This window comes from Apostichopus japonicus, chromosome 20, assembly GCF_037975245.1.
Source record: "Apostichopus japonicus isolate 1M-3 chromosome 20, ASM3797524v1, whole genome shotgun sequence".
NCBI classification, from domain to species: Eukaryota; Metazoa; Echinodermata; class Holothuroidea; order Aspidochirotida; family Stichopodidae; genus Apostichopus; species Apostichopus japonicus.
In genome coordinates this window covers 29263445-29398121 of record NC_092580.1, presented here as the reverse complement: position 1 = coordinate 29398121, position 134677 = coordinate 29263445, and the positions used below count along the sequence as shown (strand labels likewise).

The 134677-nt window shown below is 37.5% G+C and overlaps 9 protein-coding genes, 1 long non-coding RNA gene and 1 other non-coding gene across 20 annotated transcripts; 4 read left to right on the top strand and 7 right to left on the bottom strand.

Moving 5' to 3' along the window:
• Positions 1 to 4220: 4220 nt before the first annotated feature.
• On the bottom strand, positions 4221 to 14448 carry LOC139961736 (zinc finger C3HC-type protein 1-like). The gene is made up of 9 exons (XM_071961178.1): positions 14280 to 14448; positions 12999 to 13122; positions 11455 to 11605; positions 10856 to 10939; positions 10235 to 10362; positions 9815 to 9945; positions 9292 to 9454; positions 8268 to 8471; positions 4221 to 6748 (listed from the first exon to the last, which is right to left on the bottom strand). The coding sequence occupies exons 1-9, from the start codon at positions 14366 to 14368 to the stop codon at positions 6656 to 6658; spliced, it is 1167 nt and encodes a 388-aa protein (XP_071817279.1). The 5' UTR covers positions 14369 to 14448; the 3' UTR covers positions 4221 to 6655.
• Positions 14449 to 19042: 4594 nt separating this feature from the next.
• Positions 19043 to 25883, top strand: LOC139961380 (uncharacterized). The gene is made up of 4 exons (XM_071960525.1): positions 19043 to 19142; positions 23560 to 23617; positions 23996 to 24154; positions 24478 to 25883. Exons 2-4 carry the CDS (start codon positions 23560 to 23562, stop codon positions 25077 to 25079), a joined length of 819 nt encoding a protein of 272 aa, XP_071816626.1. The 5' UTR covers positions 19043 to 19142; the 3' UTR covers positions 25080 to 25883.
• A 1659-nt stretch (positions 25884 to 27542) lies between these two features.
• LOC139961733 (uncharacterized) lies at positions 27543 to 37030 on the top strand. 3 transcript variants are annotated; one of them, XM_071961170.1, is made up of 6 exons: positions 27543 to 28090; positions 30689 to 30781; positions 31481 to 31535; positions 34152 to 34295; positions 35243 to 35527; positions 36284 to 37030. In XM_071961170.1, exons 2-6 carry the CDS (start codon positions 30758 to 30760, stop codon positions 36490 to 36492), a joined length of 717 nt encoding a protein of 238 aa, XP_071817271.1. In that variant the 5' UTR covers positions 27543 to 28090; positions 30689 to 30757; the 3' UTR covers positions 36493 to 37030. The 3 variants fall into 3 exon arrangements, with proteins under 3 accessions (XP_071817271.1, XP_071817270.1, XP_071817272.1); XM_071961169.1 differs by having other exon boundaries at positions 27550 to 28090; positions 35240 to 35527; XM_071961171.1 differs by lacking the exon at positions 30689 to 30781 and having other exon boundaries at positions 27557 to 28090; positions 35240 to 35527.
• Positions 37031 to 38334: 1304 nt separating this feature from the next.
• LOC139961732 (solute carrier family 35 member G1-like) lies at positions 38335 to 54400 on the bottom strand. 3 transcript variants are annotated; one of them, XR_011790973.1, is made up of 2 exons: positions 41440 to 41688; positions 38335 to 40029 (listed from the first exon to the last, which is right to left on the bottom strand). XR_011790973.1 is itself a non-coding variant. In XM_071961167.1 (2 exons), the coding sequence occupies exons 1-2, from the start codon at positions 53669 to 53671 to the stop codon at positions 39057 to 39059; spliced, it is 978 nt and encodes a 325-aa protein (XP_071817268.1). In that variant the 5' UTR covers positions 53672 to 54393; the 3' UTR covers positions 38335 to 39056. The 3 variants fall into 3 exon arrangements, 2 of the variants coding, with proteins under 2 accessions (XP_071817268.1, XP_071817269.1); XM_071961167.1 differs by lacking the exon at positions 41440 to 41688 and adding an exon at positions 53667 to 54393; XM_071961168.1 differs by lacking the exons at positions 38335 to 40029; positions 41440 to 41688 and adding exons at positions 40111 to 40985; positions 53667 to 54400.
• Positions 45123 to 50618, bottom strand: LOC139961990 (uncharacterized). 2 transcript variants are annotated; one of them, XR_011791116.1, is made up of 3 exons: positions 49525 to 50618; positions 48503 to 48717; positions 45123 to 45825 (listed from the first exon to the last, which is right to left on the bottom strand). It is a non-coding gene; the product is annotated as an uncharacterized lncRNA (long non-coding RNA). The 2 variants fall into 2 exon arrangements; XR_011791117.1 differs by having other exon boundaries at positions 48503 to 48714.
• Positions 54401 to 55678: 1278 nt separating the features above from the next.
• LOC139962036 (uncharacterized) lies at positions 55679 to 63971 on the bottom strand. The gene is made up of 5 exons (XM_071961864.1): positions 63918 to 63971; positions 60597 to 61701; positions 59797 to 59928; positions 56400 to 56744; positions 55679 to 56117 (listed from the first exon to the last, which is right to left on the bottom strand). Exons 2-5 carry the CDS (start codon positions 60741 to 60743, stop codon positions 55833 to 55835), a joined length of 909 nt encoding a protein of 302 aa, XP_071817965.1. The 5' UTR covers positions 60744 to 61701; positions 63918 to 63971; the 3' UTR covers positions 55679 to 55832.
• Positions 63972 to 67970: 3999 nt separating this feature from the next.
• On the top strand, positions 67971 to 76659 carry LOC139961807 (neural cell adhesion molecule 1-like). The gene is made up of 5 exons (XM_071961350.1): positions 67971 to 68308; positions 73591 to 73884; positions 74322 to 74624; positions 75069 to 75380; positions 76510 to 76659. The coding sequence occupies exons 1-5, from the start codon at positions 68167 to 68169 to the stop codon at positions 76656 to 76658; spliced, it is 1200 nt and encodes a 399-aa protein (XP_071817451.1). The 5' UTR covers positions 67971 to 68166; the 3' UTR covers position 76659.
• A 3084-nt stretch (positions 76660 to 79743) lies between these two features.
• On the top strand, positions 79744 to 87567 carry LOC139961392 (NADH dehydrogenase [ubiquinone] 1 alpha subcomplex assembly factor 3-like). The gene is made up of 5 exons (XM_071960539.1): positions 79744 to 79901; positions 80789 to 80993; positions 81817 to 81883; positions 82647 to 82747; positions 83604 to 87567. Exons 1-5 carry the CDS (start codon positions 79822 to 79824, stop codon positions 83682 to 83684), a joined length of 534 nt encoding a protein of 177 aa, XP_071816640.1. The 5' UTR covers positions 79744 to 79821; the 3' UTR covers positions 83685 to 87567.
• LOC139961389 (store-operated calcium entry regulator STIMATE-like) lies at positions 84185 to 101256 on the bottom strand. 2 transcript variants are annotated; one of them, XM_071960538.1, is made up of 7 exons: positions 101110 to 101256; positions 99311 to 99819; positions 98249 to 98405; positions 97059 to 97293; positions 93256 to 93339; positions 91702 to 91885; positions 84185 to 90228 (listed from the first exon to the last, which is right to left on the bottom strand). In XM_071960538.1, exons 2-7 carry the CDS (start codon positions 99480 to 99482, stop codon positions 90224 to 90226), a joined length of 837 nt encoding a protein of 278 aa, XP_071816639.1. In that variant the 5' UTR covers positions 99483 to 99819; positions 101110 to 101256; the 3' UTR covers positions 84185 to 90223. The 2 variants fall into 2 exon arrangements, with proteins under 2 accessions (XP_071816639.1, XP_071816638.1); XM_071960537.1 differs by having other exon boundaries at positions 84185 to 91885.
• A 1527-nt stretch (positions 101257 to 102783) lies between these two features.
• LOC139961382 (scm-like with four MBT domains protein 2) lies at positions 102784 to 129125 on the bottom strand. Of its 4 annotated transcripts, none has more exons than XM_071960526.1 (24): positions 129014 to 129125; positions 126055 to 126094; positions 123754 to 125477; positions 122569 to 122769; positions 121825 to 121940; positions 120700 to 120833; positions 119889 to 119983; positions 119290 to 119542; positions 118613 to 118701; positions 117497 to 117734; positions 116401 to 116519; positions 115571 to 115696; positions 114237 to 114363; positions 113746 to 113828; positions 112330 to 112561; positions 111888 to 111930; positions 111373 to 111449; positions 110365 to 110602; positions 109941 to 110116; positions 108227 to 108364; positions 107406 to 107527; positions 106333 to 106500; positions 105695 to 105850; positions 102784 to 105287 (listed from the first exon to the last, which is right to left on the bottom strand). In XM_071960526.1, the coding sequence occupies exons 3-24, from the start codon at positions 125440 to 125442 to the stop codon at positions 105147 to 105149; spliced, it is 4761 nt and encodes a 1586-aa protein (XP_071816627.1). In that variant the 5' UTR covers positions 125443 to 125477; positions 126055 to 126094; positions 129014 to 129125; the 3' UTR covers positions 102784 to 105146. The 4 variants fall into 4 exon arrangements, with proteins under 4 accessions (XP_071816627.1, XP_071816628.1, XP_071816629.1 ...); XM_071960527.1 differs by lacking the exon at positions 129014 to 129125 and adding an exon at positions 128712 to 128829; XM_071960528.1 differs by lacking the exon at positions 129014 to 129125 and adding an exon at positions 128580 to 128601.
• Positions 129126 to 134167: 5042 nt separating this feature from the next.
• Positions 134168 to 134239, bottom strand: Trnay-aua (transfer RNA tyrosine (anticodon AUA)). Its single transcript has one exon. It is a non-coding gene; the product is annotated as a tRNA-Tyr (tRNA).
• Positions 134240 to 134677: the final 438 nt, after the last annotated feature.

Sequence of the window (134677 nt, the reverse complement as noted above, 5' to 3'; positions counted from 1 at the left end):
GATTTTTTTTTCTCATTTGGAAATGAAAAAGGGGTTTTCTGACTTGCGAAGCGGGGGGGCGGAATGATACTTCCGCCCCTCCATATTTTTCACTGGGGGGGGGCTGGCGCCCCCAGCCCCCGGTTCCTACGCCCTTGTCACTGCATACAGTAAATTCGGTCGGCTTTAGTTAAATGAAATTTCGGGTGAGAATTATTCGAAGGAATGCCTCCGTATTGTACTCTGCAGTGGGTGACTATTGGAGTGCTGGGCTGGGTTGTTGGGTAGGTTGCTGGCTGACGCTGAGATGCTGACGATGGGATGGGTAGAGGGGTTCACCATGTAGTCCTGAAATATGATCATCCAAAATACATATGCTAATCATGCATATAAACAAAATATGACTCAAAAGCAGACCATTCGGTATCAATATAGTTAATTCTTTGTACACGTGAAGTCGCCTTCTAAGTGAATATAATCCTAAACGCACATAGATAAACAACAGACGGAAAAAAACACGACAGGACAGTGATACAGACATAATATTTCATGAATAAGTTGTAGCAGGAAGTTTCACAACAAAGGATCGAAGCAGACAATTCTTTGTCCTTCCCCGCAATTTTGCGAATCTCAGCTGCTTGGCGGAGATAGTCAGTATTATGATCCAGTAGTCAGTCATGTGTGGCACTTCGATATGGATATGGCAGGCGGGGGACCGGGAATGGGGTTGGTAAGGGGAAACGAATCAAGAGGTGTTTCAACGCCACAAAGCCCATATACAGCTGCATATAATTATGTTGCTTCACCCTCCAATATAATTGTCGGTAAAAACAAATAAACAACTTTTCCCTAATGAAGAACAACTTTCCTGTTACACCCAGCAGCACGTTCATAAAGTCGCGCAATATACTAATCCGTTCCATTCTAGAACGCCTGCATGTTCTTCTTTTTTTTTGGGGGGGGGGGGGGTATTTGGTTTGGGTTGGGAATGGGGGGGGGGGATTTGCAGAAAGCGTATGTAAGCAGTAGGGAAGTTGTGGCCGTAAATGAGCTACAACTTTGAGGCGGCCTAGTCCTCATCCCCAAGAGACGAAGAAGCTTCATTTATCGGACTCTTTGCAAGCAAAATAAAATTAGTCATTGATAAGATAACAGGAAATACTGTTACTCATTAAGATGCCGAAGGTCGTGGAGTGTTATAATAGTAGTAAATTATAAGCCTGGGTAATCTGGTGGTCGATGTTATTGCGTTAATCTAATCGAATCTCACCGAAGCTGGAAGAGATTGATAAAGAATAGATTTGGGAATTCTCAGTTAAATTTACGTGAGCTTTTAAAATCCTCTATACAGTCCGCGGCGGTGCAACGGTGTAGATCGGCTCCCCTGTATTTCACGCCGTGTGCATGACAAATATCTCCATTTTCTAAGTAATAGGGATTCAATATGTAGCTATGCATTTTAATAATGCATTTTATCCCGGGCAGGGAACACTTTACACTGTAAGTGGTAGGGGGAAGTTTCAGATTATGATTCGCCAAAGCAAATGTTCCAAACTGAGGTACGGTACGGATATGTATGTTTTTTTTTTTTGGGGGGGGGGGTTGCTTTGGGTTGGGAATATGGGTTCAGGGATTGGAGAGTGCGTATGTAAGCAGTAGGGATCGATGTTGTAGCCTATATAAGCTAATGTTCCAGTCTGGGGTAGATATAGAGGGTCACACCCACTCTAACACCTGCTCTACGTTTTTTCTTCTTTTTTCTTTTGTGATTAAATTCCACTTCGGTGGACCATGAAAATATTGCTTGTCATAGTGTTTAACAGGCCTTAGTTAATATGAGAGTTTTCCAATGGAACACGTCAGTGTAAGTGGAGGGTTGGTTTCTGTGTCATCATAAGAGACGTTGGCTGACATATCATAATTTGATCAAGAGGAAAAACACGAGTGTTAGTCAGGTTTCTTGAGTTATTCCCGTTTTACTCCTTCGGGATGATGTTTTGCTCTTGAGTTTGTGTTGCATATCTGCGGCAACCGTGCATGCGTTATTACAGACGTAATGATCTCTGTGTTAGACTAAGCAGTCCAGCCACTTTAATTGGTGACCCTTTAAAAGGGTCGATTCTCACGGCAACCATAAGAATGGTAAACAAAACCTGGACTATGTATACTTAGTGTTTGTATAGCCTGTGTACAACATCTTAAAATAATTTTGCTTTAAATTGATCACCTCACGAAGTTTAATGTCACAGATTTTCACAATACTATCCCCGTGTATAACAAATGTTATAGCCTCCTGTGGCACAATTGTTTTCCTTATTATATCCAGTATCGCTGTATATGATGACTACATGAGCGAACATTATCGGATACAAGACATTGTACTACACATCACTGCGTAAAAAGCAAATCACTTACTTTCATATGATAAGTATGGTGTGTGCTTTTGCCAAGCACGTAGCCTACTCAGTACAACCATTTTCCAAATATGCTCTTTGCTCAACTAATATGCGCATGGGTCACAGCTTGCGTTTGATATATAGGATGCAATGGAGAGGAAGGGATGTGATATACCGCCCTCCCACCCCCGCATGTAAAGCGGGAGGCCCGGGTTCGAATCCCATTAAAGTGTTGCGTTTCTTTATATATATTTTTTTAATTTTCACTTATTTCCTAGTCTTTGTCATTGAAGCACAATCTCTGTGTGAGTTTTCCGCTATGTCTAAGTCAAACGAGAAAGTCAAACGAGAACGTTTTCCCCAATCGTATCATATTCTATCGCGACATGCAATTACAAAAATATTCATGATAACAAATACCGACGCAAAACTATACTTCTTTCAACCTTGGCATATTCGGTTTCGTAAACGACTCGTTCGTAAAGGTTCGAATGCAATATGAAAATGACTTGACGTTGACAAACGTGTTGTCAGTAACATTTTTCATAGCATTAAGTTTGTATAGGCCTAGTCAATACATACTTTTTATGCACTGTAAATATATGCGGTCGTCGGGAGAAAATGTCTTTGCGTATATTTTACCGTGGGCGATTAGAAGCCAATGCGTTCAAGTTGTGGGCAAAATATATGAAGTTATTTAGCATGTGCTTAAAGTATTATACAACCATATCCTCTCCCAATCCCCGCCCCCCCCCCCACCACCACCACTAACTAAAATAGACAAAGTAAACCATTTAAAGTGACAGTATCATGCTTTCATATGATTGCTTTGGAAGCTTATAGGCCTATATAGTTTACGTCCCTGTCGTTTTTCATTCAACATAATCATTATCAGGGATTTTTATCACTTTAAGTTTGTACGTTATGTCATCCTTTGGTGAGAATAATCAAATTACAGATGATGACTGAAATCGATTTAGAATCGTTTTAAAGTTCGTTGGTTAAATGTGGATATTATTCCTAACGAGCAGTCGAATGGGTTGAGGTTCTGTACGATAAAATTGCTCCTCTCTCCCAGCTTCAAACTTAAACGATCGTGGTATCATGACATTTATAGGTGTTATGATCATCAACGATGATCACATGCTTGATGGAATTGGCAAATTGTATTCTCTAGCGGACTTGAAAAGTGACGTAAAAAGTGTGTAAATCAATGGAACAATTCATTGTAGGTGTCCCTGAGATGTATTCATGACATAAATCAGTACGAGGATTACAGTAAGGATGTATTTCGCAATAGCGCCATCACAATATTTTTTTAGTTTACACCATGCCAGGAATGTTACTTAGTCCCTGCACATGATGAAAGACCTTCCGTTTCTTTGTTCATGTGAAGCATTAGAGCTATTTTATTACAGAACAGTAAAACCATTTTTGGCACACTGCGTTCTTTATATAATTATCAGTACTGTATTACTGCTATTACCGACAAACTTCTCCCGACAAAATATTATTTCATAAACTCACTTCACTCATCACTCTTTTAGTGTATCATCTGTCGAAGACTCGAACTAAAGCAAATTTGAACATGATTAAGTAATAAGTTATGGTCAGATCATGGTCCAAATAAATCCTTCCCCAAATAACAGATTATGTGCACTAGCTGCCACATTAAAGTAGTTGAGTACTTCAAACAATAACAAAAAGAGAGTGAAGTCCAGGTGCTGTTGAAATGGAAGGACAAGGTACAACAAAAACAACCCATACTTAAAGGAGGGAGGGGTCTAATATGCCAGTACCCCCATAACAAATGAAACAATACAAATCAAGAGGACAAATAAGTGCTTTGTATTGAAAAAACATATTTTATTGTCACTGATTATCAAAGCTTATGTATAAATTGTAAAACAAACATGTTACGAGAAAGAAGTGAATGGATGTGCAAGAAGATCTTGGCATGCTGTAATTATATCCTTGGCATGCTAGAGAAGCCCAGAGAGGCTTTGCATAGCTTTCAAATCGAGGACTTACTATCTCTCTATTGATAATGATACTTAAACTATCATGGGCTGAAATCACAGGTTTGAAATACTCTACCACACTTAACACTAGAAATGGTACAATAGCCAACGGTCGCACTAGTCAAGCTTTCACATTATTAGGTCATCGTAATAAATTTATCAAACATATACTGATATAGATACTAGGTAAAACCATGAGAGACTTAGTTATTGTGTGAGAAGCAAGTTCAGGTACATTTAAATCTGAATTAATTTCATAACTGCAAAGTGATAAGTCAGTCAGTAACCATGGTAACATGTCAAATACTTACCCAAGTCTGTCTCCTTGCTGGTGATATTGTTTAATTGTCATAATTACAAACATGTACAAACTACAGATGTAACTTGTTTCATGGAAATTCATTATATATTTAAAATGCACGATATACGCAAACTCCACTGGGATTATGAATTTGTGAAATCTTCCGTGCATTATGATATCTTCCATGAATTAGTCTTAATAGCAGTTACTGGAAAATCCTTCTTGAAATTAGACTTCTAAACAACCTGTATTGACCTTTGTATAGATCATACAAAAGAAAATATAAATAATAATGATTCAAGTAAAGTGATATATCAAGTAGTTAGTATTTTCAATAATGCCTGCTAGATTCTTGACAGCATATAGCTACCTGATTTTTCAGAGTTTTGGTCATCTTATAGACTTTTATAGTCTCTCACTACCAAGACTGTCTTTTATGTTTCATATAATAAGGGGTTAATCAACGGCGTTACTCACAGGATTAATGCACGATCGGGGGATAATGCAAGCGATGCACGAGGGCGGAGCCCGAGTGCATCCAGCAATAGCATTAACACCCGGAGTGCATTAATCATGTGAGTAACGCATGCTAGACCGTTGATTAACCCCGTTCATTCATACACTACCATTTGTGTGGGGGAAAAATAAAACAAAACATTTTTGGTTACATATAACCAAAGTTTTATTAAAGTGATGCCCCGTAATTTTACCGTGCGTTACTCACAGGATTAACCACGGTCAGCTGACCTGAATGGACCAATAGGATTTAGGAATCTTTACTAAGTATGAATGAACAGTGCTTTATAAGAGCAGAAAATTTCAAAAACAGTTGAGCTACAGTATAGTAGTTTGCTATATTTGTGTAGAGTGCATAATACATGCATATATTAACATTGGAAGGAAGTATAACTACAAGAGCGATTGATCCCACGGGTAGGTTTATCAAGCATAATAAACAGTCAAAGTCCAGCTTAGATTTGTAAACTATGGACAGTAGTATTAAGCAAACTTAAATGGGACATCAACCCAACTATCATCGTTGGGTCATATGTGAGGGTTCCTTTTCAAGAAAATTTTCCCCAAACAGCTAAAATACAGTATGCTTGTTCTGATTGGGATAAATCTTAGTTTAAATGTCCTGTCTGGGAGCTGTGATTGTGTGAATCTGTGATGTCATAGTGCCACTAGGATCTCAAACCTTTTATTTTCTCTTTGTTATGCTTTTCATGTTTTCAAGATAAAATGTTAACAGTTTTGACACTGAAACAATTGTCATCATTAGTTCAAGCATTCTGTATTTAAGCATTTGCAAAACCCGTCTCCATTACAGAAACTAAACATTGTATATATCAACAAAAAACTTTTTTAAATACATCACACGTGGCCCAATGGTGTCACATTTAGACTTGATCAAGTCTCCAGCCTGGTAAGTGACAAAACACTAAATCTGTGATATCTCCCAAATGGAAGATGGTTTTTCTAAGCTGCTTTGGGGGAGTTGTTGTTCACGACGTTATTTCCATCAGATAGACTAAAACTGATGGTAAGGTGTGAGTCTCCTGTTACTTATATCCATCAATACTGACTGACAGATACCTTAGTATGAGTTTAAAACAAAAAATGGTGTCAGCTAAAACTCTTCCTTTCTTCAAATCTCTGATGTAATTAGTTATCACATATAATTATCACATATGTAATTAGTTATTACATATTAGATGTAATTGAGTTATCACTCTTTGTCCATGGCAAACTGGTAAATGTCCTTAAGACAGGCATTAAGTCTAACCACACTTCCAAGCCTGCTGTCCTCAGTTTGGTCACCTGATCGTTACTTGGTCACCTGATTGTCACCTGATGGTCACCTGACATTCACCCGGTATCTAAGCTTCTTGACATATCTCCTATACAAGACTAAGTGACTGTCCTTTCTTCAGATGCAGAGATGATCCACCAACACCTCACGTCTTTGGCACAGCCTTTTGAGGAGTCTCGTTACTTTGCCAGAATGAAACTATTCTCCTCACAGCCTTCCATGCGCTACTTGGAGGAGTCTGAGGATAAACGAGATGAAGGACGAAAACAAAAGAAAGTCATATTACTTATATATTAACGACAATGTCAAGAACAAAATTAAAGTCATTATCAGACGGGATGAAATTTCTCGTAGATGAACAATTGCAGACTATAATACAAAAATGCTTGAGAAATAGATAAAAAGATTGATGAAAATAAAATGCTTCAAACAAAACAAATCAGGCTGTTTATCATTATAATAATTCAGTGTCAAGGTGGCACTTGGTGTGACATTTATGTGGTGTGCAGAAAATATCCACCCTGTTCAAACAGCCCTCTGAGAAGTTCATTGCTACCTCTAGATCAAGATTTTAAAGTTTTGTGATTTCTTCATCTGTGCCAATTATAGCAATTAAGTCAAACGAAGAAGAAAGGGAAAGAGATTTCTGATTCTCGTAGAAAAACCAAAAATTTTCACTATCAAACATTTACCCTTCCTCAAAGGTCTTATTATTTAGTATTTAGCACTACACTCCAAACATCAATTATTTTCTAATATTACCTCGCATGTGAACAGATTCTCATAGGAAGACATGTTTCATATGATACTACCAAAGCCAAAAGTGTAAAATAAATGAGGACCAGGGACCATAGTGTACCCATAACTTTGCCAAACAGCTTTCTCACAGCCTTGAGAAAACATGCCAGTAGGAGCCAATTTTTAAATTGCCTACTAACACTTAACCAATCAACTGCTCTAGGACACAATTCTTATCTTTTTAGAGCAGAAATGAAGAGCAAATGTAAAATCTCTCAGTCGTGCAACCTTGTTGCTGCATTATAGATCTGTAAATCCATAAGAATTGAAATATTATAGATTTCAAGTTTGCCAAATGAACCCTGGGTTAAGTTCCAGGGACCATTGGTTCCACCCAAACAACCTGTGAACAAAGGGCCACCTCTAAAGGAAAGTGGACCCTGTTCCTGAAAAACCCTAAGTTTACCCTGGATCATACCATGTACTGCAGAGAGTGTAAGTAACTAGTAACAAGTAGTGAAAACAAATTTGTTACATTTCGTAATTACATAATCATGTAAAGTTACATAATTGTGTTCAAAAATGAACGTGACCAATGTGTGACACTAAACTCTGGCAACTAAGGCAATGTAATAAAAATGTGATATATTTCTTGTGTCCTTAGAAGGTGCAATTAGCTGGTAATTAGCATACCTTTTAAATGACATAAAAAATTTCTACCCCTATTCCTATGTGGAAAGTACAGTAGGCTAGGTTAGCCTAGGTTGGTCCTCCGTGAAAGTGTTGTACACCTACACTTTTAGATATTACATTGCACATGTATACAGCTGGCTCTGTTACAGCCAATTGCATTACAAGTGTGTTACAGTCAATTGTGTTACTGTGTTACAAGTCAATTGCCTATTTCATACTAGCAGTGTAAAGAAAGTAAGCAGGTAACACATATCCAAATACTTTTAACATTATTCAGAATTTTGTAACTTTACAAAATACATGGAAAAATGTAAATCGATGCCAACCTGTGTTTTATTTGTGAGAGGTGATGTTGTTCCAAATTTCGAAGGATTTGCTTTGGAGAGTAAAACATCTAGAAGTAACTGCCATGCTGGTTTGAAATTATCATCTTCTTGTGTAGCGAGATTTTGATCTGTTGAACTAGGGAGTAACCAAGGGCACCACGGTCTATGCTCCACTGCCGGGTTAAAAGTTGACTGGTTTACTTTCTGAAATTATAAAAGAAACGAGAGACATGTTGAGTTGACTATTTCATTCAAAATATTGTGACAGATGTCCATGAAAACCATGGCAACATTGCAAGCTTAAAGGGCACTTGCAGATACTGATAAAGTACACAGGGAAATCCTAACAGATAAACATAAAAGTGAAATGGTTAAAATATTATATAACTCCAAACATCTCAAATAAGGGAGCATTTAACTTATTAGATTCAAACAACTTTTAAGCAAGGTCAATCCTTGTGGACCATGTATAATAATGAAACATGCAAATTTAATGTGAATAGCATGTTATGGCGCTAGACCAATACACCACGGAAACAGAGAGACATAAAGGTATATATATATATATTAGGCGTGTTAGCTCAGTGGTTAACGCCGGTGCCTTTCAATTATAAGGTCCGGAGTTTGAGTCACTCCAAGATTAATGTATGTCGTCCAGTTACAGAGTTGTTGACAATTGACAATTCATAATCATGGACGTTAAAAATGAATCTAAGAGACCGACTTCGGTTAGCTTGCGGCTTTCATAAGCCAATGAGGCTTCTTCGTGAGTTCCTGGTTGCAGGAGGATCTGAAAAACATACATACATTCATATGCCACATGTGTGTAGCACACATTCAAGCTCCAATATACATGCATATATGGAGATGCTGCACTGTTTCATTAGTACATGCGCAAATGTCAAACTCACCTCCTGACTCTCATGACAGTCAAGATATCAAAGGGAAGACCGGCCTTAATATAACTGTTTCGAAAAATATTTAATGAAGATATTTTGAGATATATCAAAAGGATGTATCATACTTTAATTCTTTTCTGAGGTGGTTCAACATCTTCCTCCTTCTGTTTCTCGTCAACGTTTTCTTCTCCTTTCACATCCGTGTCAGCCTTTCTCTGTGTATAGTTCCAGAGACCTGCCTGTTTTCTACAACATTCACACGATACTACTGGTAAGGATGGATCACCACTGCAACAAACAAAGAAAGGTGAACAGATATGAAATTCATGTATCTTTACAGTCTCAAAAGGAACTCTATATCCAAAGAAAGTTAGCATGTTGTTTTAATTAGTAAGCAACTCCCCCATCTCCCTACGAAACTCCCCACTAAACATGGCTACCAATTAGGCTCGGCTTAAAGAAATTAAAAATGTGTTTAATTCCCTTAGAATTAGTACAATGCTTGCAATTTCTGGTGGTGTTATCCCAGATGCACTTTCTTTTACACTTAAACAATTCAGTTGGCTCATTTGATGCAATAGGGCAGCTATCCACCCCTTGCCCCTGTGTTTCTTGCATGCACTCAGGGAGAAGAAATACAGCTTTTACCTCTTCTGCCAGCCAAATAGAGCAAGGAGGATGATCATGTTCCATTCATCTTCATCAACATTCTCTCCACTCTCCACTTTCTCCATTGTATACTCTCTCAAGCTTTTCAGAATGAAAGCATCTTCTTCATTCTGAGAGATGAAACAAAATGATAACAAATAAATATATAGATAATAAATCAAGAAATATATTAATAAAGAAATAAATAAGTAAGTAAATAACATGTCTACAAGTTATCAAGCAGAAGAAATTAAATAAGAACAAGTTATGTCCTGCTGACTTCTCTGATGGTAAAATTATATATATATATTTTTTCAAATGGCCCTTCAACAGTAATTTGAACTTTAGAGCATTTGTTTGATTTTGTCACTGGTGAATGTAATTGATTGATTGATTGAATGACTTATTGCTTGATCTTACCTGATCTGCTAGGACTGAAAAATCGAATCTTGGCAGATGTTTGGTTATATTTGTGAGGTCAGACACCCTCTGGTGATACAAGGCGACTTGTTGCTTGTGGTGAACCATTGATATCTTGACAAATGATTCTGAAAACAAAAGAAAATTTAACAAGAATTTCAAGTGAGTAATTATTCTACCTGGACAGACCTGAAGTAGACAGCAGCAAAACAAAATTTGAAGTCAAATAAAAATGCAATAGCACCTCTAGATATAAACTAAAATAAATATTGTGCACATGTTTTGTAATAAGTTTTCTATCCAAAATATCTGTTTGACAAAAAAGCTGACTGTTTCTTTAAAATCTCTATTCCTTACTACTTTTCTGGGTTGCATCAAATGAAACTGGAGTGAGATCCCTTGGTTACATGGTAATCAAGGTATTGTAACATCTGATAGGCACCCCCAACAAAGAAAGGACTACATAGGGATTGCCATCCACTAAGGGCTGGATGGTTCACTTAGTCGAGAAAGGGGTTGATATCCTCTGTTCAACGGTTCTGTTATTTTCCATTTGACAATTCTACTTTCGAGTTCGGAGTATTGAATAATAAATATCAAAAGTAAAAAAAATGTTGGTACCTGGTGATGGACTTTCTGGCCATGGACAAATATTTCCATGAGTTGAGATGAGTTTCTCTTTCACTTTGTCACAGGATAAGGAATCTGAAATTAAACAGATAGATTGAGTGTGAAAAGAGGACTCCAAAATCTAGAGGCAAATGATCTATGGCAAGCATGGATACGATGGAGCAACGTTGAACACTCTTAAACAAGTACTTGCACATCCAGCTCCAGAGTCCTTTTTGAGTACTTCTACAAATTGAACCCTTGTTTCATAGTGATGCATATTGTGACTCATAACATACTCAAAGTGAGCAACATTCTCCTGTTGACAATATCCAATCCTAGCTACTGTAAATAACAGCCCTAAGTAGTTATCACAATACATTTTTAATCTGCCTGGCTAAAATTGCAAACTTCAAAGGGCAAATCAAAATGGCAACTATCCTACCAAAAGGGCAAAAAAAATCTCTACTTTCAATTCAGTGAGAGATTTAGAGGCACAGCAAACTGAACAGGCATTCTCACAATTTGTTATAAATCCATCACTTATTTTAAGCCTTGATTTCATCAACAAACTGGGAACAGGGGAAGATTAATTTGCTTAAACTTCTTACACTCCTCTTTCTGCCAAGGATGAGGTAGAGAGACATACAGAACTTGTTTGCAACTGACGCAGGACAGAGAATCAACATCAACATTCTTCCAGCCGTATCGTGCACAGTGTAGAGGAGACAGGGAATGAGGCTTGGCAAACCAGGTTGATGTCTAAAAGAGTTTGTCAAGGAAAGCCATAAAATAAAGCTACAGAAATCAACAAACAAAACTAGCGTAAACTGTGAAACAAGTAACAAGCCGAGTACTTTAGGGTCTACTTATGATATCAATGCAAGGTAATACTTTGTATTGCAATGACATCAAAAGATTTTGAAAACTCTCTGGGTTTTTAAAAGATGAGCCACATTGGAGCTAGCATGGTCAATCGTTCTTTGAGTAAGAATGGTACATGGATGGCTTTGTCAGACACTTTGTTAACTGTAAATAATAGTATTTTGACAGTTGACACAGGTCTGTTTCATCTGCTATTAGCCTAGGTTATCTAAGAAGTTAATATTTACTACATGTGCCATACATACAGAGGTCCTTACAATAATTACAACCTTTGTGACTCATGTTTACAACAAATCATCATATAAACTAAGCTACTATTCCATTATATGGTCTAAAGTATAATACCTTGTCATCAACATTACCTCTACCAATTAGTAAATTACACAGGTACTTTAGTAATGTGATACAGAAGGAACTACATTTAACATATCACTACGTAACATCACTCGTAATGTTTTTATACCATTGTCGATAGCCTACCGGTATTTATTACTCATGCAATATCACTTTTAATTGGGTTTCATCGTTATGCGTTTTCAATTTCATGTCTGTTTTAGAGCTCTTGTGTTTGAACAATTTCCATTGTATTTTTATGCATGTGGCTGAATAAATCATCTATCTATCTAAGTTGCAACTTAAAGGGTGTGAATACTCGCGCAAAAAGGAACGTCTAATGCCGGTAATTTTGACCTAGTTTCGAATGAGGTGTAACAGAAGTGCTAAACACCACCATCGATCCCAGAATATACACACACAGCTTGCTACCGCGGGTAATTAGACACTAGTGTACAGTCAGTACATACAGCTGCGGTCAATACCCACAGCACAGTATACAAACGATACAGCGATGGACATCTCAGGTCCAGCTAAAGGTAACAAGGTATCACGTTTCATTACTGTCTGCATTTTGTAGGGACACAAACAAAATGTCACTTGCAAGCAACAGAAAATTAACTTTTTCAGAAGGCCGCACGCGGTTTGCGGCGAGTCTTCAATGCCTTTAAATGAATTGACCGTACATCAAAAGTGATGATATATTTTCCAAGTTCTGTTCATCAAGACACAGCACACCACAGTGGACAGAATTATACCTATCATTGGCATTTAATATACGTGTACAACAAGATTTAGTAATCTGAATGAACACCATAGATAAATAAATCCTCCACTTGCAGTAAACTGAAAAGTAAACTTTTAAACCATTCATGCAAGTTTCTTACAACAAAATTAATAGAAAATGGAATTATGCAAACTTTGTTTGAAAGGATACACTGAAGGAGTCCACACGTTGTAGGAAACTCTCTCTGTTTAACGGTGTTATGGTTACTGATACTTTACTTTCCTGTGGTGTAGATGGAGCATCACTTTCACTATGACTTGCTGGATCAGAAGTGCTGCAAAAACAGGAGAAAGGAAAATAGGTCATTGTCAACACGCTTCATTTATAGTTTTTTAAGGAAAGGAATCTGTTGTGCAATGTTTTTTATATTTTGAAGCCTGGCTTTCTATTTGTACTCTCAGTTGTTGAAAGTGCATTTCCTAAAAACTACTTAAATGCAGCCAAGAAAGAATGCTTCAGCAAACAGCAACCAAAAACTTATATGACTTCTAAAACACAATATGAATTCTCATTACCTTTACAATTTTAGGAAAATTTATCATAGGAAGCTGAATGTGAAGTTTAAGACATCAATTCAATTGAGCAATTAGTCAGTTTCTTGGTTTAAATGTAAATTTTGTGAATTTCATTTAATAGGTTCCTACAATTTGCTGCCTGTTAAATCTGGCCAAAGTTGAGCAAGGAGCCACTACTTACCTGATTTTAGCACTACATTTAAACAAAGTGTATTAAAATCTGTTATTTTTATTCATTTTTATTATTCATTGTACCATGTTGTGTCAACAAAAATAAATGAAATAAAACCTAGGTAGGCTATACATCTTCATTCCTTCTGTTTTTGTAAATCCCATCAATATCAGCATTATAGAATAACGTAGCAATAAGGTGTTTAATTCTTCTTGAGATTTTGATCGAAAAGGAAATCGACTTTTCGCATAACAAGAACTGTGGCACTACTGCAACTGTTGTAGAGACAACTCAAGAAAAATACAACTGCACACCGTGGTAGCGTATGCTCTACTGATCTATTACTCTCATCTCATATGTCACAGAGACAGATAACATCCCTTAGTGTACAGATTACATAGAATACAATATATACTTAGTATTACTTAGGATTACATAGGACTTACAGTAGCTATTCTTAGGATTACTTACATAGTGACTTTCTATCAACCCAGTATCATATGTATAGTAACTTTTAACAATAGGCTAACCTGGATAAGGAATTGGCATCTACCAAGAATGCATACAGTAGGTAATTACTATCTGATTCACATCCATTCCAGGTACCCTACACTGTAAGTCATAATCCTAACCGGTATCGCGCAACTAGGCCTACGTAGGCTGCATGCCAAAGCACAGAGGTTATATATTTGACGAAAGTATTCGCACGATTTTACTGGTAATGAAACTGCAACGGCATTTCACCTATTTATTTCCGGTTCTTGGTCCCTTCTAAGAAATGAAGATAACAAAGCTTTTATTCGTCTGGGTTTACTTCGCTCAACAACGTCCATCTCTAGAGTCGTTTATAACTGGATTTCTTTTAAATTTATTAACAAGAAGAGCGGTCGCGGTAGTATACAAAAGATAGAAATCCCTTTCTTAACAAACTACTCCATAGTTACGTTGCCTCTTGTAATGGCTCTTTGCGAATGTCTATGGGCCGAAGGACCTCCAATTAAGAAAACGTGTAAAGTTGTAAACAGCAAAAGTCATCTTTATCCTCCGTATTTGGCTCCAAATTTAGAAAACAATTTTTTTTTTTTTAGATTTCATATTATTTTCATAAAGGTGCTGGCCCTCCATATTATTCTAACACCGCACAATATAATGACTCGTGGAGCGTTCAATTAATTTATAATACGGTGTAATAAAATACAATATTAAAACAGTATGCACAAAATGTTAAAACAGGGCACAATATATTGCTAACCCAGAGAGAGCATAATAGACTTTACTCATAACATTTGATACGAAGCAGTATCTCAGCATATTTGATGAGCGAAATAAATTCGTTTGACTTGATTTCATCTCTGTATATAGTAAAGAGTAAAGCAGATAGTGGACCTCCCTGTGACACACCAACTTTTATTTTTGAAATTTCCGAAAACCCTTTATCCAGCTTTACTTGGTTTTTTCCATCCATGTGGAAATTGCTGAAACCAGCGAAATAAGCCAAGGCTCATTAGTGACTGTCGACAGATCTTTTTAATAATTGATTTGGTAATACTGTGTTGAAAGCAATATAATAATCAGTCATGAAAAATACTTCTGATATAGTTGTTTCCTTACTATTCAAATGTTATCGTGGATAAGTATACGAGCACATAGCATCAATACAGGATACTCCTTCTCTATAAGCAAATTGTACTTTATCTCCAATTTAATTTTACATAATCCATAAACTTTTGCAAGTGTTAGATCACATATAGTAAGGAATCTTTACCGCTGGGACAGATGATAGTAGAGCATTTTTCAATGAACAGGGTATTTCACTTCTTTCTTCAAATTGTACGTATATACGGGTTCTAATTTACTAGGAAACTATTTACTAAATATCCACCAGCGAATACTATCAGAACCATGCACACGCAACGCTCCTTTTTTAACTTTATGAAATTTCCTACTTTGACACAGGCGCGGCGGAACGGAAAAATTATTGGGGGGGCTAATGTGTGGAGACTATCTAAGCGGAGCGCCACCATCGGTTGGCGCGGAGCGTACAAGAAAATTTTGGGTTTTTTCAAACCCCCAGATGACCGGAAACGGCACTTCCCGAGTGTTTTATGCTGCGAATACCTGGCCCTAAAATATGTGTCTCAAGCCTGCAATTTCTCAGATTGCACGTTAAGTCTGTAAAAACATTGTAATTTGTATATTCGATGGTGTTTTAAGAGAGTTGCTATTACTTTTAGTGTACTCGCAAAGACGTTTTTGAGTGTAGTAAGGGCAGTGGCGGGGCTAGGGGTATTGGTCGGGGGGGGGGCAAGAATGGTCTGTAGGGGCGCTTTCGACACTATCTAAGCGGAGCGCCACCACAGGTTGGCGCGGAGCGTACAGAAAATTTTTGAGTAAAGATACTCCCGAGATTGCAGGAAATGACCCTTTCCGGGGCCTTGCTAATTTGCAGATAAACGGAGAATAAATAGGTGTCGTCGCCATTTTGTCGGAAAATACACCGACAGAATATGACAAATGTCAATAGGTATATGAGAGCGCAATAAAATAGTCAAAAATCGCGAATAAGTAAAAAGTAGTGAAAAGCTGAAAAGGGCGCCAGCAGTCCATTTGAGTCCGTCAGGGGGGGGGGGGATCCGCCCTGACTGTATATATGGACGCTCGATCCACCACTAAGTAAGGGGATGTTGGAGAACTGGCTGAAATGAGGCAAGTCATTGGCCTAAGACGAAGTTGTGTTACGCTCACCGGTACTCACACTCACTGCTTCCACTTTTCACGGGGCGTGAAGACGCGGTTGGGGTGACAATGTGGTCTATAGCCAAGGGACGGGCCGAGGGTCCCCCAGCAATTACTTAAATTATTACACCTATAGAGTATACGTGTGCATCGGACAGATCGACAAGTATGCATTGAAAAATGGGCAGATGTAAGTTTCGGAGCCTTGGTAAATATTGGGGGGGCTTATCATGCATTTGCCCCCTCAACTTTTTTATTGGGGGGGCTGAGCCCCCCCCCCCAAGCCCCCCCGGTTCCGCCGCCACTGCTTTGACAACTAACATTGACAATTAAAACAGGAAAAGTCAAGTGCAGTTTGAGCTAAGCGGAAGGTAATGTCATTACTATACATGAATCATTAAACCTTCCAAAATGTTCACTTAGATCCTTTCCAAACTTTGAATCTAGACATTGCAATCATTCCTCATGGACTCTCTGATTAATCAATAACATTCCAAAAGGCATGGGAATTTTGCTTTAATCCGTCGAAAACTTCACTTCGTATATCACAGGGATATATGTTTATTGTTAATTTTCCAGGCTTTTATTTCCATCTTCAATCCCTGCCTGTTTTTCCTTTATAGCAGGCTGTTTGATTCTGCTATCAGCAGGTATTCACCTGATGTAAATGGGCCACTTTTAGTAGCTGTCACTCATGCGTTGTGTACACCCTACACTTACTTTTTGTGGTTTGAAGCCTGATTGTAGGGGGGCACTAAAAACCTTTGTCCCTGTTCTGGTGGCTTTAAATGTGGTACCGTATTAATAACCGGTGTTTTATTTTACAAAGTCAATAATTAAAGCCGCTCACACTCAAATTAAGGCACACGTACATTAACAAGGCTTTGCAAACCTGCTGGTGGGGCTCAGTGCGTGCGCGGGCAGCATTTTGCCAATGATCTGCTGACTTAGGCACACCGCCGAGAATGTTACTCAGTTGAGACTCCATTCCAGCTACAATGCCCCCCCCACCCACCCCCCATCCCCATCTTGAGGAAGATCACAATGGTGAGACTAATAATGTCCAAAAGAATTGTTAATCATGTATCAGTATAGCAGTCACCAACTATTTCACAAATTTAAGAGGCAAAATCGTATTATGTGCGTATCTTGCACGTACAGTCTCTTTGCCTCAAATTTTTAACTTCCTAAATCCCCTTGTTCATTTTACAGGTGATAGTCCACGTCCCTAGTAATGGTCAATTTTTGATTCCCGAAGGGAGATACATCTCGTTATATCTTGTCATTAATAATTATAATTCAAATTGACTGTTTGTGTACTTTCAACGTTCCTCACCCATTACAGACATTGTGACATACTTGTGATTTTTTTGCATACAATAAATGGTTTCATTGGTTTGTTAATTGGACAGGAAGAGTTGATTACAGCGTTTCAGGATGAATGATTAAAAAGAAAGTTGTTGGTGGCGAGTTACCCTGTCTGGGACTCAGGGAAGATGGAATATGCATTAAACTTTATTTCCAAGGGTAGGGTACATCTCATCTCATCGGATTTAGTGAAAGTGAAAGAACAATGTTGAATACATTAATCTCATAAACCATTTGATTGACATACTTAAATAATATGATGCTGATATGATGCTGATATTATTTGTTTCTATTCTGAAGTTTCCTGTTACTTTGATGTCTTCATGCAGCATCGTACATTTTGCAGACCTTTTTGCATTAGCTGTAAAAGAACCAGAGTATGTGAGGGGTGATGGGGATATATAGGAAGGGATATATTTGTGTGTGTGTTGGGGGGGGGGGTAGCTTTAGAGTAATGCCATACCTATATACGCCGTTCTCATATAGCAAGCGAACGAGCTGATAACGACTGTCTCCCATGGGTGCTTGAAGCAAACAATAACTACAGCGTATTCACTCACACATTTCCCGACAACACGTCATAGAAATTCAAAAACGCTTACCATAAACCATAAGAAAGTGTGTTAGTCACTTGTAGATTTTTGCTGTATTCGTGCATAAATGTGGAGTAAACGTAAGCTGTCGACAAGCTCTGGTCCGAGGCGGTGGGGATGGGATGTGGCGGAGGGGGCGAAGGTTGTAAAATTCCGTTTTTAATCCCACAAAAAATATTAATATCAGTTTTTAGCACAACTTTGTCTGAAGACCTGTCAATTCTAGACCTAATTTGTAGCCAAAATATGCCTCATAAGGTACCATTTGAAGTCCAAATGTTTGTGTTTTTTTTCTTGAGGAGCACTCCCAGAACCTCTCCTCACATGGGAGTCTGTTTCAACGACTCCATGGTTACACCTCCCTCTTTTTAGGTATAGTGGATCCTCCCTTGGTATGCATTGTGTGAAGTTTATGATTTATCGTTTTCATCATCCTACTAGTTAGATTCATCATTTCTATTATTCATTCTTAAAGTCTAATAACAAGAATTTTTTTTACTCCTATCAGATTTTCTTCCTGAATATAGACCTGAAATCAAACCTCTGATGCAACTTGCATAGGACGTTAGGCTACATGGCCAGAACATATAGTTCGGGCAAGGCAAACTTGTCAATCATATAACCGCAACATAATGGGCAAACATCTAGCTATAAATACATTACTGAAAATGATTATTATTCATTACGAGTGACGCATATGTAAATATGATGGAAAGATGTCATACCGGATATGTACTAATTTACACTTTGAAATGGCCCCTAAGGCTACCGTAGATTTTCTTGCCTGTAGAGTTGTTATAAAACCAGACTAGTGTAAACAATATTAATTGCCTAACCATCGTCTTTGTGTGAAACGGTTGAACATCAATTGTACAAATCTATCGAATAGGTTCCAACTTAACAGTTCAAGGTAGGTTCTATACATTTTACTGTTTGCTTTTAGTTTCATATGTATAAAAGTCTTTGTATCAATTACTGTTTTGGAATTTGTCGTGAAATTGTATAGCTAGTTTGAAGATTTATTATTATTGAATCTTTGTGTACATAAACTTCGTAACATAAACAGGCAACTTTCGAAAATGTTATTTTTCAAATAAAACAAAAAGGTTTTATACGAACGATTCATTATCTAGCCGATCTCGACCTTTGTGGGTTAACAACAAATATCTATGTTTTCTATTTGTCGATGTTGCTCTCCCTGTATAGGCGCTTCTTGTACATTAATGACAACCATTATATATACTGTATTGTGCATTTGCTATTCATATTTTAGAAACTGGATCAGTATATTATAAGTCACATTATATGTCACACAATAAGATTAAACCCTTTTACAAGGGATATAATGTCAAGTTGTGTTTTCTAAAATCTAAAAATTCTATGAGCAGTTCGGATACAACATTTCTTCACGACCGATTCATGTACATGTAACCCAAGAATATCTTTGTCTACATGTCACAAATGTGTTTAGTATTACCAGCGATGTCGAGAAATATCAACAATTGTAAGAACAAACATATTGTTTACAACTGAAGCTAAGTTAGCCGACGATTTTCTATTTCATCCGCGACTGTCCGAGAGCCATAGTCTGAAATAGCTAAATAGGGAATTTGGTCGACAATGTTACCAAACCTATACCCAGAAGTACTCAAAATAGGATTGACAATGACCCAACGAGAGCCTTTCCTGAGTTGATAAATTGTCACTGTTCCTATATAGTATCCAGTGCCACATGATCAGTCTGCTGGCATATACCCACAACACAGAGGCATCATTCAGTCGACATCATAATCGTTATTCAGACGTCACGGAAAGGAGACATAAACCAACCTTTAATTATTATATACTACAAGAATATTTGTTTTTTATTCACATACAAGACTGAAGACTTGATGAAGTCTACATATGACATCATCTCACCACCTGTACTTCCTTTCTTTCATGCTTTCAGTATTAATTTACAATGTTTATTTTCCGTAATGTAGATTTTGTGTATGTGCAAATGCTGAATCTAAATTATTGAGCTAGCTCTTTAACACTCTTAATGATGGCATTGGTTACAGTGTCAACACTGTTATCATATTCTACCACGAGAATATGAAAAGAAAATGAAAGAGAAAATTTAAGTAAAATGGCTAAGATCAGTCCTATTGGCACAATGACGTCACATATTTACAAAATGGCATCTCCCCAGACACGACTTTTTAAACTAAGATATCTCCTAATTAGAATGATTTTGTTCTGAGCTGTTTGGGGGAGTTGGTCTTCACAAAGATCTTGGTTATATAGACTAAAGATGATGGTAGTTTTTGTGTCCTTTTATAAACAGTAGTTTTACGAAGCTAAGCAACCACATGTGCATTATTACTTACACTGATGGCTAGACAATTTACAGGGTTAGCCCATTTGTGGATTTTATACAAGTTGGTAGACTATTTCAAATGGGAAAAACGGTGGAACTCTCCTGGATGAACACTGCACCTCACTTTGGCCGAACATGGGTCGAACCCGCGACCTCCCAAGTGCTTGGTTTCATTGCCAGCTTCTAATGATAACGCCTTTATCCACTCGACCATACCACTCGACCGTACTAGGCCTACTAGTTGGTGTATCTTAGCCTTCTTACGGTATCTGACTTTTTTGAAGAAGCAAAATTTGGATCAAAATTTCAGTTTGTAAAAGTCTAGGTCTTTCGGATTTATCCCAGCGTTTTCGTCCTTTGAACGTCTTTCTTGGAAATTGTAGTGGTATATTAAAGCATTTACGTCCGGTAACTAATTTCTATTGTCGCCCTCTATTTCGTTTTCAAACTCGCACGCTACTTGGTTGAATTCATTCGTGCACGTCAAGCAACTTTGTCTTAACTCGCTAGTTTTTATTGTAGATAGATAGAAAAACCCAACACAGACACCCCGACAAAAAAGATTGGGTGGGGTGGGAAGGGCGGGAAGTAGGAGTCAGACCAGTGGTCTTAACTGTTCAGTGGTCTTAAAAATTGCCGCTGGGAAGGCACCACGCCCGTATGACCCACATGGCCTCGTTATCTGGGGCCCTGTCGCACGTCATACATTGGTCAATAGAAGCTGTTCTTAAGAGGGGAGGAATAAGAGCTGGAAATAGCCGGAAACGCTTTACAAGGAACCGTCTCTTTTAATTTTTGGACATTATTTACACTTTGGACGTTATTTCATTATATTCCTTCCATTGTTTCTATCTCCTTCAGTCCTTATAAACAACAATAACGACAGGTAATTTGTGATCAACATCCACCCGATAGTCTTCAACGGGTCAAAATTACCCTCAACATGAAATAAACGTCATAGTTGCAAAATAAAACTTACGGTTCACGGTTTATTCTTGCAACAACCAGCTCTCATATCATACTTTCCCAATCTGTATACTAAGTTTACACAAACATCTAAGCTCAGTAAAAAAACATGGCATTTTTAAACAGTTTCTCTCGTATTTTCGAAGGAGGGTCTTTGCGACATGTTTTTAAGTTTTCCTTCAAATTTTCTCAAAACGATGTAAGATTGAAAAGAGAAAAAATACTAAAAACTGGATATATGAATTTTACAGACCGATGATAACATGAATTGATTAGTTCAACGTTAAAGTTGCTCATGGTACCAACAAATATAAAGGAATATGTATAATATTAGTTAATAATCATACAGAGTCTATACTTCTTATGTAAACGTTAAAGTAACGATTTTAAGCATTTCCCAAAAAAATGTTTCCACTTATACTAGCAATGGTGTATGAAAGGATACTAGTGGCATGTCTTAAGGAAATCGTTTGTTCACGGTGACCACTTGCTAGTTATTATTTTTTTTTTATATGGTTAATTTTCGTTCTTTCATTACAAATACTAGATTCTTGCTTTGACTTGTTATGAGAATTTTGTTGCTAAGACGACTCATAATGAAAATTCTTTAATTGGTAGAAATTTGGACTTGATCAATCAATTAAAACTTCCTGTTAAACAGGACGTATAGCTCTGCTCCAGTACTGGTTCCCATGACAACCATCCAGGTATATCAACAACAAGAAACTGTTAATAGCTTTGGGATTTCATTGTCAGTTATAGCTTTATAATGGACAATTTCCTTGCAGGACGTGACTTAAAGACATAGGCCTATCCCAATCATTATCACTGGTGTGTCCTGCTCTCCGGTCAAAGGTCACCCATTGAGCTATTGAGTGCTATAGCGAGGAAGGATCAATGAAGTCGTTTGGAATCGATGCGCTATTTTTAGACCATACAAATGGATCATTTTACATTTTATAAATAGGGAAACATTAGTCTGCAATCTTTACAGCTTTATGACTACTCTGTGTAAATGTCTAGTTGACTCACACACTAAACTCGTCAAAGTAATGTAGTCTCTAAATCCCTGTAGAATTTCTCTCTAGGTAAAAGCTACAAATCACTGGATAGCTGACACAGTGACAAACATTTATCGCACATTCAAATTTCCGTACAATAACCATACAGAAGCAATTCTCTTTAGTCACCAGTATCCAAATTCCTATACCATATATTCTCTTTAAAGGTTTCAACTTGCCACAATATATTTCTCATGTTCCTTTTGCGGCGCTTTTCGCTAAGGTGACCACTTAGGCGGATTGATAAGGGCTCTACATGAAGTATGCCATCCTTCCCAATTTGTGGCGGTATAATTTTTGACGTTATTACAACCATAAGTTGCAGATGAAGCTACGTCACGAAAAAGATTACATGGTGTATTTACGAGCTGTACAGTTGTACTTAGAACTAACGTACGACTTGAGTTCACCCGGGGGTGGGGGTTGGGGTCCTTTCCACGTATAGTTGTGCTTGATGAAACAAGGAGAGACAATCTGTTCTCAAGTGCGAAAAATTAATGATGGGATAATTTACAAATCAGCGACGGCCGGTGGTTTGCTTCGGTGATCATAACCGTTTATTTTCTCTTTGCGTTCGTGGATGTAAGGCACTTTCTCTTTCAAGAATCTTATAGAAATAAACAAATTATTTCAGTATAGCGGTTATATAGGTGGTACAATATGAGGCGACCAATTTTGGTGTTTCAAGTTGAGCATGTTTGGATTTTTAAACTCTGATTAACCCGAAAAAGTTATTAATTAATAACGTTACGTCAAGTCCTCCCCAATGACAAAACTCCTCTCGTGTATATGCTTCCGTTATATAATCTTTTGCAGTCTCGAGAGGATATACACGTGCAATGCATCAGTGGGCGGTATTACATCTATTTATAGATAATTAGGTCATGATCGGATTTCGAGAATGCATCTCATTATTCAGTTTCTTCATTTGTCAACAGATGAGGATTTTATTTATTGCTGTTGCAATTCTGGTTCTAGCATCGCTCTGCGTCGATGGTAAGATGAAATTATGATTCTCTCGATTGTGTAAATGTCTCGAGCAGGAACGTTTATGGAAGGGACAGGGGCAGAATTAGGATTTGACAAAGGAGGCGGGTGTGGCCCTGTGATCATTGAAGCCGAATCCCATACATGTTGGGGTAAGGGGTGGGGGTCCCGGGGATCCTCCCCTAGGACAAAATGGAAAGGTTAAACGCTAAATGATGCATTCTGAGGCATATTCATGCTATTTCTTATGTCAAAAAATTGAGGTGATATAATTCTTCCATCATTGAATGTAAAACCTCCCCCAACGGGTGGTATACACTTATAAGGATGTAATCAAAACACATGAAATAACATTTAATTCTGACATTTTTGTCTCCTTTCCTTCAGCTGCTAAGAAACCCAAACCTGCAGTAAACTGCAAAAAGTTTCAGAAGCAATGTGACAAGGGGAAGGCTAACGCCTGCAGGAAGGTTCAGAGGTTGTGTCAGGGTGTCGTGAATACACCACGTGGTAACCCGAACAGACCCGTCAACGAACCACCAGCAGGTAAATATACACGGCTAAGATGCAGTACTGAGCAGCGAGTATAACCAGTTTCAAGATGTAAATAGTGTCAGTGGTGCCCTTCAAACATGATCGAATAATCCGACAGGGCATCCCTCCCTCCCTCCCTTTTCATTGCCTCTCTCCACACTTCAAGTCGTATCAATTCTCTTTTTTGTCCTTATATATATACATACAGTTATATATGTATTTCCAAACTTAATCACTTATAAAACGAAACCTATACTGTTGAAAAGCATGAGTGTCGGTTTTGACTAAAGATGATCCATATTACATTTGTTTTCATCTTTCTATATTTCTTTCAGGGATTTCAGATTGCCCAACAAGCTGCGCCGGCGCAGAAAGGGTGACTGTTTGTGGAACGAACGGTAGAACTTATCCGTCTGAATGTCTTCTACGTAAAGAGAGATGTAAGAGAAACAATAACCTAGATATGGCTTATTCTGGTAGATGTACAAATAACCCACGTCCTGCGGCTCAAACCGCTACCGGTGGTGGTGGTGGGTCATCCAGCAGCAGTGAGGAAACAAATGAAGAAACTGGACCAGGGTTGCAAATGGATCCTTCGAATGGTGGGGAAGTTGAAGAACCAGAAGAACCGGAAGAACCAGAGGAACCAGAGGAACCAGAGGAACCAGAAGAACAAGAAGAACCAGAAGAACCAGAAGAACCAGAAGAACAAGAAGAACCAGAAGAACAAGAGGAACCAGAGGAACCAGAGGAACCAGAGGAACCAGAGGAACCAGAGGAACCAGAGGAACCAGAGGAACCAGAAGAACCAGAAGAGGAACCAGAAGAGCCTGAACAACCTGAAACAGAAGCAGGGGATGCAGATACGCAGCCCGAACAACCGCCGATGGACAGTGAAACTACTTTTCAGGGATTCTCAATTCCCGGGTTTCCCTAAAAAACTGAATCCATTAGTATTTTTAACAAATTTAAATTTTTACGTCTCATATTGTCTTTTGTTTTTTTGCTTTTGATGTCAAAAGGGCCATACAATAATGTTTCTTTTTACAGAAGTGGTAAAGATGTAACAGACAAGACTGCTTGATATTGATGATATCAAGTGCTGGTCCTTTTTAATTTCAAGTGGGGATGAGGAGGAAGGGACATTTTGGACAGCAGCCGGTTTAAATATACATAAATCAGCTCGGACGATTATGAAGTGAAGCAACGAAACTTCAAAAACGAACAAGTGTTTACTTTTGGCGCCGGTTATGAACAATATAACCATCTTTGTTATTTCATCTCAGATTAAACTACAATTATGAGTGTGTGTGTGTAAAGGTGTATGTGTGTTGAAGGATACGCGGTTGAGTTCGATGTACTAGAAAGCCTGGATCAAAAATCAAGTCTTTCTATGCTTTGCAACTAAAATATTAAATGGTTAATTCTTCGTTTCTTAAAAATGGGAGTGCTTTGTTTATAACATTTGAAAGTCTAACTTCAAAAAAACGTTACCTCATTAATATTTGTTAATTTACGTCATTGGTGACATGTATCTATGACGTAGCAACTTGCCAAACACCGCATCATTAATTAAATCATAAGATAATTACTTTTTCTTCTGTTTTTTTTTTAAATTGACATTATGTAGTAGATGAAGTAGATTTACAAATTTAAGTCAAAAATTTAAAAGTAACCAAATATTTTGGTTATTTACAAGGGATCACAAAATGGTTAAAATAAAGTTAAATGAAAATAAAGATTATGAACGAATATTTGTGTTTCACTCTTGTGTCATACTTCAGCATTTGCTCATCGCCAAACTGGTATCTCATTGCTAGATCCCTGTATAGCTCACATACAGTTACTCTCAATCCGTTCACTTTCTTCTACCTTACCGGGCTCAGAGCCGTACATCTACGGCTCTAACAAGGCTTTTGGAATTGCGCCCTCTTATCTATTTTATTAACGATGTCGTTTTGCTATTGGTCAATTGTGTTTGTAATTTCGTCAATAACACTATCTTACAAAAAATGTTTTCAGGATAAATAGATCTCGTTCTTATTCTCTACTAAACAAATAGCAAAGACAATCCGTTTGACATTTCACTTGCGATATCATGAAATCTTTACTTATCTTTATCTTAGCAAATCTATACCTCGAGAAACACAATAATTTATCAACAACCGTATGTAATAATGATAAGTATTGTACAAAGTGCCTATCAAGTTGGCAGTCGAGACATATATAGATATCTCAAATCGTGGCTGTGGATACCCAGGACAACAAAATACGCCACTGGAGGGTCGCCAAGACGATGAAGGTGAAAACTGTAGGGGAATGGGGGGGGGGGATCACCAAGCAAACTATTTTGAATACCAGGGGTTTTGGTGGGCTGTTCGTTGTTGTCCAATAATAAAGTCTCATCAAAATCTTCATCATTTTCTTCACCAGTAAATTTCATTTCAAGTAATGAAGCAGAAATCAAACATGAATAGGTGCTTAAAACCTACCGTATACTGTTTAAGACCTACTGTTGAAGGTGCTTATAGGTCGTAACGACCCATCCAGCGAAGCCCGGGGTGGGAATGGGGGTGGGGATGGGGTTATGAGAGTTGTAGTCCAATTCTCTGTTAAATACATCGGGCAGGATTTTAGTGCCATTTTGAGCAGGGCTACGATTTTTTACAAATTCGTCTTTACAAAGGAAAAGGATCTTAAATTACGACATTTCTATGTTGCAAAAAATGTATCGTACTCCTTCAGGATTATTGTTCCCTTCCCCTAAATGTGGCTGAAGGCAACTTGGCAGAGGAGAGAGAAAATGCCAGTGATGAGGAATGACTAACGCAGCGGATTCATGTTTGAAGTGAGAGAGAGAGAGAGGGGGGGGTTGGGAGGGGGGTCACAGGACTCACGCCCCGTGGCTCGGCAGAAGGAAAAAATAAAATATAGGACACATTAAAGTGTATTCTCATATTCACAATATACGAAAAATGAAGACTTTGAAAAGGGTGCACTGTGATAAATCGTCTCAACGGCGGCCCGGTCTGGCTCTCGACACATCCTAACGCATTTGTTTCGAATTAACTGTATATGAAGTTAACTTAACTCACCCACCGAGTATTTATAAAGTCTACATCATACGCACACAAAAAAAACACACACATTCTACTCATACTTCCTATACATTGGCCCTATATACTATATTTTATTAAACATGATTACAGTCACATTACATTTCCTTATCCATCGTCAACAGAGTATGATTTTGACCTTACTCTTGCTCCTGATTAAAGTTACACATTATCATTAATTTGACGGACTTTTTTTACTTTCTCAGCAGAAAAAAAGGTTGTAAGTTTGATCATATTTCAAAAAATCCTTCTGAGCTTTGACCCGACCCAAAACCGTCAAATGTAACTTTTTTCTGTTGTCAAACAGATGGTTTGCGCCGTTTCCAGTGGATTTATTGGGAGCATGCTGCTGTGTCAAGCCAGGGAAACCTCAATAAAAGCCAGCATGCTCCCTACAAACGTAACAGCATAATAACGGCAGTTCTCATAATATAGTCCCAAACATTTCCCGGCATGACTTTAAAAAAAAAAAATCTTAATTCTGCCAAATAAGTTGCACAAGTCAAAGTAATCAAAATTCATTCGATGAATTATGGCGAACTTTTTACAAAGTTCGTCCTAAGTAGCGGTCACGTTTCAAGAGCTCGTGTGAATATTTTTGCGTATAGGCCAAGTGTAGTAGTATGTGTTCAGTTGAATATTTTTACTCATTGCTCTTCGCTCAGTGTTATAACAATTCCAGAAGGCGATCGTCTGCCTATTTGGTTTGGTATTTTGTGTTTCTTGTTTCATTTTCAACGAGATGATCTGTGGTTCATAATAAACGGTGACCCATCGAAGCAAAACTTTACAAGTTTAATTAGAAAGGCTATATATCTTTGGATAATTAAAGGTAAGTTATTCTTTATGTTTTTTAAACAGGTACCGGTTTCTGTTCCGCAAGGGAAGATTCTGAGTTTCCTTGCCATGTAGGTATAAAGTGTACACATGCAGACATACATGATGTTTCAAATTTATTAATGGTAGCAGGGTTTGTCAGAACAACATATAATTATATGATTATATGTGTGTATGCACTTGACCTGATAAATACGTTCGAGCGTGCATTGATAACAGTTTAGTGTGTAATTTTCTGTATATATCATTGTAAAGTGTTATAACGTTAGGCGTCGCGGAAGGAAGCTATTAATTAGTAAGCATCACAGACGTCTCTGGTTTACGCCAAGGGACAAGAAATGCCATTTTTTTTAGTTGATGAACAGAAATCTGCAAAACGTTTTACTGCTTCCCCCTGAATTCTCTTCAAATTCCTTATCTCTTTCAACCGCATACCCCTCCCACCCCCACTCAGTTACATACAAAATTGACTCTTGCCAAAGCTATAACCTGTTGATGTGTAACATTTAATTCTCAGCGCCAGTTCCAACATTGTACAGTATAGTTACTAGGTATAGTTACTAGGTATAGTTGTGTCCGCCTCAGTTTGAAATATGGAAGTTATTTCAGTTTCCATAAATGTCATGTAATTAAGATGGTTCAAATTATTTTCACGATAACAACAAAGACGACGACAATTTCGGCGACGATGACTACGAAGACGAGGAAGGAGAACACGAAAGCGTCAACTTACGGCGACGACGCTGCCGATGCCTACGACGATATAATGAACGACATCAAAAGTGACGGCGATGACGACTATGAAGAAAATTAGGAACGACGACTACAAATGACGACATCGGCATTTACAACGACGACGACGACATTTAAAGATGAAAATAATTAAAAGGAAACCCGAGGACAAGGATTACGACAGTAGCAACGACAATTACAAATAAAACAAAATTAACAACGACGACAAAAAACAAACCGCACAACGACGGCTTAGCGCAAAGCAATGACGTAAATGACGATGGGTACGATGACGACAGCGAAGCTAAAACTGAAATGAGAAAAAGTATCATGGCATAAAAAATGTGAGATGGGAAAAGAAAACTGAGGAGGATGACGACAAAAATGAAATAAAGAGCACGACGACTTAGATGAAGATGACGAAACCAAGGCAACAAAGACGATAACAGCGAAAATGAAAATGAAATGACGAATACGACAGCAGCGACGTTAAGACGATAACAGCGAAAAGGATAATGAAATGAAATGACGAATACGACAGCAGCGACGTTAAGACGATAACAGCGAAAAGGATAGTAAAATGAAATGACGAATACGACAGCAGCGACGTTAAGACGATACAACGAAATGAAAATGAAATGAAATGACGAATACGACAGCAGCGACGTTAAGACGATAACAACGAAATGAAAATGAAATGACGAATACGACAGCAGCGACATTGACGGTAACATTACAAGAAAGGTACCACGACAACAATGAAGGAACAACGACTAGGAAAACAATTAGAACGAAAGAGACGACAAAGAAAAATGAAAAATAAACACAAAATAAACGACAATGGCAACAACAGCTACAACGACGATGACAAGTAAGAGGCAAGAAGAGGATAAATACAGCAACACGACAACAATAACTATGATAACGACATTAAAGTCGTGTAAGAAGGCCTTGGCCCTGAACAAGACTGTAAACCTAAAAATAATAATAATAATAATAATTAACAGGATGACTTACTTTACTCTCAATATATTGGAAAACATTCTTAATAGAATAATTCCGAGCAAAATTTATCTTTGACTTATACAATGTGGATTTACCTGTTGTAATTTCAATCAGATATCTTATTATACACCGTTTTCGAGATGTGTTCATTTGAAGTTGAAGAGCTTGAATCAAACATGTATCATGTCATAGAAAGTACAGATTTTTTTTTTTTCAAGTTTCAAATCGATTGTTAACTTAAGAAGGCCCCCATGTTTATCTGTATTTTAAAAGGTTTAAAAAAAAAACCCACAGTGGAACCAAGATAATAGTAAAAAAAAAAACACCAAAAAATCATTCATATTTTTTCAATGTGCTCTTTTGACGTCGTTCCTGCTTGAGCTAGGCTCCTTTTGGGCCCAAAACATATGAATGTAAAATGAACATATATCACAAAATGTTGTACATAGGAAAGGAACAAATATGACATCAGGTTTCTGAAATTATATTCTTCATTTAATAGTTAAAGAATGAATTACACCGTATGTTTCTTTTTCATCCCAAAACTGGAAAAATGATCATCCAGCTTGGGGAGGTATAAATCACGAGATGGGGTATAGATATTTATCCAGTTGAGTAACATGCGCTCAGCAATGTTCGCGGAGTATCCAAAGCTTACATCATGGGGTGCACTATTGATAACCGCAATTCAAAAATCCAATTTACCGGTTGCTGAGAGTTGGTAATGTTATGCCGTTGAAAAGGTCAAAAGGCAAAGCTTTGATATTTCCTGAAATTCCTGATGCGATCAAGTTTTTACTACTAGAGATGAAATCTGTGTAATATATCTACGTTTTTCTCCTCTCTCTCGCTCAAGCGGACGTGCCAAAGAATAAGGTCATTGAGTTTCCGAACAGGATAATCAATTTCCTCCACTAGTAAAAGGATGACTGGTTTTTATTGCATCTCGGTAAAGCTATTATTATAACCAAATATAGAGAGAAACATTTTGATGGGTAACATATTTATTATTATGTGAACTTTTTGACAAGCATGTATCATATTTGTGTATAGTGAACGGTGACTGTATATGATTACCGTTACGATGTACCTGACTGAAAAATGCAATAGTTGTCGGAAAATAAATGAAAGATTTCTTAGAAACTCCTTCAAAAGTAAGGGAAAGAGAGGGAATGCGCGGAAGGGGGGGGGGGTGGGATGGGGTGTGGGTGCGGTGGGGGTGGTGGCAAATGTTATCGCGAGTCGACGCCTAATGACCTACTGGATTTGTACTTAAAATTTAGTACCGCGTATACCTCCATGGCTTTCCTACGTTCAGCCAATAAATATCAACCTATCAATTTGTCGACGCTTCAAGTCACTATTACGAGTTATTATTACATGCTGACGTTAGGCAGAAGTATATGTTTCGATATGTTATAGTCCAAGCAAAGGGGGAAATAATATGAACAGGACTGTACTGGACAGAACTGGTTTGGACTGAACTAGACTGGAATGATCCGGTCTCAAATGATCTGGACTATAAACTGTGCTGATATGTCCTGGACTGGTTTGTGTGGTTTTAAGTGGACTGCGGGACTAATGATTTAATTTCTTTATATCTCTTCTATAATATTTCTTTGTTGCATCTTTTTATCTACTCTTTTAGATGAGGTTGTTATTTACCGGTCTGTGCCTCAGTTTGATAGTTTTCGCAGTAGACGGTAAGTGATAGTCTGGGCAGTACGACAACATATACAATGAGAACAAATGTATAACATATTGTAGTGCCGCGGCATAGCCTGTAGGAAGATAGGCTCCTCTCCCTCAGCATTTAATGTGATCAATAACATTGAGAGGAAATACCTGGAAGCTAAATAGAGATGTATTTATACTATATTGGATCGCACAATACGGGAATATATAACAGTAGGTCAGTGCATGTTGCAGTCAAGTACTTTCATCCGAGTATTAAGAGCACTTCCGAGTACTACTTGAGTTTCCGAGTACTACTTGAGTTTCCGAGTACTACTGGAGGTTCCGAGTGCTACTTGAGGTTCCGAGTACTACTTGAGGTTCCAAGTACTACTTTGAGGTTCCGAGTACCATACTTGAGGTTCTGAGTACTAATTGAGGTTCCGAGTACTACTTGAGGTTCCAAGTACTACTTTGAGGTTCCGAGTACTATACTTGAGGTTCTGAGTACTATACTTGAGGTTCTGAGTACTACTTGAGGTTCCGAGTACTATTTGAGTTTCCGAGTACTACTTGAGGTTCCGAGTACTACTTGAGGTTCCGAGTACCACTTGAGGTTCCGAGTACTACTTGAGGCCCCGAGTACTACTTTATGTTCCGAGTGCAACTTGAGGTTCCGAGTACTACTAGAGTTTCCGAGTACTACTCGAGGTACCAAGTGCTACTGGAGGTTCCGAGTACTATACTTGAGGTTCCAAGTACTACTTTGAGGTTCCGAGTACTATACTTGAGGTTCTGAGTACTATACTTGAGGTTCTGAGTACTACTCGAGGTACCAAGTGCTACTGGAGGTTCCGAGTACTACTTGAGGTTCCGAGTACTACTTGAGGTTCCGAGTACTACTTGAGGTTCCGAGTACCAAGTACTCTGGTACTCGTATATTGCCTCTTAAGATTCGAATACAGAGTACCAGTGTCAGAGTACAGCATTTTATAATCCGGAGACTGAGTACGAGTCACCTTTAAATCCAATTAATTAAAATGAAGTGGTTTATTTAATACACAAGAACGTCATTTGGTTATAATTGCTCCCTGGTGAGCAGATAACAGTTGAATGTTATGACATATTGCTCGGAATTCACTATATGTTTGCCAAGTTCGATCAGAATGACTCAATATCAGAACATTTTGCTATATATATATATATATATATATATATATATATATATATTGGACTGACAAAGTGGTAGAAGCAAGCAACGTCATGATTATGTATGCACAATACTTGTTAGACTAATACTGTCAGCAAGTGACTAATTGTTCCATAGCTTAGTAATTTAATTATTGCCGTTGACCAATTATGTATTCTTCATCTTCGTCCAGTATAATCGTACGTGGTAATACACAAGGCTACATGTATGATACTGTACGTGGTAATGCTATATCGTACATGTATGATACTCTACGTGATGATACATATGCATGAATGAAGCTGTACGTATTACACTAGCCCATATGACAATGTACATGGTAATACACTACTAATACACTAGGTTACATTATGATATACTGTACGTGGTAATACACTAGGCTACATATATGATACTGTATTTGGTAATACACAAGTCTACATGTATGATACTGTATATGGTAATAAACTAAGCTACATGTATGGTAATACACTAGGCTGTATGTATGATACTGTACGTGGTAATACACTAGGCTACATGAATGATACTGTGTATGGTTATACACTAGGCTACATGTATGATACTGTACATTGTAAAATATTAGCCTACATGTATGATACTGTACGTGGTAATACACTAGGCTACATGTATGATACTGTATGTGATAATACACTAGCCTACATGTATAATACTGTACATGATAATAAACAAGGCTACATGTATGATACTGTATGTGATAATACACTAGCCTGCATGTTTACTACTGTAAGTGGTAATACACTATGCTACATTTATGATACTGTATGTTGGTAATACTCTAGGCTACATGTATGATACTTTGCGTGGTAATACACTAAGGTACATGTATGATACTGTATGTGGTAACACACTAGGCTACAAGTTGTGATATTGCTAAGTGCGGTATGACTTCCATGTTATTATAGAGTGATAAAGTAGTATGCCAAAATTATCGGTAAAAATCGAAAGTTTCGTGTGCTCTAATAACGTAAGTTTTACATACTTAGTTTGATATGTAAGAAGTCGTTCAATTCGAGTTCCAATTACTTTAAATCAAGTACAGGTACGAGCACTTACAAAAAAGTACTCGAGTAATGAGTTCTCTTCGAGTCACTGCAACTTCGATAGGCTAGTATATAGGCCTAAATTAAACCATACAGCAACAGTTTAGTTCGAGGAGAAGAATACTATTTTCTCTCTCTTCCTTTTAATTATATGTCGCTCTATGAGTATAAAATAAAATGGACAGAATGCAAACTAACATAAATGGACACACATCATTACACTTTCTCTCCAGTTACCGTCAATTTCATATATTGTTTGGCTGTGGTTGTTTTTTTACTATCAGAAAAATGTTATATGCAATAAAAATCATTTCTATCTAAATTTTCAATATTTTATAATGTTATGTTTGTGTGCGTGTGTGTTATTTCAACAGCTAAAAGAAAGAATGTGAATTGTGAAAAACTACAGAGAAAATGTAACAGAGGGAGTTCAAAGGCGTGCAAGAAGCTCGCGAAACTGTGTAGTGATTTTCTCAGAAGGCAAGAGGATTCCTCTGCATCCTCACACGTCCCAGCAGGTAAGAAGCTATTCAGTGTGTTCTTTTGTGGTTGCGGTGGGGATGGCGTGGGGATGGGGGTGGGGGGGGGGGGTGTATATAGGTATCACTATGTCCGAATAAAGATTCTATTTAATCAGTCTATTTTTTAGAAATTCCTAAATCACAGTTTGTGTCTCATTAAAGATAGAAATGAATAGAAAAGGAAATAAGGAAATAGAACCCCTGACGATCTCAATCACCTGAAAATGTAAACAACGCATTTTGCATTTTAATTCCATTTAAATCTTAAAGCATGTGATAATAGTTTAAACCTTTACTCCGCATATACTTATGAATCAATGTTTCCCTGATCTATTCAGATTAACGTCTGTTCAACCTGCATGGATCAACTTAAATTCTCAAACCTTATAGAGGAATATAGGAAGGGTAGGGGTGGGGGTGGGGGAGCGGGAGTGAGATTACGAGAGAGGAAGAAAGTACAGAATGATATGGACAACTGGATTCTGAAGTTTGACATCGTCGTCAACAGCGGCATCAAAATCGGGTCGGGTCCTGTTGCCAATTATGTCACCGGGCTACTTTATGATGTCTTCATGTTGCCCTTGGTGCATTGTGAAAATGAGAATATTATTCCTTATCCCACATATTCTTTCCAGGTTCCGTTTATTGAGCATAAAACCCCGATTTACCCCGGGACTGTAGTCTTCACGGCCCCCCCTCCCCTCCTCGTGACAGGCCTTCAAGTCAAATTAGGCACACTAGGTAAATCGACTGTGAATTTTTTTGAAGCTATAAGTTAATCTTTAATATTAGTTGTGGTTTAAAGAAAGAAAACACGTAATTTTGGGAGATAATTCAGCATTGACCAAAACAACAGGCATTCTGTTTCATGCCCATAAGTTGCATGATTGGACTAAGAAAAGAGGTGGCGGTAATCTGATTTTATATATTTTCATTATTAGCAGGATTTGCTGGTTCTCTTGGGGCACCAGCTGGCATCCTGGTAGAGGAACATGGTACATCCATCGAGGTAGAGTGGCTGCCACCTGTACATTACGCTACATTAAGTGGATATGAGCTTAGTTACGGTGAATACATACCAGACGTGGTAAGGGTACGACTCGGTGCTGACGTCACCAACTACGTCATAGAGAATGTGTCACCAAATGTAATATACATCATCAAGGTGAGACCATTCGACCAGCTTGGAAACGGACCATCAATATTCCAGACTATTATGACAACAGTCGGTGAGCAATTACCTTCATCACTAAAGAAATATATAACAAACTTTATATTTAAAAATGACCAATAGACGAACAGAATGTTCACTTATGTTTGCCTTGGGTGTAGCGGGGGTAGTTTGTGATTGTCAATTTTAAATGTATACGGTAACTGTCCCTTCATAAATCAATACTGTAAAGGTACTTTAAATTTACATTTTTATAGCGAAAGCCATTTGTTGGGCGAAGTAACCTTGTTCTGTAAAGTGGCAAAGGAATTTTAAATGACGTTTCCGTGACAATGGAAGGGATATGATAGCAGGAGTCTTTTTAATTCTCTGTTTAATGGGTTTAAACATTTCTTATCGGATATCCTAACAAAACGTCGTTTAAAGATCACTGAAACCTACTCTTCCTGCCCTAAAGTGGCCTCCAGTCCTTCCATCAAATATTTTACTTTTTACTATTTTACTACAATAATTTTCACCCGTGTAATACATGTCAATAGACCAGTTTTAATTCTTGAGAGATTTGCCTTTAAAAAAATTCCATCAATAGGGAGGGGTTGGGGTGGAGGGGTGGTATTGGGACTCATTTAGTCAGTAGAACAACTATGCGTTTAGACCTTGGTGAGGATTCACCCAGACCCCATCTACAGGAGTCCGCTTCAGCGACCGCAGGATGACATCCCCTCCATATATAAAATCGGGGATCCACCCCTGCTTTTACCTAAATCTTCCTCTAAGGTAATTGTCTTTCTGTGATTACTATGTTAATTTACAGCGAGTGAACAACCAGAAATACCTAATGTGGATATTCCTGTACAAACAGTCGAAACGACTGAAGATGAAGCTACGAACCACGGAAATGAAAATCTCGGACAAGGAAGCAGAGAAGATAAAATCCCAAAGAAAGAGACCAATATTTTTCCAAATTTTGGAACAACTGCGATCCCTGATGGAGGAAGAAATAGTTCTGAAGAGACTTCCTGAACAGATCTAGTTAATCGCAGGACCCACACATTACCCACACAAACGTCGTGCATCTTTATTGAATCAAAGACTAGAAATCTAATTAATCGAATATCAATCGAATCGTTCAAATCACAAAACTTCATTTTGTCCGGTGTAGAAGAACTGATCAGAGAGAAAACTCATTGAATAAGTTCTATATTAATACATATTTGAAGCAGAAAGCAGTATTAATGATGACGTCATGATTACGTCGAAGGAATGGACGTACAAACGATCTATCCAATGCGAGATTATCATTCTAAAAATGAGGAAAAACAGAGAAAAGCCCGTCACCCATTTTGTACTTTCTCCAAATTTTCATACGGAATTCCGATTTTCCTGATGGTCTTTAATAAGCTACGAATTGTTTTACACACATTCCTGTTTGGTTACAATTTCGTAAAGTGTAAAATAGTTTCGAGCAGAGCAGTTTAGAAGTAATGTAATCAATCTATATGTATTAACTATAGTGAAAATCACATCTAGAATTTGAAATGAAAAAGGTGAAAAGTTGCTAAATGTGGCTGTTTAGTTTTATTCATTGTCTAAGAGATATCTTTGCCACCCCCCCTCCCCACCCTCCCTATTTGACAAGCAAATCGACACACACCCACCCCTCTTCCCTCCTCATCACAACATTTCATTCAAGAGGAGCCAAAGATGCAAAAAGTTCTATACTTTCGCGTGCAATCATAATTCTGACCTTAGGAATCACCAGTGGTATTTAACATCGAATCGGACTTCTGTAAGCCAGGCACCATGCATGAGGGGTAGTCCTCAGCCTTTGCTGCTTAAAGCAGCATTTTGCGTTTGGTCGCCGTTTTCTACTTTTTTGACAAGTCCATCGAGTTTGTTTACATATGTCAATCACAAAACAGCAAACTAAGATATTAGCCAAGTTTCTCACTGCCAACAACGTTAATTGGCGAGTAATTGAGGATATTTGCAGGTAATGAGAAAATTGGCCACGACAAAAATTCTACATTTAAAGTTAATCGCATACAGTTCCCCCAAACCCATTAGTTTGAATTCAACCAATCATGCTAAAAATAGATTCAAGACTTTGCGATGGTACAACCAGGGAGTTGTTATGGAACTCCCTGGTATCACTGCCATATAGACTGTACACAAATCAAGCATAGTGTTATATTACGTATTGGTCAAGGACGTTCGTAGTGTTTAAATATTCATATTATTGGCGAGGTTTATTGGGATCCCAACGGAAAAAATCTTGGAGAAAAACAAAGTTGAAAGTTGCACATTTTTCGACTTTTATGCCACCATTTGAAGTAAGATTTAAATAGATAAGCTAGTTATTTATGTCGTTATGGCATAGTGGAGTCAGTGAGGTTGAGAAAAATCATAGAAAAGGACGCAAAACGCTGATATAAAACAACGAAACGTAACACGACTGCGATACATTGTAACGCATTTATTTAACGCTTTACTGAAATCGACATAACTTGAGCAATTATATTATACTGCCCAATCCCTTTTATTTTAATCGTGACGTATTCTTAAGCCAATTATTAATAGTGGAAACATTTCTCTTGTTATATTAACATGCATTTACCACTGCACATTGTTATTGTTCCTCATCATTTGCAATATGATGTAGTAACAAGTCATAATTGCTGAACGCGACATGACTCGAACAGGGATGTTCGAATTTTTTAAAATATTACAGTGACTCGAGTAAATGACTAGACTCAAAACAGGAAAAAGAATTGGCAATGAGTCGACTAAAATATCAAAATGAAGTGCTTGCATTCCCCATTTCTGTTTTCATTATTATTATTATTATTATTTTTTTTTGGGGGGGGGGGGAGGGGGTGGTTAGAGTGGTATACGAGATTATACATACAACCAACAAGAAACTATATACTAATCATAACGCATCGTAAATGTCACAAATGTAATAATGGATGCCCAGAAAAGTTGAGTATGGGAATAGTTATATCGTTATGTCAGGTATTGTGTTAAATGAATACTATATATAGTTGTTTACTTCCGAACTGCATAGAAAACACACGTGGGCGCAACTCTCGTTACGTCTTGTTAGTTTAGTATGACAATGCAAGCTATTCACGAACAGCGCCACCACTTTTCCTCGTCGCTGTTACGCCGTCTGTCTACTCGTCATGATCAGATGATAGTAATGCATCAAATTATATTAGTTGCTCCATTGACTTAACGCGTCCAAATCGTCACTTTTCAAGGTCGCTAGAGCCTATCGATCAAAGTTTTCGAATGACATATCTAACCCCATTTATGATCAAGCCCTCATTACGGAATGTTTTCACCAACGCATGTTTGGAATGCCTTAAATCACCTTCGATGCTCCTGATATTTAAACCATCAGTAGTGTATGTTATCCTCGCCAACATGCAAGCATCAAACGTAACGATGATAACTGTAAACTAGAAGAAAAAATCAGTTCAGTTGGTCCACTTTGAGACGTTACCCGACAATGGTTAAACTGCCCAGATGGTATGGTATAACTGTTAGATCTTCTCCTGGACTTTTAACCTTCGACCCAGAAATTATATCTCCGGCGAGTTCATGTTCGTCGAGGTGCAACGTTCGATCATCACGCTTTTGATTATATATGCCACTGGCGACACTGTAATAAGTATAGCGCCAACTATCGTTAGTAAATCGACTTTTGACTGAACGATGAAGCTTTGCAACAAATAGGCCACGATCACTTGCACAGTAGCCAATAGGGATACCGTTTTCGCGTCACGTGATTCCAAAGCCATATACGTAAATAACGAAGCAGCTATACCAGAGAAGCAGGCGAGTGCTAAATAACTCCATTGGTCAACCGTTCGCATCGTTTCATATCCAGTGTGATGAACGCAGACCATTACTACGAAAAATGGAAAACCGATGGTACATTTCACTAAAAATAGTAGATATCTGTCGAAAGACTTTCTCACAGTTAAAGAACGTATTGTGACAAATTGACCTCCCCCGCAAAAGGCTCCTAACAGTGCACATACAGACCCTAGAAAATTTGTAGGGGTGCTTTCATTGACCTCTGACCCGAAGATAAATGGCGGTCTCGAAACGAGTACAACGCCCAAAAGATCGAGTGCAATTAAAATGGCGTCCAATATTGAGAACGATTCCCCTAAGAAAACGGCTGCACATAGAGCACACCATAGAGGTTTGCTTAATAGAATCGCACTGGCATTCCCTAAGGTTGTATAGGAATATGCCATCAAGGCAAAACCGAAATTTCCAATATCAAATAAACCAGCTGCGAATAAAAGAACTGTTTCCTTTCCAGTAAATTGTTCAGCTTCTCTCCAATTGATCCAAGGAATCGCAAAGGCGTTCAAAACGTTGTACATAAAGCACATAAACCACGGAGATATATTTTCCGCCGAAAGTAAATTGGCTCCGAGGCCTTGTGAGGCAAATAGGAATCCGGAGAGCAATGCAAAGTATAATCCTCTTTGCTCATAAAACAAACTCTCTATAACATCATCACACGCCATTGTGGAACATCTGTTGATCAAATATACAGACACATAGGTATAATAGAGAAAGGTAAGGCTATACCAATATACAGGCAGCATAGTAATAATATTAATAATAACAATTATCATCATCATCATCATCATCATCATCATCATCATCATCATCATCATCATCATCATCATCATCATCATCATCATCATCATCATCATCATCATCATCATCATCATCATCATCATCATCATCATCATCATCATCATCATCATCATCATCATCATCATCATCATCATCATCATCATCATCATCATCATCATCATCATCATCATCATCATCATCCTCATCCTCATCCTCATCCTCATCCTCATCCTCATCCTCATCCTCATCCGTATCCTCATCCTCATCATCATCATCATCATCATCATCATCATCATCATCATCATCATCATCATCATCATCATCATCATCATCATCATCATCATCATCATCATCATCATCATCATCATCATCATCATCATCATCATCATCATCATCATCATCATCATCATCATTATTATTATTGATTAATAAACATTGCACATGAAGTTTACATATAGGTAAAGTAAGAATACAGCGAGGAGGAGGCTCAATAATATACATATTTGCGGCCGGTGCTCACAGCCCATTCAGTCACTCTTAAGGTGCCAAATATTTTAAATTTGCTTTTCCAATATGTGTCTGTCGCGTGTGAGAAATTTTAATTATATGATAGAATGATGATAGTTTGTTATTGAAAGAAGCGCTTTATATAGCGTCCATTCGGTATAAACCACAACACTCTTTCAACCCTCGTGTCCTTAAAAGTATATGTAATGCATACGGAAAACCATCAAAAATACACCACCAGAGAAGACGTGTTTAAAAAACAAGAATAGTCATCAATAGTATACGAGCCAAGAATTTACCAGGCGTTATTTCACCGCGGAATTTGATACGCTTTAACGTCTAGTCTACAAAAATCAGTACAAAAATCATGAATATGATTTGTCCATTGTATCTGCATCATGAGAATCAAGATTTTGAAAGACTGATTCTACACAAAATCTTATACAAATTGAACAGGCATAGTTTTCTCCATGGTCGCAATTCGTACGCATGTCCCATAGCCTACCGCAAGTTAAGTTTACAATGGGAATGAATCTTTTCCCGCATATATATTATATATATATGTGTAACTCTTCCGATTCCATACAGAGTTTAAAGCGTCCACCATGTAATTATATATAGACTTATGCCATTTATGTTATCGATTGAAATGAGGCTAATAGTATTTAACCCGTCGCTAAGTTTAACATTTCACTAACATAAATCATATAGGCCTATGCCTATAACGTGGAGCCTACGGCATTTCATATACGGACATATTCTTTCACAATAAAGAATATATAGACTATATATACTAACCAGTTCCGAGAGAGTTTTTGTTATTGTCGTGATTTGATGCCTCCGTCGAATAGAAATGACTATACATAAAGTACAGATAAATCTTCGTTGCATATAATCATATCAATAAAACATCCAAGTCAGGCCATGTCACATGATCACTGATTCCGTATCAGAAGTAGGCCTATTCAATGAACCGTGTGCAGTCCTATATATAAACATATATATGGGCATAAGCCTACACTTTAAACCGGGAATCAAAAGCCTTGCAATAGCAGCTAACGAATGCTAATTGCGTGATATAAATGATATATATATATATCTATATTGTTTGACATGTTAAAAGTTTCAATCAATAAACGGATCGAATATTTAGCGAGCAAACACAAAGATGGCAAACCTGTTTGCAATGAATACAGTACAGATATCATTCATTATAATTATAATTAATTATCGATAATGCAGGTAGGGTGACAACCACCCAGTTACAAGAGTAACATGAACCCACGTAGTCTATACCAGTATTTGTATTTTAATAAGTCTGCAAATTCATTAACGAAATGGTTGTATAGACAACGGCTGAATGGATGACTCTGAATTAAGTCACAAAATTAATTTTGTTATCACTGAAGACCGTACAATATACTTGTATCAGTCTGCATTTTGTCCTTCATTGCTGCCCTTTAATATATGGGCAATGGCCCCATCAAACCATATTTGGCTCATCGGTTAAAGTGTTTGTCATTTGGCCAGCAAACCGTAAAGTTAGTTCGTCGGATACAGAACACAACAGGAGGAACACTATAGTACTGTAAGGATCTCAGGTTACACGTACAATCATTACATATTTGTCCCCAAAAAATTGTGATGATTGTCACTCAAGAGGGCTCTGTTGTTGTACACATGAATTCAAAAGAAAATGTTTTAGAATTATAAGAGTTATTAGATTTGAAAAACAAAAACAAAGGATTAACATTATAACGTTAAGTGTAAACCAAGGAGCTGAGGTCACCATCGATTCAACCTTAAAAGACCATTCCATAGAATGCTTACTTTTTTTTAAAGCTGAGTACCTTGGTCACCAGAAGGGCTATGGACTGCTGACTAATTTATACTATGATGTAACAAATCTAATTTTCTGTCGTCTTTGAACATCTATACTGACAAGTTATGATGGTTATGAAGATGATGATGATGATGACGACGACGACGATGACGATGATGATGATGCTGCTGCTGCTGACGACGACGAGGACAATAACTACGATGATGATGATGATGATGATGACGACGACGACGACGAGGACAATAACGACAACGATGATGATGATTATGATGACGACGACGACGACGACGACGATGATGCTGCTGCTGCTGACGACGACGAGGACAATAACTACGATGATGATGATGATGATGATGACGACGACGACGACGAGGACAATAACGACAACGATGATGATGATTATGATGACGACGACGACGACGACGATGATGCTGCTGCTGCTGACGACGACGAGGACAATAACTACGATGATGATGATGATGATGATGATGCTGCTGCTGCTGACGACGACGAGGACAATAACTACGATGATGATGATGATGATGATGACGACGACGACGACGATGATGATGCTGCTGCTGCTGACGACGACGAGGACAATAACTACGATGATGATGATGATGATGATGATGATGATGATGATGACGACGTTGATGACAATGACGATGACGATGACAATGATGATGATAATAACAAAATTATAAAGTAATTGATACATTCAATCATTGAACATGTCGTTTAAGAGTGTACTACGACATTCAAGTATGTAATATTCTACCTGTAACTAATATTTGAGTTTGTAGTAAAATGCAATATAATTTAATTTGCAACTGAAGACAGAATACTTTGCATGTAAATGATAAAAGTAAATTGGATGTTTAGCTTCGTCGATATGAACAAACATAACGTGATCATATATAGTTAATATCAAAGTTACACTTCAGGCAGCAGAGGTTATAAGACTCTAACCAGAAGGTTTTAACAATATCACATTCTCAAAGCAAATGCTCTAGTGTTTAATTTATTCCTTTCTGACAAAATGTAAATATAGCGAGCTATCCTTTACATTGATCTCAAATAAAAACATGTTGGAACTAAGTATTCTATGCAAGACACTGAACTGAAGGCATGTGTTTTGGTATCTCGTACAGCCAGATAAGGTAACTCAAAAATTCTTTCCCAGTCATACGTCTTGCTATCAATTTCTTGCCATTTCTGGATTGCTGCTAGTTGTTGTGATTTTTTCTCAATACGATACTTGTAGATATATTTTGTTACTTTGGGTGACGTAATATCCTTTTACAAGGCGTTGCTCATTACCATTTGGGTTGTGAGCTTGAATTACATATTCTTTCCAAGGGCTTGGAATCACCGACAAAATTCCGAAGTAAAAAGTACAAAAGGAAATGATCCAGATCGAACTTAGTACAAAAACTATCAAAACCAATAGCATTTCCAATATTGCCGAAAAAGTCGAGAACTCGAAAAGCACCTTTTTGTTTGAGAATATTTGAAAAAAAAAGGAGCTTATTATCAAATTTTGAGGAAGGAATTATTTAAAGTAAATTGGTCACCGTATTTATCTGGGGGTCTGTAGTTAAAATCCGACCACGCGTAACACACATCACGAATACAATTATTTGAGATATTGATGTCATTTTGATAAAAGTTGCATTTAAATAAATATCCTTTTCCATACGTCTTAACTCCTTCGTAAAATAAAACTTTCCATAAAACTTTATTTTCATCAAGATACAGTTGAACCCACTTACACTTTAAACTTGTTGTAAAAGACCTTACGTCAATCATATTCAGGCCTCTTTGGATTTATCATTAACCAAAACGATTCTCTTTACTTTGTTTGGGTTGAAACCAAATAAACAACAAAAGAAGACTTTCAACTTAAAAAAAAAAATGTGTACTCGGATTTGGTAAAACGGTAAATAAATAGACAAGTTGTGAAATAATAAACGTTTAATGAGAACAATTTTCCCCATGGGCGGAAGATCTCTGGAAGACCAGAGTTTAAAAATACTTTTAATACGAGACAGCTTGGGAACATGGTTCAACATATAGAAGTCTTCTTGGTGATGAGTAAAAGAAATACCTAAATAATTGACAGATTCGTCGCTAATAACTAACTTTAAATTGCGAAAATAACGTGGTGGGGTCGAAAACAAAGGTCCAAGGGTGAATAATGCAAGATTTGTCCTAGTTTACTTTTCAACCAGAAATTTGCAAACTCTTCAAGTATTTTCAATGTTTCCGAAATATCCTTCATTTAGCCATTAGTCATCACCACCGTGACATCAGCATAGGTCGAATTTGTTAAAACAGCATTAGCAATAACGATACCAAGAATGTTAAGACTTGACTTAATGAAGGGCAAAAAAAAATCTCAGAGCAAGTGATAGATAAATATGGCTAAGAGGGCACCCTTGACGGAAACCACTGGAGACTCTGAAATACTCGGATGATGATGATGATGATGACGACGACGTCGACGACGATGATGATGATTTTAATAATAATAATTTTTCTTAATAAATTTCTTAAGCGATAACTAAATTTTACTATATATAGTAAAACTTAAATTGGTTCACCGACTAACATAGCGTTAGTCCATCTGGTGCCTCTCCCGACTAGCATAGCCTTAGTCAGTTGTTATACCGACTAATTTATTCCTTAGTCAGTTGGATTTCTTAGTCGGTCATCTTAGTCCGTCAGCTTAGTCGATCAACAATTTCTTAGTCGGTAAATGTATATTAGTCAGTTACATTAGTTGGTGACATTAGTCGGTCTTTACCGACTAATTTATATGAGCCACCGACTAGTTTATAGCAGGTTTTACATTAGTCAGGATGGTGCCTCTCCCGACTAACCTTTCTTAGTCGGTATCGACTGACTAGTTGCACTGACTAGAATCACTGAAAGAATTAAACCCGACTAGTTTCACTGACTAGCATCACTGAAAGAAAAGAGAGCAGAAGAAACACAAATAATGTGTACGTTGGCAGTATTTATTTCTGATAAAACTTCTGATGTCTACAAAGGCTGACTTTCGACAGATAGAGAAGAAATCACTGTAAACAAAAATCTGAAAATATGATTTTATTCCAACAAAGTTAAGACAAGTTAATGGATCAAACATGAATCGCAAAAGTATAGCACTGCACAATAATGCAAAGTTGAATCTTGGGCAAGGGTTCCTCATGACTTTCGTTTTAAAGTGGTACCCCAAATCGACACCAGTTAAGTCTTCACGAACAAAGAGTGTTTCTCTTAACTACAAATGGCCTCCCACTTGTCTTCAGAAAGCCAAAATCTGCACCATTATTGACCTGTGAACAGAAAATATGATATACATGTAAGCACAGATACAGATATAGCATATGATAGCTCACATTATCATAAACATACATTTACATTAAAATTTTATAACATATTGGGAGGTATACATTTAAATCTAGGTCCCTCAAATTAGGGTTGTGCGGGATCCCGGTAGTCAAGTAAATCCCGGTATCCCGATCCCGGTATTGACTAATCCCGATCACAGTGCAATGTGTAACTACTACCGGTATTGGGAAAACAACCGGTTATTACATTCGTTTCGGTATCATTCCCGGGAATCCCGGACATAATTAAAATATCTACGTGTTACTATTTGAAATAAAGAAAACAAACACGATTTTTTTCTGGTTTCTGTGTTCTTAGTTTGAATAATATCTGATCAACGTACTGGCCTAGACCTATATATTAACAAATCAACTTTTCACGTAGTAATTTGGACCTAGGCTACACAAAATATCGAACGTTACTTGCGCTCAACATGTTACGGGACCTCAAAGTTATTCTGAATTTTCGTTAGTTATTCTTCCTTCAAACGATGATTGTCAAGGTTCCCATGTACAAAATCTTACCCTTATGCATTTCACCTCATTTTGTTATAATAATTTTAACGATTTTATAAATTTTGAGCCAAAACCGCAGGGAGTATATCCAGTTTAAATCCATCTTCGCACAGGACTGTATACAGTATTATTATAGCCTAGGGTACGGTACTGGTACACAGCAGTGCAGTACTTGAGATTTGATGCTGTAATGAAATGGATTCGTTTATTAATGCGGGGGGTTCCACGATGTCATTTATATTTATCTTTCGCTACTTTTTTTTAATTTTTAGAACTTTTGTACGAAAGATTGATATTGCACGTATTCAAAGTATATTTCCTGGAGTAAACAACAGCCGATTAACGATATAAATAAATCTATACTATTCTTATGTATGTAGTTTATAATCCCGTATTTACGTAGCCCCTATGTTATATTCTTATTGTCTGAAGTTCCAAACACGTGGTTACTTGTTGATCGTTAAAAACTTTTCATTGTGAACTTTTGAACTTGAAGGGGTTGCCCTATTCCAATATCATGGAATAGTGGGGAACTCCCAATTTATGTTTGTGTACGGATTACAAGTTTAATCCACGTGCGAACGTGTTAATCTAATAGCGTACGTCGAGTATGAATGAAGGATGGTGTGGGTTGCTTTTTTCCAAGGTTTGTGCTTTTCTTTTTGGAAGTGTATGTTAAAAAACAAAGGCCCTAATATAGCGTGTTATTTTTTTTATTTTATTTTTTTATAATCGTGCGTGTAAGAGTATGTACATAGCCTAGGCTATGCATATTGAATGAATGACATTGACAGTCTCGTAACTAAGTGCGTTGAACCGTAGATGAAAGTTGAGGAAAATACCGGTTGTAGTTACGATACCGGTATTCATGTTGCAACACTACCGGTTGTGTGAAATCCGACTACCGCACAACGCTACCTCAAATTATAAGCCAGGAATAGCAGCTTTACCAAATAATTATTAGCTTTGCACAGCATAACACCAAGTTATTTTTCAAAGCGTAATAATTATGTTAATCATGTTAATAATGATCCCAATAGACCGGGAGCCCAGAGGGTTTGGTTAGCTGGGAAGGTAACCAATTGCCTTGTACATCACAATGTTCACAGTGCATTCCTGTATATGAAACCAGACGACTTGCAAACCGACTGTGGTGGGTGTGGCTGGGAGAGCAATTTTAAAGTCACCTCATAGCTAACCAAGATCAGTTTTCATGGTAACACATCAAAGTAAGTACAATGTGTCAGGTATGGCCCCAAGAGCAACAAATGGCCATTGCCAGTAATTATTGGTGGTGGGGTACCCCTGCCAGTGATCAACAATTGACCCCTCAAGGCTGACCTAGGTCAGCTCATGAGGTAACCACTTGAAACCTACTGGAAAATGTTGGTTAGGACTTCAGATACAACTGATGGGCATTGCCAGTAATTTTTATTGGTGGGGTACCCCTGCCAGTAGACCCCCAAAATGCCCCCCCCCCTTTTTTGTAGGTTTCAACTGGTCAAATCATGAGCTCACCTAGGTCAATGAGGGGATGGGCATATTGGGGGTCTTCTGGCAGGGGTACCCCACCAATAAAAATTACTGGCAATGCCCATCCCTTGTATCTGAAGTCCTAACCAACATTTTCCAGTAGGTTTCAAGTGGTTACCTCATGAGCTGACCTAGGTCAGCCGTGAGGGGTCAATTGTTGATCACTGGCAGGGGTACCCCACCACCAATAATTACTGGCAATGGCCATTTGTTGCTCTTGGGGCCATACCTGACACATTGTTCTTACTTTGATGTGGTTACCATGAAAGCTGATCTAGGTTAGCTATGAGGTGACTTTAAAATTGCTCTCCCAGCCACATCCACCACAGTCGGTTTGCCAGTCGTCAGGTTTCATATACAGGAATGCATTGCGAACATTGTGATGTACCAGGCAATTGGTTACCTTCCCAGCTAACCAAACCCTCTGGACTCCCGCTCTACAGATCAGTGAAAATTTGACCAAACTTATGAAGCTTGCACGTAAATGATATACTAGACTGTTTTTTTTTTTTAAACAGGTTATGAAAAGTATCTTTAATATCATTAAACAGTTGGGTACAATAGTTAAACTCACTCTTCCATCTTTTTTCTCTATGGTACTTGTTCCTTTGCTTTTTGGACTCTTGGATAAACTCCTTTGTTCTGCGAAGGGTATCAATATATCATCTTAAAACATGTCTTTAAGCCATATATAACACAGTTCTCCTCTTCTGTTGTTGTCTCCACACTGGTGTCGTACATCACAGGAAACCTCACCCTTGACTTAGATATTTGGCTTTTCAATTCCTGCTGGAAAAAAGAAACAGCAAAGTATTCATCATTTGAACAAAAAATTAAATAAAGTTGTTACCACAAAGTTATGTGAGATTTGCTTCCACTATAGTCTCAAAAAACAATCCCAAAGTTTAAAGCAGACTGTATAAAGCTGAAAATTTGAACGAGAGTGTCATCACCATTGCAACCAGAATCAAATGCCCAGAATACAGAGATAATAAAACATGGGCTAAACCTTTGTTTGTTTTTATGATCTTTAAAAATATAAAATTTTAGAAACAGAGGTGCCCTGAGCCAACTTATTTATAGGCCTAATCGTTTTTAGTTGTTATTTTGCTTACTCACATAACAAGCCTGTTTAGACCTAGGCTACAGAAGAAGCAGTACTTTGTTACACTAAGTTTGTCTTTCGGTCGTTTTGATTTAGTCTTACTAGTAGAACTAAAGTATATAATGGACCGGCGAAGACTAGAGAATACCCAGAGTTTTAGCAAATGCGTTATACTGTATCATCTTCATGATCTGATCTATTATTTACGTCAATGAGTTTCATTCAATCTAGGATCAAAAAGAGAAAACTAATTAATCTTAACCTTTAAACTTGGCTACTAAACAGATATGCTTGAATTACAAATAAATGTCAAAAAACATAATCTACGAATCGATGCATATACATATACATAAACAGAATAATTTGAATTCGCGCAAGTGAACCCTGCACTACATTGGACAGAAAAAAAAAACGTGCAATTAGACCAAACTAAACATACTAAATTTTCCGTTACTTCTACATAAAATATCAATACAAATACAACAACTTACTCTTTTGGCAGTGTACTAAAAGCACATGTTATAATAACTTCAGACTATCAAGCCTTCCTGAGAAAAAACGGTTAATACTTCTTACAGTAAACAAGTCGACCGTGAAGGAATGTCGCAATTGTTTCCTACGCGTGACCGGAAATTAAATACTAAAAAATGATAAATGAAAAGGTTAAATAGAACTGAAGCGTGCATCCTGACTGCTCGCAACATATATTACCGTTGACTAGCCAACATAATTTGTTCAGCCTACTGTGACTGTACGTTTGAAGGTCTAGCCTTGCTTATTCAATATCACAAAGCCTACCCATTTAGATTCACATGGGAAATTACAGGAAATCTTTACCAAATGAGTGTAGACTTCAAATAAACTATTGAGACTTATAGTTCCAGCATTTGTTTGGGAATAAATTAGCAGATTATGTGCCACTGTTCAATCTAGCCCAATACACACATAACACATTGTTAATTTGTGTTTAGAATGCACACTTTAGTGTTGAGAATGCACTGCAGTACCCAGTAGAAGCCTATAGGCTACTCACTGTCATTGCACTTGTGTATTGCGAAAGGCCAGCGTGACAACGGTAGCGTTACACTAACCATAATACAGTACTAGTGCCAGTGGCCTAACAATTAACTTTAATTTTACCTTCAAGTTAAAGGAATAACAGGTAGGCCGATGATGGCAGTTAATACCTCCATTCTTCTAAAGACCTTCTTGGGTGATTTACGGTTGAAAGTTGCTTAGAGTGATCGTATGAAACTATGCCAAGTCCAGCAAGCTGCCGTTGCCTCTCGGTTTCCAAATTGAGGTGAATCGAATTGGGTTAAAATACATTAGTCCGTCGACACCGACTAAGCTACGCTTATGGCGTAAATCGGGTGTCCGTATCGTTCTTAGTCCATGGGTTAATATACCTTAGTCCGTCGCCACCGACTAAGCTGCGATTATATTTTCCTTAGTCAGTGTAAACTGACTAAGAAGCACCGATGAAACGAAGATTTTTGCAAGTCCGTGTGCATTGACTAACGTTACAGACTATTTTAACGTTAGTCCGTGGCAATATTGACTAGTTTATTTTTTCAGTGTATATGCACTTACCGAATTATTATGAGCCTATTGCGTTCTTGGTCGAGAACTCACGTGTGGGCGAAAACCGTATCAAAGTCTATGCAGTTTATTTATATACAGTGCGTGTATTGTCGTCGGAGTAGCTTGGTTTGTTGTTCTATTCAACTGACGAATCCGTAACTCTCTGCAGTTGTTCAAAGTTAAAAGCCTGTTTTTATCTTAACATCTTGCCAAATAGTAACATCATGCTCCCTTAGGAACGTGTAGTAACAGGTTTCAGAATAGACAAATTGTCATATTTGTTATCTTTGAAAATTGACAGTCTTGAAAATGAAAAGCGTTTTTATTATGTGCCAGCATAATTACACATTAGACGTACAGAAAAGACGGGCTGCTGGATTTGCATTCTTCAGCTACCATATATATATATATATATATATATATATATATATATATATATATATATATATATATATATATATATATATATATATATATATATATATATATATATATATATATATATATCAAACATATTGTGCATAGTTAAAGCACATAAACACAGTGTCACGATGTATATATGTTAAATGATACAAATAATAATAAAGCGTAATAGGATAATTTTAGGAAGTATTGTGGGACGTTAATAGGAAGCATTGTAGAACGTATAAAAGCAAGCATTTTAGGAAGCACTGTTGGAAGTACAATAGGATGCATTTAAGGAAGCATTGTATAACGTATAATAGGAAGCAATGTAGGTCGTATAATAGGCAGCATTGTATAATAGGAAGCATATTAGGAAGCATTTTGGGGAGAATTAAAGGAAGCATTGTAGGACGGTATAATAGGAAGCATTGTAGGAAGAACGATAGGACGTATAATTGGAAGCATTTTAGGAAGCATTGAAGTTCGTATAATAGGAAGCATTTTAGGAAGCATTGTAGACGTATCATAGGAAGCATTGAAGGACGTATAATAGGAAGCATTGTATGACCTATATTAGTGAGTATTTGGTGGGGTAGAAGATGATGAAGTAAGTCATTCATAAATAGGCCAACTGGTATCACGGATATATTGATCTGTTTTATGACGAATATTTATCTAATTTAGCATTGGCAGAGGTGTTTGGAATTGGCCTAGCCCTTTGGACGCGTACGTCATGCTGTGTATATACATCATACATAAATAACTCTATTCCATTTTAGGACGTTTAGTAGGAAGCATTTTAGGACGTATTGCAGGAACTATTTACCCTGTTTTTGCAAGGTCGCTAGTGCTAAAAGTGGTGGGGTAAAATAGGCACATAGCCGTTTTTACGTGATACTGTCAATATAATAGCGCTCATAAATGACTGTTTTCCGACACATGCGCTTTGGTCACGATTTCCTGACTTTGACACCAAATACTGTATTAAATTGCTATAAACATGCTATTCATAATTTGAATGTGATATGGCCCTTCACATATGAGAAATAAAGCCTATTTGTGGACCCTGTCGCCCCAAGTGACATTTCTCGTGGTGAATGTAATTTTAGAACTATCGCATTATGACCGGTTAGCAGGAAGCAAGTTACAAGTGCCCAGTTACCCCGTTTGGTATCATGTTCTCGCTTTATTCTATATGCTGCAAATTGTAACAAATGAGTTCCTTTCGACTTAACGTAAGTTACGATGTATGAGCTATTAACGTAACCATGCGCTTAAAAAAAATAACTACCACAAATGTAACGTCTTTATTTCTGAATGAAAAAAAAACATTTTTGGTATCATCATTCTAATTCGTTGATATCATTTTTGATATCTGTACGAGATTTATACAATTCCTTAGGTATAAACCTTACGTCACGTAATTAATTACATAGGAAACCGACTCATCCACTTCAACAAATCGACAGCGAGTAACGGAAAACATGTTATATGTATTTCTTTGTCTGTCCATCAGTTATTTGGAATCGTTCGGTTTTGTAAGACCACGGCAGCACCCGAGCTATAGTACAGTAACTACTTGAGATACATGTAACACATGTTACCGTGTTACGAACACAAAGTAGTAATTACTGATTTACGGTTGTGGGGGACATGAACAGTAGTTGCTGTACCAACCAATTAGTGCGAGTTCTTTAATATGCGATTCTAAAATGAGTCGTATCTGGTCGTATTATCCTATAAGCATATAGGCCTTTATAGATATACCAGAACATGGCTTTTCTTCGTTCTCGGTATGACGAATTGGGGTAATTTAAAGAGAGGTGTGAACTGGATCAAGCGGTACCGTTCCTCCTTTACTTCATCTCGTCTTTCTCATCTTCATAGACTCCTTTCCATGCTTGCAGTTCTTTGTCTTACATGGGGGGGGGGGGGCAAGTTAACAGCTTGGCAGTTGTTACAGTGCTACCTGTATGTTACCGTGTTACGAACACAAAGTAGTAATTACTGATGCACGGTAACCAGCTACCATGCAACAACTGTCATCTCGCACAAAGGTTTTACCATTTGTTCTTCGAACTAATACGGTGAAACTGATAAGAATCTTGTACCAGTACCAGTAAAAATATGGCTTTATTCCATCTCGCAATCCGCTCTATATATTAATGGGGAAGTAGTCTGAAAATTTTCAAAAGATAAAACAGAGACAAAACAATTTGGTGACTGCTTACTCTATTTCTCCTCGGCATATACACGCTACTGTTGCAATATGACTCTGTTGTTATGTATATAACATTGCTAGAGTAAACTCTCACCTATAGCGTTGTAGTAAAATATTGACTAATATAGTTATAATGTCTCTTTTATTCGCCACAGTACGATTTATCCTGCCATACGATAGTCATGGTTAACTTTTAGACATTCAAAGTTCATTGGCTCATCACGTTGAGCGTCAGACTGCATGTACTACGACTGATTAGGAATGTGACTTCCGCGCTTAACATTGAAACTTCCCCATAACTAGATGACTGCGACTAGAATTATTCTTTAAAAAAAATGTGTGACCATTTCAGTCAAACGTATATTTTAAAGACTACCTCACAAATAAAACATTCGAACGCATCGTAATGGAAGTCATTCTTACCTCATTCTCTAGACCAGAGCCCTGTTTCTCAAACTTGAAGATGTTTCGTGAGCCTTCCAGTTGATTCCATCCCACGCGTCGATGTTAGGGTTGTATTTAACTGAGACGTGTAGGGTATGTGTGGGCCCCAACCACGCCCAACACCGCATACGAGACAGCCAACCACATTCTCTTGCCGCTTTGTTCTTTATTGCTTTCGTTTGAATTAGATCATTACAGTATTGTTACATGTGCAGGATACATAAATGGTAAATACGGCACAGATATATCATGATGACTTACAAGCCTATAAATCTGTGGTACCAGCATATATGTTGGGTTATATAGGAGTGACTAGTCGATTCTTGTTGTGTTGATATATATGGAAAAACATATCGTGACACAATTGTTAACATGCCTAGACACATGCCTGCACAAATAGTGGTGTTGTTAGAGCGTTCCATCGATAATTCTTTGCGGGTCTATTGGGAGTATACACGTATATATATATATAAACGTATATGTCTGCTATGACCGGTGTGTCACCAAACTCTTTATTAAGTGATATACCGATGCCTTCAAATTGTGTTGCTCATTTATCTATAAGAGTGTATAGATTGATACGACTCGACAAATGTAATACATTATAGATCTCCTTGATAATAAACTGGACAACCAAAACTATCATTTCAATTGTTAGTTGAACAATGAACGTTGAACACGCCGCATGTCCCGGATCTAAACAGGGAGCTGCAACTCTCCCTGATCTTAACACATTATCTCAGCGAACTGCCCAGTCCTCTATCCTTGTGTCAGTATGTTGTTCAATATATATATATATATATATATATATATATATATATATATATATATATATATATATATATATATATAGTACCATCGATATGTGTATATATATACACATATCGATATATATATACATATATATATATATATATATATATATATATATATATATATACACACATATCGATGACTAGTCGTAAATAACTGGGTGAAGCCATAACGGTCATTTATGTGAAGACTCTGCATACGGTCCATTCGAACATTTACACAGTCTGCAGGGTCAAAGACTCAACTTCCATAGGATGGAGCTATGCAAGAATTTACTGTGTTGCTCATGTACAAACTCTATACAGGTGTCATTTACGCAGGAAGTTGTTATAGGGAATTGCTAACAGCAACCCCCATGGGCAGGTCAAGTTTGGCAGATTCAGGACCAAATCAACCCTACCCATCCCTGTTTGTCCCAGAGGGGAACTAGAGAGTACTATTATCTGAGTCATGTGATACAGACATCTTGCCTCATTTGTCCCCGGTATGCCTGGCTACCAAGGGCACTCCCAAGACCCAATCACGATGGGAACTACGTCCCTAGGCTGTCAATCTAGTTTAGTTTAGTAGAAAAAAAGATCAGGAGGGACACTTAAGTCCCCATCAAGGACCCTATAGAGAGAGCAAAAAAAAAAACTGAAGACACAAACACTCAGACCCGATTATAATGCTTAAAGTGCTTGTCCAAAGCATTCTTAAACCCATTGACACTACTTGCAAGTACAACTTTCTCAGGCAAACCATTCCACTCATTCACAACCCTATTAGAAAAAAGTTATGCCGAATGCTAATCCTACTATGCGACTTTTGGAGTTTTGCATTACTCGATGTATCTTATAAGACTGAGGAATATTGGATAACCATTTGATCTAGGCAGGAAATTCAAAGGACATTTATGTCGTGAAAAGTTCCACCAAAATGAAAGAACTATTTAATAAAACCAACAACAGCAAAGTGTTAAAACGTGGCTATCATTAACAGCTGATCTGCACTGGTCACAAACACAATGACCAGTGAAAGTGACCACAAAAAGACTTCAAGGTCATTCACACTACGATGCTAGAAAGAACTAGCCAAATATATATATATATATATATATATATATATATATATATATATATATATATATATAAGTATAAGTATATATATAAGTCATCTTTTTATTACTTTATATTTGAAATACAGCATATTTAAATTAAGAGTACAACACTGCGTTACACAGATCAGCAGTAAGAAAACGCCAAGTCACCTTTAACTGGATGTACGTTAACCATTTATATTAACCCGCTAATTACGTCTAATGTAAAGACACTCTCAAAAAAGAGTACTTGTTTACTCTACGTCACCAGTCTCAGAATCAGCATCGCTTGCAAAGTAACATTTATCGCCATTGAGCAGTGCATTGCGAATATTGAACGGCTTGCCCGTAAAGCAACCGAGTATGTATGGAAAGTTAGTGGTGGCGTGGTACTGGTAAACACCGTCGGAATTGAAACGACCGTGACAAGCGTCCAGATCCGATGACGTCAGCGTGTTTCCATTTTCGTCGATTGGTCCGTAGATACCAAACCCGTCGAATGCAATGCCTATCAGAGGAGATGGAACACCATCCTCGACCTGTTGAGGCAACAAAACAACATTAACAACAACAAATTAACAAACAAGCAAACACTGTGAATATAAATACAGAGTATGATATTAGAATAGGCCTACTAGGTGGGCATCCACGGTCGAAACAAGCAAACAATGTTCATTAACATAAAAAAGAGCCAATTTACTTAGAGAACTGTGTTATTAAATGGAATACAAAATGACCCACGAAGGAAATATGTGGAAAACAAGAAAGAAAGCAAAAATAGAAAATTAAGAAAGGAAAAGATAGCCGAATACAAAACTCACAGTAAATAAACAGCTTGATGGCATCTTGTGGTAATGGTAGACACCTTTCCCGTTCGGATGTCCATCGCAGAGGTCAAAGGTCTCCTGTTCTATTGCGTTCTTCCCCTTTGAAGTCCACGGATTAAAGAAGACTACACCATTTGTAGCTACGCCAATAGGGCCGGGTGGTAAGCAGGTAGGTGAATCCGCTACGGTTGGTTCTTGCGGTACAGTATACGTATATTCTGACTCTAAGATTTCGTTTGGGCTTCGGTTGCTCGGGAAAGTTCCAGTTTCGTGGTCTGGGATGCCGTTACCGGAGATGACCCAGTTTCCTTGACCATCATCGGTAACAGACACATAGCCCTGTATATGGAATATGGAACGCGAAAAGGAAAAACTTATGACGTTGTCTAAATTAAGTTTGTTTTTGTCTAAACTAAAGTTGTTGTTGCTGTTTTACCATGCTGTTGCTCAAACTCACGTTTATGTCTAAACTTCCGTTGTCTAAACTTACGTCGTAACCATCCACGCTGTTCAACAATTGCTCAACCACATAATGTTACAAATAGGCGTTTCGTACGAAATTCAACAAACATCACCAGCGCAGGAAAATGCATTATTCGTAGGCTGCTACCTATTGAACGCGAAAAGGGCAACATTATGTTGTTGTCTAAACTATAGGCCTAAGTTTGTTGCTGTCTAAACTAAGTTGTTGCTGCTATTTTACCATATTGCTGTTGTTTGTTGATGTCTAAACTTTCGTTGATGTCTAAAGTCACGTTAATGACTAACGCGGGTTAATGTATAAATTCACGTTGATTTCTAAACTTACGGTTGATGTTTAAACTCTCGTTAATGTCTAAACTCACGTTGATTTCTAAACTTACGGTTAATGTCTAAACTCACGTTGATGTCTAAACTCACCTTGATATCTACACTTTCGTTGCTATCTAAAGTTCCGTTGTTGTAACACATTGTGAACGGACATCATTCTTTCTTTTCAAAAAATTATAACAATCAACCGCAAGTTGCTTCTGTGCAGAGCTAACACCATTTCTATTACAGAGATTTTCATGCTTAATACAGCCAATGATATTTTCTCAAATTTCCCGCGATTTGTTTGGCTTATAGTCCCTTACCCATTGTCTGAAAACTGCATGCTTGCATCTTCAGTGCTCAATGAACGCAAATTATGATGGTTTAACTATATATGTAACGCGAAAGGGGAACAAATTCGTTAACGTCCTGATTTGTAGCAACAGCCATGTTAATATCATTAAAAACATTATTTGTCGAACAAAATCATGTTGTTGACGATATTTACATGATAGTTGCTACAACTCCGAGGACGTTGTTTAACGATATTGTTCACGTAATATTTGAATAATTGTTTTATCACAGAAAGTTATGAGTTGAGACAATCTATGAATTTTGCGGGAGGCTATACCACAACATCTCTGATACTGAAAAGGACTTTTCATCTCACAGTATGTTTGTGTCTCTCCCTATTGAGAGTTGATAATGTAAAATGTGCATTCATACCACAGTAATTTCTTCGTTGCAAACTTGCGTAAATGATTCTGGTGCAACATTCGTGTGTATAAACTACTGCATTCATAAACCGTCAAAAGCAGTCATTGAAGTTTGAGATTCTTAATCGACATTGCGTAAAAATGTTATTTAAATACCATAATTTTCGTGGAGCTGGTTGTTTCCAAATACTGCGAAGAATCCAGGGTAAATGTTGGATCAGTTGCTCTATGGTTGGATATAGTCTGCGCTTCGTGAGCAACACTAAGGGCACAAAGTACGTAGGCAATACACTCACTGAACTAGTTAACTAAACCAGCCAAGCAATTGCAAGTTCATTCGTAACACCAATCCAGTTAGGAGTTTTAATTTGCGAAAGGGATTGTGCAGTAAATGGAATAAAGCCTACACAAACCTCGCTCAGCATTGTTACGAATTTTTAGACCAAAAAGACCGCTAACATGTTATACAAGAAACGAATCATCCAAGATATACTCGAGTTTTGACTATAGGGCTATGTGTTGTAGGTACGGTGATATGATCTTTTCTTCACAAATTTTCAGGATTTGCACGTGTGCAGTTGAAACTCCGAAGTTCGAACAGGCCTAATACAATTGCGTGATATGCACACTGCATGTACGGGGATATTTGAAGAGTTGGAGTTGCTGGTGAAATCGCTGCAAGGTCAAAGCATGGATGTACTATATAGGCTATACGGAGTTGGCGAGGAGGAAAGAGTGGCAGGGCAGGCGAAATGAAGGTCAGGCGGCCACCCCTGTAAAAAAGGCTAGGGCACTGGATGGCATCTGCCATATTTATTGTGTAGAGCATTCACAAAGTACAGGCAGTGATACGATCGCATCTTAGTAAAAGTATAGGAATAAACGCAATTGGTGTTCGATCGGGACGAAAACTATTGGTCTCTAGGAATATTACTGTCACTTACTTGATTGCCGACATTCACAACATATCCAGATATCATTTAATGGTTCAAATAAATAAGTTTTAAGTGCAGTTTTTATATGCTGACATTTTGTCTAGACACTCGTTTAACATGATTTCCGACATTCACAGCGTATATCTCTACACATTGTTGAAGGGTTCAATGAAATCAGGTTAAAAGTGCAGTATTTTTATGCTGGTACTTTGTCTATAGACACTCGTTTTGCTTGAGTTCCGACATTCGCAGCGTAAATGCAAAGCCCACAACATTTTAAAAGTTGTTTACCGTGCAGCCTCCTATTCGTTTGAGGCGTAACGCACATGTTATCTGATAGGTTGGCGGCGGACGGGGAGGTACGGTAGCTTATAAAACAAAGTTTCCACAATTTGGCGTCTATTGACTCCAAATGACCTTTGACCTCAATAAAATCATTTACTGAAAGTATCAAAACTACATACTAAATATGGGATTCGTCCAACCTTCCCTTTTGAGTTATCGCGTTTACAAGGTTTTCACAATTTGACCTCTAGTGACCCCAAATGGACTTGGACCTCCAAGACCTCTATCGTTTTGGTGGAGGTGTGTGTAGCCACGTACAGTAGACTGGCCTGTGTTTATCATGCCATAGTGTTATTGTTTCAAAATGGTGGTTGGGCCATTTCTATTGTAACAGCTAGTTCTGCTTATACTAACAAGCAGAAATCTAGTGCACTGAAGTCATCGAAACCTCAATGCATTTTGCATTCTGGTTAACATTACGCAATTTTGAACAGCGCCGATGGCAACAACGTAAGTTTAGACAACGACGTATGTTTAGACAACGGAATACATCAACGTGAGTTTGAGTAACAACGTGGTAAAACAGCAACAACAACTTTAGTTTACACAGCAACAAACTTAGTTTAGACAACAAAATAAGTTTTCCCTTTTCGCGTTACATACCTGTAGACCAGTGTTAGCTTCGGTGAACGTTTTCGATCCAAATGTGTCCATGTCGGTTTGAGTCAAAGAGGAAACCAGACCAGATAGGACTACGAGCTGGGACAATGTCTGGAAAAGCTTCATAGTAATATTCTTCCGAACAAAGATGTAAGAAAAACTAAGTTGAGATAGATATTGCTGATGCAGTATCTGTGCCATTTGTCTACATGGTATGGCAAACTTGTATGCGCCAAAAGGGATACAATTTGGTATAAGACTACAACTTAAATGTTGACAGTGCATGCAGGCTGCAAGGAAACGGACGAAAAATGGAGGGAGGGATGAGAGAGGAAGGACGAGAGGAGGAGGGAGGGAGGGAGGGAGAAGGAGATGGAGATGGGGAAGGGAGGCGGAGAGGGGATGGATATACTGTGCATATAGGCCTAAATACGGAGGTCAGGATTTATCCGAGTCACGTTTGAATAAGAGGGAATTAAATGGTTAATTTCTCTGTTCAACCATTTTCTCTGTCGAAAATAAAATTCCCAAACTTCGATTCCAATAGACTTTGTTTACAATTGAATACGGTGATCAGTGATTCGAGTGTAAATGTATGTAAGGACACATATCCAAATGTCGTAAACAATCCTTTTACCAAATATACCTTTTGCCTAATATACCACTTTATTACTAATTTGTACTTTGTATATTAAACATGCATAATCTTAAGATCAAACGTTAACACCTATGCAAAGTATATCGTTGTCCCCCGGAGCCAATTACAAAAGGTGAAAAGCAGAAAAATATGTAACCAATCTTACCTTTCCTGAGTCAACTTTCAATATTTTATTGGACAAAAAAGGTACGATTGTTTCCATCGGCGGTCTTGTCAGAATGTATAACTTAGCTGCGTGATCAGGACCGTTATTAATAGGCTTAATAGATTTCTCAACTTGCAAAAAGTTCATTGGTAATTTAGGTGTCAAATATCAGAATATTGACCAGTATATGGATATCAAGAGGTTATAGTTGCTATAGGCTGGTCGTATCAAGTTTAGAGCATATATAGTTGAAGGTCCACACTCACAGGAAATGGAAGATACAGATACTGTCGAGAGTATGACAATAATAGGGCTCTGCAGCCACGTGCCAATATCAGTCGGTGGAGCAACTAATCGGATCTTTCCAAAGACATGATATAGCGATGAATTAAAGGGTGTGAAGACTCGCGCACAAAGAAACGTATCATGCCGGTAATCTGACCTGGTTTCGACTGAGGGGTAACAGAAGTGTTAGACACCACCATCGATTCCAGAAAATACAAACACAGCTTGCTAACGTCGGTAATTAGACACTAGTGTACAATCACCTACATGCAGCTACGGTCAATACCCACAACACAGTGTACATAGTGTGGACATCTCAGGTCTAGATAAAAGATAACAGGGTATCACGTTTCATTACTGTCTGCATTTTGTAGCGACAAGAAGAAAACGTCATTTTCAAGCAACGGAAAGTTAACTTTTTCAGAGGGCGGCACGCGGTTTAAGGCGAGTCTTCAATGCCTTTAAGGCGCTAGATACTTCACGTCTCCCTGAAAGTGAAGCTTTTGTGTATACTTTTGCTGTTGCAATATTAGGAATAATGATTTTTATTAATTGTAACTGCAAATAAATGGGTATATTCCGGTTTGATTCTCCAATCATTCCTTCATCCTACTTCTCATATGGAAACGTTGTCGTATTTTGCTATACCGTGGTATTCGGGAGGGCGCCCTTGAAAACGTGGTTCAATGTCACTGTGTGATTTCTGTTCTAATCGACTCTCTCCTGCAATTATATTTCCTTTAGGGAGCCCCATGTCTGTTCACTGAAACGGTGATCCATATCCAGCACACACTTCCGTTAAGTTTTCTTGTCGGACTGCCTGAGGGTTTGCAAAGAAAACAATAATCTCGTTGGTCAATGGAGAATATCCTCAAACCCACAAAATTGCTTGTTGTTCTTTTACTCACAACGCACTTACTCGTCGGAAGGAATGCGATTGATTTGGGACAAACGATTTTCGATTGGATGAAGCTTTACATCATGCAAACACTGTACCGATTGGTTCGTTGGTTTTATCGGACTGGCCTGCTTTTTGTTACGAAAGTCTGATGTCGAATCGCCATCTAATTCCTAATTGACATGCAAGAGTTGTCAACAAAGATCATGTGACCACATGTATTATCTTTTTGGTTTTGTGTTTGTTTAATAAAGATAAGTATTGAACATGTTTTAATATGTGTTAGAAAGACTTTCAATCGAACTAGTCTATCACATAGTTAATCTCTTGTAAACTAGAAAGCAATATTCTGCGAATAAAAAAAAATCACCTTGCTGAAGGGACTCAAATTGTCAAGAAACGTACGTATGCAGAGGTGCGCGTGTATTCATTGACTTACTTGTCTGTTTGTTTCGTGGAACTGCTTTATCGTATTGCTAAGATAGCGACTAAAAATCACTTTAAATATGGCGTAAGTAACGGTCATGAATATCCTAAGCCATTAAATTAAACCAAAATAATTAGCCCGCCAGAACGTTATCTACTTGACCGGCCTGATTGGTGTCTTGAGTCGTAGTTTTCTTTATCCTGTTTCTTGAGGTCTTCAGTGTCAAGATTTGTTTTCAGTCAAAGAATTAAATGATTTGGCTATTAGCCTTTTCAAGGTTATTGTCATGTGAATAGATACTTTGACCAGAACGTTTATGTTTGCCTAATAGGCCGTTCCCGTTAAAGTTGCTGGTATCGATGATTCGATGGATATATGAAGACACAATAAACAGAAATAGTATCCATAAATTCCATGTAAACAGTTTCCTAATATATGTTGGAAATTATTTGCCTTTACTTTTACGAAATTTTAACGCTTTCAAAATTAAGACAAACGTTATCGAAGATAAACAACAGAATATTTGACAGGATATAAGACAGGACTTATTTCTTATATTTCATAGTCCATTGATATCAGTTATTAAAAAAAGAAACTGTCACAAGATTTACCTAAAAAAGGGGGGCGTTATTCCAAAAATAAAAAGTAAAAAATAAAGAAGCGCAATGTGGGTTTGCAGAGGGCGGTGGTAATGTCCTGACAGCGGCAATTTCTCAGCAGCGTATAGTATATAGGAATATCATAGAAGCATCAATGGAACTTGAGCTTGTAGCTAGAAACAAGGGCGGCGGAAGCACTTTTAATCTGGGGGGCACCGACATCAAAGGGCACTTTGCAGAAATTCGATTGGACTGATGTAGCCTGATATTTAGTACCCTTTATAACTCTTATTGTATTATCTTATTTGCGTATACACATCACACCATCAACGCCCCCCCCCCCCCCCTCAAGGAAAATATGCATACTAGCACTGCAATATCCAATGTGCAAATTGGGAAACAAGGAACAAGTTTTCTATTGAGACAAATGAGGTGAAATCATGCTAGTTGCTAATGTAGGAATCTTCCGAATTAGAGTTTATTTCTTGTTAATATCTTAACAATTTTTTTCCATTCGAAATAGCTTTGAGTTTGACCCACATAAATTCATTAAAAGTCAGGGGCGTAGCCAGGATTTGCAAAGTTGTATGCACGACTATCTGAGCGGAGCGCCACCATCGGTTGGCGCGGAGCGTACAAGAAAAATTTTGGTTTAACAAACCCCTCAGATGGCCGGAAACGGCCCTTCCCGAGTGTTCATTCTGGTTCCCTGGCCTCTTGCTAACTTGAGACACCTCAATTTTTATGTAGAAAAAGGGCACATTTTTAACCCTGAGGAAAAGTGGGGGGCACGTGCCCCCTGTGCCCCCCCCGGTTCCGCCGCCCTTGGCTAAAAACGTATCGAAGACTCGGAATTCGCACAATAGGTTCGACGTAATGTACCTATGCTACAATCACATTTACCGTATACTGTGTAGAGTGTGTTTGTTTGAATGTTAAAAGGTGACGTCACTGCTTATACCAACCTCCGTCCCATATACGAACCCATACGTTTCTGTTTTTTTTTTCATCCTACGTATCTTAATCGTATAGGTTATCTATATTATTCAGAAAAAAAGGTGCATATACTGATTATGAACTCCCTAAAATACTATTTAAGGGTTCGAACTTACACGTCGAGTATCAAATCAGACACCAGTTTCCATGCAACCATGTCAAACTTGGAAACTTATAAGGTTCCCTGAAATGTTAAACATATTCACGTCACTGTGTTGTAGCAATTTCTAACAAAATTATAAAATAATAAGTTAATAACCATAATGTTGATTATGGAGAACTTCTCACTAAGCAAAACAAAATATTCAGAATTATATTATGTTAACGTCCATCAACGTGGGATATAAAGTTTGTTTAATTATTAAAATGTTAAAATGAGCACACATGGATCTTATTGACAAAAGTACGACACGAATGTGAAGTCACGTGATACCATTTACCTCTGTCACAGAGACGAAAAGTACGTGCCCAGGTTATTTGGTTTATATTTATAGAAATTAATAAAATCTGTATTAAAGCCCTCACTATAATACTATAATAAACACTATAATAAACAATGAATTCGCCAAATCAGACATCATTAGGTCAATTATTATCCGCCAAACGATGGATCACATTATAGGCCGTCTGTGATGTCGACTGGGAAATTGTCTTCAACATCTCCAATTTACTATTATAATCTTCTTGTTGATTTATCCTTGAAACCTGATACATTTGGAATGTTGCTACCCTGTCAAAGTTCTCTGGAACTTCATGAAAATTTATCTTTCTTTCCTTCTCTTTTGTAAATATGTTTTTTTCCTCTGTGAGAAATAATTGACAAATTGTAAAATCAAAGACAATTTCAGCTGACGCTTCTTGATGACATCATCAATGAATTCAGGTTCTTGCCAGATGCATTTTACAAGATATCACAAAATGGTGAAAACTTCACCATCTTCGCGATACAAAATTTTACGAGGATGTGGTTTTCGCCTAAAAGATTCAGACGATTTTTTCAGCAATGTTGCTAAAAAATAAACTTCAGCCAAAAGAAAATCCTTTCAAAGCTTGAATGGAGTTATCTCAAATCATTAAATCGCTCATCTATAAGTATGATTTCGTTTAGTTGATTTCATATTTTCCCCGTTGATTTTTTATTACAGGACGTCGAAGGCGAACCTTCACCTTTGATCGAAATATCTCCGGCTCTTCTCCCTATATACCCCATTGCTATGCTAACCACTCTCATTCCCTATCCTCTCACCTCTCTTTTACCAATCCGCATTTTCAACTTCCGCCGCCCCACCCTCCCCTCCCTCTCCTCCCCTCTTCTCACCCACAACACTTGGATTAGGTGGGAAATTATAAGAATATAAGGAGGATAAACAACAAAAGTATAAACGTATACAAATGTAAACGTCAAGCACATCTGAAACTAAAAAGTACATGTCGCGTGCAGAGAACATCAGACATATCACAAACAGCCGATAGTGATTAAGTTAAAAGTTAGTCCAGAGGACATACAATTAGCATAATTGTTGAAGCTTGTATGCAATTGCTTTTCGACATATTGGTGGTTGAAATTGCCAGTCTGTACCATAAGTGACCCTTGAAGCAAACACATAAGATGTCAGAAAGTTACATACTGAGAGTAAAATATGTTCTTATTCTTTCTCCCCCCCCCTTTTTATATTGTTTATACCTTGGATTGGACAGGGTTCCATCATCCCAGCCTTTGGGGGATTGTGAAGTGACCAATGACTCAAATGACCATAGTGGTATTCATATGTTAATGCATCCCAGGTTGAAGAAGAATATCCGATGGACAATTTAATTAAAAGCGCATGAACAAGTGCATGAGATCACACCTGTTTGCTTCAAGTTCACTGTTATCATTTCAACAGGATGTTGCGAATAATATGTTCCCCTTTCAACAGCCAAAACAACAATTCCTTAGGCCGGACTATCGTTTCAAACCCCATTAGCAGTATTGCCTACTGTTTTATAAACCCTCCTTACATTAAGTGTCCAATTGCCATATAAAGATCGAGCTAATGATTTAAACCTTGGGAGACGTGATCTATAACTTGGCAACAGCAACAACTTATTGCTACCAAAGGAGGGTAGGAGGAAGGGAGGGAGGGAGGGAGAGAAACACCCCGATGAGACCATCTCCCCTTTAATGTTATACCCTTCCCTGCAATTTAACCCTCACATGCACTTCTAACCCTATTCTTGGTAGTCCTTTTAGTGAGAGATGGGGTTGGGAGTGGAGAAGAGTTGACTTTGCATTTCATATAATAGGGTATGCATAAACCGCATCTCGATGAATATAATATCATATACGGTTTACATCCTCAGCCAGATCCGATACCGATTGAAATGCCTATACATACGTCACTGTCAGGGGCATCGGAGACCAATATTCACGGCGCAAAAAAACAGAAGAAAAAAAAGTAGGACTAAGAAAAAAAATGGCAAAAAATAATCTGGTAGGTAGCCTATATTTTTCTATATTTTTCAATAATTTTCAATAATGATGACGGCAAGTAGGCTTAATGTGACTACTCTGGCATGGCAGGGGTCTTGTTTTCAAGCTCGGGAAGTGCCATTTCCTGCAATCTGGGAGGCCTTTTTTAAAAAAATTCTCCATTACGCTACGCGCCAATCATGGTGGTGCGTAGCGTAGTTTGACCTACCAAACGTCCCCCGATAATTATGATAGATGGCCACACTCTGTTCGGCCGTACCAATCCCAAATAGCTTCCGACGCCCCTGACTGTATGAAAATAATATCGCGTCTACGATTTTAAAAGTCAAGCGCGCTTAACGGCAGCCTAGATGTGCCATTCCTGGTGTAGCTTTTCTTATATATTGGCGTGTATTCAAGACTATTTTCATGTGAGTTCTACGGTCGCCTTAAGTTATGGTAGACCCCCATCCTCTTATCTGCCCCTCCCGTCTTTCAACCTCACTTTTCACATCACGAAAATGGACAATGCGGGTTCTATCCAGTATGGAATTCATTTATACCCTGAAAAGAATAACCTAATGTGTATCGAATTTCCCTTGAGGTGGGAGAGCATTGGGCCATTAGTATTTGTTCTTTACCCCCCTGAAATTGTTGAAACAAGTGCCCCAAATTTGACCCTTCTATATATATAAAGGAGGGGGAGGAGTCCTGTTTCTTTCTTTTAATATCCCATGATGGGAATATAAACTTTCCGTTTCTAAATATAAATAAACTATATGCACGCGTCTGTTCGTTAAGCGGAAATGTTCTCTTTGGGTGCATTAAAGTATTAATAAAACATTACCTCCTGAGGTCAAGCACCGTTCAATTGCATAGTGTGTAAGCGGTCTGTTAAAAGAATGCGTATAGTAATACTAACTACAATCAGCGGGATACACAGTATCATAATTAAAAACAATTAATCAATCATTTCAGAAGAGTTACATATACATGGATATGATGCATACTATATATCTGCTCTATCACCACACAACTATATCAGCACACGCGTGTCATCGGTGAGAGGGGTTCGTGTAATTAAAGCATCTGGGTTGCTGTGAATATAAGCTCGATCTCTTCGTCAAATACGATTTTAACAGAAACAATAGTATACATTGTTTCAATAACGTCATAATAGAAGTTTGAAAATCTTCCGAGTGTATTTGGTATTTTAAAGACAAATATCGAAACAATAGACTACGCCAAAATGCAGGCAGCACGGGGTAGGGCTTAGCTGACGTTGTCGTTAACCATGTTTAGAGAATGCTAACATAAGCAAGAGTAACCATAATTGGAATTACTAGCATATTTGAGGAGTGACACACTGAAATGCTTCTAAGACAGGTTATTGAGATATGTTAAAGTTAATCGGTCTATGTTAACATAGTCGTTCTTGCGTGATAAAATCCTTATCGCAAACATTAAAAAAGAGCACGTTTTTATAGAAGGTTGCTATTTCAATTAAATGATGATTTGTTTTGCCTTGTTAGTGATATCAAATACTGTTCAGTTAGAAAAAGCATTTCTGGTCGTGTTAGAGCCGTGTGCGAAAATATTAATAAAAATAAATCATAATAATGAAGAAAGAATTAAAACAAAATAACCAAAGTCTTCATTGTGTTGCTTTAAACTTCCTACTATCGCAGGAACTGACTGATTTAGTTCGCCATCTATAATTTCGACGCGGGTTTCTGCAGAGGTGTAACCATCACACCACATATATGTATATATAGGGAACCACAATATACGTTTAGTGTTGAAGAACCGTTTCTTAAATATTATCGTCATAAATGTATTAAATAAACGGAATACTAGCAACTCGCAGAGTTGCTAGAAATGCCACGGACGGGAAAACTATAAATATTTTCAAAATGAATATCAAAAGGGACTTTCACATATATTTTCTTAAACTTTTACAAAGCTTTTTTCTGAGGTATTCACTGCAAATACTTGTGTTTTCAACGTTGCTCTCTGTTACAGTCAGCCAGGGGTTTCCCCGCTATCGCGAGTCTTGTGAGTATACGTTTGCCTATATTTGTACTGTTAATATGATATAACATAATGTTATGTTGGATGTTAGCATGTTGGATAGAACGCATAGCGTACATAGGCTTAGAAGCCCGATTTGATTGGGGGTGGGATGGGGGGGGGGGGGTGGGGGCTGTAACGACTTGCCCGAAAAAATATTAAATTTGTTTGTATCATATAGGCATTTACATTAGTAATGGCGAATTAGTCGGGCAAGCTTAGAAATTTATTTTAATAACCACGGAGAATTGTTTTTTAAATATTAATTACAATTAGCTACATCATTACAATTTATTTACTTTCAGTAGGTGCCCGATAAATTCTCAGCATATTGCCCGAATTTTCATAAAAATATTTGGTTGGGGCTGCATCCCCCCCCCCCAGCCCCGTCTCCTACGCCTATGAAAGCGTACACACTGCATACTGCATGTTAATAACAAATGCGTAACCCACATAATCGACTCAGGATCCTTGACTGGTAAGAGGGTGGGGGGGGGGGGGAGGGTAGGTGCAATATGGTAGAACAAGGAGAGGAGACACATATGAGGAAAACGTTCGGCCAACTTTTCCTCAAAACGGATCGATAAAATTTCGCTAGTGTATGCTGACAGAACCGGGGCGGTAAGCAAGTTCCTTCAAATTCTAAATAGTTGGAAAACGGATCAAATCTTTCACCACCTCGTTAAGTTTTCATTCATACTGATATTTTACTGATATTTTACGAAGTGTGAAGATAAAGATGACATTTAAAAGTCCAATCCAAGTTTAGATTTGACATTTCAATCTAACTAAATCAAAATATCTAAATTATCGGGTAGTGATATACCCATCTAAGCAATGCATCAGCTCTATAGTTAGTTAAAACAATATATACATATATAATTTTTGCTATGTGTGCCACGATAGTGCATGTCTCGTTTTGACGAGATTGAGTGGGCACTGACCAATTAAAGAAGCCTCATGGGTGGCATTGACAAAACCACTTTCTCTGACCTCATTTAAGATAATCTTGTCCCAGATTGCCTCCTATAGTACTCTTTACCCAAGCTTGATATTTCTAGTTCTACGAAATATTAATTTTGAGGACAAACTTACATTGTCATATCTAAGATTTGCATAAATGTCAAGCCAACCTTAACAGTTTTGCTATAAGTGAAGTTAATTAGCTGTAGCTATGGTATATTATCCTTCATTAAATGAAAATAATTAGTTTGCATATACGCACTTAATAATTTTGTTTCAATAAAAACAGCTTTAGCAGTGTATTGTTGAACGATGTTGACATCACTTTTATATATTTGTATGGAAAAACAGAAATTCCAACGTTGTCCAACCAGTAAATTAGATAATAGCCAATAGGTGAGAATGATAAACTAATAATAATAACTAATAATAAAGCTGCTCATCCAGGAAATTGTTCTTATCAACTTAACTTTATCTGTCCAAACTTAAGTCTTTAAAGCAGCATTCCTAAATGACATGAACACTCAACTCCTCAGCAGATTCACTAACAATAGTGAAATGTTCTTTGAACGTTTAAGTTGAAGTGCTATAACTTCTCGTCCAAAAACAAGGGGAGAAGAAAACACTGTCATACAAACCACGCACACACAATGGTGCAATTAGCTGGTAATCGCTTTACCATGCACTGCAGTAATTGGAATTGGCGAGATTCGTATGTATAAGATATTTATTTGAATAAGAAACGGGGACTTGACCTATCTGCAGTTGTAACCATGTCTGTGGTCTGCCTTACGCGGCGGGGGAGGATGCGAGGGAGGAGGGCACTGAGATTTGAGCCACGGGCCAGCGGGGTCAATCAGGGATCTCCGGTAACTGTTGCATAGAGAATAATGTATTCTCTTTGTCATAATACACTAAAAGTACATTGGAGACTTCAAGGAAGGGGCCCAGTGACATATAATTATACCCGTGCCTCACCTGGTTTTCAACCCCCTGGTAATGACATTGCTGAAGGAAACGAGCGATACATTTATGTTCGAATGTATAAGCGTGTTGCCGAGACACGTTATTCCTTGCATTATATAGTGCTATAGGTTCTCTAATCAGTGAATCAGGTCTGGTATATTTCTTTTTCAACTTTCATATCGTGATACATAGGACACTGGTATTAATTATATCTCGTATACACCAACCTAATAAATCATTACACCGACTAGTGTGCCCAAGGATCTTCCTACAAGACTTATGCATATATGTATGTATGTGTGTATGTATATGTATATATGCATACCTAACATGGCCTTAGACGTGAAATGGTACATTCTGAGGAATATTTAGGCTATAAATTAAGTTTGTAATTATGTTTACTTTGTTTTGTGCTAAACAATACTGTTAATTTGTGTGTGTGTGTGGGGGGGGGGGGGGAGGGGTTGAGAAGGGATTGAGGGGAACGGGTGAGGCGGCTCGTACACTCGCACTTTCTGGTACTGTGCCTGTACATTGCTATATCATAGATGCATGGGGACTGGGGTCGGAAATGGATCAAGCAGATCTCTACAAACTACAAACTTTTACATTTACGAAAGACTAATAAAGAAAAAAAGAAAAGTATTAGCAAACCCCCGCTATACGGTTTTTGCATGTTTTTTACATCATATAATGTTGCAATAATCTTACTCAATTTGATTTTCGGCTAATGTTACCTTTTTGGCTAATATTACCTTTATGGATCCCCACTTGGCTAAGCAAAGAAAAAACATGAACATTGTCGGTCACAGGATATCTAATCTAATTTGGGTATTCTACAGTTACAAACAGAGACGCGCAGGTACCAATTAGCGTGCTATATTTAAAGCATAAGAAAATGTTAAGTTTGGCACACTGGATTAATTATCGACGATAACATTCACTGCGATTTTTAGAACAAAGGAAGTTTTCCATTCACTATTTGTTTTCTTCTCACGTTGTTATCTGTACTAGAAAGTTCCATTTTGACAGGATATATATATATCGTCTCCTGCGTGGTGGCAATTAAGCTATCCTCCATTCTTGCATTTGATATAAATTAGTATCGATTGCTGAATGTTGAATGACCTACATTTATATCGATCATGCTATTGAAACGATACATGCCAACATATGTTAATTATTTTGATCAATTACGTGAGGATGTTTCGTTAGGTCTATTTTTAGCTTTCTTTTTTCTTCTTTGGAGAACATAACTTTGTTACACCATGGAGCTATACATCCATGATTACACACACAGACATTTATGCAGAGATAACTTACATAACTATTTTAGGGGCGGGTGTTGATTGCTAGTATGTATTGCATGTATTTGAGATCCTCCTGCAAGCAGGAACTCGCGAAGAAGCCTCATTGGCTTATCAAAGCCGCAAGCTGACCGAAGTCAGTCTCTTACATTCATATTTAACGTCCATGATTATGAATTGTCAATTGTCAACAACTCTGTAACTGGACGACATAAATTAATCTTGGAGTGACTCGAACCGGGGGACCTTATGCTTGGAAGGCACTGGCGTTAAACACTGAGCTAACACTCATTGCATGTATAGCTTGCATGTATATAGCCGCGAGCAAGTAGGACCCAACATTATCTTTTCTAAGCTAAGTGAGTATTTTTTTCATAGGGGGCTGTGGCCGAGAAGGGGAGTGGTGGGGTGGGTGGGGTGGGGTGAGGTGGGAAATTCCGTCATAGAGAATAAAGAGGAAATGATACACCGTTATCTTTTGTACATGGAAATCCATTCAAACATTTTACTTTTCACTCATTATTATGACTGCATGGGCTCGTATACATGTAAGCTGACATATAATCCATTCGAGGCTGCAAAAGGGGTCCAGGCGCGTAGCCAGGGGGGGGGGCGAAGGGGGCGAGCGACCCCCCCTTGAGCATATTTTTTTTATGATATTGCTAGTAACTTCAAAATAGAGAATGTGTAGATGCAACTTACAAGGCCTGGGAAGTGTCATTTCCAGCGATCTGGAGGCATTTTCGGCCAAAACGTTCTTGTATCCTTCGCACCACAATATGGTGGCGCTACGCTTATAGTTTGCCTACAGCTTTCGCCCCTCCCTTGGCAAATTCCTCGCTACGCGCCTGAAGGGGGCACATCTCCTCTGAAATTCTGTTCCCGACAATGTACTAAATTTAACCGGATACTACATTATTCAGTTGGGCTTCCAATTAAAGCTCATTGTTTCCAATTAATACCTCTATGGTTCAAGTGTGTATAATGTAACGGATATAGCGTCCGTCGAGACAGTGTCCTTGATATTGCTTGGATCGCTTATTAGTTTTTGAAACTTGATTTGATCCCTTGTAATGGATGAAAAGTGTTATTGAAGTTGAAGGAAACTTTCCCTCATTACTCCTGGAAATGAATCACAGTAGGTAGTATGTGATGTCATCATGACACATACCTCGTGAAAAAAAGCTTTAGTTTCCTTTTAAATATTGTTGTTGTTGATTTGTTCTTGAAGTTTGACACAACTGGAATATTCGAGCCTTTCAAACCTTCCAAACCTCTATCCAAATGGAAATTTATTTAGAATATTATTTTTTTTGAAGGATTCTACTGTTGTCAGATACATTGGCAAAATTTCAACAAACTTAATCAAATCAAACCTGAGTTAATAAACATTTTACCAGGATGTGGTTTTTCACACATTAGTGCAGACATTTTCCTCAGATAATTAATCTAACACGATAGGAAACATAAACTTTCTTCAGATAATTAATATCACAGGATAGGAAAAACAAACTCATGTTAAATCACCCTGTGCAAAACTTGCCCGAAGTGAGTTAACTCAAATTGCCACGTGGCCCAAATCTATCAAAACAAAATTGACAAAAATGTAAGAACCAATCAGATCGTTCGCATGAAAGACATCCGGGTGTTTGAACGTTAGAGGTTGACGTAGGACAGAATGTGTTGTCATGATGTGTAGAGAAAACAGAAGTATAACTCTAAGATACTTATTGCAAACATCTTATATCAGGCTATTAATGGCGTATGTCTTCATATCTAGTTCTGTGCTGTATCTGAGGTACTGACCTGAGGGTCAGGGCGCTAGAGTAAGTAATCCAGCCACTTTAATTGACGAGCCTCACATATTTAAAGAGTCATTTCTTTACAAACAAAAAGCGGAGTGGGGGTGTTTAGAAATACAATCTGAACTCATGGCTCTTATTCAACGGTCTCGTCCATATTAAAATCAATGTTTTTCCCGAAGTCATCGGCAAAGAGTGAATAGGTGATATTGTTCATTTTCCTTTGCAGATTTGTTCATCAGAAATAGTAAACCAGTGACAGCTTTTATCGGTGAGTCGGTAACCTTAACATGTGAGGCGAGTTTTGAGTGGGAGTCGGTCGAAGTCTATTGGCTATATAATGGATTTCCCGTCGAGGACGTCAGACCAAGGTATGAAGTCATCGAAAGTGTCAATTTGGCTGACACAGTGACGACGAATGCGCTCATAATTTACAACGCAAGAGAAATTGATGCCGGGTTATTTACGTGCGCTTCTTACGATATGCCAGGCATGGATTCTGTTCACGTCACTATACACGCAGGTATATTGAATGTTTAAGTTAAAATGATATCTCAGCTATATAAACTAATAAATTTTAAAATTACTTCAATTTGAAACACCCATCAATTACATTTACAAATCTGGTTATTTTACAGACGGTACTGCGGTTACTGTTCGCTCCTCAGACATTGTGGAAGCATATTGATTCGATAACAAAGTGTCTCAGAAAAAAAATAAAAATAATGTTTTAACAGTGGCTGTAAACTGATTATTGAATGTTGAGACGGAGTAACAATTACTTGACTTTCTAACATATTTTGAACGGAGGAGGGGTGCATTGGGGTGGGGTGGGTGGGTTAGGCATGGGCGTGGGGAACTTCTTTAAATCAATAGCATTAACATCAACATTTCTTTAGTTTCTTTCCGTTGACTGAGGCGTCTTTTAACATATACATTACGAAACATTCTTCACTGCAGAACCAAATCTTGAGCCGATGGCAGATTTTATCCTCACTGACGGTGAGGGGTTTGTGTTGACCTGTTTAGTGGTCCCTCCGATCCCATCGGGCAATATGTACTGGAACAAGAACGGGATTTTGATTGGCACAACGGGTCTACATGATATCGACGGTGACAGGAGCCCCGATGGAGAAATACTAACCAATGGATCATTAGTTATATATGAGGCCGATAAAAATGACGCAGGGATCTACACTTGCTTGTTAAGATATGTAGTCAACCGGCGATCTGAAACCATCTTGAGAAATATTAATGTCAATGGTAAATAAATCTGTCTGTATCTTTGGGATGCTAGTGAGTGTGTGTGTGTGTGTATGTGGGATATTTTGGAGACGGAGTGAGCAAGGATGAGTTGTGCGTGTGGCCATGGGGGGGGGGGGGGGGTGTACCCGCAGTTGTGTTAATCGCATAAAACGGAACTTTAAAGTCTCAATACATGTTTGCTGATGAATTTCGACAAAAAAAAAATCCGATTATTTTGCTATCATATAAGAATTATAGAATTAGGGTTTCCACATCCGCATGATTGACATAAGTTTCTTTTATTTCTATTTTCGAAAAAAAGAAGACATATTTGAATTCGCTTAACGATGATTTATTAACCACCGTTTGGACATTTGACATGTGACCGAGTTAACGTCTCTGCATGACGTCATTCGAGATCCTTTATCACGTGGCTTCAATATCCTCTCGTTTTTATTTCAGTCGCTGTTGAAGTTACCGTGAAAGAATATATCAAGTTAGGGAGCCCTCTATTTCAGCCAATCCAAATTGCATGTACCGCATACGGATTCCCTGTTCCAGAAGTGGCTTGGATGTCCAAAAACTTTACACTCGGTGGTGATGGTTACTGGGGAAGGGACATTTCCGTGACAACGCAGACACATTCACCAATCTCCGTGACGTCAACCATTACAATAGGGGACCTACCGGGGACATTTGCAATGGCATCGGTCACGTGTGATGCGAACAATTTCTTCAGCAACGCTTCGCAACTGTCTTTAATTATAAAATTTGGTACGATTACTGATTGAATTATGATATTAACTGAGATATTGATCTTACCGCCTATGTTTAAATATAATTAAAATTAAGACACTGAATATCCATAGATGTAACTAGACACAGGTCAGACCCCGGGAAAATGATGTCACCGGGGGTACTCTTCATTTTTCCTTAAGTATATCATTAAATGAGAAAAATGTCTTTGGGCCATATTTCACCGCCCCCCCCCACAGTAATTAAGCCAGGACCCGTAGCTACCTGACCCCAACCCCCTCTCGTCGGTGCTGTGTATAAAGTGGTGTTGATTTTCCTACTATGCCATATAATCCTTAGAATGAATTTGAAAGAGTTAATTGCAGAATGTATTAAAAATACCATTAAAACTTCTGATAATAGCTAATAGGATCGTACCAGTAAAATTCAATATCGATCATAATTATAAAATCAGCATAAAACACAATTATAAAAAATAAATAAATAGGTAAATTATAATTCACATGAAAATTAATCCAGTTTATTTTTAAAAGTGTAGGGAGATGGGTAAGCAGTTTGACTGAATATGGAAATTATTCTCAGCATCCTCTGATGTGAATGGACAAATATTACGTGATTTTGTGACCGATTTTCCTGAAAAAAATTCAAAAGTTGCGAGAAGTCACGCACGGGTTTCGCTTTCCCCGTAACTCCCGTCTCTTAGAAACGTTCAGATAAAAGTAAGATGATCAGTATTGCTTACATATTTTAATATTTTGCTCAAAATACTCAAATCTTTGAAAAAATCGGCATTAATTGTAGAAAAAGAACCCTTTACTGGCGAAATTTGCCGTGATCGATCAGAGAATATTGGCCGTTTCTGCTAGAGATAATGAATAAGAAGACAAGGACTCTTCCGTTTGTATTTGGCGGAACAGTGTATGTAACTAAACCTTAATTATTGACCATAAATTCATAATTGTTGCAAGCAATAATAGTCCGTGCTAATTTATTTAAAGACACTAACAAAAACATATCCATACTTCAAGAGGGAAAATATTTCAGAGAGAAATATTTCCTTGTAATTTTTCTTCGAAAATAGTCGAACTTTTAATTAATAACTATTGGGCCGAATGAACTAATCTCATCTTTTTTATTGACTTCACAGGTAACGGTTCTGTGGCACTTTTAGATGGCTCACAGTTAGAAGATGCTTATACTTTGAGATCAATCGCTAACGAAGGAAATTCAAAATTTAATTTTTGCATATTTAATACTGTAGTAGCAGTTACAATAGTTGTTTTAAATATATATTAGAAGGAGAATTTATAGCACTGGTGTTCCAAGTTTTATATCATTGTTGATTTTCTTTTGTCACTTTGACTAAGTTGACTAAACCGAGGTAAAGAAACTGAGACGGCTACTGATTTAACACATAGTGCAGCACCAAGTCGACAAGGATTAATGTAACTAAAAGAAAGAATGAACCAATCGTCAGAGAAGCAAATATTTATAATATGGTTAAAAGGGCTATATACTTGCATTACGAGTCAAATAATCAGTCTCACGCCCCCCCCCCCGAATCCCCACGACAACAGATTTGTTGGCTGACACCATAATTGTGCTCTGGTTTGCTATTTATAAAAACGATATCAATACAATGGAATTTGGTTTTTGGAATATGTCTCTTCCCATAACCGTAAATATTTTCAATGGATCTAACGATCTTTTCTCCTCGGTATTATTGATGTATTTAGATGTATTTAGACCAGCGGTCCGGCGCAAGCTTTTCGGCCCACGACCCATAATCTTCCATTAGGATTGGTTCACGACTCACCAGACATCCGTCCGTCATTATCGATGTTCAGAATGCATGAAAGTACGCTAGAACTATGGACATAATGTTACAAAGTTACTTACTCGAGCACCGTCGGTCAGCTCGGAAAACTGTAGATAATTGTTTTAGACGTATGGACAAATCTCACCAACTTCCGAATTTTTCGAGACCCACTTTTCAGTTTGCGAACCGTCGCTTTATGTTTCACCCTAAACATCAAGCTTAAAGACCAACTATGGAGACAACATTTTTGTTGTTGTTGGATTTTCCATTAATTTGGGAGTTTACATACCCATAATCAACATGTGTAAAAAATAATCTTCGAAAACCTACTATAACCCATCAAAAAACGACCACGAAAATGGACATTTTGGGTAGTCACGTGATATGTACCTCTGGAATGTCTAAAAACAGAGATTGACCCAAAGGAGCGTCTGGTCACTGTGTGACGTCATTGTTGGTATACCGCGAAAATCAAACGCTGATATAGGCACTGTTTATACACAGATAGCGAACAATTGTCTGTATTTGACTTCCCATTTCGAGCGTTTGAAAAGCTGTTAGCTTAAAACAGGAAAACATACAGATAAACAACTAGTTTTAAGACAATTTTAAGCAGAAAATTTAGTAAAATGGGTTATTTTATTAGCAAAATTTCCACTCAAATGGAGGCATCGTTTACATAGCGGAGCGTCAATAGGTATGTACGGTACAATATACTGTAGACAATGCAAGCAGATTTTGATTCCGTAATACAATTTGATCGCAAGATACCGCAAACTGAACAGAAGAATAGACCTAAAAGATGCCTCATGCGTGATATGTGACGGGAAATGGCTTACGTTACTGTCAACGAATTACCAAAAATACACTAAACCTAATCGAACAACTACGAGAAGACGCTGACCCGAATCGACCAGGGTAGCATATACATGACTAAGCTTCAGCTGAACATAGTACTTACTCGTTTTAATATCCAAAAATACAAACACAGAAAAAGTATCCTTTCAATAAACCAAATTTAGCAGTGAATATCCAAATTCACGATTCTCGTACAATCCTGGGCGAAATACTACCGTGACTCTGTGTAATTCCATAGAGTTAGGTCTAGTTGAAACAGGCCTTGACCAGTAACATCCCACAATCACAAGACAGTCACTAACGAAATAAAACGGTCGATCGCTACATTAGAACCGTTTTTATTCAACTCCTTGGACCATGCAGATGCCGGAATAAACATAACGGACAATATAACACATGTATCACGAACTCACGATACTGGAATACAACAAATGAAATAGATAAATGCGATGAAATCCTAACATGACTATTTACATTTGCTGTGAGCCAACCCCGACGAGAGTTGTAACTTACTACATGTACTAACAATGCTACCCTAGGCACGGTATATACACGGTCATCTCTTACAGTAAATTTTATACTGTCAATTGCGTGATATAATGTTTCATGTAAGGACGTCCAGGGCGTGTTTACGAGGAGACTTGAAAGGGTCAATTTCACATTAGCTATGTCCGACACAGCTGTCAACAGTATTTAATTTTCGCAGAATGAGACATTTGCAGCATACACAGAGGCAGGGTCATGCATGTGGATTCATGGGCATGAGATACTCCGGGTGCTGAAAAATCTTTCCGCGTGGATCTCACAAAATTGATCCAAAGTCTACGGCGTTTTACGTCGGTCTTCTACTCGGAAAGCTAAAAAAGCTGATGCTTTTGTTGGCTGAGGTATAACTGCAACCTCCAACAACACAGAATTGTTGCATTTCGGGGAAAAAGGAGTAATATCGTTGATGTTTTTGGCAACTCAAGTATACAACTTTACACACTAAAAGTATTGTTGTGAGTGAGGTATACCAACTGTGACGTCACATGGTCACCTGTTGTCTTAGGAATGTTTCAGGAATGTCTGAAATAGGTTTCCTAAAAAGCTGACTTTTCTTCCCATTTTTCACGTATTTAACGTCCGAAATTGGTAAAGTTAATTACAGCAATGTACTTGGAGTGAGTTAAGGATAACATACATGCAAAATGGTGGGATTTTATGTTCATCGGAAAGTCTCCATAGTTGGTCTTTAATAACCTCTATCTATCTCCTATACAACATTCTCCCCTTTCCTCCTCAAACCACGGTGCCAGATTCCAAATTTGCAGCTTTCACGAAACTGCATACTAGGCTACTGTATATATTGCCTATTTTGTTCTCTCTTGCGGAAAGATACGAGCAATTGCAAGGAAAGTGTTTAGAGCCCCATAGCAAACCTACACCCCACCTCCCGAATTTCTTCAATTTATATTTATCATGTACATGGTATAGTCTTGGTACAAGTGCATATTCACCCAGCGAGGAGTAAGTGCTACTCACTCAGTCCCGCTTCGCCCTGGATCTCAATGTTTTGAATCAAGCCCCATACATTTGCAAATTCTTGAGCCAGCTTAAAGTATATTATCCCAAAGGCTGTCACGTCGATCATTCTCGGCACGTTGGAAATGTTCCACTCAGTCAGGGTCAAAGAACTCTTTATTTCTATGGTCAGGGTACATGTCATCGATATAAGTAAGTGATAGTCACGACTTGAAACTTGAATCGGAGATATATTACTATTATGCTACATATTACAAAATGACGGCCTTGCTGCTAAGGAGCACAATATATGGGAGTTTATCTCATCAATTGAAACAAAATTTGGAAGTTTGCAAACGGTAACGTAGATTTGCGGTCAAATTTAATTTATTTAGCGTACTATTAATTCCGATGAACGTTCAAGATGTAGGATATCTGGGTTAAACTTGTGTTACATAATCGTCCACTCGACAGTGATGTACATAGTAGTTGCGCGAAATCAAAGTGTGTCCACTTAATAATAATAATAGTGCATATTGCATCGTTCGGCACGATGGTATGAACATTCGTTCCCCAAATACTTCAAAATTTTTGACGCTTATCATGAATGTTGCAACCATCTTCCCTCGTTTAAAAGTAACTTCATGTAGAACTAATTTTGCGCTGTAACGACTGTTACTAGTTAGTGTACTAGTGTCAGTGTTAGTGTTAGTAATACTAGCATAGGCCTAGTGTCACTCTAGCCTTATCTGACTAGAGTTAGGCCTAACGCCAGGCTTAACGTAGTGAAATGTCAGGCAAAGGTAATCCCTTAATAGGTCTACCTAAATCTATCGTAGCAATTATCACTAACATCATGTAGAAGGCAAGCTTTTGGTGGTCTACCGAAATCTATCGTAGCAATTATCACATTAACATCATGTAGAAGGCAAGCTTTTGGTGGGGGTATGTAGAAGTGGGCAGTTATACTGTGTAAACTTATACTGGACATAAACAACATTACGACCAAATCTAATCAAGTTAAAAATCAAAATTGATATCAAACTTTAAGAATGGTTGCTTAAAGGTACAGTATGTACTGTAGATCTGACATAATGTCTGTACTGTACATAATGGAGCTAAATATATTAATGCCTTCAAAAATACTGTTTGGGCTGTGCAACACAAGAAAAGAATGCCATTTTAACATCCTCTTCCAAGCATATAAGTTGAGACCTTCTCTTTGTTTGTTCCCTTCATATTATAGGTGTCTACACTCATCTTCTCAATTCAGAGGACAGCTTTATCCCACAGATGATGAATTGTACTCTAAAACTAGTGTAAGTTTGCTTTCCAAGGAGTCCACCGAAGTCCCATATATATCAAAGTACAGTGCCAGAGGATTCACTATAAGTGGTGATGTGATAGTTGGGCCGGTTGCAATACTTCCTTGGAGTCTGGTTCATTGGAATGTAAGTACTTAGATATTCAGCTGTCTTTTGTTTGTTATGCAAGATTGGAATACCGTGATGTATATTCCTTCTGGTAATAGTTGCTATATACTGTTCACAAGAAGTGATGTCAGTGATGAATCATTTTAATACCAAGGTCAATGTGCATTATAGTCACATGTCAATGTCATGTTCAATGCCAGGTTTCACTGGAATGTAAGTACAAGATACTTGATTGCCATCACCTCTTTTTCCTCTCACAATTATTAGGCATTAATGTATCATGCAAAATAATCTAATGCTTTGATTCCCTACAGTTTGCCTTGAGGAAAGTGAATTTCCACAATAACAGCTGCATATGGCTTATGACAGTTGCGGTCTGTGTTAACAACCTTAATGTGAAAGATTATATATATATATATTAATGTTATTACATAAAGCGAAGATGAAAAATTTAAACTCTAAAGCCTCATAATACATGCCTTTTCAGAACAGTTTAATAGCTCAAAGAATATATATATTTTTTTTATAAAGCAAGGGGTTTCCGTGCATGGCAAATTTTTAAGGATTTTTTCCTGGTTGTCCTTTGGACAACCAGTCCTTAGATTTTGGTTGTCCGAACAGAAAATTTGGTTGACCCAAAAATTTAGCAAAATAAGAATGACCAATTTATATCCAGTTCATGACATTTTAATTGTCCTTAAGGCATATAATGCCTTGCAATTAAGCTCAAGCTAAGTGTAACTTGTGAAAAATTTTGGTTGCCAAGTCGTTGTCTTATATTAATGTATTACTTTCCCATATGTATACATATCAAATGAGTCTCCTTCTTTGTTCCCTACAGATTGCTGGTGTTGGGGATATTAGTAAAGAAAGTCTGTCACTGTTTCACCTCTTAGAGCCAAGAGTAGGTGGGTGATTTAAAGAGAGGTGTAATTATACCAAAGAGCAAACTCAGAGATACAGTTTCATTACCGTTGACCTTTAGAGGAATGATTATTTGCTTAGTGTCGCAAAAGTTAAACACCGTATATCATCTTACCACATCCAATCATTGAAGAAGAGAGATGTGTAAACCTCAGTGGTTTTGTGACGAACAAAAAATATTGAAGTTGTCAGACTCGAAACATTCTGTCAAATGGGCCTTCTTTGGTTCATAACTCACCAGGCAGGAGCAGCCATGCAGCATTGTAACCCAATAAATGACTTAGGATTGTGGGATATCTATTAATGTTGAAATATGAGGCACAAACCAATGAAAATTTAACTGTGTCAAGAAAAGAAAGATTCATAAAGCTTGTAGAGTTGATGACAACATGACAAGCCAGCAAAACGTGTGCACTTTGATTGTGAGTAAATGAACAAAACAGTAATTAAAATTCTTCTAATTTGATTAATCGTTATTATTTAGTCTTGCAAGCAATAGTAGCCACCAAGGAACAAATCTATAAATGCCAAGTTTTGCTATGAATATTTATATTTAAGTTTTTCGTTTATCTTACAAGGATATTAGTTTCCTTTCTGAGTGTTTGGCTCTTCACTTGAAATTTTATAAAATATTTCCAAATATTGCATATTTTTTGTAACAGAAAAAGTAAACATATAAATTGTTTGGATGAGTTTGATGACACCTCATCTTACTCAATCCCAATTTTTGTCTTTATTCTTTCTCAGAAATCCTGGTTATAGGTACAGGTTCACAATGGCACAGGTTAAATCCAGAACTGCATAAATTCATGAGGTCAAAGGGCATTGCAATGGAAGTCCAGGTCACGGTACGTATTCAACTACAGTAATGCAGTGTTGTTTGTCAACGCATACATCATCATTTGACATTTAGCTCTGAATTATTTGGACAAGCCTCTTCTTGTTACACTTGTTTTATGGTTCAGACACTAGAATTAAATAGTAATTCTATGGCTCAGACACTAGCGTTACATAGTAATTCTATGGTTCAGACACTAGCATTACATAGTAATTCTATGGTTCAGACACTAGCATTACATAGTAATTCTATGGTTCAGACACTAGCATTACATAGTAATTCTGTGGTTCAGACACTACTGTAGCATTGCATAGCAAATCTATGGTTCAGACATTAGTATTGCATAGTAATTCTATGGTTCAGACACTAGCATTGCATAGTAATTCTATGGTTCAGACACTAGCATTACATAGTCATTTCAGCAGTGGAAACACAACTTTCTGAAAAGTGCTTAAACCTCAGTGCTAAGGTATTTTGTGTTGAATTTGTGGCTACTTAGGGAATAATAAAGGGTCGCAAAATGCTGTGCAGAATGATTAAATCACTTCACAAGTGCACAGATGCATAAGAGCTCGAATCAATAGTATCTTATACGAGACACAGTTCAGAGGCTTTAAAACTGCAACACAAAATTTGAACATTAAAATCAATCCCTGCTTAGTACAAAGTCTAGAAATTTGTTCTATTTCAGTAGTTATTGATTTCTTCTTTTCTAGTATCTGAAATCATATTGAACTTGAGAGCAATATTTCTAAGCAAAGGAATATCAGCCTGTACAGCTTTTTGACAGTCAGTCTCTTTTGGTGATCACCACAGTTCAGTCTTATGAAAAAAAAAAAAACTTTTCTCCACCTCTCTCTTTACAGCCTCACGCTTGCTCTACTTTTAACTTTTTGGTCGGTGAAGGCAGGGTTGTAGCCGCTGGGTTGATTCCACCTGAGCGATGACAGTGGAGTGGGATGCCTGTACAGTAGCTGCATGGACATGGACTAAACGATGGGTAGAGGATAGGCAGAAGTCTCTAAGACTGTTCTTTGGCAGGAAAAAAACATTAACAATTGTCCAGACTTCTCTCCCATGACTCACATCTAACAGATGGGTCCCCATATAACTCTACTAGGCTGTGTGCAAAATATTTGATGGTCCACAATGCATTTCACATTTTCAGTTATTCAGGATATGACTAACTGCATAATGCTTTGAAAAGTCAGGGCATCGACAGTATTTAGATTTTTAGAAAATGGAAAATAAGTTCATTACATATTATGGGTATTGAAAGTTGTGTATATGTTTACTATGTGCAGAATTTATTACTAATTATGTCACTTCTGTTCACCGTTGTTGAAAAGCAAAATTTAAATATATGTACCACTTGAATCATTCTATGGTTAACACTAAACAGTGAATGATATTTGATAATGCAAAAAGATACAAAAAAAAAATGAAATTGTGTATTAATCTGCTCCTTTATTTCCCGTATCACTTGATACTCTCAAACTGATGACAACAAATGTATCAAAGTAAAGCTACTAGTTTTGCACAAAGTTGCAATATAATTGGTTTTGCTTATTAGATCAACATATACTTGCATTTTGAGAATTATAATATTATTATTTGAAAGCAACTAAAATCAATTCCATCTTTGTTGCGCATTTCCACTACCGTCACCCCTACTCCCACCCTCCAACCCCCTTCCCCCTCCCTCCTTCCCACATAAGAAAATAGGAAGAACATTTGTAGATGCAGAAGAATTTAAGATAAGATCTAAATACATCCCTTAAGAGATTGCCATATGTTTTTAAATTTGTTTTCTTTACAAAATACGGAAATAACAGCAACGTCACAAAGTTTTGCAGATTTAAAGTATTCATAGTTTGCAGTAGAATAGGAATGAGAGATGAACAGAGCACGCTGTAAAACAAAAACATCAAGAACAGCAATCAGTACATACTTGTAAGTAATCCAAGTGATGGTGATGATAGAAAAATTATTCATATAAATTATTAGTAAGTTTATAATGACTGGGTAGATAACACCAAAAAACTTCTGTAGAGGCAATAACACATTTAATGACCCATATATCCCACTCCCCTTCCTTTCCCCCTCAAACTGAAGCAGTTGGATTCACTACTACCCAAGAATATCACAGTTTCTTTAATCTGGTATTAGGCTGGATCATTGAATATTGTACATTATCAGTCTCTCTAATTCTTTAGAAAATAATAAAAGATATCCCTTCCCCCAAAAAAGGCTCCAAAGTAAGGCCGATTCAAGCACTTAATTTTTTTTTTTTACTTTGCCTTTGCTAAAATTACTATTATCATCTATGCAACTGACAGTAACAACCTAATGTTTTAAGACCCCAGCTACAAGTCTACACTACTACAATGTCAGACATTCATATATTACATAGTATTAACCATACTGTAGTACTGTCATTTTCAAGAAATTATAAACAAGAAGAACAAAGCTTTAAGTAAAAGATCTTAATAAGCCTTAATAGTAGCAAAAGTGATCTATTATGACAAGGAGGAGGCAAGAGCAAAACTCGCGGCCTCCCCAAATTCATCGCAAAATTAATTTTTGCACCTACTAGGTCATATGATTCATCACTTGGTGGACTTAAAGGTGACATCTGATCAACAGACACTCTTCAGATATTATTACAATGGGTTAATACATTACTTAAGAATTTTAATCGTTGATAAATATGTTATAGTCCAAAATGAGAGGAAAATTATGTGAGTGCTAATAATGTTTCTTTTACCAGTTTTGGTGTTCAAGATATGCAACTTTAAAAGTCTGTTAAATCTCTGGAATGCTTCTTGCAGGCTAAACTGATGATGACCTCAGCTCTGTAATGCAGTCCTGAATAAATGATAATCCATTCATTTCATTTATCCTAATAATTCAACCAAGTCGTATGTTCCTGTAACTGCATATGAACATCCACGCATCCTTGGATGACAAACATTCATCACCATATGTCCTTGAGGAATTTATAATGTATTGTCAACAAGTAATTCAAGGGGGTGAATGTTATTTCGTTTTCTTTTCTGGTTTTGTGTTGTATATGTGAGAACTCACCCTTATGGTGTGTGTGTGTGTGGGCAAAGAGTAATTAGTCCAGCAATTTTTATTGATAACTGTCATATATATGTTAATTGGATCATTTCTCAAAAATGAATAACTGTATTTAGAAATACAACCTGGCCTTGATAGCAATGTTTTAAAACATTGTACAACATAACAAAATAATCATTATCCTTTAAAATTTACATTAGCATTAGAAACTTTGCATGGGTAACTGATGCTTTACTCTTGGTGTACACTATTACGAACATCACACTGCGATGGAAGCAGAGAAACCTATTCAACCATTTGCACACAGAACAAGAACTGTGTGATAAAGTTGACAACCTGTACATTTTTGCATTAGCAGTGGTATATATCTTAAGTTTACAGAACGCTTCTCAGAAATGTGCTGTATGCCTTACTGTGAAACAACGGAGGCACACCTTTAAGTAAAGTAGGATTCACCTTAGGACAGTTAATTAGACAGCAGTATTAGAAGACAATCTGAGCTTTCTTATTTTAATAAAACAAAGAATATTTATAGAGTCTAATCGGTAAGCTGCAGTGAATATTTACAACGTGCAATATATTAATCTACAAGTGTTAATGTGATAATAGTATGTGTAAAAGTAAGTTGGCCTGACATTTCGATCCTAGCGGGATCTTCAAAGGCTAAATGACAAGTGATAATAGTATGACAGACATATTTTTTAATTACCCAGTGTAGGAAGAATAATTGCGATTAATTAAAGTAAATTGTCATATTTCCATTCCTATACAGCTACAGGTAGACAAGTAACCTGTACCTGATAACAAACCCTAACAGTTCAGCTCAAACTGTGGCGCTTGGGATATCTTACATCCGGCATAATATAAAACACTGTGTTTATGAGCCATGACAGAATTCAATTTCAATCTCACTTCTATAAGGAAATCAATATTCCATTTAAGCTATTGACAAGGACATGACAGAACAAAGAGCAACAAACTTACAAACTTATCTACATCATTTAAAATTGCTCATTTAAAATTACTCATTTTAATATTATTTACTTCTAAATTCATGAATTTACCAACAAAACATCATCAAATCTGGGCATTCCAGTTACATTTCACGAGATCTTCACACAAATAGGCAGAATGGGGTGGATACTTGGCATGGGTTGGGGGAAGATAATCCATGCACAAACTATATTGATCAATGTACTGAAACCTCCACGCATTTCCTTGATAGAATGTTCAAATTATGTATCTTCAAAATCCACAATGTCAATAAAGAATTTGTACAGGATAGAATATCCCAAAAGGTAATTTTGAAAAGGTAATTGACACTTTTGGATCCATATTGATGATATTCAGTATAAACCAGGAACTGGTCCATTGAACTTAATTCCTTTCCGAACCATTTCAACTACAGTGTGCACTTCTGTTATAATTCACATCTCATTTGGATCGATATGGCCACACCATCCCTCGAGAAACCCGTAACATACATGTTTGCAATGAATAAGATGGATGGAGAGCAAAATGAAAAATTTACCTTTGATATCATGAAACCTTTAACATTAACATTACACAACAAGACATTAAAAATTCATATTTGTTCCTGGCATACAATATGGTATCAGACCAAGTGGGCAATCAGCTTGTCTAAATAATGTCATCGTATTTCTTAAATGTGCATCATGAAGACAAAAAAGAATGGAATTCATTTTTCATATTTTCTTTTCTCTAATTCCCCACCCCCACCCCTAATTATTTGTACTTAAAGTAACTTTTAAGGTTCACATGATCATTGATATGCTACTGAAAGCAGGATGGCAACTGATACATTAGACTGAGACTGAGAATGAAAAACAATAAATTCGTAAAAGACACTTGTTCAATTGGTTATGCAAGCTGCATGTCAAGTTCCGTAGGGCTCACTGAATACCATAAATTATATGTCTGTAGGAGACAAGGCTTGAAGTATGAGGTAACTATTATAGATGGCAGACCGGACTCGATACAGTACCGGCAAAAATGTCCGAAACCTGTGCATGATTGATACATGAGGGTTCCTTATGACAGCACACTCATACTGTAAGTATCATCTCTAGAATGGACCAATGTGATACATAGACGACAATACCTTGTATATATACATTTATATATTAAGGTGATATTAAGATCCTGATAGACAAGGTATTTCCTTCGTCACTCTGATTTTTTTTCTCAAAATAACAGTCAAACTAAATCCTCATTTTGATAAATAAATTCATAATCTACAGAACCTTTAAATGTTTACACCATTGTCTGCACTGCCTCACCCTTCAACCCCCCCCCCCCCCCCCATCCTTCTCATTCCAGGGCTAGTAACCACCACCTTCAGTGATAGCTCTCATGTTCCTGCTCAAAACAAAATTCCTAATTCATTGCAATATTTCTTTCTTGAGAATTATGTGACTGTTCCATTTGTCAGAGTTTTGGGCATACTGGTCACGTACCATGTGAGACTACCGTCCTTGAAGTTTTATTATATGAATATTCAGTAGATTGGGTCTTTGTACACCCAATTAGCACAGTTAGGCAAGAACACACTTCCTATGCATATCCTTCACACAGAAGAACATTTCCTAAGGTTTCTTTTTTACCTTTTTTTCCCCCCTAATCAGGGTGTGAATAAATGGGTGTTTTTGTACTCAATATTATTTTGAGATGAATTCATCATTCTTCACATCCATTACAAGCAACATAGATATTGGATTAGAACCATCAAGAACATCCATGAAGGTGATCAACAAGTGTAACAGAAATTTCCACTGCAAAATTTTGGTTTCCATCAAGGTGGCACAGTTTTTTCAAAACATCTCTTAGAGATATATATTCATTAGTCAGTATGACTGACATGTAGGAAAGGAACAGCTTTTGGGCAATAAATAAGACAAGCAGAGTGTCATAAAGCTGGCCGAAAGGGATGGACAGACCCTTGATACCGCGAGAGATTGAAAATTCGGCAGAAGGAAGCAGAACAAATATTAATTCTCTACGACCTCTAACCCCACAGACACCATCAATGGAACACAAACTGTGAGAGGTTTGTCACATAACTTAACTCTAAACAATGCAATGTCATAGACTATATTTTCTCCAAGGGGATAAGGGAAGATATTCAAGTCACAAAAAAATTGAAAAGCTATCCTTGGTGGGGTTGTTTTACAAACTTTTCCACATTATGCAGGCGACGACGCACCGGCTATTTAATAAGTGAATGCATAGACTTCTGGCAACAACAACAACAAAAACGTTGAAAATAAATTTTCCAAAAAAACAAGAGGAAAGAATGTTGGGCTCTGCAGGTTAACTTCATGTCAGTTTAAAGTTGCATAAAAATAAATATATCGTTAAACTTGCCGACCAAAACATTCCTTTAGCTATTATTTATAACGTTACTGTTCTATTTTTTTTAACCTACTTTATCTCTAAGTACAGTATAGTACAGCATTATATCTTTCTACATATCAGAAACCATAAGTGGCTACAGAATACCACTAGCTACATATATACATATATATACACAATCCCCTTTGGTGCTTCCTTTCATACAAGGAAAACTTTTTAAAAACAGAAAAGTCTCACATAAAGTGGTTTCACCTACAGTATCTATCAAACACTTTAGTCAGAGATGGTTGAAAGAGACTTATATCAAAGTGAACATAGGATGTCATTGAACCTATTCCCATCATTAAAATGATAGTTTTTTATTTTTTTATTCTGGCAATAACTGCTAAACTTCTGTTACAGCCAAAGTACATGATAACGAGCACACAGAACACAGAAGATCTCAGTAAAGGCTATTTTTCCTCTTTTAATTCTTCCTCGTCAAAGGCCAGACCAAAAAAAAAAAAGGAAGAAAAATGTAAAAAATAAGAAAGGAGGAACAATTGAAAGCATGAAGGCAAGAATAGATTTGTCAAATTTGAAGATTAAACAAACATTTGGTATATAATCCCATTCCACCAACACCGATCTTAAAGTGCGCCATTTGGGTCGATTGCCATGAATTTTTCACAGGCTGTCCAATAACTACTGTAAGGTACGTCTCCTAACAATTTCGGTCATTTGCTTCTTATCCTTTGCGAAATACCGTGTATAGTTGGCAAAATTGCCATTTAAACCAAACCATAAGAGCTGTTTTTCAAAATCATGAAAAAAATGGATGCAGAAAATGCTGGTGTATTGAATGAATGTTGGTACAGACACTGATGGGAAAAGGGTGCAGCAACAGGTGGTATATATGACAAGCATTCCTATTACCCTCTACGGAGGACAGAAGTGACCAACTGACACCGCTCCATGACAGGTTTGGGTTTATAGAGAATGTATATTCGTCTGCTTACCATAAGAGCCTGCGTTGCTCGTCTTCACTGTGTTAAACTGAAATATAACATGTGAGTGTTACTATAGACCATGAAATAAAATGATATCAACTCGGGCTAGAATAAGATTGTGTATATATAGTGAGAGGATGAAGTAAATTTACCCTTCAATACCACTAACTGAAAGATGGGTGTCTTTTTTTCCCCCTGCCACATTTAGTGACAGTTTTTACAAAACATTTAGTACTGAGCCCTGTTGCCAAAACCTGAGATCCTTAAAATGTTGCTAACTGCTTGCCACATTTTTTTAATCTGTGAAAAATTGTGCAAAAAAAATACAAAGTTTTATTTTCAAAATGGTCAGATTATTTACGGTTTTAGTGTTATTTTGTATGTGATGACTCCAGTCCTTCCAATTTCCTCTCCCTACCACCCCCCATTTTTTTATATTTAGATCCAGAAAGCTACTAGTTTATAATATCCTTGAAAAAGTTCTGTTTACATATTACCAAAGCATGACACTACATTAAATTGACCACACTGTAAGCTTATATATCACAATCCATCCATTTTTTTTTATATGACATCCAAGTTTATGATAATTCTGAACTCCTTGTTCAAAAGGTTTACTTTTTGAAAACAACTGGCAGTTTGACAGTGTTAAGGGACTGCCTTGCAATAATGTTTTTTTTTAATATTTTTTTTCTGCAGCAGAGATGCTACAGCTTCTTTTCTTTACAAGAAAGGGTACTATATAAAGTACACAAGGGACGAGTTCCTAATGCACAGTTTATGAGCAGGGCTGGAATTAACGGATGACAATTTTGCATCAGTACCCTGCAACTTGACAGATTACCCTAAACAAAATCAACCCTTACCGCTGGCAACAACTGCCATGACCTTTAGCCAAGCTGCTGTACTTGCCTTCATCGTTATCTCGATTATTACGATCCAGCGATGCTAACGCCAGATTACAGATATTTAAGCAGCTGCAGGAATTGTAAAGATCAAGGCGCACTGTTCTACAAACGATCTCTTGATATAATTCTTATTTTTTCCCTGCCTTTTCTCTCACTTGTAAAAAAAACAATGTCTTGCAGCCCTTCCAAATTTTTGAGGGAAAAAAAATTTGATGCTAGTATGAAATCGAAAATTGCTGCTGTGCCCTGCTGTCTTTTTTTCTTTATGAAAAAACAAGGTAAATTTTATCCTCTCCCCCCCCTAAAAAAAGTGATGATACCTCACTTGATGGACCTTTAATTAATGGAATGGTCCAAGAATAAGATTGGTTACTAAGCACTCAAATGACAAATGTTGCAACCATGACTATATCACAATGCCTATATCGCACACCAAATATAGTATACTTGAGAACCTGACACTTTGTTATACATTATTCTCAGTTACGACCAGGAATTTAAAAGAAAAAACAGTTAGAAAAGATATAAACAAGAAAAAATAATAACTCAAAAAAATGTCTAGACAAACATCTATTAATGTCAACATCAAATCCTTTCAGCAAAGTGATTACCATTTCTAAGTTTGATCTCGTCCTCGTCCATCGCCAGGAGAATCTCCAGTTCTGATTGGTTGAGGCCGTCAAGTTTGTCCTGCTTGTTCGCATGATAGTGAACTGTGGTGTTGATGTCCTGGTTTTGTTTCTTCTTCTTCTTTTTCATCATCAGGAAGTTATCCACGACCCAAAACATCACAGCCTGTCAATGAGCGAATATATACGATGCAAAATGTGTTTTTTTTTCAAAATGAAGCAACTGATCTGTGTGACTTCTATCCCTCTCCCTCTCCCCCACCCCACTATCCTCTCCTCCTACCCTCTCTTCCGTAGATCCTCTGTCTCTCTCTTCCAAATACAAAACAACTTACTACAGCTACTGATGATTTTCCAACATATTTTATGAAATTGTCGTAGATACAGTAATATTATCCAGCTTAAACGGAAAATATCCTCGGATTCTATGAGAGAAGAATCACCGACCCAGTTTCCATGGAAATAGCAAAACTGTTGAAAGGCTACAATTAGCATCAACCTTAAATTACATGCTTCCCTAAAGAAGGAAAATTTATGGCCATCTAACTAAGTGAAACCAAAGGATCAGTTCCCCCCCCCCTCCCCCATCGTAGTATGCACAGCTTACTATGATGATTTCATAAATCAGGTATGACAAATTAGGCTTACAATTAATCTCTTATGATGCAAGATATGGAAATGTGACATCATAACATGATATTAAGGTCAAACAAAGGGGGTGGGTATTTACCTTTTCCCTTGTCAGTATGTTGTATTTAGACAATTATGATAAATCCCACAATGTAACTACAGTAAGTAGTGGTATCAACAATTGTGTGACATTTACAGTAATTCTTGATTTTTTTTTTCTTAACTGCTTAATCATATAAAAGGAAAGTTCTTGAACTTAATATAATTCAATGCAAAAATGCAGCATCTACTTAGGATGAATGTTGGCAAACAAAATTCCATTTTGATATTTTGTTCTGTAGATTCTTACAAAACCACTACATTCAGTCCTGGGTGTATTAAATCTTTAATTTGTGAGAAAACAGAGCTTATCAATTGAAGTGACTGGACTACGGAGTCTAGCATAAAAATATAAACAGCCCTTCGAAAGCAATATGTGGTCTCAAATAAGATGTATACATTGCATTAAAAATGTTTTCAGGTAGTGTTGGATGTTACCCGTAGGGTGCTCTGTTGTTTTGGTTGACCATAAAGCAGTCAAGCAGGTACGGACTGAACATCTGACATTGAGTTAGCCTTAAAACTAGCATTTTAATTCTTGAATATCTCAGGGAGAGCCATTGCAACATTTTCAGTACTTTCCTCTTAAGGTTTTCTTATTTATTGGATTACAAGATAATATCAATAAAAATATATAAAACAAAATAAATTAATATAATCCTACCAAAAAACTTTCATCACTTTTAAAGGTAAAGCCTGATGGTAAGATACTGTAATACTGTACCAGGTCTTTATAAGAGGTATAAGTGCTAAACATACTTACATTAATTGCTATACATACTTACATTAATTGCTACACATACTTACATTAACAACAAAAGGGATGATAAGCATGACCAGGGCAACTTCCAGATATACATTGGTAATTGGCCTCATCAAGACTTTAGCTACCTGTAATAAGGAGGAATACTGAAGGTTAGACAGAAAGCATTGAGCATTCTATGACATAAACTGACACCTACTATAATGGTGACATGGGACAAAAGAAATTCCTGTCACCAGTTGTCGAACAATAGTCATCGGTTGTCCAGACAAAGGGTTAGAATAAAGGGATATATGTCCTCGGTTGTATAGCTAGTATATTAGAAAGCAAGTTTGCGTGGGTGGGTTATGCAAATAAAAGCTTGGATATATGTGAAAACTAGGAAGATAAAACATACTGTACCTTGACATAGAAAGAGTTGGCAAGAAAGTAGCTTAGACTATTAACATTGTCTTATGTTTTCTGTAACTATTTATGTGGAAAATGTTAGTAATAGTGAAAATGCTTTTCAAAAAGAAAAGAGGTTCCAGACAACATTCTCTGACTTCCTTGAGTAATCCTTAATAGTTTCTGCTCTCCGTTTCTGTAAATTTCCTCTCAACATCAGTCATTAAGCAGTGTTGCTACCAGTCACCTTGTGGTTGAGTTACATAAATACTAATTTACTTATTCAAGACAAGTCAAAGAAATATATCCTCTTATTAACTCGAGTCAGTTGAACAAGTCGCTCTGATGGACCTTGAGAGAATCAATCCAGATTGAAAACAGAATACTGTACATACGATCTAAAATAATCATACTGAAGTACCGTATTACTCAAGCACATTGCTTGCATTTTACTAATGCTCCATTTTCATGAAGTAATAATAATACATTTATATAGTGCAAAAATTTACATTCCCAGCATTCTAATGCAATTTACATTAAAATGATACAACTTGCAATTAACTGACCATAATGCGAATAAATTGTGTGTTTTGAGCTCAGATTTGAACAAAGTCAGACGGTCAAGTGAAGATATTGAGGCAGGGAGTTGATTCCAAAGGGTTCATTCTGCATAGTAGAAGCTAAAGTAAAATGTATCAGAATTCATCTAAATATAGTTTGATAACTTTATCTAAAGTTAATATTATTTTACTGTTTGTACAGTAACAGTTAGCATTATATTTCAATGCTTAACTTTGTGTATTTACTATAAAATACATGCATGTTCAAGGTTCAACTCTGTCTGCTTTCCTTTTCGTTAGTAATAGTTTCTTAACACTAATAAATAATAAAATAATAATAACACTACCGTACAGTACCTAAAAGACTAACATATTAACATGCTGAAAAATTCTTTGAGAAATATGATCATTTGCCACTGACATGTAAACATGAAATCCCCATTTTCAAAGACAAATGTTGGATGTGGACTCGGTCATAGAGCAAAGAGAGCGCTCAGTCTGAGATATGGTTTTGTCACCAACTAAAATCATGAAATATTAATCCAAGTTATCTGAACAATTCGGTTATAGAAAACTGAATCTGCCGATGGCTTGTCAGTGGAGTAGTTTGGGTCCTATTAAACTGCATCCTTAAGTCTTAACATGATTGTTTTCGTTCTATCTTCCATTGTTGGCCAAGCGTCTAGTACGGCAACATGATGAACTTAAATAAGGAGGTTTGACCAGCACATGATGTATTCCTACTATTACTGTATTGTTGTATGCATGTCAAAGGATCACACAAGATTTGTATCTAAACCAATTTTGTTTCTGAAATTACTCATGAAATCAAATATATTACTACTGTATATATATCCATCTGTACATATATGGGTATAAATCTATTCGGATAAGCACATTAATTTCAAGTAGCCTATGCACTGCATAATTTTCGGATAACTTAAGACTTTTACTGGATGACAATTTAGTCAACATAACTAGGAATAAAACTGAAGTATCTGCCTTCATATGTTGTTGATTAAGTAGCCGTGGTAAGCTATGAACTCTCAAGAGGTCGACTTTAAGCAGTTATGCGAGAACATAAAATTAGAAAGTTGTCAGTTTTGTTATTAAGCTCTCATTTGTTTGACATTTACACTGTTACCGGAGGGAAGTGGACCTACGTCCTGTACACTGCTTGTACTTTTAAGAAGTCAGCAAACTGCACCTCTTTGTCATATTCTTCATATTCCTTATTAATTACTTTAACGACTAACGTCTCTAATAAGATGTAGAAACGACATTAGCTACTGACTATCGCCAGAGTACCATGCGCATCATATTTTGATTGTCTGTCCCATTCATCAAATTTAGCAAACTTCTCAGCATAACTTTAGGCCAACCTTTGCCTTGTAACAGAGACAGAGCATTTCCCCAAATATCTTGTGTTTGGACCTAACCCCACTAGAAATGTAAGCTTCCTGTGCTGCACAATACCTTATGAGTTATGAGTCATAACTCATAACTTATGACATGACTTGGCATGGTATTACTTGCATCCAGGGTTAAATATTAGTTTTATATTTACACACTGATGTTTACTTCAGTATTTGAAGTTTTGAAAGTGGAGTGTGTGCAATGTTCCTGCGATGTCTGTGCATTTAGCAAACTGAGGTTACCATTTATAGCCTCATTTTCTTTAAATGCCCTATTAATGTTTTCTTGTTGAGTACACAAGAGAACCTAATTCCCTTCTTACCTTTAGTTGTATATTAACATATTGATGTTTTCTTTAGCCTTTAAAGTTATGACAGTGGAGTGTGTGCAATGTTCCTGCGATGTCTGTGCAATAAGCAAACTGAGGTTACCATTTATAGCCTCAGTTTATTTAAAATGCTCTTTTAATGTTTCTTGTTGAGTGCACAGCTGCACTGACTTTCCTTCTTTCCTTAAGTTGTATATTTACATATTGATGTTTTCTTCAGCCTTTGAAGCTATGACATTGAAGTTTGTGCAATGTTCCTGCAATGTCTGTGCATTTAGCAAACTAAAATTACCATTCATGGCTTTCCTTGAAAAGAGACTTGGGTCTCTTCTACTGACTCGAATCCCTTACTATGACAAGTCTGATCAGTCAAGTGACGAGTCAGAGTCAAGTGATGAGTCGAAGTCAAGTCAAGTGATGAGTCGGAGACATTTTTGTTTCGACTCCGGTCAAGTCTCTTAGGGGTTGCTGACTAGAGGCAAGTCAAGTCACTGAGTTGCCGAATTGAATGAAGGTTGTTCCCGAGAGATCAGACCTGCAGATGCCAGAATGTGTGTCTCCATACACCTTTAGTTCAAGTCATTGAGTTGACTAGTCACAACACTGTCATTTATAATTTCTGTCTGCTTTACTTAATTTCTCAACTATTAATGAATGTTACTTGCAAAGAAATTCCATTACAACAACAATAACAACCACAGAAAGCTTAACCAGAACTGATCACTTCAAATCTGTTTACTTATTAGTTACTCTGTTGGATAAAATTTAACCACGAAGGCAAACATTTTCAAATCTACATGGAGATTGAAACAAAACAAACGTCTCATTTGTCCAAGTAAAAGGGTAAGGAATGATTGTAAATCATTCTTTAATCTGCAAATGATTGTCCTAGTGTTTGTCTACATGATCCAACAATGTAAACAGACTGAAAGCCTTGCATACAGCACAAAGTCATGTGTGGTATGAATGACTTATTTGGTAATTTACTGTAATAAAAGAAACCAAACCAGCCTGAATGTAAGAAGGACATCAAATTGAGCAGTACAAAACTGATAAATCTGCTATAAATTAAGAATGTAATAAATTTCGCTTTGTTAGATATGAATGAAAATTATACAAAGCAAGAGACCAATTGCACAAGTTTGTTGCTACTCACATTCATTATGACATTCAATGAAGCTAGGCCGGTCACAACTGCCTTCTCCACGATAGTGATCAGTAAATATATTGCACACTGACCAGCCCATGCGTCCCACCTGGGAGGATATCCGTACTCCCCGAATCGTAGCGTGTTGCAATTAAAGAGGGCGATGAAGAAGGATGACACACGGACCGCTATGTAGATACAGAGGAGTCCTACGGTTGAATCGAGTAGAAAGTATACGATGTACCTGAAGTCACAACAAAAAAGAGATAAGTGATGTTTGGCTAGAAATGGGATTCGAAACAGTGACTCCAACTTCACAATCCTTCGCTCTTTTCAAATTTGTTTATTATTTCACTTGTAATCAGATTTCTGAATACTGTACTAGCAGTTCTACTTTCAAGTGTCATGGTGGGAATGGTGAGTGACCAGCATAAATTTGATCACAGTATAAGCCTACTGTAGCTTATGCATACAATCACTATTAATTATCCTTTTCTCTCTGAATCATTTCTGAACAAGACAAATCTAACATTTGCTTTTAAGCTACATTGCCAAAGAAGGGTACAGTAAATCTTTTTGAAAGATCATCATTTTGAGGGATGCTTTTCACATTCAAGTTTTTCGAAAAGAATTGAGAAAGATATGGAACATAAAAAGATCAACTAGGGGCAACTGAAGTTAAAGTACAGTTGGCAGTGCATGGGACTTGTATTGCACAGGTCATTGGCTAGATTCCCACTCAAGCTTATAATTTCCTTACTTTTTCCAAAACAAAGCATCATTTATGCAGTATCTTTACAATGGGAAATGAACATTTTCTATGTCAGTATGGATGGATGGCCAGCTGAAAACTGCACTGATTCCCACATAGAAATTGTAGACACAGCACAAACTTGACCAATGTGTAAACATATATTGTTTGATTTGATACAGGACACTATACATGCAGATTGCCCAGTTCACTATTTAAGTTATTGCAAAGAAGTGGAAAGAATTCAATGCTACAGGACACTGCAATGCCTTTACTGAAAGTGCAATGTAACATGGCAGCAATACCTACATATATACCAGCAATGTGTATATATTTAGAAATCAATGTACTTCTCAGCAGGAACATGTTTATACACCAGCAATATATACTTATTCAGCAGTTTAATTAAATACAAAATAGTCAAAACAGAAAGGGAAAGGCTCCTCACCATGAACATGGATCGCTGTCGTTGGAATTGATTACATATGAAGATAAGAAAACGTTAGCGAAGTGGATGAACATAGCACCCAAGGCTTGTTTTGATGTGTCAAAGACCCAAATTAGCCATGGTCTTCGTTCGCCTGCAGGCTCCTTCCTCCTTTTCACTGAGAAGAGAAAAATGGAGAAAAAACTACCACCTTTGCAGAATATCTCACAGTTTTCAGTATGTCAGCACAGTGACCGAATGGCCACATTTCTCTTGATGTATTTTAGCATCAAGACATATTTGTCAGCTGGAAACAATGTGTAAATGCTAAATGGCCATTCAGATGTTCTAAACCAAGACCCTGCATCAATCCTGCATAAATTCTTGGACCCATGGGCATCCACAGGGAGGGGCAAGCAAAGGGGGGGGGGGCCAAAATTGAAAATAAAGTTAAACATTTGACATTTGTCTGATTCCACCCAACCAACAGTTCTCTAGTTATGTTCATTGCATACCGACCCATAATGCATTAATGAAATCATTGAAAGGCAAAATCATAAGACATGAGATCTCAAAATAACCAATGTGTAAATGCAACTTGAAACGCCTGGGAAATGTCTTTTCCGATGATCTAGGAGTTTTCTTGGCAAAAAAAATTGTTGTACGCTCTGCGCCAACTGATGGTGGCGCTCCACTTAGATAGTATCAAGTAGTGTGTTACAACTACATGACATACTGATTCCCCCCCTTGTTAACATTTCTGCGGACGCCCTTGCTTGGACCTCCTGATAGGGGACCCCTTTGGTCCAGGAGCCGGTGGCCCCAGGCTCATCGTTACGCCACTGGTTTCTACAGGTATATCCTAGTCACATTTAATTCTCTAATATTCGAGAATACTCTACAATGCCAACGACCTTTGAATGTACAATATATATGCAGTCAATAACATCTTGTTTTGTTTTATTCTTTCATTCCAATGAGGTTTGGTAATGAAATAAATACTAATATGACAAATCATGCACTTAACAAAGAGAGAAGAGAAACATTAGCAACAGGAAGATAAACAGTGGAGTAAATACTTACAAATGAGAAAACTAAATGCAAAGAAGGCAAGGACAAATTGGATGATGATGCCATACAAAGTTGTGAGATCTCCATGCTGGCAGTGTTTTTCTTTTGTTTCTTGGAGTGTCATGTTCGTTGTCTCAGAGATATCTGTTACGTCCACGATGGTAACTGTGACAGTACTCGTCATAACTTTGCTAAAGGATTGTCTTTATTATTCCTTCCTTCCATCTAAAAATCCCACAAACTATAAAAATTGCCAATTGCCAATGGTCAATGTTCCTATGTTTCTATGGAGCACAGATTTCAAAAGGAAGTTTTTAAAAAAAAAATCTTCTCCAGTGGGTGGTGGTTCAGTAGCAAGTCTTGCTGTACAAGTGAAGTACTATTGATGAAAGTACAAAGATGACACTCTTTTCAGAGAAAAAGGATTAAGTTGATAGCTTCATAGCTGCTTGGTTCCTTCAAACGATACACAATTCACTGTCGTCATGAAGCTTGCTGTTCCAGACGGTCAATTTTATATCCTAAAATGTAAAAAAACAAAGAGACTTGTCACACCGATGGCTTGGTTCAGCTTTTTCCATGTTAACACATTGTTGAATATTTAATGTACAAATAATAAAAGTTATCTTTGACTACACAATGTTTGGGTAAATTTATTTTCCAGATATATCTCAACTGCTTTGCCAATAAATTGTGGTTTACTATTTTGATTCTCTCAATTTTGATTTTCTTTTCTTCTAAATATGCCATTGCTTTTAATTTTCAAAGTGGCTATTCTTACGACTGTTCGTAAGAATAATTTCCAACTACGCATGCGCAGTTGCTATTTTTATGACAGGAGAACTATTTTTTACGACCAGGAGTAACAATAATTTCCGGTTAGGGTTAGTGTTAGGATTGGGGTTTAGGGTTAAAGTTAGGGTTACCCCTACTACATGCGCAGTTGCTTTATTTACTTTACTGTGCTTGAATTCGCCTTTGTCGTAAGAATAGTTTATAAATAATTGTTACGACTAGTCGTAAGAATAGCCACAGCCTTTAATTTTATATTCAGTGAACCTGCAATATTCAAACAAATGATATTGAAAGGTCTTGTTCATGATTGATGGTACATTTTTAGTTGCAGTGTCTCAAGTATCTGCTTAGGCTAGTCCTAACTTTGGCTATTTTGATGTTAATAATTATGTAGACCATCGTAAGTCTCAAATCAAAATTGGGCCTAGGCTAGGCATGTTTAGATTGCGGTTATCAGTGCCCATATAAATTCTTCGACATGTAGACATAGCTTGGGGCTATTTTCATTTACTGGATACCCTACCTTCAGATAAAAGCAGAGCATTGGTTAAGCCTAACTTGAGCCTTTTTTAAGGGTTTAATCTTAAGTTTACTTCTAATCTTTCTTAGACAGATAGGACTAATCATTACTTTTCAGACTATTCTTACTGTACTCCTGGGGGTTAAAGACAAAAGAGTATGAAATGTGCTTTCTAGCATGAAATTTAGGCCTGTATTAAAACTAAGGCTACTGACAATTCTCGTTTCTTATTGAAGTAAAACTATACAAACTTACACTGTATGATAAACTAACAGTAACACTGACAGATGCTTGCCTAGTCTCATGCAGATATAGCCGAATAGGCCTACACTGTAGCCTAATAAACTACTTTTGAATAGGCTACTGTAACTTGTAAGGGTAACTTAGTCAACTTATCATAAGGGACCATGGGCGCTGCAACAAATCTCTTACTAGTAATAATTTAGGCCTAAAATATGCCTGTATATTGGTTGTAAACACCATCTCTGATACTTGCCTAATGCTCGGCCTTAGTGTTCATTACATCAAATTATGTTCGTTCATTTTAAATGTCAAACGCCATGAAAGGATAACACAGTGACGATGAGGATTAGTACGCGTACGAATGTCATATGTACAACTGGAAAAATATACGTGTTTTTTTATTATTTGTGCAACATCAGGATACTGAAAAGTAGAAGTGACCAGACTGTCGCAAGCAGAGGAAGCTAACAGATTATCACTTTGTGGAGCCATCATGCCTGTGTGTCTCCCCGCTGGACTGTGCTTATCCCACAAAGATACATTAGTGGTTTTACCAGTATTTCAAAGTTCAGGGAAGAGAAGGAAGAGAAGGGAGATGGATGGGAGTGTATGGTATCAGTACGGGGTTGTGAACTTTATGGAAGGGCCAGAGGCAGATAAACGACTGATCAAGGAGGGCATATACTGTGGTCTTACCTGTATATGAAGTGGGAGGGGTCTGGTTCCAGAAAAAAAAAGTGAACAGGTTCAGACATCCAATGGTACATTTTGAGGCATATCGCGAATCCTTTTTTATTTTTTTTATACATTTTTGTGAGACAAATTGCAGTCTCACCCGACACAGCGACATTAATTATCCCGCCTACGTGTCGTTGAACAATTATGTATGTTTTTTCTGGAAGTATAGCTGAGTACTGGTGTTAAAATAATAAATTCGGTAACTAACTAGGAGCTTAACAAATGTACTGTCCTATTTTTCCCCTTCAAAGTGATGTTACCATCTTTTCTTCTTCTAATTTACCAAATTTTTGGGAAGTGTAAATTTCTAAAACATGAGATTATAAAATAAAGAATGTTTAGATGCAACTTGCAAGGCCTCAGAAGTGCCATTTCCGGCAATCTGAGAGGCATATCTTGCCAAAATAATTTCTTGTGCGCTACGCGCCAACCGATGGTGGCGCTCCGCTTAGATAGTATCACGGGAACTTTCGGGCACAAAAGTTTCTGCCCCCCCAAACTGAAATGGTCCCATACCCTTATGGGAGTGAGGGGGATGTCTTGTGTGAGTGAAAAGAAGTCCACAGAAAATTGGGGTCTCTATAAGCCAAATGAGTCCACCAACACCTTACACTTCCACCAGAACAAGTCTGAGAGTGCCAATTCAGGCAAATGACAAAAAAGTGTCTCCCAACAAACCTCTGGTTATGTACTATGATGCAGAAAATATGAGGTAACAAATCCATTTTCACCAGTTTACTTGCAGGAAATAATCCATATCCTCAAGCCTTCTCACATCCTTTGGTCAACCTCTGAAACTTCTGCTCTCACAACTCGTAGATCAAACATGCGAGTTGAGGAGCAAGATTTTAGCCATGTCGCACCGTTGTTGTGGAACAAGTTACCATCAGAAATACGAAGCTTATACCTCTATCAGCACTTTCAAATCAGCGTTATAGACTTTGATTTAAAAAAATCTATTCAATTGTATTTTATATGTTTTGTAAAGCACCTTGAACCCTTGGATTTTGCGCTCTATAAGCACCGGTGTAATAATAATAATAATGAGTCATTCCTATAGTAGTTATGTATGAAGAGCCTGATTTGAAAGTCCATTTATTACTAGCAAGGCATAAGGACGCCTTTATAAAGACATTGTTACTTTGACCTATTGACAGTTAACTCAAAGAAAACACTTGACCAACCAGAACTCTTTACGGATATCTTGTCTGAAATATATTTTTCTCTTCCTCGTTAACACCATACTGTGATTAATGGTAATGATGCAACAAAGAGAACCATTTGTTCGTACAGTAGGTTAAAAAAAAAGGAGCAAAAGTATGGTATATGTCTATCTTCCTTTTTAAAAACTTGTCCACGAAAAAAAAAAAAAAAAAAAAAAAATTAAAGCATTTAATAAAATTAGAATTCACACATCTTAATTTGCCAAAATGGAACCAAGTTGTTACTACCTCTCAAACCAAGGTGCAGACAGTTTAAACTGGCATAAACTCTGGAATACTGAAGCATTATCCTTACAGTAAATAGACGATATTTAGTAATGCTCCCCTTACCTGAATAAAAACAAATCCCCCAAAATTGCATTTTAAACAGTGCATATATTTTGTAGTCACTGAGAGATACAGAGAATATGAGATTTTAAGACAAATTTCACCTCTTCAGCACTTAAACTAAATCATATACGACAAAAACATAAACAAATATCATATGCAGTATTTTAAATACTTTTAACTCATTGTGAGATAAAGTTCCTTCTCCATAAACTTACTTTACCCTGCTCCTTACCCCTACACTCACCCCTCACTCCACCCCTTCCAACACCTCCTTGCCCTAAACATTGATGAAACAAACACTTAATCCATATATGAACCTGTGACTACTGTACATAAATCTTGACCAAACATGTTGCATTTTGTTATTGTTACCTCTCTTTTATCAATTAGTCTGCAACGCCTGCCACATATTTTTTCTTGTATGAGGGTCTTTGTGTGAACGCTGTATGATTAACATGTAGACATGAACATATTTCCACACGTGTGTACACAAAGAGCCTAACAGTGTTAAGAAGCTATGCAGGCTAATTGTAGAACCTACAGGTCGATTTATGACCGTGGCAGGTCGATTACGTAATCACAAAACTTTCCTCGCTATAGGTGTCATAATTGGAGTCAATAAAGCAGATCTTTAAGCTCGCCCAATCAGCCCACTCCATAGCAGTATTTTTGAACCCTAATAGTCGGATAAAACTTCCATACCACCCCAGAATTGCCATTCCAATCGAACACCAAGAACATCTGAGTGTTACGTGTCTCACATTGTTCTAAATATCGTGAATATTTCTAGCAGTGCCCGCTGCAAGGGAAGGATTTCAATCACGCTTTACGGATCTGTATTTGTCTAATGTTCGTCAGTCATCCGAACATCGTAGCGTTGCAGGTTGTTAACTATCCTATGTGATATGTTCAACACCAGCTCAGTATATCACTGTGGAATTTAATCTTTAATAATGTCATGAACATTTATATATCATCCACACCAGGGCAAAGAGTTCATTTTTTATTTCATCAACATTTTTATAAACCTAAAGGGGAGCCATGCATGACCTTGAAAGATCTGATACCCTAGTACAGGAGATGGGGGGGGGGGGGGAGGGGCACTGTATTGAACATGAGGGCCACAGTGAAATTGTCTTTCCAATTTATGGACTGCAACACTTCCGGATGTACCACCCCGCATGACAGAAATAGAAACATTACATTTAATATGGGAACTAGACCAATGGAAGGTTTGATATGTGCATTGGTCATCTGTTATGTTGATATACCCAACCACAATTAAGTAGCTGCAATATGCAAAATCCATTAATTTTCATGTTCTTCCATTTACAGCCAGTCGGTCGGTCAGCCAGTCAAGTCTTTCAGCCAATTCATCATTTCAGTTGATCTATGATTGGACAATAACATTGCTCTAATATTATAGGGTATCCCCTGCCACATTTATAGGGCTTTAAAACATTGCCATACACCAAGGATATTTGGGCAAAGGCTGCATGTAGCTCACAATTTGCCTGTCTGAACCGTGGTACTGTAGTACATCAGCAAAGCGGTGCTGAACTTTGACATCTGCTTCACAAATAGCTTGTGTGAATATGCATACATTCACAGAATGTATGGACAAAGCGAACATTTCAAGGTTTTAAACACGATTTATGCAAATATTTGTATTAACTGGCTTAGGAAAATGCATAACATTTCCTTGCACACACATACATTCATAGCATTGAATAAAATTTTGGGCATTGACCCATGTTTTCAATAACCTTGCTGTTCCTAATAATGAAAGTGAAATGCCTCAAGATTTTTTAACCTTATCAAGGTTGCTCCCTCGGAAATATTGCAAGTGTTCCCCATACCAGGCCTTTAAATATAGGAAGAAAGTTAAACGTTCTTGAAAGCGTCTGAAGGAACAGCGTTCAAGCAGCACAATTTCAAGCCTGCAGAATTGATTACAAGCAATCCTTAATAAAAAAAACATTTCAGAGCAATATCATTTTCATTTGGCAAACTGTTCGTAGAAGGCAATTTTGATCCTCTCGATGTGGTGGCAAAGTTTGATGGCAGGTCCGAGTTTGAGGTCCATGCACTCTTGAACGGTGGGTAGGGTGAGTAGAAGCAAGGCTTGCCCGTCGATCTCCTGTAGAGGGACAAATAAAGAGGGGATGGAATTTTGTCACAGAGAGACAAAAGAAACGACCGACGAGACACTAAATAAACTGACAAACAGTGAAAGTATGTCAAGTAAGTGAGGATTAAAGCGCTCTAACATAAAAGCATTGAGGAGGTTTTAGTAAATGTGGCCTTCTTTCCCATCAAATATTTCATTGTCCCATATCAATGTTAGAAACGACCAATATGGTCACCAAACTGTATTGACAAAGTTTCTTCCATTACTTCTCCTTGTAGAATCCTCACTTCCTGAGTGGAGCACAACCTTAAGATAAAGTAAAGCTCAGAAATGTACTTATAGATATAAAGCATTACGTTTATAGGATCACTATCACTCATCCTTTATTGCACCCTCTCAACCAACCAGGAACTGACCTGTTCTTTGAAAATCTTTGCTAGAGGTGCACAGTCAGTGTCCTTGATGAAATCCTCAACTTGCGTGACCGTCCATTCCAGGGGATTGGAATCTAGACTAAGGCTCTCCGTAGTCTTGCTGGGTGAGGAGGACGATGTCTCTTTCGTCTTACTTTTCTGAAAATCAAAGAGAGATTATAAAACTGGTCATCAGTATTTAAGAGGTGAAGAGAATGTAAACTGTACTTAAAGGAAAAGCTTTACTGACAGACATTTCTTTCCGACGATCATCTGCAGAAGTATTGACAGTAAATAAAGATGTAAACTAAATGTCTAAGTACCATCTCTGGTGTTTTTGCTTCATTGATATATCACATTTTCATTCACAGTTTTTCTTTGTTAAGTGACCAAAACATGATATCAATATTAATGCAAAATTGTTATTAGCTTGAGGTCAGGAATGAATGTTATAAAACATACTACCACACATTTGACTTTGAACACATTGTTTACCAACGTCCATGCCCTGTTGCATTGGGCTCACCATTAGTGCATGGTTGCTGTTTCATGGTATTTCATTTAACTTTCCAGGAAGAGAGGATGCAGGGTGATGGGGAGGGGGAGGGGATGGCGGTGAGGCTCTAAAATGTTATTCTTACCGACGATGATTTCTTAGCCGCTTTCTGTGAGCCCGCTGATTTCTTGTCGTGTGGATCAACGTTCTTTTTTTTAGGTCTGCTTGACCTCAGATTGGCAGTTAACTTCATCATGTTGATACCCCGTCTCTTGCGATCTGGGAGGATGAGGCGAGGAGTTGTCTGCTGGATCTGTCACCCGAGAGAGAGATATTGCAGAATGAGAATAACAAAAAATACATACAAAATGTGGAGAATAATTACAGAGATACATACACACACATATTGTCACATACACAGTGGTTTGATTCAGCCATCACACCTGTTGTCAATGATGAAGTACTCAAGATGAAAATTTTAAAAATCGTGAAAAACATGCAGAAATGATCAATTTGAATCCAAGAAGAAGATCCTAATTTCTGTTCAAAACAAAAGCAGTATTATGTGTTCAGCCATAACCACCAACTAATAGAGACATTGGCCTGAATCATGTTTTGGCATACTGCACACATACTAAATATCAAACTGATGATAAGTCAGGGTATCAAAGCTCCCTAGTAGCCAAATAGTTATGGTCTTGTTACTCATTCTACGATTTGCCTTTCAAAAATTTTCCTTTTTCTTTTGAATTTTTCTTTGTCATGTGACATCAGGGAAAATCCTTTAGCTGTCAGTTTAAGGAATCGAGAGCATTACTTTCTGGTGAATTCTTATTTTAGAAAGTGCAAAGAAAATTTTATAATCCTGGGGTTACTGATAATTATCCAAAAATTGCTTTCTGTCCTCAAAAGTGTTTATAATTTTCCTAGTCACTTTTTCCTTGTTCATTTACTCAGAATACAATTCTAATTCCAATAGATAATTTGTGTGATCGGCAACTTTTGGCAAATTTCCAAACGGAAAGAATTTAACTGTTCCACTATCACCAAGAGGATCATCATGCTTCATCTCAAAGGAACAAAAGTATGGGTCTGTTGTAAAGACACGAGTATAAACTAAAAAGAACCACACAAAAAACACAAGAAAGATGCGAAACATGCGTGACTGAGATGGACGACCAGCATTTAGTAGTTCAGATACTTCTCCTAGTATCTTACCTTAGTCAGTTTTGCTGTCTGTACAATATGTCTTGCTCTCGTCATCAGTGGTGTTTTGACCACTTTAGGTGGGGGCGCTGCGGTTGCTTGATCCTCGGGCTTCGGTGGCTGAGTATGATCAACTACGACAACAAATGAGCAATGAGATGGACAGGATTAGTGTTGCATCTGTTATCTAGTTCTGAAATCATTGTTTGATCACATCGATCTAATTCCTACATCACGAGACACTCTCCCACTTTAAGATTATACTTCAATAATGCAACACAAAGACTCAACAAAAATCCTCACAAATTGTGACTTTAGGGGAATTGACAAGGCTATCTATTGTAGTCAACAAAGACATTCAACTTGTTCAATTTGTGATAGTTTTGAAAGCAATGCCTGTGAAAATATGATTTGAAAGCACACTTAAAAATGGATTGTGCTCTTTCACTTTAAAATGCAATATTATTCATCAGCCTGTTGGTTACGGCTGAGTAGACACGACAAAGGAAGTTTTGCTCCATAGAAAGCTGAAAAAAAAACAACTGGAATCTCACGATAACATTCCTCAGACAAGAATCACCAAACTAAACCTTTGTTCTTTCAAACTCCATGAGAAAGTTTGTTAAGCTTTCAAAACAAGCAGTAACATTTAGCCTAACAATACTTTCAAAGCATATAGTATGTACCTAGCCTAGCTTAGCCTAGCCTACTTTTGCATAGCAACAATCAGGTATGAAGTAGGAACCTGCTTACACAGTTTAATAACTAAATGTAGGTTTAATGCCAGACTGTACAAGGGTGAAATGTAAACTTGCAAAGTGACTTTTATTTACCAGCTGTATAAATCGGTGGTTCAGTTACATCTTTGTCATCAGATTTGTGATCTGTATCTCTCAACATCAGTGTTTTCTTCCTAGGGGGTCGGCCAAGCCCTCGTTTTTGCTTTTTCCTCTTTCCTCCATAGGAGGTACCTAAAAGGTGAAAGAGATTGTTAGATGCAATCTCAAAACTGGCACATGTTTCACTCCACTACTCATGGTCAGAACCATTGTTTAACTGAACGCGAAAGAAAAAAAAACTTTACCCTTCTGTGTCCACAGTCTTAGTTTAGTTTTACATTTCCCATGGGTCACAAAGCCAACAGAGTCAGGTAAGTAAATGTTGCACCCATTCCTGCTCCTGCGGCCGCCACTTAAGACCCCAGATATGAGGAACTATAGTGTACCACATCATCTCAACATTCTGTGAAATACTGAGGGAGGTTGAAAGAACCAACTAGCCTCAAACTGGCTAAATGCCATTCTTTCTTGCAATTTTGCCAGTAGCAAAAAAAACCCTGTGCACTGGCATTTTTATGCGAGTGGAAATTAATTTTAGTTCAGTTTATAGTCATGAATAATCCATGTGAGAATTTGATTTTAGTTTGTAGATTATACATGCACAGGCATTTTTTTGACAAGTGGCTAAAATTGTGAAATTCTAGTCTGGGGCACCCCATTTCAGAAATTTGGTGAAGTCATTTTGAAACCATTGGAAGAACAAAATTGAAACCCCTTTTCCCGCAGTATCGTTTATATACTTAAGTACTTACATTGTGTTAGTATAAGAATGTCCTATGCATTCTATCCATCGTCTGAATATTGAGTGTGTCATACATTCTGTACTTTATAGTCATAGAATTGAAAGAAGCTAGGTTACATACTTATGTACTTGCATTGTGTTAGTAAAAGAATGTCCTGTGCATTCTGTCCTTGGTTTTAATATTGAGAGTCTGTCATACATTCTGTTCTTTATAATCATAGAATTGAAAGAAGGTTACTTACTTATGTATTTGCATTGTGTTAGTATAAGAATGTCATGTGCATTCTGTCCATATTGAGAGTCTATCATACATCCTGTACTTTTTTATCATAGAATTGAAAGAAGGTTACATACTTATGTACTTGCATTGTGTTAGTATCAGAATGTCTTGTGCATTCTGTCCTTGGTTTTAATATTGAGAGTCTGTCATACGTTCTGTACTTTATAGTCATAGAATTGAAAGAAGCTAGGTTACATACTTATGTACTTGCATTGTGTTAGTATCAGAATGTCTTGTGCATTCTGTCCTTGGTTTTAATATTGAGAGTCTGTCATACGTTCTGTACTTTATAGTCATAGAATTGAAAGAAGCTAGGTTACATACTTATGTACTTGCATTGTGTTAGTATAAGAATGTCCTGTGCATTCTGTCCTTGGTTTTAATATTGAGAGTCTGTCATACGTTCTGCAATACATACCTATGTACCTTATGATAGTAGCCTATAAGGATGGTTGGATAGTATAAGGATGAACTTCGCTTTCTGTCCATGGTCTCAGTATTATGAGTCTGTCATACTTTCTGTACTTAATCATAGTATTGAAAGAATGTTTCATACTTAATTCACTGGTGTAAGTATGAGTAGGTTGTTTGCATTTGACAGTATCTTCCATACTGTCGGTGCTTGTTCTCAGTACTCTGTGACTCGTACATTCTTACGCTAATCGGTCTCGGCTCTATATACTTACTGTACTTGGTCTTTGTATTGGCTGCACACTTCTCAGGACAGGTATCACCAGATGGATTCAAGGAGACAAGATTTGAGCAGCATTCCAGCTTTGTCAAGGTTTGTCGCAGAAATTCTAACACCTTGGGTACCGTCTTTGGCAGTTCCACAAGAGCTCTGTAACTTTTCCCTTTATACCTGCAATGAAAAGATAACAACTTTCAAACTGATGGTGTATATGTCACAAGGATGGTTAACCCAGAATGCCAGCAGGCTTAGTGATTCCAGACATTCCTTCAAAATCCAATAAGAAGGGGGAGGGTGGTGGGTGGGGGAGAGGAAACCTTCACATTAGACCTCTCCCTCTGGACATGACAACTTGTCCTTTTCTGCTCAGGATAAAACATGGTAACCCTACATCTACATGAAGATGGATATTCACTCACTTGGCTTTCATTATCTGGAGGTACCCATTTTGGCCGGCAGTGACTTCATTAGGGACTTGCAGCTCCCTGAGGACCCTGTTTGGTTTGTAAGCTGAGTTGATGAGAGAGGCAAGCACCTCTCTCAACACCAGCGTCACCATTCCAGGTCCAGTAGACTGAGGCAGCTCCGTCAGTCGTCTTTTGTTCAGGTAAGGACCCGAAAAGCATTTAGGGTTGATGTACACTTTAGGCATCCAACCTATTGGAAGGATATCAGGTATTAAATGATATTGTGTACAGCACAGTAGATAATATTGTGTACAGTTTTTAGAGCAGCTTTACTATTTATGTCTCTTGATAATGACATAAACCATAAACAAGCCGATCTATTTACAAAATGTATTTACTGGTGGTAAAAAAAAAAATGGATATTTTTGCATGGCATTATTCTGATATGACCAGATAAATCAGTTCCATTGGAATACCACTATGATGGTTGCCATGACAAAAGAAATGGCTTTTACTTCATGAAAGTATCACCGAGTACTTCGTAAACCACACAGAGGCCAATAGCATGTTGTACAATGCAAACCCTCATAAGAGACCACAACAATCTAAGTAGAACATAACAGCAACCAATCATCAATAATAATAAATAATAAATACCATATATTAAAGTGCTGTTATCATGAAATAAAACATGCTCAAGAGCACTGTACAAAAGAACCAATACCTGGAATATAAAATCAAAAAAAAAAGAAGAAGCTAACAAGATAATTAAATTAGCATCAAGGTATAATTGCTCTACTTGATTTTACACACCATGTGAAAAATCTTTGGTGAAAATAAAATAAAAAATCAATAACAGTGAGATTTAGCACAGATAAAGAGAAGCATAAACATAAACAATAATTACAACTGTTTTCAATCAAAAATTCACTCCCCTTCTGCTGCCCCCCTACCCCCCAACACCCGGTTCCTCCTTCAAACTTCCACCCTTCTCTGACTTTTAATGACATTTTTGCTCACCCTCCTCAGAATCTTCATATTGATTGGCTTCTTGGACTCTCTGATAAAGGTCACGACCTGGACTAGGGTCGGTCAATCTGCAGGCAAAATAGTAAAAAATTCCCTCAAATAACATGACAAATGACCAAAAATGACCAAAAGAAGAAAAAAAGAAAGAAGATAAATCATTGCAAATATACATCAAAACATATGCCTTATTGCATCAATAAGTTAATAACCTGTTCTTTAATGTCATGTAATTTTGTTCAAATCATTAGTCCAGAGTACTATATTATACAAGCAATACATCAGTAGAGAGTAGCATGGTGATGAATTGAATGAACGTAACTGCTGGAACATAAATACTTCGCTTTTTCATCCAGTACCACATAAGTTCTGTCACAGCTAACACATTCTTACTAGATTTCAGAATAGTGTTAATAACAAGGAATGAACAAAATCATTAACTCTGCAAAAGTAAACAAAAATAAACAAGTGTACATAAAACAAAATCTGGTCACAATGATTAGACTTACATTCTTTTCTCTGGCCACACAATGGCGACTTTCTTCTTTTGAGCTGTTAATGAAAATTTTCAAATGAAAAATTTAAGAAAGAAAACAACATGAGAATATAGGATTAGTTAAAAGGGATTAGTCAGAAAGCAGACCCTGTGACAATTCTTTGGACAAAGTAAAAATAAATGTTCTCTTTACTAAATAACATGTCAACTCTTTTGTCTTACTTGTGCTTTCATAATTTTGGATGTCTGCCTCTGGAGAAAATCCCACTATAGTTTGAATAATAAGACCCTTTTGGATTTCTTAGCAGTATATATCTATATCATCTAAATTTCTAGAAGAAAAAAATGAGTCTCTTCATGTATGATAATTGAAAAGTATTGGTAAATACTACATCACCCATAACTTACAAATTTACCCCGAAAATTAATTAATTTAAAACAATATTTTTTTTTACCCATCAGCCTCTTGGGAGATTTCAAGGGAAACCCGACACTGTCGCACCAGCCTACAGGAAAGATGTCTTGCGACTCTCCGTCTACGATGTGGTTGGGTTGTTTGCTGCCATCAAAGTGCAACCAGATATGACGTCCCGCAATTTTGGTGATGGTGGCCACGCAGATCTGGCTGTGGTTGAATGGATTCACTGCCTCTATCTTCATCCCATTCTGAAATTTTCGGTCCGTTGACTGGAAGTGAGAGAGTGAGACCATGTACTTCTTATGACAAACGCACTCTCAATTATATTTATATTCTTATTGTGTTACCTAATCTACAAATGCAAAATGGTGGCAAGACATACAACTGTTTCAAAAAAAAATACCATACCACTAGACCGTAGCCAAAGAAAAGGAGATGATCCCCTCTCTGACACAAAAAGAGAGTAGCAAATGAGATTGACATACTTTTATTAAATTTAGCATTAAACGCTAACTATGCTAACTCTGGACGTGTGAAGGTTAAATCTTGATAAACATGTGATTTCCTACCTGTCATATCGTCTCACATGTCATATTGCTGTAAGTTTCATCAGGGGCGTAGCCAGGATTTGTTCATGGGGGGTGTTTTGCTGGAGACTGACATGGGGGAGGGGTCTAAGGGGAGGGGGTGTCCCCAAAAAAATGGAATTTTAAGGCCTCTAGATGCAAAATGGTGCAATGTTTGAGCTCAAATCATGCAAAAGAATATTGATAATTATTTTGTGGAATAATTCTATTCACATCAGAAAAATGTAATCCTATATAGACTCAATTATTGATGCAAGGAAAATGCGAACCTAAAGAGATGTGTGATATCTAGGAAATCGGCACTAGCGGCTCATAGTACGTATGAAGCCTATATGTTCGTGACCCTTGAGCTATATATAGCCGGTAGCTACAACGTTATTGTACATGGCGATGCAACTGTTACGACATCGCTATGACTCACTATGAGTTTCCTGCCCGCTGCTTAAACTTATTGCATTCCGTTGTAGAGGGCACTCAACCTGAACGGTTTGACCTATATATATATATATATATACAGTACAAAGTGCATCGTTGTAAGGAGGATTGGAAGAGACTCTAGTGAGGCCCGGAGGAGGGTGCAATAATTATCACTAGCGTATCTCTCCAAGTCACTGGTGTTTTTTGCATATATTTTTTGGGGGCACTTGGGCCATGGGGGGTGTTTGAACAACCAAAACACCCCCCTTGGCTACGCACCTGAGTTTCATAGTTTATATGACTCGGTATATTTTCATACTATTATTATTATCATAATCATCATCATCAGTTAATATCAGGGAAATGCTGCATGTGCAAATCAGATGCAGATCAAAATAGGAAACGATAGATAAAAGAAAATTCCTGTAAACTTAAAAAAAACAACTTACTGTTCTGAATATCTCTGCTGGTGCGGGTTTGCTGTCCTGATCCTTAAGATACTCTGACCACTTAAACTTTGGCTTGACATAACCTAACCAGAAAAGAAAGATCATTGATCCGTTAGATGCATGGTGGTGTTCTGCATTTTATACTAAGCAATGGCAAAGCAAACTGGTCTTTTGGTTAAATCTATGCAAATCGGAACTTAAAGCAACATATATCATTTCCATATCCATTCAGCTTTGATGATCAAAGTAAGAGAAATTCACTGACCACATAACAGAAATCAAGAGGATACAAAAGTTATCTTAAGGAAGCTTTTTACATCTTTTTTAATGTATCAAGTGCTACAAGTGCTAAACAATGTATCAAGTGCTAAACACCCCAGCTCTCACAGTTTCTAGAGTTATGGGACGAAAATGAATGTCCTAAATTGTTGACAACTTCCCACAGTTCATTTTTTTCACTTCTTGTCAACACTGGTGTTGCATACTCTTACCCTTTGGTGGTGTTATAGTGAAGCCGTGTTCCTTGCACCAGTTGACGGGAAAGATACCTCCAGACTCTGCATGACAAACAAACGTGATCCGTTCCTTGTCTACTCTGTCCAGGTTGTCAATCTGAACCTGTAATAATTGATAAAATAATAATAATATTTAACAATTCTTATATAGCGCAACTTACAATAAAGTCTTGCCAGGCTGTACTTAACCCTGGTCATTGGTAACTTGTCACACCTACACACCAAAGTGTGCACAATATAAACAATCTCTCCTGGGGCACCACAATGCACCACAGCCACGTGCCCCCTGGGGGCCTTCCCATAGGGTGCAGCCACAAACCGGCACACGCAACTATATTTACAAGTCACCTCGATATAAGAGATAGGGTTGATCAAAGAAGTGAAAAGCAAAGTTACAACACCCGTCTTCAGAGTCCACGAGGTAGATGACAACCACAACATTTCATTACAGTTAATAAGGAGCTACCTAACTAATTCATTCAGATGTGAATTCTAATTTGAATAATACTGTAAAGACCTTATTTGGTTAACATAGATGTCATCTTCACTGACAAATATCACCTTCTCATATCACCTCATCGCCTTGTGCAGTTTATATGCATACCGGTAGCATGAACAAAAGGAAGATGGTACAACAATCCTTAGAAGGCAACGCTCATCAAGCTATGGGTCGCGACCCCACACATGGATTGCCAAACCTTTCCAGCGGGCAGCCAGCAAGAAAGTAACTCTACTTGATTGGTAAGAACTGGTATTGACAGAACCTGATAGTAAACTTCCTAACTGTCCACTCAGCAATTTATGTCACATGTATTGATAAATGTGCTTTTGTTTACTAACATTCAATCGATGCGCAATTGATTGCAACCAAATCGGTCAATGTACAATTTAATCATCAACAACATACATTGGGGTGATTTTAGGCTTAGAACTTTATGTGTCTCGACTGGCCCAGGGAAGCCACGACACGGCCCCCCAAGGTAAAGGTTTGGAGAGCAGACTTTCATATATTCCTTTGGATGCTTTGCAGCATTTGGATTCTCACCAGTGGTTTTCGTTAGCCATTCTCACAATTTGCTTTTAATCCATGACTTTGCTATATAATCCATCTAGATTTAACTTCTCTATCCCACCTTGCAATGCCACCACCCCCCATCCCCTCCCTCACCCTTCCCCTTCATTGCCACATTCCCCTTTTTTGTTGCATTACTAACAGAAATCAGAATCTGCATATAAAGTATTTTTTTCAAAGACCTGTCATTCATCTGAGATATTTATTCAAGCAACCTGAAGTCTAAAAACTACCCTACCTGGAAAAAGTGAGAGTTGAAATTTTTCGTGATAGTAGCTGGGCTAATTTGGTGTGGTGCCTTTGGGTTGATAGCCTCTATTTTCATTCCCTCCTTCATGCTGTTGATTCTTATTTTAGAGAAAACCTAACGGATTAAAAAAAGAGAAAATATTATTCACAAAATCTATATTTCTGTCTTTCATGTCACGTCAGAAAGTGATATATTTGAGAACTTTCTTGGAAATAGATACAACTTATTTCTATGCCTTATGAAATCTGAAAATATTGTACGATATAATTGCAATGGCTCCAATGGCCTCTAGTTTGATGTTTCACTAATTTTAATCATACAAATGTAATTGTTTGCTTCACACGGCAATGGCTGAATTCATGATTTAACAGAATAAAAATCATGAATTTCCCCTGCTGGGTTCTTTCTTTCTTCTCACCATCCCTTGTCTACTGATTCCCTTACATCTATCTCTTTGTGTTCACCATGTTCTCTAACCTGTCTGTCTTCTAAGTGAGTTTTTGTCCCTTCTGTTATTTGTCATTTAGCCTCTGAAGAAGATCATGCTAGGATCGAAACGTCAGGCCAACTTACTTTTACACATTCTCTTACACAGGCTCTCTAGTGGATAAGCAGTTTGCTAACAGTTTTATTTTATTTTTATTTAGAATAAAAATCACACAGATCATACAACTGTACTTTGAGGTGACAACATTAAAACACATGACTCATTTATACCACAACAGAGAACAGTACAAAAAGCTTTCTCAGTTAGCACCATGATATATACATATTCTATCTAAATATTAATACTAAAATTGCTTCAAACCCTCACTGACCTTTCGTATTTTAAAGAAATCGTGTGGTAGAGTGGAGCTGAGGTTCGCTGCAGATACAATACTAAAGTACATGCACCTCCAATGGCTGTCAGCTGCAAGGGGTGTTTGCTGTTGAATAACTGACAGAAAGAAAAAGGAGAAAGCCATGATCGGATGGTTACCCCTAGCATCAGAAGATTAAACATTTTCAAACCATTTCTGGCTGAAATAAGTGGTCAAAAGGACTTTGTATCTATCTTAAAAGTGGTCTCTTGAATGTCCCCTGCCAGAGGCCCCCTAGGCCCCCCTTCCCTCTGATTCAGATGGTCCATGGATTTGTTGACCGACATAAATGGAGTGTTAGCTCAGTGGTTAACGCCGGTGCCTTCCAATCATAAGGTCCTGGTTCGAGTCACTCCAAGATTAATGTATGTCATTCAGTTACAGAGTTGTTTACTATTGACAATTCATAATCATGGACGTTTAATATGAATGTAAGAGACTGACTTGGGTCAGCTTGCGGTTTTGATAAGCCAATGAGGCTTCTTTGCAAGATCCTGCTTGCAGGAGGATCTAAATACATACATACAACAATAATGTAGGTGGTCTCAAAATCATCTTGTCCTGTGGTGGCGTTACAATGTCCTGAATCAACAAGGTTCGTCAGGGTTAGCTCCAAAAACGTTTAAGATCAAATAAGTCAAATTGAATCTCCCTTTACTGTCACCTTTACAGCATTTAACTTTTACTTAGATATATCAGTGAGCAAACAATAAAAGTTAAACCCACTCAAATATTTGGGAATAATTGGAATGTCAGAAACTATGGGCAAGTGCTTTTGGCAAATTTTACCAGTTTTAAGCTTGGGAACATTTGGCCAACCAGTGAAGGTTACTGAGCAATTGGATTCTCGACAACTATGTCTCCAATAAACACTTTTTGTGTAGCAACCCCATATAAAAACGCAAAATAGAAAACCTCAAGGTTCAACTTACAATTAGTCTTCTGAAATGAAACCTTGGGTAGTCAAGCCAACTGACATTCATTTTTAGAAGATATTTTTACATTGAAGAAAATTCAAGAAAATTATCTGTACAATTGTCACAAATTCACTTACATTTAGGTGGTCTAATAATGACTCTGTGTTCTTTGGCCCAACCTGGAGGATGAAGTCGGTAGGATAAGTAAAAGAGAAAAAAATCGTCTGGCTCTTTGGCACTACCGTAGCGCAGCTTCAGCCTCCCGCCGTGATTCTCTACGATGGATGCCACCCAGGCCTGAGTGGGTACCTCTTCGTCGATCACGTCAAGGTACCTGCCCTTCATCAGGCGATCTACGGGTAGCGGCCCGGTAACCTGTAACAATATCAGGAAGATAAAAAAAAAAAAAATTAGTATGTGACATCATTAACCCAGGAAATCCAGGCTTTTAATATGTGTGACATCATTAAGACAAGAATCATCAAAGATGAAGGTGGCTGGCGGGAATCACGGCTTCATCCGGTTTCACATATTCCTCCAATGGCCATATACAACAGTTAGAGTATGTAACTATAATATATTCTGTACTTAAACTGCAGTGAAAATCCAGGCTTTCTATTCGCCATCATGAATCTCTTTAATTGCGACAAACAACAATTATCTTCAAACTGGAATTATATTCTGCATTCCATTGAGAGCAGTCTTGCACACTAATAAGCAAACTTCCAAAGAGACATTACATATCTATACTGTTAATATAAATGTATGCCAGGTCACTGACATAAAAAAGGTGGAAAGGAGCTGGGTTTGTTACTTCCAATTTATATTTTAGGTGGAATGAAAGATAATGATATTGGATATTTTTTTTATTTACATTAGATCTTACACATAAAGCAAAAGAAATGTATCACTGGAATCTCACCATCATAATCCTCAACCCTGTTTCAACAGGAGCATATTTCATTAGCATAAAACAATTATTTCCATGGCAACTGTCTCACATAAGACACTTTGGCATTAGGTAGATTATATAACAAGTTGAGAGCAAGCTTAATTGTTTTTGGATATGCAACTGTCTTTTCTTTATATAAGAAAGGAGTTATGTCTTTTGCTAGAAAAATAATGATACATTAAAAGAATTTTTTGTGTGTAAATGCATTAAAATACAACCACTAATGCTGATGTCATTTTTCATTCTGTTGTTATTTTAATCTTGTGTTTTTTTGGCAATGAAAAATAATAGCTTTCTTTACCCCTGATAAAACAGGATCTGGAATCGTCTTTGACCCGGTAAGACTAAATATGAGAAACTGCTGCCATTGTAACTTTTTGTGCAAAAGAGCTGTAAAAAAAGAACAGAACAGATAAATTAGGCCGATTCATTTGATGATGGCTTTAACAAGGCCATCAATGGGGGTAGGGGGGGATAGAAACCCTCTCCTTTTGCCACAATCTGCTGGTACCATATAGATTGGTTAAAAGAAAGAGCATTATATATATTTACTTTCCTCCCTCTGCATTGCACCAGGAATGACGAATTAGGGCAACAAAGTTTGCAGGTTTGTCCACAAAAAATAAAGATAAAAGTAAAGCATTACAATCAATTAGTAGGACACAAAATTTTCTACAATCGATTTAGAAATGGTTGTATCAACGTTGTGGTCTATACAGTGCAAGGTTTTGTGAATATCATACGGTTTGGACTGGATGATAGACATGTTGCAATGCGATGCAAAATTGGCTATCCGTCAAATCTTCGTACACAGTAGGCTAATTTATCGGAACAGGTAATGAGTAAATGAAACTAGATGAGAAGCAAAAACTGACCACCCATCCAGAGGGATGAACATGCCATAATTCACTGCCCCTAGAGGTACCACCGTGGGGGAGATTGTTATGCCGGCACCCGAGATATCGGCTTGACACTTACAATCTGGAGGTTGAAGCATCTGTCCGTTCCTGGCACACCATCCGACGGGATGAAGGACTTTGGATTTCAGATCGCACCAAAAGTCGCCTGACCTGTCCTCGCCGTAGCCCTCGTAGCGTAGCAGAAGCAGAGTGCCGCAGGCCGAAACCACTGATGCCACCCAGTACGTCTGATAGGGATTCAGTGCACTCGGCGGATTGGGAGCTTCCACTTTCATTCCCGGTTTCACCGTACTGACCAAAGATAGGTCGACCTAATACAACAAGAAGGGTAAAACCATGATGGAAAGGAAATAATAAATCAAATATTATCAGTAACAAGTTTTAGGTGTTTCTTTTGGACTCGGGCAGAGTAGGGTATTTCAAACGTCGTCAAGATTTTGGACCACTCTAAACGAGGTTTAGATGCATACCCACATTACTTTCACGCATAATACTTTGTTGTGTTTCTTTAAAACGCACAATCAGATTGATTATTGTTCTAGTCAGTTTTCAGATTGCCTATTGATCATTATGGTTTACGTCCCTTCGTAGAGTTAATGTGTATAGATGTTTCTCATTCATACAGTAGGAGTAGTCATATCACACTAAAGGACTTACATGTTTGAAGGAATGGGTCGGTGCTGCTGTAGTCCCTGTAATCTCCAGGTACTCGTCCCAGGTGAACTCTACGCTTTCTTCGTCGTTGACAGCTTCTGGGGCGGGACAGATCGGAGCAAATGTTACAACACATATCAACCAAACAAATGGTATCATAGAATTCAGAGATACCAAACTACCGGTAGAATATTGGCAAATCAAATATCAAGGCATACAGTATCACACACATTTGCAGAATTTTAAACAAACAATACCATAGGTGCGGGTGGTTAGAATTGGCAAACTACCAAATCGAGAAAATGATTGAAATAAAGCTATGTGAATGACAAGCAATGGTGGTACAGCAGGTCACACTACCATTAGACTATTAAAGGATATTAAAATGTCTGAAATTCATTGCTTAAGAAATCTGCCACATGTTTAGGTCAATACCACACATCCTTATAGTAGTTTGTAATTGTGGAGACAATTTTTTTTAAATATGGTAAAATTTTTAATGAATACATCAGGCAACGGCAGAGTTAATGATGTCGTTAAAAGGCAAGTTGATCCGAAGTCTATTCATTTACTTCTTAATAAGAAAATCATTTATTCCGCTGAGATTTCATGAGCTTGAATCAAAGATTCAATGTTATGAAGAAGGGATGAAAGAAACTAAGACTAAAATGAGAAAAATTCTAACAAATAGACCACTGTATTAAACCAAGAAGACTGTAGAAGTAAGCGAAACAGCTACTGAGAAAACTGCTGTGTCCTACAATCACTTCAAACCCATTGTTGCTGATTCTAACATTTTTACAGTGATTCTGACCTTGTGGTGGCTTTGTCTGTGTTTTTTCTGCTGTATCAGCAGTTTCAGCTGGATTCTGATCAGGCTTTGTTGGTAACTTGGATTCTGGAGCAGGTCGTTTCTTAACTGGAGCTTGCGGATAAGGGGCATTGAGTCTGAAAAAAATAACAAAAAATTTATGACTACTTGTTTTTGCAGAATTTACAGTCTGGTCTCTACTTAAGATGTCAGAAATGTTGTTATTCTGTGCTCTGATATATATCGATAGCTTCCATACATGTGAAACAATTTGATGACTCCCATGCTCCCTTATGACGACCAGCTTTACCGGGTGTTCAACATGCTACAAGAAATTGCAAAACCAAGCTATTGTCCATTTATCTAAGTAGTTTGTAACAAAACGACAACAATTGGTTATAAATACTTATCACAAGTCACAGATCATCTTCAGTCCGATTGAAACATAGTACATAATCCTGTTCCCTGTTCTTTGAAGCCATGAAGTTAAAATAAAAGTAATTCATCAAAGAAAAGGGACCAAAAAAATGTTCAACCAACAATATACACTTAGGTAAACAAAGTTGAGCCTAAATAAATACCTAAAGCAACCTGTACCTTTTCACAGAATGTTAGTCTGGATAAAGACAAATGAAATATCTGAGTTCTAGTTAATGTAACTCTAGCTAAATACTTAAAGGATACCTTTAGACACAATGTTAGTCTCGATATATTATAGTTCAAAACAAATGAAATATCTGAGTGCTAGTTAATGTAACTCTAGCTCTTTTCCAAATTCCAAGATATTCACCTTCAATACTTAGCTAAATCTTGGGAATACCCCTATAAGGCTAAATTGTTGTTGATGTTGACTCCACATTGCAGGTCTTTTACTGTTAATGTTCATCCACTGTCTCATAAACTTAAAATGATCTTAAGTAATACCTGTTCTATTAAGAGGGGGTACACTTTTATGAGATTCGCCATGATTTGTCCTTGACAAATTTGGGCAGCATCGTGGAAAATTCATTCATTTCATTGGAAATTTCATTGGAAAAGTCCAAAAGAGTCGTGAGTTTTGTCTATTGCATCTGAGGAACTGACCTAACTGTCTCTGTATTATTGGACTAAATCGTCCAGAAGACTTACTTTAACGCCAAGTCTACGGTGGAAACCTCTTCGTCCGTGTATACTTTCTTCAAGTTCATTTGAATCTGTGGGTCCACACTCAGTCGTCGTTTGCTACCCCGTGTGGCCTGTTGAGGCTACCGTACGATGAGAAACAAAAAAATCACTATATACAATTTGTTACTGTCATTGAGACTTTTATCACTAATTTTGCTTTCATTCAAATTCTTCTGGGAAGCAATACTTTTTGTGAAATGTGTGAGGGGAAACTTGGCTGGCCATAGGCTTTGGACTGTTAACAAATTGTTTACTAACCAAGTAAACATTATTAATTAAATACCCTTATTCTTGAACTTGAAAAGAAGCTACTGTATGAATATACTGTATTAACCATGTCAGTTCCAATGATTGCATTAGGTGAAGAGAAATTAGATTTGGAGGTTAAATTGAAACTTAACCAAGTTCTGACACCAAGAAAAAGATTGAGGATTTTAAATATCATCTGTAACGACCCCAAAAGTTTAGCCCTTAAAAATTACAGGAAGTTTTCAAAAGTATTTTCCTAGATGCTCTGATCACCCATATTGTCTCTAGACATAGAGGATGGTTAAATTAGAAATTTGTTTGGCTCAGTGAGACAAAACTGCAACTGAGAGGGTGACAGTAAAAACCCTTGTTGAGATCTGATCATCAGTGACCATTGTCTGACTTCTTCTAGCACATTTGTGGCCAACTAAAAACGATGAGATGAGAGCATGAACAGACCTGGCTAGCAGCGCTGACAGGTCCTCTCTGTGCTGGCAGTAGTTGTAAAAGTCGGCCATTTTGTACCATAGTGGTCGTCATGATGGGTGAACTGGTTACTGGGACAGACCGTGCGATGTTTGACGTGGACGTATTTTGGGTGGTTACCATCGATGTAGTTGTGGTCACCGCAGAAGCTGGTACGCTACCGACAAAAGTCACCTGGAAACGAACGAGAATTTTAAGAGGTGAAATTTCTAGACCTTTGTCTGTCCGGAGAAGCTCCTTGAATTCCTCGTTAAGTTTCTCTCGAGAAGTTCAAGAGGGAAGCTGAGACCGTTCTTCACAAATCACATTATTGCATTCATAAAAAGAGTAATCTTTATGTCCATTCTGTGCATGAGAGAGTAACAGTGTTACTTGCAAACTTTTATTTGTAAACAAGCAATCACATGTTAACCTGTTATAGCTTTCATCCTCAAAGCCCCCACCTACTTCACCCTAGTATCAGAAAACCTGCACCACTGATTTCGAAACAAGAAGTAATTTAATTTCTAATGTAACAAGGGAAATATACAAATGCACAGGACATTTTGGAGCTGAAGAAATGCGATTAGTTGCTTGTCAGGAGTCATAACCGACACCTTCAGATCCCCTCTCCCTCACACCCCATTATCTGTGCTTGAATAAAATTTAGAAAAGTAAAGACATTGTTTGTTCTTTCCAATGTGGTTATAACATTCCAGTCAGTTCTCTGTAGTTGATTTAATCTTATGAATTCAATCTGATTTTTTATGTGGAGTTGAAAGATGACCCCAAGAAATGATTTTCACTACCTTGCCCCCCGCCCCCCCCCCCCAACAGAGCTTGTTCTAATACCATAATCATTTTTCAAAGAGAAGCACAAAAACAAAGTTAACAGTTTCCCATTGTACAATCAACCGGACCCAAAAACTTTTGGAGTCAAATATTGAATATATAATCAACTGTGCATAGCATTTTAGGCAATGCACAATACTTTCACAAAAAAAGGATATATGTGCAGATAAATTACAAGTTTTAAGAAAGATCTAAGACCACCCAGTACAGTAATGAAGGAAATATCTGCATTTATTGACAACATCCACTGGATCAAGCATTACTATATGAACAACATAATCTCATCGTTTCGCGACTCTTTTACATTTAAAGAAATATATAACACACCTTTCCTGGAAGAGTCATCTGCTGAGAGGGCGTTGTGCTACTTTGCGGTTTTACGGAAGCCACGTTTCCTTTCGCCTTCTCCTTCCCTACTGTCAATGACGCTACCGTGGGAGTTCCCCCTTGAATTGTGACTGCCACGGCCACTTTCTGACCCACCATGGCTTTGGTGGCAGTTCCCGTAGCTCCTGGTGCGACCTGCTTCTTGGTCGAATGGATGGTTGGCACAGAGGTTCGCCTCGCTGAGGGAGGCACCAGGATAGCTGTCTGCGGTTGCTTGCCGCTTCCTGGTATATTGAAAATGACCTGTGTACCACTCAGTATCTGTTTGGGCAAACTGCCAGTGTGAAGGACGATGCTCTGCTGACCGTTTGCTAACGTCATCGGTACAACTGTCGCCGTGTGAGTCTTTTTCATCTCTGAGGTGGATGCCGATGGACCGCTCTTATGCGAAACGCCAGATGCCGTGGTGATGGGCACGACGGTGGGAATCACCTTACTGATTGTCGGGGAACTCAAGTTGGTGATCGCTCCATGTTGACCTACAGTTAAGATCTTTCCATGGCGCTGGCTAGGTTTCCCTGTGGTGCTCATCGGTACCTGCGGATTTGTCAGTTGGGTCTTGGGTACGTATCGAGCTTGGACGTTGGCGGGTAGCTTGTTCTTAGAAGCGCTGGACACTTGACAGACCTGTGGAAGTTTGGCCAGTGATTGAATGGAATTTTGCACTATGATGGGAGTCGATTGGGACATCTGCACGGCCACAGAGCCCTGACTAGTATTTATAATGTTTATCTTCCCATGGGATGGTTCCGGTTGGGACGTCGATGGTCCCGAGGAGACCGCCATCGTTCTGGGTAGGGAGATTTGGGTGCCATTACCGATCAGATGAACCGACTGCGGATTGGCACCAGGTGGGACCAGGATGTACTTCTGTCCTCCCCCTGCTGAAGCAACCTGCAGTAGTCTTCCAGAACTAAGGACAGATGTCTGTAAGGTACTTTGGCTGGACGTGGCACCGATGTGGCCCACAGACATTGACATAGGTTGGCTACTTGGAGGAGGTGAGGAGGCTGACTGGGAAGATGGAGCATGAACCACAATTTTGTTGGAGAGACCAGTTTGCATCAGAATTGGCTTTGTAACAGGGGCCTTTGGAGTCGTGGTGACTGGTGCTTTTGATGCAATTGGCTGGTATGGTTTGGCCACACGTGATGCAACTGAGGTTGGGGATTTCGCTGGAGTGTTGGAAATGGTGGTAGGCTGCAGAAACACGGTCTGAAAACCTTGCTGAAATAATGGTGAAGTAACCTGTGTTGGCCCTGGGGCCTGCAATGAGGTGCCAGAAATCAGCTGCGGCTCAATTGTGACCAGACCTGGATTAGTGAATCGGGGTTGCTGAGCGATCATCCCCTTGGATATAACTGTCGATGCACCACTCGGGGATAACTTGGTCCTCTTCTGCGGTGGTTCATCTCTGGAAGTGAATGTTGCCACCGGTTGAGTCACTGCTTTGGTCCTCGTCATGACAGGGATTTTGATCCCATCTTTTGTCACTGATTGACCAACTTTTTGAATGACCGTCTCGGTAGGGCTGCCTGCAGAGAGGAGCACTGGTGGGATCTGAAGGATGGTTGAGGGCGCTGCAATGACGGCTTTGGGGGGATTAGTCTCCTTAGGCGATTGCTCCATGATCAGCTATGTAAGCACCCTAAACATCTCAACTCCTAGAGCAAAGAAACAACAAGAAAAGGGTGAGTTATAAAGAAATTTGAAGGAGGTAAATGAATTTAAGCAAGTCCTATATTGCAAGTATATATGTCAAAAGGTAGAATGATATTATGCAGTTATATATAGACCAAAATATTTAATCATTTACAAACATGACCTTTTCTCAACTAGAATAGCTGAAGGCAGTTTCTTCCATCTTAGAGTGAAAATTGGCATATTAATTCTGTGTCAAGTTAGATATAGTAATTTTTGGTGGTGTTGTGATTGGCCAGTCAAATTTTCAAACATTTGGGCATTACTCATTATAACATTGGAATCGATCAAAGTAAGATACTCTCCTTATGATATTTTGCCAACCAAGTGGAGGATGATCGGTGATGCAGTGATAAACAAGCCAGATTTAATTTGATTCTTAGTAGTTTATCACCTAGACATTTTTTCATATGATCGGTATTAATGGCACGTAAACAAAAACAATAAATGGGGAATTAGGGTTGAAAGGCTTTGACTTTTACTTCATTTATAAATATGATGTTCAAAACTCAAAACTGTAATTATATGAGAGTTGATTACCTTGGCTAATCAGATACTTGGTGCATATATTAATGAATATCTGATAAAAAAGAAAGAAAGAAATTAAACTTTTTACACATTGAGTTGTTAACACATACAGTACGGCATGGCATTAGCAGAAAATCATAGACTTCAAAGCTTTTTACAGTTACCAAATCTTCCAAACGCCTCAGTTAATGTTATTACACAGCATTTCATTCCGAATGCATAATGAATGGAAAAAATGCTTCACAATTTATGTATTCAATGAGTGTTACAATTTGTTGCGGTGTAAAGATAAATTGGCAGAATATCGATACCAGGTTGTGCTTCCAATCAGGAGTCAAATCAGGCTAAACGATATGGCAATATTTTTGTACTGACAAGTTTTATTTAGATAAATATCATCTGACTAAGTAATGAACAAATGTTACACAATTTACTCGGTGTTAATATGTTATTACGATATTGAAATGCCAAACCAGCCAAAACCACATTGCGATACTCTTAACTGACTCATCAAAAACACGAAACAAGATAAAATAAGAAAAATAAAAATTAGAAAGTAATGTTTATTATAAATTATACACTGAATCACAAATTTTGTTGCCAACAGAATGGTTGACTTTGTCAATTTTAATTTTGCTGGCATTGTGCGATTCCGTTTGTACGGATTGTGACGGCTGGTGATATAACTTACAGTATATTATATGTGTGTTGCACTTCCGGAAAATTGGTTGGTAAAAGAAACATAAAATATGTGTGTGAATGACACTGATATATATGTGGCTAAAGTTTCAGTACATGTGTGTAGCGTGATTGGATTTTGCTGAGTTGAAAACTTTCACATGTTGTACAATATAATTGTGATATCTATTGTGGGAGAACAAAAATGGCGATATCATCGTAAAAGAATCTCATATTCATATAACCGTACTAAGTAATAATTCATTGGTACGTGGTTTGAAAATGCTGTCTAGGTTGATGTGAGCATCTCAACTACGTAGTCTGGCTGACAATTTTAGAATTCTCTGCTTTTCTTCCACCCTTCAAAGCCTTACAATATATTTTCTGGAATTACATTGAGAAAAAACATGTCATACACCATTTAAGGAAAGTCTTATGAGAAACTTTTCGATGAGACAGTAGTCACCTTCATGTTAACAAGTATGGTAGTGTTCGGTAACTTTTCGTATCCCCCAACTTTGTGTTCTTTGCAAGTTTATGTAGCTGCACTGATAGAAACTGCAGCTATAGTGTTTGAAATGGTTCAAATGCAATTTTAATCTACAAAGCTGAACCATGCAAACAGCTAAAATTGCCACAGTGAAACATCAATTTTGTACCATGAGTTCCTTGCGTGAATCATTTTCTAACTGGGATTATACAATAAACTTCAACAAGAGCAACAAGTTGGGGAAGGTATTCTATTCTATGAGCTGTTTGACTCGATCCTGACCTTTACTTACTGCCGAAATCTGATAAAACCTTGTTGATATCACATAGTTGAAAAATAGCTTTAATATCACAAAGTTAACATACATCATACTACAATCAGTACGTCAGTAAATTATCGTGTGTTCATAACATTTTGATCCACCAAGTCCCAGGTTTTTTAATGTTGCTATGCATTACCTCGTGTAAGAAAGAGCAAATCACATAAATATAAAACTATAACATATTACTTGGCCTTTTTCCATGAGTTCCAACACTGCAAAGTAAAGAGTCTCTCTTTCGGACAAGTTATATACTAAACTGTCTAGTGAATGATATGCATGTGTTTTACCATGCAGCAAAAGTGTTCACAACTTACAAGTACAAAGTATTCACATACAAGAAACAAACATAGGGAATATAATGGCTGATTTTACTTCAAACTCCTGTGGAGCCATGCATTAGTTTCAACTCAATGGACGATAAGTATATAGCCTACTGGGGTCATTGTGAATTTGCATCTACGTAAACCTATAGCCCTACTATAGCGTCTTTAGAGTACAAAGTATATATATGTTTGGTTAAGGATACTGGGTAAACTGCAAGTGTTGAATAAATTCAAGGAACAGGTTTAATATTGTTCTATTAAACATCTGGCAGAATCAACAAGAAATAACACCAGACTATATGAAGCAGGTCCAATAAATCTGTTAATGCTTTCTCATCTCAACTGTCCATTTTTGATATGAACTTTCATCTGTGCATTGGTAGCAAGAGAATTTTGTGGCCTTATCAACACACTTTTTAATCTATATAATGTCCCTGGTTGGTGAACTACAGTACATACATGCTCAGAACCTCCCACTTGGCCTGCTGTAACTTGGCTGCTGTATCTAGGCTCTGTACAAATACAATTTGTCACTAGGCTACTGCTGTAATTTGTAGATAATCCTAACTTAATTTTGAACAACACATCTAGCATATACAAGAGTTTCAATAATTATTTTGCAAGTGCCACACATCACCAATCACAGATACAATTTACGTGCATTATATTTAGAGTTCTGCTTATTGTGGAAAGAAGTAACTACACCTTCGTGAATATCACTGACCTTTGACCTAGTACTTAATAATAACATGGCTTCGATGTTCAGCATGCTTAGTACGGTCAACAACAAACCATTTTCGAAGAGATCCTTACTCCTAGAAACTAAGGAAAATATTTGCTAAATGCGTCAAAATACCTTCTTTACCATACGATGTAGGGGTCTACTGCAGAAACGAATGGTTTGCTCATAATCGAGTGTGAAATAACATCATCCCACGCTCTACGAGTTGTGTTGTACCAACCGCAGTGTACTAAATGACCGTTGCAGTTGGGAGTATATCTAAACACCTACTGTAGTGTAGTGTAAGTTATATACCACCCACTCGAAATGAGAAATACTCACTTCTTAACATTACCGAAACCAGGAGGGCTAGAAACAGAACGAAGAAAAAGCAATGGAAATATAATTATTATATTAGAATCTGTTTCATAACTTACCACACGTTATTCAGCTCGGGACAAGGGATTTTTATAGTCACGTACCGCTTGTTCTCTGCAACATCAGATTTTACCTTCAAGATGGCTACGAAAGTAGAGTGCGCATGCTCGGGATTCCTAGATTATAAGACGGGCTATATAAATAAAACAACGAAATTAATCAAGGAAATAAAACAATAGCAGGAAAAAACTATATATAAATGATAAATTCCTCTTCATTTTAAATATATGTTTTTACTTCAATGGGTTAAATAAAGTGTTAGTTATTAAACTAGATATATAATAAGTGCAAAATTTTCTTTGGCAATAAACATTCCCTTGGAATCTTCTCAGTGGACGAGTCTGTTTAAGATGCGAATAATGGTGTCATAGAACGTGTTTTTCGTAGTGGAACAAGCCAACAAGTTGGCTGGCTGACTACACAGTAAAGTGGGTGGGACAAAAACCCACAAATGCAAATTTGTTTCATTACGCGGCTTGCGGAAGTACACGTCAAGAAATGGCGTTGGAATGATGTTATACTCTGGCAGTATGTGAAGGAGTGCTAAAAAGTGTAAAAGTTTTACGTCAGATAAGAATGCAATTGACGTAAAACATACATAAGTTCAATGTTAATAGATCAATATCTGTATCTATACCTAGGAAACATTTGTTTGGGCTCATTTTTCCAATGAATTGCCATAGTTACGAAATATTATAGGCACAATAGTAGATGGATATCCCATGTGTGGACTCAATTAAATATATATCTACCCCCCCCCCCCCCAATCAAACCAAATGCATGTTTGTTATCCTTCATGAAAGTTTTGTTGTGAAGATCGAGGTCCCTTTAATTGCACTGATGAGTCCACATTCAATAGGCTAGAAGCCTAATTAAGTTTGAGGAGGCAGAAAGTGATACGAATATTCTTTCCCGACGAATTACAGAACTGCCCAGGCTAGTTTCAGCCATATAGCAGCAAAAACGACTGGAAGAAGAAAACGCCCCCCTCCCCCGGCCCTCTTTTGAGTCTACCGATCCCATTCACGACCATTTCCAATGACAGGCTGCGAATGATCTCTCCGAGGACCTTCTGAGGATCGAGCCTGTATTATCCAAATAAGAGTCTTAAGGATAAAGGCGAGGACAGTTTTCGGGGCTTTCATATCCTGTCGGTGTGGTATACCATTGTATCTGTTATACAGAGGACTTAAAACGCCCAACACCGAATTACTACAGATAACGGCATAGATAGAATGCCCACAAAACCATTCACACTGTCATCAGTGGCGTCGCCAAGGGGTGGCCTGGGGGGGGGCACGAACCCATCAATAAAGCATGCCCTACCAGGTCCCCCCCCCCCAAATGCGTTTTGTAGTGTTAAAGAAAAGACTCAAACAAACCTTTTTTGTACAATGGACGCAACGAATTACGTACATTCATCAGTAAACTTCCTTCCACCGACCATCACAATAACCAGTTGTTTTCTCACTAACAAGGTCACAGATGCCCCGGCGTTAACCGCTAGTGCTTAAACTTCACTACTATACCCTGCAAGAATTTCAATTTCAATTTCAACAATCTTATTTAAAAACATTATCAAAGCAAAAGGGTTAATTTCCAATTTTGTTTATAACTATTTTATCCGCCTCAATTAACAACATAAATATCGGACAGATTAAGCCCGAAAATTCTTGAACATAAAGCTACTTCAAGTTGCCAAATATAGCACCAGATTGCTACTAAAGGATCCTTAATTAATGAATTATATAGGGAATACCCCTCCCCTTATAACCCCTCCCACAGGACGGCATTCAAAACTAAACAGTGTGCCCCCTTATTAAGTGATGTGCCCCCCACCCCAAGATTGAAATGTATGGCGACGCCGCGCTCTGACATAACAGAAAGTTACCCTGTAATATATAATGTTGACACAGTACCTTACCATTGTTCTATTCTTGTTCCGTGAGTTGAATCTGTGGAACGCCATTTTTACAACTTTTCTTACTGTAGTGTTCGGAACTGGTCTGCGTTTATATAACGGTGGTTGACGACATATTCATTGACTTCCTGGAGCTGGGGTTAGGTGGGGTGGAATTTAGGCCCTTGACCTATTTCTAACAGGGTTGTGGTATTTTTCGCGCTCCTCTGTCTTCTCAGAGATAAATTAGACATCCTGATCATGTGCCATCAATGATGACCGTACCTATAGTATCTAAATCTAAGTATTTTGTTTCATGAGAACAATAACTTGGTTTGACAATGATGATTGTATATATAGAGAATAACTCCCAAACATATATAGACTGATTAGTAACCGCTGGTGAACAAACAGTTCCTTTCCACACAGTATGTATGTGTGTAGTATACACAACGTAAAATAGGTAAACTTCATTTTATAATGCAAATAAAAGTATTATAGGACTCGAACTCCGTCGGGTGACAAGGGCTCGTACATGGAATCGGATTCGGTTCGCGCTGGGCTCGATTACAACGCTGATACGTGCGGGTAAATGGAAAATACCTGCCGACAGACAATATGATATACTTTATATCTGTATGATGGAAACGATATCTATTTTAAACTGTCTGTTGAAAACCTCATCTCAATATTTTGTAACTTCAACTTGCTTTACTTTCTGTTATAATATTCTTGATGAATTATCTTTGAAACTTGATACATATGGTATGTCCGATGCTTAATATGCATTAAGAATTTCATCAAAGAGCAACTTTTGTTTAATAGAAATATTAATTTCCTATTAAAGTAAGTGAGTTAGATATTGTGTTAGGAAAATACCAGCAATTGAAGCTGAATTGTCTTGATGACGTCATTCACGTCTTTCCACTACTTTTTTACTACAGGCAATCAATTTCAGCCACCGGGATATCTCTTTAATGCGACTTCCTTTGTTATGAATACCCGCTGAAAAGTTGGTGTTTCAGAACCCACTTGTCACACTAACACTCCTCTTCAATTAAGGTACTCTCACTTATGATTATATCATGCAAAAACGTACATTTATCACAACGTCTCAATGTCCGATAACTCCGATTAAAAGTACAAGCCACATGAAAGATACTTGCTCACAATTTGTCCAAATTTTGAGATAAAAGAAAAAGCCATTGCTTATGTGATAAAAAGTTCACCAGTTTCGATTTTGAGATTTAAAAACAGAACTAACTTTTCTAAGAGTTTCAAGAAATTGATGTTCCCCATGTCCTTGATAAGTTCCTGTACAAAACTGAGTAAACCAAAAGTAAAGAAAAAAGGGAAAAAAGGGGGGTTTGTTTTGAAGGCCAACAAATTAATTGACTAAACTGGGATTCGATCATTCGAACTGCATGCTGTTACTTCAAGAATGTGTTGGTATTTTATTTATTCGATCACACATTCGATCGTCGGCCTAGACAGTTATTACTATTTTTGTTACCGCTTTTTTCTTTCTTTCTCTCTCCACCCACCTCTCTCTCTCTCTCTCTTCTATTATTCCATTGTAAGTTGAGTGATTTGACAAAGAGGTATATACAATCCTGCAGAGCGTGAGCTTTGAGTGCTGATAAGTCATTGTTACAGAGCGCCATCTATTTATCTCAATAGCGCGTACTGGTATTCATAGTTGATGGTGCAGTCTATATGCTGTTTCCTCTCTAGAATAACTTTATTATCACCGTTACTAGACTTAATTATAACGATATATACTATAAAAAAGTGCACTCTCATTAACAAAACATCACGTTCACCCAGCATATATCGTTCACGAACAATGCAAGAACATTTCTCAGGGATATTTGCCTAGTGAAGGTTTGCATAGCTAATCACCTAGGTGCTAGAACAGCGTAAGCAATTTGCATATACAAGGTACGGTACTTGTTAAGAGAAAGCACTCAAGAAAGAACCGGGGTAAGAAAAACCAAGAACCAAACTACTGGTCTGCTCTCAATCTTAGTCCCATTGCATCGAGACTGTGAATAGCGTGATCATAGTCAGACAGTGTACGACGATTCCCTTAGAAAGGGAACATATGCCAAAATGATCTTAGTCTGAAAAGGCCGAGAAAGTTGAAGTTAGTACTTTCACATCACCGAAGAAATAACATTTATAAGGTTTATAATCTGACTCTTTACAGCTGTAAAAAACAGATCATTGTTCCTTATTTTAAACGATGCTATAACAGCTTATACTATTAGGCCAAGCTTAGGCTTTACTCCTTTGTGATTCACTATCAATTCTATAATAGGCCTACTAAGTACCATACAATATTAAAAGTTTATGTACATCCCAATAGGAGGTTTAGAATTGCCAGGAAAGTTATTAAAGAGACTCACTGAAATGACTCAAGTGATTGTAGCTGAAAATGTAAACGAGGTCATCTAGTCATGGTTGGTAAACTTGCAAGTTTCATAATATTATACCGAATTTTTTTTTTTTTTTTGTAGAAATAAAGTTTTACTCACTCATTCATATATTCATTCACTCACTTACAGCTATCAGAAAGTGGATGGGACATGTCAGTTTAAAAGCTTCTTTAGATGCGCTGGTATAATATCGACCTCGGAAAGTAACTAATTTAGCGTGCAAGTCAATTGACTATTAAATAATTGTGATATACGACACATTAAGCGAATCGGAAAGATGAGATTTTCTAGAATGAATGGTAGTCTTACTGAGAAGCTGGAAGTCTGACTTGGCCCAAAAATAGGACGGTTGGAACTCGGAAGTTGTCAGTTACTGAACGTTTTAGCTATATTCCATTGTGCATGATTAGCATTAAACCTTTATAATGCTTGCTATACTGAGGCTGGGTAAGCGCCACGAACATCGAGCGGTAATATAAGCAATGTGGTAGCCTAGTTTTCGAGCTACACTTCGGTACGCATGCGCATGCCCATGCCTCCATCCTTGCTGGCCGAAAATGAAAGACTACACAAATAGTTGTTGTTATCCGTGGGAACTGCTAAATACCAACTTCTGTCATTCTCGGTATGCCCAGCTATGCGATACTTACAATAATAATAATAATTAAAGGCCAATATATATATATATATATATATATATATATATATATATATATATATATATATATATATATATATATATATTGAGACTAGTGGAACAATATATATAACATTGAATCGTTGTGAGTTGGAAAATCAAGAACAGTAACAAAAACAGCCTCCACCGGGATTCGAACCCGGGCCTCCCGCTTTATATGCGGACACCTTAACCACTAGGCTATGGACGCTGATTGTATGTCCAGAGGTTCGAAACGGTAAGGAAGGTCGTAATTCCTCTGTAGGCGTTTGTCACCTGTATCGAACAATACTAGCTCTGTTTCGGTGACATATTTTGCCTTACTCTAGAGATAAACATGATGCTAACCAACTCATGGTTAACATGGTCAACATCATTCCTAAAGCCGGATCTCGACAGAGATACTTTGAACAGACTTTTTGTGGAGGTTAACGACAAAGGCAAATGAATATATATATATATATATATATATATATATATATATATATATATATATATATATATATATATATATGTAATTGAAATCGTAATGAGTTGGAAAATCAAGAACAGTGAAGAAACTTCCAGAGGCTCCATCGGGGTTCGAACCCGGGCCTCCCGCTTTATTTGCGGACACCCTAACCACTAGGCCATGCATGGACGCTGATTG

Bases quoted from the DNA above. Each gene is read 5' to 3' on its own strand.
- LOC139961736 (XM_071961178.1), bottom strand. From the start codon at position 14,368: ATGGACGTTGTTGAGCGAAGTAAACCCAGACGAATAAAAGCTTTGTTA. The intron at 10,363-10,855 runs GTACCAACATTT...TTTTGTTTTCAG, and splicing joins GCCAGAAAGTCCATCACCAG to AATCATTTGTCAAGATATCA. The intron at 8,472-9,291 runs GTATGATACATC...TTATAATTTCAG, and splicing joins CACCTCAGAAAAGAATTAAA to AAAGTAAACCAGTCAACTTT.
- LOC139961382 (XM_071960526.1), bottom strand. From the start codon at position 125,442: ATGGAGCAATCGCCTAAGGAGACTAATCCCCCCAAAGCCGTCATTGCA. The intron at 115,697-116,400 runs GTCAGTGAGGGT...TTAATCCGTTAG, and splicing joins ATTTCTTTAAAATACGAAAG to GTTTTCTCTAAAATAAGAAT. The intron at 112,562-113,745 runs GTAAGTTGTTTT...TCTCACTTCCAG, and splicing joins CAGCAGAGATATTCAGAACA to TCAACGGACCGAAAATTTCA.
- LOC139961733 (XM_071961169.1), top strand. From the start codon at position 30,758: ATGACTGGTTTTTATTGCATCTCG. The intron at 30,782-31,480 runs GTAAAGCTATTA...CTACTCTTTTAG, and splicing joins CTGGTTTTTATTGCATCTCG to ATGAGGTTGTTATTTACCGG. The intron at 35,528-36,283 runs GTGAGCAATTAC...GTTAATTTACAG, and splicing joins GACTATTATGACAACAGTCG to CGAGTGAACAACCAGAAATA.
- LOC139961380 (XM_071960525.1), top strand. From the start codon at position 23,560: ATGAGGATTTTATTTATTGCTGTTGCAATTCTGGTTCTAGCATCGCTC. The intron at 23,618-23,995 runs GTAAGATGAAAT...CCTTTCCTTCAG, and splicing joins AGCATCGCTCTGCGTCGATG to CTGCTAAGAAACCCAAACCT. The intron at 24,155-24,477 runs GTAAATATACAC...TATTTCTTTCAG, and splicing joins CGTCAACGAACCACCAGCAG to GGATTTCAGATTGCCCAACA.
- LOC139961392 (XM_071960539.1), top strand. From the start codon at position 79,822: ATGACGGCCTTGCTGCTAAGGAGCACAATATATGGGAGTTTATCTCAT. The intron at 81,884-82,646 runs GTGGGTGATTTA...ATTCTTTCTCAG, and splicing joins CCTCTTAGAGCCAAGAGTAG to AAATCCTGGTTATAGGTACA. The intron at 82,748-83,603 runs GTACGTATTCAA...CTCTCTTTACAG, and splicing joins CAATGGAAGTCCAGGTCACG to CCTCACGCTTGCTCTACTTT.
- LOC139962036 (XM_071961864.1), bottom strand. From the start codon at position 60,743: ATGAACTTTTTGCAAGTTGAGAAATCTATTAAGCCTATTAATAACGGT. The intron at 59,929-60,596 runs GTAAGATTGGTT...TTTGTTCGGAAG, and splicing joins TGAAAGTTGACTCAGGAAAG to AATATTACTATGAAGCTTTT. The intron at 56,118-56,399 runs GTGAGTTTTGTA...TTGCCTCAACAG, and splicing joins CATCAAGCTGTTTATTTACT to GTCGAGGATGGTGTTCCATC.
- LOC139961807 (XM_071961350.1), top strand. From the start codon at position 68,167: ATGAATATCAAAAGGGACTTTCACATATATTTTCTTAAACTTTTACAA. The intron at 73,885-74,321 runs GTATATTGAATG...TCTTCACTGCAG, and splicing joins TCACGTCACTATACACGCAG to AACCAAATCTTGAGCCGATG. The intron at 75,381-76,509 runs GTACGATTACTG...TTGACTTCACAG, and splicing joins GTCTTTAATTATAAAATTTG to GTAACGGTTCTGTGGCACTT.
- LOC139961389 (XM_071960537.1), bottom strand. From the start codon at position 99,482: ATGACGAGTACTGTCACAGTTACCATCGTGGACGTAACAGATATCTCT. The intron at 98,406-99,310 runs GTAAGTATTTAC...TTCTCTTCTCAG, and splicing joins TGCATTTAGTTTTCTCATTT to TGAAAAGGAGGAAGGAGCCT. The intron at 97,294-98,248 runs GTGAGGAGCCTT...TTGTGACTTCAG, and splicing joins GACAGCGATCCATGTTCATG to GTACATCGTATACTTTCTAC.